At 44.9% G+C, this 144,179-nt stretch overlaps 1 protein-coding gene across 1 annotated transcript; it reads right to left on the minus strand.

The window, feature by feature from the left end:
- Positions 1 to 32,110: 32,110 nt before the first annotated feature.
- On the minus strand, positions 32,111 to 113,399 carry PSAT1 (phosphoserine aminotransferase 1). Its single transcript, XM_069762918.1, has 9 exons — positions 113,121 to 113,399; positions 94,336 to 94,396; positions 92,706 to 92,775; positions 86,082 to 86,287; positions 72,697 to 72,869; positions 63,593 to 63,762; positions 40,453 to 40,581; positions 33,513 to 33,650; positions 32,111 to 32,673 (listed from the first exon to the last, which is right to left on the minus strand). Exons 1-9 carry the CDS (start codon positions 113,178 to 113,180, stop codon positions 32,571 to 32,573), a joined length of 1,110 nt encoding a protein of 369 aa, XP_069619019.1. The 5' UTR covers positions 113,181 to 113,399; the 3' UTR covers positions 32,111 to 32,570.
- Positions 113,400 to 144,179: the final 30,780 nt, after the last annotated feature.

Here is a 144,179-nt window from a genome sequence, read left to right on the forward strand (position 1 = left end):
GGGTCCTGCATTCTCAAAAATCAACGGATTGTGACGGATCTGAAAAGATGGAAGTGTGAAAGTAGCCTTATTTTTTCATTTATAACTAGAGAAAATAAAATCAAATAATGTTAGCAGCGGGTTAATCAGCGTGATGTCCACAACGAGCAACAGAGAATGTTCATTTATTAAGAATTAAGAATATCCAGCTTAAAACATGAGAACAGGATCAATCTGGTTTTTGAGAGAGAGAGAGATCTGCTATAAGTCCTTCTGCTTCAGCTCCACACAAGAAAGGTGCTCACAGGGAAGGGGAGGAGGAACATCCTGTCTGTAAATGAGGACTCTTTTTTTTTTTTTTTAACTTTGTTGACATGTGAACAATATGCATGCAGATATATAAATCACATCATATTAAACAAACAATAGTTGTTGCAATACATACAGATCAATATGCATTAGGCCAACACCCCCACTCAACAACTACTTATTCTGTCAGTCCCATAGTGGTTCTCAATTCTTGGAACCTAGGTCGTGGCAATGGCTTGGTCAAAATATCAGCTAACATTTTATCAGTTTCACAATAAACAAACTGAATTACGCCACGATCTATTAACCCCTTAGTGACAGAGCCAATTTGGTACTTAATGACCGAGCCAATTTTTGCAATTCTGACGACTGTCACTTTATGAGGTTATAACTCTGGAACGCTTCAACGGATCCCGCTGATTCTGACATTGTTTTTTCGTGACATATTGTACTTCATGTTAGTGGTAACATTTCTTCGATATTACTTGCGATTATTTATGAAAAAAACGGAAATATGGTGAAAATTTTCAAACTTTGTATTTTTATGCCCTTAAATCAGAGAGATATGTCACGACAAATAGTTAATAAATAACATTTCCCACATGTCTACTTTACATCAGCACAATTTTGGAAACAAAATTTTTTTTTGTTAGGGAGTTATAGGCTATATTCACACTTTGCGGTTTTTACCGCGGAACCGCTGCGATTTTGATGCTGCGGGTTCGCAGCAGTTTCCATAGCGTTTACAGTAACATGTAAACCCTATGGAAACCGCAAACCGCTGTGCACATGCTGCGGGAAAAACCGCGCGGGAACGCAGCGGTTTACAACCCGCAGCATGTCACTTCTTTGTGCAGAATCGCTGCGATTCTGCACCCATAGGAATACATTGAACCGCTTACTTCCCGCATGGGGCTGTGCCCACGTTGCGGGAAGTAAGCGGATAATGTGCGGTTCCTACCCGGGGTGGAGGAGAGGAGACTCTCCTCCAGGCCCTGGGAACCATATTTGGGGTTAAAAAATAAAAAATCATGTTATACTCACCCTCTGAAGTCTTCAGCGCTGCACGCGGCCGTCCGGTCAGAGTTGCTGTGCGACCAGGACCTGCGGTGACGTCGCGGTCACATGTCCGTGACGTCACGAAGGGTCCTTCTCGCACAGCATCTTTGGAACCGGACCGCCGGGTGCAGCGTCGAGGAGATCGGGACGTCAGAGGGTGAGTATAACCAATTTTTATCATTTTTAACATTACTATTGATACTGCATATTGCTGCATATGCAGCATCAATAGTATAGGCGGAAACCCGCAGCGGAAAACGCGGAACAAACCGCGATAAATCTGCAGGGAGAACCGCAGTTGTTTTGCCCTGCAGATTTATCAAATCCGCTGCGGGAGAACCCGCAGAAGGACAACGCAAAGTGTGAACATAGCCATAAGGGTTAAAAGTTGACCAGCAATTTCTCATTTTTACAACACCATTTTTTTTTAGGGACCACATCACATTTGAAGTCATTTTGAGGGGTCTATATGATAGAAAATACCCAAGTGTGACACCATTCTAAAAACTACACCCCTCAAGGTTCTCGAAACCACATTCAAGAAGTTTATTAACCCTTTACGTGCTTCACAGGAACTGAAACAATGTAGAAGGAAAAAATGAACATTTAACTTTTTTTTGCAAACATCTTAATTCAGAATCATTTTTTTTATTTTCACAAGTGTAAAAACAGAAATGTAACCATAAATTTTGTTATGCAATTTCTCCTGAATACGCCAATACCCCATATGTGGGGGTAAACCACTTTTTGGGTGCACCGCAGAACTTAGAAGTGAAGGAGTGCCGTTTGACTTTTTCAATGCAGAATTGGCTGGAATTATGATCGGACGCCATGTCACGTTTAGAAAGCCCCTGATGTGCCTAAACAGTGGAAACCCCCCACAAGTGACACCATTTTGGAAACTAGACCCCTTAAGGAACTTATCTAGATGTGTGGTGAGCACGTTGAACCCCCAAGTGCTTCACAGAATTTTATAATGTAGAGCCGTGAAAATAAAAAATCGCTTTTGTTTACACAAAAATGATCTTTTCGCCCACAAATTCTTATTTTCACAAGGGTAACAGGAGAAATTAGACCACAAAAGTTGTTGTGCGATTTCTCCTGAATACGTCGATACCCCATATGTGAGGGGAAACCACTGTTTGGGCGCACCGCAGAGCTTGGAAGTTAAGGAACGCCGTTTTACTTTTTCAATGTAGAATTGGCTGGAATTGAGATTGGACGCCATGTCGTGTTTGGAGAGCCCCTGATGTACCTAAACAGTAGAAATCCCCCACAAGTGACCCCATTTTGGAAACTAGACCCCACATGGAACTTATCTAGATGTGTGGTGAGAACTTTGAATGCCCAAGTGCTTCACAGAAGTTTAGATTGCAGAGTCTTGAAAATAAAAAAATATTTTTTTTTTCCACAAAAAAGATATTGTAGCCCCCAAGTTTTTATTTTCACAAGGGTAACAGGAGAAATTGGACTGCAATAGTTGTTGTCCAATTTATCCCGAGTACGCTGATGCGCCATATGTGGGGGTAAACCACTGTTTGGGCACACGGCAGAGCTCGGAAGGGAAGGAGCGCCTTTTTGGAATGCAAACTTTGATAGAATGGTCTGTGGGCATTATGTTGCGATTGCAGAGCCCCTGATGTACCTAAACTGTAGTAACCCCCCACAAGTGACCCCATTTTGGAAACTAGACCCCCCACGGAACTTATCTAGATGTGTGGTGAGAACTTTGAATGCCCAAGTGCTTCACAGAAGTTTAGAATGCAGAGTCGTGAAAATAAAAAATATTTTTTTTTTCACAAAAAAGATATTGTAGCCCCCAAGTTTTTATTTTCACAAGGGTAACAGGAGAAATTGGACCACTAAAGTTGTTGTCCAATTTATCCTGCGTATGCTGATGCCCCATATGTGGGGGTAAACCACTGTTTGGGCGCACGGCAGAGCTCGGAAGGGAAGGAGCGCCATTTTGGAATGCAGACTTAGATAGAATGGTCTGTGGGCGTTATGTTGCGTTTGCAGAGCTCCTGATGTACCTAAACAGTAGTAACCCCCCACAAGTGACCCCGTTTTGGAAATTAGACCCCCCAAGGAACTTATCTAGATGTGTGGTGAGAACTTTGAATGCCCAAGTGCTTCACAGAAATTTATAATGCAGAGTCATAAAAAAATAAAAAAAAAATATTTTTCCACAAAAAAGATTTTGTAGCCCCCAAGTTTTTATTTTCACAAGGGTAACAAGAGAAATTGGACCCCAGAAGTTGTTGTCCAATTTATCCCGAGTACGCTGATGCCCCATATGTGGGGGTATCCCACTGTTTGGGCGCACGGCAGAGCTCAGAAGGGAGGGAGCACCATTTGACTTTTTGAGCACAAAATTGGCTGTCGTGTTTGGAGACCCCCTGATGTAACTAAACAGTGGAAACCCCCCAATTCTAGCTCCAACCCTAACCCCAACACACCCCTAACCCTAATCCCAACCTGATCCATAATCCTAATCACTAACCCTAACCATAATCACAACCCTTACCCCAAAACAACCCTAATGTCAACCCTAACCATAACCCCAATCAAAACCCTAAATCCAACACACCCCTAATCCTAATCTCAACCCTAACCTCAAACCTAACCCTAATCCCAATACACCCCTAATCACAACCCTAACCCTAATCACAACCCTAACCTTAACCCTAATCCCAAACCTAACCCTAATCCCAAGCGTAACCCTAATGCCAACCCTAACCCTAATACCAACAGTAATCCAAACCCTAACCCTAATCCCAACTCTAACCCTAACTTTAGCCCCAACCCTAGCCCTAACTTTAGCCCCAACCCTAACCCTAGCCCTAAGGCTACTTTCACACTTGCGTCGTTTGGCATCCGTCGCAATCCGTCGTTTTGGACAAGAAACGGATCCTGCAAATGTGCCCGCAGGATGCGTTTTTTGCCCATAGACTTGTATTGCCGACGGATCGTGACGTATGGCCACACGTCGCGTCCGTCGTGCACTGGATCAGTTGTGTTTTGGCGGACCGTCGGCACAAAAAAACGTTCAATGAAACGTTTTTTTGTACGTCGCATCCGCCATTTCTGACCGCACATGCGTGGCCGTAACTCCGCCCCCTCCTCCCCAGGACATAGATTGGGCAGCGGATGCGTTGAAAAACTACAGCCGCTGCCCACGTTGTGCACTATTTTCACAACGTGCGTCGGTATGTCGGGCCGACGCATTGCGACGGCCCCGTACCGACGTAAGTGTGAAAGAAGCCTAACCCTAAATTTAGCCCCAACCCTTACCCTAAATTTAGCCCCAACCCTAACCCTAAATTTAGCCCCAACCCTAGCCCTAACCCTAGCCCTAACCCTACCCCTACCCCTAACCCTAATTTTAGCCCCAACTGCTGTTCTCCTGCCGGCCAGCAGATGGAGACAGATGGCAGGCGCACTGCGCTTGCGCCCGCCATTTTCTTTTGCCGGCGGCCAGGAGGAGCAGCAGGAGGATCCAGGGACGCAGGTGAGTATTGTAGGGTCCCCGAATCCCTCTATTTCTCTGTCCTCTGATGTGCGATCACATCAGAGGACAGAGAATTACACGTTACTTTTTTTTTTTTTTGCGGTCGCCGGTAAACAGTTAATTACCGGCGATCGCAAAACAGGGGTCGGTAAAACCGACCCCGATCATGCTCTTTGGGGTCTCGGCTACCCCCGGCAGCCGAGACCCCAAAGATTCTCGCGGGGCCGGCCGGCGGGCGCACTGCGCATGCGCCCGCCATTTTTAAGATGGCGACGCCCACCGAGAGCCACGAAGAGCACCGGGGGAGATAGGTAAGTATTGGGGGGCCACCTGGGACCCCTTTTCTCTGTCCTCCGATGTGCGATCACATCGGAGGACAGAGAAATTAAAAAGAGATCGCTTTTTTTTTGTTTTTTTTTTGCGATCGCCGGTAAACGGTTAATTACCGGCAATCGCAAATGCGGGGAGGGTGAAAAAGCCCCTGAATCATGTTCTCTGGGGTCTCGGCTACCCCCGGCAGCCGAGACCCCGGAGAAAATCCGACTCTGGGGGGCGCTATTTACTTTTTCCACAGCGCCGTTAATTAACGGCGCTGTGGTTTAAGTACCCTTAGCGGCCGCCGTTAAAAGGCGTATCGGCGGTCGCTAAGGGGTTAAATCACGTAGATGATGACATCTGACGTCGATGTGCTTAGTTCTAGCACTGATCTTTTCACTGCATGCAAGTTTAATGCATCCTTGGTTGTTCTCATATATCACCGTTGGCTGAGTTAACGGTTTACCAAGATCGTCCATCAGTTGTCTTAGCCAAATGATCTCCTGACTTGCATAGGCTGCGGATACATACTCAGCTTCTGTAGATGACAAAGCAACAGACACTTGTTTTCTACTAGACCAGGAGATTGAACTTTCTCCAAGTTTAAATACATATCCGCTTGTGGATTTACGATCTTGCGAATCACCAGCCCAATCTGAGTCAACATAGCCGGTGAGTTTTAGATTTCCTGCTGCAGATATTTTTAAATTTACACCTTGTGTCCCTTTTAAATATTGGAGAACTCTTTTAACGGCATTCCAGTCCTTTTGGCGCGGTTTCTAAACATATCTGCACAATATTCCAACTGCTGTTGTAATATCCGGTCGAGTCGTAGTTGATATATATAGAAGTGCCCCCACTGCCTGTCGATATTTCTCATTGTTAGGCAACAGGTCATCTTCTTCCAGTTTCAGGTAGGATGATTCCATTGGCGTTGATACACCTTTGGCTTCCGTCATTCCGAACTGATCCAAAATTGAATTAATCTTTGCACTTTGATTTAAAAGAAAACTTCCATCTTCCTCTCTCTGGATGTGGATTCCTAGATAATATGTCACATTTCCTAGGTCTTTCGTTTCAAAATGCTTGTTCAAAATTTTAGTAATTTTCCAAATTTCAGCTTCTTCTTGATGAACTACAATTACATCGTCCACATATAAGAGAATATACATCCATTTTCCATCTGTATATCTCGTGTACAGGCATGGATCCGCTTGACCTCTTTTAAATCCTTCTTCTAACAAGACTTTGTTCATTTTAGAGTTCCATGCTCTCGCCGATTGCTTAAGACCATAAAGAGATTTTTGTAGTTTGCAAACAAGATTCTGTTCACCTTCCTTTACATAACCTTCAGGTTGAGTCATGTATAAGTCCTCCTCAATGTCACCATTTAAAATTGCAGTTTTGATATCCAAATGTCTGACAAACATCCTTTGTACTGCAGCTACCGCCAACAATGCTCTAAATGTTGTCTGCTTAGCGACCGGGGAAAAAGTAGCATCATAGTCTTCGACATATTTCTGAGAATATCCTTTTGCGACCAACCTCGCTTTAAATCTGTGGACTTTACCTTCAGAATCATATTTGGTTTTAAATACCCATTTACACTTAATTGCCTTTTTATCCTGTGGTAACTCAGTGAGTTTCCAAGTTTGAAGTTGATGAAGTGAATTCATTTCTTCATTCGCGGCATTGATCCACTTTGTTCTTTCATGGGCGGGTAGTTTCTGCATTTCATCCCATGACTGTGGTTCTGACTCAGGCAGTGTCTTCACAATGTAGGATAAACGTTTAGCTGGTATTCCTTTGTTTGATCTTGACGACCGTCTAATTTCAGGTTCACTTAGGCCTTTTGTTGTTCCTTCAGTGGTTGAAGAGTCCAGCCAGACTCTTTTCTTCGTTGTCTTGTAATTGTGATTGAGATTGTTGTTGTTGCTTCATCTGGACAACTGGCATAATGTCATAAAACTTGGGTGACACGAAGTTTTCATTAAACACTACATCTTTACTTATTGTGACCTTGTTTGTCTCTGGGTGTAAAATTCTATAACCTTTCTGGGTTTCACTATAGCCTACCAGGATGCCTTCCTTGGCATGAGATTCCCACTTAGTTTGTTTTTCTTTGGGAACATGTGCAAATGCTTTACTTCTGAAAATCCTTATGTGTTGTAGTTTTGGTTTTGTACCATTTCATTGTTCAAATGGAGTTTTCTCTGTCGCTTTACTTGGTAGTCTGTTCTGAAGATAACAAGCCGTCATAATAGCTTCGCCCCAATATACTGTAGGCAAATCTGCATCAAATAACATACTCCTTGCGCTTTCACAGAGTGTCCGGTTCCTTCTTTCTGCTACACCATTTTGCTCAGGGTTTTATGGTACAGTAGTTTGAAATATGATTCCATTTTTCTTTAAAATGCTCTGTGTTTCATTACTTGTATACTCAGTTCCATTATCTGCACGTAAAGTTTTTGGCATTCTTCCAAACTTGTTGTGTACTTCAGCTAGATATATTCCAAGTTTCTCTGGAACGTCATTTTTGCTGTGAAGTAAATAGACAACTGTATATCTTGAATTGTCATCAATAAATGTAAGAAAATATCTCTTCTTTCCAGGGGTCTGAGTACGTATTGGACCACAGATATCCGTGTGTACTAAATCTAGTGGTTGTTCTGTTCTTGTAGTACTTTTCTTAGGAAAGGCCTTTCTGGACATTTTCCCTTTGATACAGCTGGAACACCTCATTGTCTGATTACATGAATCAATTGTAATATTGTCAGCTAATTGTTCTTGAAATAACTTTCTTATTGCTTTCTGGGTCTCTATGCGCAAGCCGCCTGTGCCATATATGAATACAGTTCTTGTGCAGTTCTTGCTTAGCTGTGCATACACACTCTTTACATTTCAACTGATACAGTTCATCTCTGATTTGTCCTTTTGCTAATGTGTGAGATGATGCAGCTATCTTCCTTAAATGTAACTTCATTACCTTGTTTTGTGAGCTTTTTCACAGATAATAGATTACTTTCAAGACTAGGCACATATAGTACATCTTTTACATGGATCCTTCTACTTTGTGTTGCAGAGATGTTACAATCAATATAACCGTCTCCTATGCCTTCTGAGTTCATGTACTGACCGTTAGCCATTATCACTTTCTCTGACTTATTTTGGTTAAGCTTAGTAAAGAAGTCTCTGTCATTGGTCATGTGACTGGTTGCACCAGAATCTATACACCACGCATGCTTTGATTTAAATGCATTGACTGATGTGAATGCAGCCTCAGTATTTGCCGAATCATTGTTTCCAGATACAGCACTCTTAACTCTTTGTTGGCTGTTTTGCTTTTTCAACTGACTCATTTTAGCTTTCCAGACTCTGCATTCAGCTTTTAAATGACCTGGCTTCTTGCATACAAAACATTCACGTGTCTCTTTAGGGTGGTTTCTGCTGGTGGGTACATCATGTGTTTGTAAAGCAGTTTCCTTGTTACATATCTTGCTGCTCACATTTTCTGTCTTTTTCTTATATTCATCTACAAGCTTTCCTCTGACGTACTCCAATGTCAGCTCATCATCTGGGCGTGCATCTAGTGCAGTTACCAGAGTGTCATAGCTTTCTGGGAGACCACTAACTAATAGTGCTGCTACATGGAAGTCCTTCATATCTTCCCCAATGCCCCGCAGGCGCTCTACGGTCTCCAGAATATTTCTAATGTAGTCATGCATGTCCTGGTCATTGTGTAGCTTAGACTGATACAGCTTTCTCATTAGATAGAGTTTATTACTTAAATTTATTCTCTCATGTACTTTCTGCAACTGCTCCCACATTTCCTTTGCAGATTCACACTTACACACATGCACAATCTGATCATCCTCTATACTGAGTGATATGGTGCTCTGTGCTTTCTGATCCATTTCTAGCCATTCCTGTGGTACTGGGTCAGGCTTAGGGTCCTGAGTGTATTTCCACGTACCTTCTCTTATCAGCAGCATCTTCAACTTGAATTTCCAGGATTGGTAGTCCTGGTTATTCAGGCTTGGCACTGTAAACTTTGTTGAGTTGCTGCTGGTGGCCATTTTACTTCTTCTCAGTTTGCTGTTGTCTTTCTATCTCTGTGCTCTGGAGGTTTGGGATTGCTTTGACTCCTGGGCCCATAACCTGTTAGCAGCGGGTTAATCAGCGTGATGTCCACAACGAGCAACAGAGAATGTTCATTTATTAAGAATTAACAATATCCAGCTTAAAACATGAGAACAGGATCACTCTGGTTTCTGAGAGAGAGAGAGATCTGCTATGAGTGCTTCTGCTTCAGCTCCACACAAGAAATGTGCTCAGAGGGAAGGGGAGGAGGAACATCCTGTCTGTAAATGAGGACTCTTTTTTTTTTTTAACATTGTTGACATGTGAACAATATGCATGCAGATATATAAATCACATCATATTAAACAAACAATAGTTGTTGCAATACATACAGATCAATATGCATTAGGCCAACAAATAACAATGTAAAAGATAAATATTTAACCCCTTAAGCCCCAAGGGTGGTTTGCACGTTAATGACCGGCCAATTCTTACAATTCTGACCACTGTCCCTTTACGAGGTTATAACTCTGGAACACTTCAACAGATCTGTTATGACCTGGTGGTTAGGAACACCCGACCTGATAGTTAAACTCATACAGGACGAGCTCTGGGATGTGGGAGCTCTGCTGACCGCAAGCCCTAATCCTATCGCACACACTAGAAATAGCCGTGGAGCGCTCCTGACGCTCCCTATGCGCCTCGTCACAGCCTAAGAGCTAGCAAGCCCTAGAGAAGAAAATAAAGCCTATCTTGCCTCAGAGAAATTCCCCAAAGGAATAGGCAGCCCCCCACATGTAATGACTGTGAGTAAAGATGAAAGTCACAAACGCAGAAATGAGATAGGTTTCAGCAAAGGGAGGCACGACTTACTAAATAGACAGAGGATAGGAAAGGAATCTTTGCGGTCAGCACAAAAACCTACAAAAGACCACGCAGAGTGTGCAAAAGGGTCCTCCGCACCGACTCACGGTGCGGGGGTGCCACCCTGCATCCCAGAGCTTCCAGCTAGCAAGACAAAATCAAGATAACCAGCTGGACAAAGAAACAAGAGCAATAATAACAATCAGGAACTTAGCTTCTGCAGGAGAAGACAGGACACCAGACAGATCCAGGAGCGAACTGAACCAATGCTAAAACATTGACAGCTGGCATGGAGAAACGATCTGAGTGGAGTTAAATAGAGAAGCCAACCAAAGGATAAACCACGTCACCTGTGTAAGGAACCTCAGAAGCAGCAGCTCCACTCACAGCCACCAGAGGGAGCCCACGGACCGAACTCACCGAAGTACCATTCATGACCACAGGAGGGAGCTCGACAACAGAATTCACAACACAGATCCCGGTGATTCTGACATAGTTTTCTCATGACATATTTGGCTTCATTATAGTGGTAACATTTCTTTGACATTACCTGCGTTTATTTGTGAAAAAAACGGAAGTTTGGTGAAAATTTTGAAATTTTAGCAATTTTCAGCTTTGAATTTTTATGCCCTTAAATCACAGAGATATGTCACAAAAAATACTCAAAAAGTAACATTTTCCACATGTCTACTTTACATCAGCACAATTTTGGAACCCAAATTTTTTTTGTTAGGGAGTTATAAGGGTTAAAAGTTGACCAGCAATTTCTCATTTTTACAACACCATTTTTGTTTAGGGACCACATCACATTTGAAGTAATTTTGAGGGGTCTATATGATAGAAAATAACCAAGTTTGACACCATTCTAAAAACTGCACCCCTCAACGTGCTCAAAACCACATTCAAGAAGTTTATTAACCCTTCAGGTGTTTCACAGGGATTTTTGGAATGTTTAAAAAAAAAATGAACATTTAACTTTTTTTCACAAAAAAATTTACTTCAGCTCCAATTTGTTTTATTTTACCAAGGGTAACAGGAGAAAATGGACCCCAAAAGTTGTTGTACAATTTGTCTTGAGTACGCCGATACCCCATATCTGGGGGTAAACCACTGTTTGGGCGCATGGAAGAGCTCAGAAGGGAAGGAGCGCCATTTGACATTTCAATGCAAAATTAACTGGAATTGAGATGGGACGCCATGTTGCGTTTGGAGAGCCACTGATGTGCCTAAACATTGAAACCCCCCACAAGTGACACCATTTTGGAAAGTAGACCCCCTAAGGAACTTTTCTAGATGTATGGTGAACACTTTGACCCACCAAGTGCTTCACAGAAGTTTATAAGGCAAAGTTGTAAAAATAAAAAATCATATTTTTTCACAAAAATGATCTTTTTGGTCCCAATTTTTTATTTTCCTAAGGGTAAGAGAAGAAATTGGACTGCAAAAGTTGTTGTGCAATTTGTCCTGAGTACGCTGATACCCCATATGTGAGGGTAAACCACTGTTTGGGCGCATGGCAGAGCTCGGAAGGGAAGGCGCGCCATTTGACTTTTCAATGCAAAATTAACTGGACTTGAGATGGGACACCATGATGCGTTTGGAGAGCCCCTGATGTGCCTAAACATTGAAACCCCCCACAAGTGACACTATTTTGGAAAGTAGACCCCCTAAGGAACTTATCTAGGTGTGTTGTGAGAGTTTTGAACCCCAAAGTGTTTCACTACAGTTTATAACGCAGAGCCGTGAAAATAAAAATTCTTTTTATTTTCCACAAAAATAATATTTTAGCCCCCAGTTTTGTATTTTCCCTAGGGTAATAGGAGAAATTGGACCCCAAAAGTTGTTGTCCAATTTGTCCTAAGTACGCTGACACCCTATATGTGGGGTGGAACCACCATTTGGGCGCATGGTAGAGCTCGGAAGGGAAAGAGAGTCATTTGGAATGCAGACTTAGATGGATTGCTCTGCAGGCGTCACGTTGCATTTGCAGAGCCCCTGATGTAACTAAACAGTAGAAACCCCCCACTAGTGAACCCATATTGGAAACTAGACCCCCCAAGGAACTCATCTAGATGTGTTGTGAGAACTTTGAACCCTCAAGTGTTTCACTACAGTTTATAACGCAGAGCCGTGAAAATAAAAAATCTTTTTTTTCCACAAAAATTATTTTTTAGCCCCCAGTTTTGTATTTTTCCAAGGGTAACAGGAGAAATTGGACCCCAAAAGTTGTTGTCCAATTTGTCCTGAGTACGCTGATACCCCATATGTGGGGGGGAACTACGGTTTGGGATGCATGGCAGAGCTCGAAAGGGAAGGAGCGCCATTCCCATTTGGAATGCAGACTTAGATGGATTGGTCTGCAGGCGTCACGTTGCATTTGCAGAGCCCCTGATGTACCTAAACAGTAGTAGTAGTGTTCACTGAAGGGGTTAACTAGTGGGACAGTTTTATAGGTCGGGTCGTTACGGATGCGGCAATACTAAATATGTGTACTTTTATTGTTTTTTTTTAATTTAGATAAAGAAATGTATTTATGGGAACAATATATATTTTTTTACACATCTAAATATTTTTTTTTTACATTATCACATTGTCCCAGAGGGGGACATCACTATATAGAGACAGATCGCTGATCTGACACTTTGCAGAGCACTGTGTCAGATCAGCGATCTGACAAGCACTGCTCCAGGCTTACAGGCGCCTGCTCTGAGCAGGCGCTTGTAAGCCACCTCCCAGGAAGTAGCCCCGTGGCCATTTTGGATCCAGGGCCTGCAGGGAGGAGACGCTCGGTACAAGGTGAGCACATCACCTTGTACCGAGGATCTCAGGGAAGCCCGCAGGGAGCCACCTATGCTTCCCTATGCCCCCGGAACGCTGCGATCATGCTTGATCGCAGTGTTCCAGGGGTTAATGTGCGAGGAGCGGTCCGTGACCGCTCCTGGCACATAGTGCCGGATGTCAGCTGCGATAGTCAGCTGACACCCGGCCGCGCTCTCCCCGTGAGCGCGGCCGATTGCATATGACGTACTATCCTGTCACTGGGAATTAAATCCCAAGTCACCTCGACGGGATAATACGTCATATGGGATTAAGGGGTTAACCCTTTCACGACATGCGCCGTAATAGTACGGCGCATGTCGTGTCTCCCCCTTTGATGTGGGCTCCCATTGCAGTAATGAATATGCGGCTCCACCCCTATGGGAGGTGGAGCCGCATATTCATGACTGTAATCGGCGGCCCCACGTGACCACATACATGAGAAGCTGCGGCGAGGACAGGACACTGCGAGGGAGCCGGGTGAGTATTTTATTAACAGCGGGCGGGCGCACAGGGGGTGGGAGGGGGGTGGGGACAGGGATCTTTATTTTAAACACGAGAAAAAAAAAAAAAGGATTATTCATATCTTCTCTCCAGCGAACGCTGCTGAAAAGATATGAATCGCGGCTTCAGCACCATGTGGGGGGGACAGCGCTTACTGTAGTGCTGTCTCCTGCACGGCACACGGACTGCACACGGACAACGTCCCTGTGCGGTACTTGTTTTCCATGGACCGATTGACTTTAATGGGCCCCTGTAATCCGTGCGCTCCCACGAACACTGACATGTCTCCGTGTTTTGCACACGGACACACGGTCCGTGAAAACACGCTGAAATGTGCAGAAACACATTGATTTCGATGTGTCTACGTGAGTCAGTGTCTCCGGTACGTGAGGAAACTGTCACCTCACGTACCGGAGCCACTGACGTGTGAAACCGGCCTAAGGCACGTGAGCTGTACTCACGGTCACGAGGCACCTCGCTGTCAGCTATGGAGTGACAACTGCATGTCACTGGTCAGTTTGACGTGCATGGGTGCTACTGTAATGAAGAGAGGAGGCAGAGATTTCTTCCAGTCACCGAAAGCCCCAGAGCCTGGAAGAAATCACTAACATAAAACATTAACCCCTTTACCCCCAAGGGTGGTTTGCACGTTAACCCCTTCATGCCGCGGCCCTTTTTCATTTTTGTGTTTTCGTTTTTCGCTCCCCTCCTTCCCAGAGCCGTAACTTTTTTATTTTTCCATCAATATGGCCATGTGAGGGCTTGTTTTTTTGCGTGCCGAGCTGACGTTTTTTATGATACCACATTTGTGCAGATATGCTCTTTTGATCGCCCGTTATTGCATTTGAATGCAATGTCGCGGCGACCAAAAAAAACGTAATTCTGGTGTTTCAAATTTTTTTCTCGCTACGCTGTTTAGCGATCAGGTTAATGCTTTTTTTTTACTGATATATCGGGCGATTCTAAACGCGGCGATACCAAATATGTGTAGGTTTGATTTTTTTTTTTTATTATATTTTGCATGGGGAGAAATGGGTGTTATTTAAACTTTCATATTTTTTTTATTTTTTTCATATTTTTAAAAACACTTTTTTTTTACTTTTGCCATGCCTCAATAGCCTCCATGGGAGGCTAGAAGCTGGCACCACTCGATCGGCTCAGCTACATAGCAGTGAACATCAGATCGCTGCTATGTAGCTGAATTGCAGGTGTGCTATGAGCACCGACCACAGGGGGGCGCTCACAGCAGGCCGGCATCAGTAACCATAGAGGTCTCAAGGACCTCTATGGTTACCATTCTGATGCATCGCCGACCCCCGATCATGTGACGGGAGTTGGCGATGCGCTTCTTTTCCGGCTGCGCGACGGTTAAATGCCGCTGTCAGCATTTGACAGCGGCATTTAACAGGTTAATAGCGGCGGGGGAATCACGATTTCACCCGCCGCTATTGCGCGCACATGTCAGCTGTACAAAACAGCTGACATGTCTCGACTTTGATGTGGGCTCAACGCCGGAGCCCACATCAAAGGGGGAGACACGATATGAGCAGTACATGTACTGCTCATGTCATGAAGGGGGAACCTGTCACCCCGAAAATCGCGGGTGAGGTAAGCCCACCGGCATCAGGGGCTTATCTGCAGCATTCTGTAATGCTGTAGATAAGCCCCCGATGTTACCTGAAAGAGGAGAAAAAGACATTACATTATACTCACCCAGGAACGGTCCCGCTGCTGGTCAGGTCGGATGGGCGTCTCTGGTCCGCTGTGGCGCCTCCCATCTTCATTACTTGAGGGCAGAGGATAGTACTGCAGTGCGCAGGCGCCGGAAAGGTCAGAGGCCCTCAACAGGGCAGAGCAAAGTACGCCTGCGCCGGAGCCGTGGCTGAAGATCAGAAGAGGACGTCTTGTAATGAAGATGGGAGGCGCCGGAGCGGACCAGAGACGCCCATCCGACCTGACCAGCAGCGGGACCGCCCCTGGGTGAGTATAATATAACGTCTTTTTCTCCTTTTTCAGGTAACATCGGGGGCTTATCTACAGCATTACAGAATGCTGCAGATAAGCCCCTGATGCTGGTGGGCTTACCTCACCCGCGATTTTCGGGGTGACAGGTTCCCTTTAATGACCGGGCCAATTTTTACAATTCTGACCACTGTCCCTTTATGAGGTTATAACTCTGGAACGCTTCAACGGATCCCAGTGATTCTGACAATGTTTTCTCATGACATAGTGTACTTCATGATAGTGGTAAAATTTCTTTGATATTACCTGCGTTTATTTGTGAAAAAAACGGAAATTTGGCGAAAATTTTGAAAATTTCGCAATTTTCCAACTTTGAATTTTTATGCAATTAAGTCACAGAGATATGTTACACAAAATACTTAATAAGTAACATTTCCAACATGTCTACTTTACATCAGCACAATTTTGGAACCAAAATTTTTTTTTGTTAGGGAGTTATAAGGGTTAAAAGTTGACCAGCAATTTCTCATTTTTACAACACCATTTTATTTTAGGGACCACATCTCATTTGAAGTCATTTTGAGGGGTCTATATGATAGAAAATACCCAAGTGTGATACCATTCTAAAAACTGCACCCCTCAAGGTGCTCAAAACCATATTCAAGAAGTTTATTAACCCTTCTGGTGCTTCACAGGAATATTTGGAATGTTTAAATAAAAATGAACATTTAACTTTTTTTCACAAAAAAATTACTTCAGCTCCAATTTGTTTTATTTTACCAAGGGTAACAGGAGAAAATGGACCCCAAAAGTTGTTGTACAATTTGTCCTGAGTACAACGATACCCCATATGTGGGGGTAAACCACTGTTTGGGCGCATGGGAGAGCTCGGAAGGGAAGGAGTGCCGTTTGACTGTTCAATGCAAAATTGACAGGAATTTTGGATGGGACGCCATGTTGCGTTTGGAGAGCCACTGATGTGCCTAAACATTGAAACCCCCCACAAGTGACACCATTTTGGAAAGTAGACCCCCTAAGGAACTTATCTAGTTGTGTGGTGAGTGCTTTGACCCACCAAGGGCTTCACAAAAGTTTATGATGCAGAGCCGTAAAAATAAAACAAAAATTTTTTTAAACAAAAATTATTTTTTAGCCCCCAGTTTTGCATTTTCCCGAGGGTAACAGGAAAAATTGGACCCCAAAATTTGTTGTCCAATTTGTCCTGAGTGCGCTGATACCCCATATGTGGGGGGAACCACTGTTTGGGCGCATGGGAGGGCTCGGAAGGGAAGGAGCGCCATTTGGAATGCAGACTTAGATGGAATGGTCTGCAGGTGTCACATTGCGTCTGCAGAGCCCCTAACGTACCTAAACAGTAGAAACCCCCCACAAGTGACACCATTTTGGAAAGTAGACCCCCTAAGGAACTTATCTAGATGTGTGGTGTGCGCTTTGACCCACCAAGGGCTTCACAGAAGTTTATAATGTAGAGCCGTAAAAATAAACCAAAAATTTTTTCCCACATAAATTATTTTTTAGCCCCCAGTTTTGTATTTTCCCGAGGGTAACAGGAGAAATTGGACCCCAAAAGTTGTGGTCCAATTTGTCCTGAGTGCGTTGATACCCCATATGTGGGGGGGAACCACCGTTTGGACGCATGGGAGGGCTCGGAAGGGAAGGAGCGCCATTTGGAATGCAGACTTAGATGGAATGGTCTGCAGGTGTCACATTGTGTTTGCAGAGCCCCTAATGTACCTAAACAGTAGAAACCCCCCAAGTGACACCATTTTGGAAAGTAGACCCCCTAAGGAACTCATCTAGATGTGTTGTGAGAGCTGTCAACCCCCAAGTGTTTCACTAGTTTATAATGCAGAGCCGTGAAAAAAAAACAAAAAAACTTTCCCCCCAAAATTATTTTTTAGCCCCCAGTTTTATATTTTCCCGAGGGTAAGAGGAGATATTCGACCCCATAAGTTGTTGTCCAATTTGTCCTGAGTACGCTGATACCCCATATGTGGGGGGGGGGACCACTGTTTGGGCGCATGGGAGGGCTCGGAAGGGAAGGAGCGCCATTTGGAATGCAGACTTAGATGCAATGGTCTGCAGGCGTCACATTGCGTTTGCAGAGCCCCTAATGTACCTAAACAGTAGAAACCCCCCACAAGTGACCCCATATTGGAAACTAGACTGTTATGGACCTGGTGGTTAGGAGCACCCGAAATGACCTGATGGTTAAACCAATACAGGACAAGCTCTGGGAAGTGGGAACTCTGCTGACCGCAATCCCTAATCCTATCACACACACACTAGAAATAGCCGTGGAGCGTACCTGACATGGCCTAGACGCCTCGACACAGCCTAAGAACTAGCTAGCCCTAGAGATATAAAATAAAGCCTACCTTGCCTCAGAGAAATTTCCCCAAAGGAAAAGGCAGCCCCCCACAAATATTAACTGTGAGTAAAGATGAAAGTCACAAACACAGAAATGAAACAGGTTTTAGCAAAGGGAGGCCAGACTAACTAAACAGACAGAGGATAGGAAAGGTATCTGTGCGGTCAGCACAAAAAACTACAAAAGACCACGCAGAGTGTGCAAAAAGACCCCCGCACCGACTCACGGTGCGGAGGTGCCACTCTGCATCCCAGAGCTTCCAGCTAGCAAGGCAAAATCATGAAAGCAAGCTGGACAAGAAAACTATGAACAGAAAATAACAATCGGGGACTTAGCTTCTTGCAGGAAGAGACAGGTCACCAGAAAGATCCAAGAGCAAACTGAACCAGTACAGGAACATTGACAGCTGGCATGGAGTAACGATCTGAGTGGAGTTAAATAGAGAAGCCAGCCTAAGAATAACCTAGGTCACCTGTGGAAGGAACCTCAGAACCAGCAACTCCACTCACAGCCACCAAAGGAAGTCCATGGACAGAACTCGCCGAAGTACCATTCATGACCACAGGAGGGAGTTCGATAACAGAATTCACAACACTAGACCCCCCAAGGAACTTATCTAGATGTGTTGTGAGAACTTTGAGCCCCCAAGTGTTTCACTACAGTTTATAACGCTGAGCCGTGAAAATAAAAAATCTTTTTTTTTCCCCAAAAAATTATTTTTTAGCCCCCAGTTTTGTATTTTCCCAAGGGTAACAGGAGAAATTAGACCCCAAAAGTTGTTGTCCTATTTGTCCCATGAAAATCCCGTCTCCACTATGCGTGGTAACACGCATCCAGTGGCCCTGTGATTCTGGATATGTGGCGCGTTTTAGATCGCAGCATGTCCGTTTACCTTGTGGCGACGCTGGGGTGCGATGATACCGGATGTGTAGAATGAACACATCCGGCATAATCGCGTCCCCAGAAGGGGGCGGAGCTTTGGGCAGAGCGATTTTGCCGCTCCGTCCAAACCGCCGGCCATCCTGACCGTGGACACGTACCCTAATAGCGTTCTTCCTGGTGACATGTTCCCTTTGGTGACCAGAAAAATGCCTACAGGAAAATTGCCCACAAGGTAATTTGCCCACGGAAAATTGCCCACACAGAAAATTGCCCACACAGAAAATTGCCAATTGCAGCATCACAAAGTTTCAGATCCATGATATTTGAGGTGCAAGGTGAAGATTGCCCACAGAAAATTGCCCATAGGCTGAATTATAGGTTAAATGCTCTGTAGACAGGGGGATAGTATATGCATGTATGAGATGCTCTGCAGGGCAGAAGAATAATATATAATTATAGGTGAGATGCTCTGCAGGACAGAATAACAAAGAGTTATAGGTTAAATGCTCTGCAGGACAGGGGGATATTATGCAGGTATACATGAGATATTCTGCAGGGCAGAAGAATAATATAGAATTATAGGTGAGTTGCTCTGCAGGACAGAGAATAGCAAAGATCTATAGGTTAAATGCTCTGCAGGACAGGGGGATAGTATGCAGGTATACGTAAGATGCTCTGCAGAAAATAGTATAGAATTATAGGTGAGATGCTCTGCAGGACAGAGAATAGCAGAGATATAGGTTAAATGCTCTGCAGGGCAGGGGGATATTATGCAGGAATGAGTGAGATGCTCTGCAGGGCAGAAGAATAATATAGAATTATAGGTGAGATGCTCTGCAGGGCAGAAGAATATAGAATTATAGGTGAGAAGCTCTGCAGAACAGAGAATAGCAAAGAGATATAGGTTAAATGCTCTGCAGGACAGGGGGATATTATGCAGGTATATGTGAGATGCTCTGCAGGGCAGAAGAATGATATGGAATTATAGGGGAGTTGCTCTGCAGGATAGAGAATAGCAAAGATCTATAGGTTAAATGCTTTGCAGGACAGGGGGATAGTATGCAGGTATACGTGAGATGCTCTGCAGGACAGAATAGTATAGAATTATAGGTGAGATGCTCTGCAGCACAGAAGAATGTCGGGGAAATTTGCCCATATAAAAAACTACCGACAAGTTTATTAAGAACAGTTTATTAAGGAGTTCTAATAACAACAATAACTTTCATAAGTTTATTAAACAATCATTGCAAATCTGCAAATAATTAGCTACCATGTGATTGTCCTTGACTTTCATGGGCTCCATTGAAATACAATACAGCACAACACAGGCAGCAAAGAAAATTTAGAATAGATTTCAACAAAGGTTTCTGGGCCCAGTTTACTTCCCCAGGTTCGGTTCACTCATCCCTAGTCCCAGAGTACGGATTCTATTCTTAGGAGTTGTCATTCCACCGTGCTAACAATAATTCTTCTCATTGTGGTGTGTCTAGAGACCCTTATTCCACTCTCATTGTGGTGTGTCTGGGCCTAGGGACCCTTATTCCACTCTCATTGTGGTGTGTCTGGGCCTAGAGATCCTTATTCCACTCTCATTGTGGTGTGTCTGGGCCTAGAGATCCTTATTCCACTCTCATTGTGGTGTGTCTGGGCCTAGAGATCCTTATTCCACTCTCATTGTGGTGTGTCTGGGCCTAGAGATCCTTATTACACTCTCATTGTGGGGTGTCTGGGCCTAGAGACCCTTATTCCAAACCACTCTGCATTTTCTTTCATCCTGTGCCTGCCTGCACCTGCAGTATACGTATGTGTATCTACTATATAATTGTACACGGGGTACTTCCATCTGTCTGTCCCAAAAATCCCGCATCGCTGATTGGTCGCGGCCGCCAGGCCACGACCAATCAGCGACGGGCACAGTCTGGCCGAGAATTAGTCCCTCCCTACTTCCGTACAGTCAGTGCCCGGCGCCCGCTCCATACTCCCCTCCAGTCAGCGCTGACACAGGGTTAATGTCAGCGCTAACGGACCGCGTTATGCGGCGGGTAATGCACTCTGTTAACGCTGCTATTAACCCTGTGTGACCAACTTTTTTTACTATTGATGCCTACTATGCAGCATCAATAGTAAAAAGATCTAATGTTAAAAATAATAAAACAAAAAACCTGCTATTCTCACCTTCCGTCGTCCGCTGAGGCGCGCGGGGCTACCGCCAGCTTTCGTTCCCAGAGATGCATTTAAATTACCCAGAAGACTTAGCAGTCTCGCGAGACCTCTAAGGCCATGTTCACACAGTGCGTTTTTTACTGCGGAACCGCAGCGGTTTTGCCGCTGCGATTCCGCAGCTGTTTTCCATGCAGGGTACATAACAATGTAACCCTATGGAAAACAGTCACTGCTGTGCACATGATCCGTAATTTCGTTTAAAAAGCCGCGCAGAATAGCTGCGGCAAAAAAGAAGGAGCATGTCACTTCTTTTTCCTGAACCGCAGCGGTTCTGCACCCATAGACCTCCATTGTGAGGTCAAAATCGCAGTAAAACCCGCAGATCAAAAATATATCTGCGGGTTTTACTGCGATTTGATGTGCAGAACTGCTGCAGCAGGAAGTGCGGGGGAGCGGGCGGAAGTGCGTGGGCGGAGTGTGGCTGCCCCCCCGTGCTCCGATCCCGCCCCCGTGCTCCGATGCCCCCCCCGTGCTCCGATGCCCCCCCCGTGCCCTAATCTCCCCCCCTTATACTTACCCGGCGTCCCGGTGTCCGTCCGGCCGTCTTCTCCCTGGGCGCCGCCATCTTGCAAAATGGCGGGCGCATGCGCAGTGCGCCCGCCGAATCTGCCGGCCGGCAGATTCGCTCCAAAGTGCATTTTGATCACTGAGATATAACCTATCTCAGTGATCAAAATAAAAAAATAGTAAATGACACCCCCCCCCCACTTTGTCACCCCCATTGGTAGGGACAATAAAAAAATTAAGAATTTTTTTTTTTTTTTTCACTAAGGTTAGAATAGGGGTAGGGGTAGGGTTAGGGGTAGGGTTAGGGTATTTTCAGCCATTTTAGCCCTAAAAAGCTTCCTAGGAAACACACAGTCTCTGCATAGAAAACTGCATAAAAAAAGGATAAAAAAACGCATCAAAAAACGCATCAAAAAAAGGACAAAAAAAGGACCAAAAAAAGGACCTGCGTTTTCTGCCAAGAGCTGCAGTTTTTTAAAAAAAACTGTCCTGAAAAAAAAAGGATGGAAATCCTGAACGTGTGAACATACCCCAAGTCGTCTGGATAATTTCGCAATGCATCTCTGGGAACGGAAGCTGGCAGCAGCCGCACGCGCATCGTGATAGATTCGCTGGACGACAGAGGGTGAGCATATAATTATTTTTTATTTCATTTTTTTAACAGGGATATGGTTCCCACACTGCTATATACTACGTGGAAACTTGAAGACACAAAAGAGCATAGTAAAACCAAAAACACTCAGTTTCAAAAAATCACAGTAATCCGCAAGTGCTAGTAAAAAGATGTAAAAAACAGGGTATTTGGTTGATACTTTTTTTGCAAAAAATGTATAATAATAATAATTTTTATTTATATAGCGCCAACATATTCCGCAGCGCTTTATATACTAAGCTGCTCCACCAAACGTCAAGGTATACCCATATCAGAGCAGTCCTAACTGATGTATGCAATCCCTATCTGATATATTTAAAAACCTGATCATTTGTATATTACCTGTGTGAACAGGGTTCAGAGGAAAAGCCAATGTGGACATGCTGAGTGGAACAGCTTTTGTGCAGATAGCCCAAGAGGAGTGGTGGGTAACTCCCTAGTCTTGTAGACACAAGAGAACAACAATTATGGAAACAGGAACACATGGGCTACTTGCACAGTGAACAAGTATATACTACGTGGGCAGTGTTACATACCGCGTGACTGCTATATTACGTGGCCAGTGTTATATACTGCGTGGCTGCTATATACTACGTGAGCAGTGTTATATACCGTGTGGGCTGTGCTATATACTATGTGGCTGTTATAGACTGCGCGTCTGTTATATACTACATGGCTCCTATATACGTGGCCTGTGCTATGTGGCTGCTATATACATACATATGCTAGAATACCCGATGCGTTAGAATCGGGCCACCATCTAGTGATACATAACTAGGTAGGGTCTGTTCACTATTACTCTTGGTAGTCATAAGTGGACAGGGAAGGAAGTGCAGGCGCCAGATTCACTGCCACTGAAGTCAATGGGAGAGCGGAGGTGCTATGGCACTTCTGCTCCTCTGACAGATTCCGACAGAATCTCACCTTTCTGCGGTGCCTTCTGGGCTTCCACGACCATCTATCTCAGCCAGCAGCACCCTGCTTTTGGTGGGCACCCACTGAGATGATAATGTATTAGACCTGACCTGCAGTCCCATGTAACTCCACAGATAATAGTGATTCTTTTGTGGGTACTGATAGCAGTGATGGCTCCTCTGGATCATACTGCTGCTGTTTCTGCATGTGCTGCTGTTCTGGGCTGGCAGGAGGAGTAAGGCAGAATCAATGAGAGCAGACTAGATCTATCTATTGCTGATAATGACAGACTGCTACAAACCACAGATCTTCAGCATGTTTGCAGTGTTGCACTAGGTCAGCTGTAAATCACAAGTTGATCACACATCATGAAAACATCCTCACCTTTCACCTAAAATATCATAGGTCTGAAACTTTGTGATGCTGCAATTGGCAATTTTCCATGTGGGCAATTTTCCGTGTGGGCAATTTTCCGGGAACCTTCATCAAAGTGGTAACATTTGTTCGATATGACTTGCGTTTGAGAAAAAAATTGGACATTTGGTAAAAATGTTGAAAAATATTGCAATTTTCAAACTTTTAATTTTAATGCACTTAAACTAGAAAGTTATATCACACAAAATAGGTTAATAAATTACATTTCCCACATGTCTACTTTACAGCAGCACAATTTTGGAAATCTAAACATTAACCAGCAATTTCTCATTTTTCCAACAAAATTTACAAAAAATTTTTTTATTTTTTTTTTGGAACCACAGCACAGTGACTTTATCTGGCCTATATGACAGAAAATTCCCAAGATTGACAGCATTTTAAAAACTGTACCCCTCATGGTGCTCAAAACCACATTCAAGAAGTTTATTAACCCTTCAAGTGCGAATTTCTGACAATTTGAACACAAAATTGGCTAAAATCTAGAGTGGGCATCATGTCATGTTTGGAGAGCCTTTAATGCGCTTAAACAATGGAAACCCCCCACAAGTGACCTCATTTTGGAATCTAGACCTCTGAAGAAACTTATCTAGATGTGTGGTGTCCACCTTGAACCCCCAGGTGCTTCACAGAAATTTACAAAGTGGAGCCATGAAAACAACTAATCTAATTTTTTTCCACAAAAATGTTATTTTTTTATCCCAATATTTTTACTGTCACAAGAGTAACAGGAGAAAATGGACCCCGAAAATGTTTGTGCCATTTCTCTTGAGCATGCAGATATTCCATATGTGGGGGAAAAGTCCTGTTTGGACACACGGCAGAGCTCAGAAGGGAAGGAGCACTGTTTAGCTTTTTGAACGCAAAATTGGCTGAAATCTTGAGCAGACCCCATGACAAGTTTGGAGAACCCTTGAGGTGTCTAAACAGTGCAAACCCCCTACAAATGACACCATTTTGGAAACTAGATCCCTCAAAGAATGCATCTAGATATGTGGTGAGCACTTTGAACCCCCAGGTGCTTCACTGAAGTTTATAATGTTGAGCTGTGAAAATAAATTAATTTTTTTCCACAAAAATGTTATTTAGCCCTTTTTTTTTATTTTCACAAGGGTAACATGAGAAATTGAACCATAAAAGTTGTTGTGCGATTTCTCCTGGGTACGCTGATAACTCATATGTGGGAGAAAAGTACTGTTGGGAACCATGGCAGATCTTAGAAGGAAGGAGCGACATTTTACTTTTTGAATACAAAATTTGCTGGAATCATTAGTGATTGCCATATCCCATTTGAAGAGACCTTGATGTGCCTAAACAGTGGAAACCCCACCACAAGTGACACCATTTGGGAAACTAGATCCCTTAAGGAATGTATATAGACATGGGGGAGCACCTTAAAACCCCCAGGTGCTTCATAGAAGTTTATAACATTCAGCTGTGAAAAAAAAAAATTAACCCCCAATTTTTTTTTTATTATTATTTTCACAAGGGTAACAGAAAAAAAATTGCACCATAACATTTGTTGTACAATTTCTTTCAAGTACAAAGTTAACCCATATGTGGGGAAAACTACCGTTTGAGCACATGGAAGGGCTCAGAAAGGAATGACATTTTAGAAAGCAGACTTTGATGGAATGGTTTGTGGGTGTCATGTCACATTTGGAGAGCCCATTGATTAGAGATGGGCGGACACCTGGATGTTCAGGTTCAGCCGAACAGTTACAAAAAGTTTGGTTTTAAGTACCAGAACAGTACCCGAACCCCATTCACTTGAATGTTGGGCCCAAACATACAGTGTTTGCCATACTGTCATGTGCATGACAGCATGGCAAACACTGCTTCTGATCGGCAGTAAAATCATCACCGCAGGTCAAACAGCCGCAGTTCCCACACTGTCAAAAGACAGCATGAGCACGCAGCTGTGATCGGAGGTATAAAGTTTACCTCCAGTCACTGGTGTCAGATGATAGGACTACTACTCCCATTAGCCGACACCTGCTGCCGCTAATGACCGTGAGAGGTTACTGCTGGTCACTGAGCCTGCGTTCCCAGCTGGACAGAACTCTGGTGACCTCGGTGAGATCCTCGCTAGCACAGGGAGAAAGCCTCACAGTGCAGGGCTGAGCTCAGTGAGGTCACTGCAGTTCACCATTTTGGAACATACAGACGCTTAAACATTTTTTTACGACATTGACCTGTGAAAAGGAAAAAAAAAAAAAAAAGATTTTTTCCACACAACTGTTATATCCACTTTTTTCCACTCGCACAAGGATAGCAAAAGAAAAAGGTCCCGAAAATGTGCTGTGCAATGTCTCCTGAGTACGCCAGTACCCCATATGTGGTCAAAAACTACTTTTGAGGCACAGTGCAAAGCTCAGAAGGGAAGAAGCGCCATATTGGAGTTCAGATTTTGATGGAATGGGTTGAGGGTGCCATGTCACATAGGCAGAGCCCTTGAGGTGACAGAAAAGCAGAAACTCCCCCATATTTAACCTCACTTTACAAACTACAACCACAATGATTTCATCTAGCAGTGGAGTGATCATGTTAACACCACATATGACTCACAGAATTTTATACCATTTGGCAGTGAAGAAAGAATAATTACATTTTTATGACAAAAATGTTTTTAGCCCAAAGTGTTTAATTTTTCTAAGGGCTAATAGAAAAATGGACCTTAGTTTGAAGTAAAAGAATTCTCTTGATTGCGCCAATACCTTTCATGTAATCAAGAAATACATTTCAGGCACAGAGCAAAGCTCAGAAGTGAAGGAGCGTCATATTATAGTGAACTTACTGTTATGGTTTGCGGGTGCCATGGCCCACTGGAGAGCACCTAAGGTGCCAGAACAGCAGAAGTCCTCATAAGTGACCCCATTTAACAAACTACACCTCTAAATGTACTCATCTAGTGGTGCATCATATTGACACTACAAGGGTGTCACAGAAATGTATACCATTAGGCAATAAAGAAATAAAGCATTAAGCTACTTACTGGTAGCGGCATTTTCGGAGGCCCATGACAGCACACGAGAGAGAGGGGATCCGCCCTTAAGGAACAGGAAACCTACAGATACAAAAGGGCGGCACCTCTCCCCATGCATCAGTTGTATTTCAGAGCCTGAGAGGACTGCCGCGGTTAGTGGTACACAAATATACATTATATACATTATATACATTTGAAACAAAATAACCCATTATTGTAATAAGACACCATACGTGAGATTTGCATATTACGCTATATACATATCAGGAAGTGCTACCCCCACGTGAATAGGGAGGGAACTAAGGGTGCTGTCATGGGCCTCCGAAAAATGCCGCTACCAGTAAGTAGCTTAATGCTTTATTCGGACTCCCATGACAGCACACGAGAGATTTACAGAGATGTAAGCTACCTTAGGGAGGGACTATAGATTGTAGCACCCTTAACCCAAAGGAAAGATCAGAGGAGGACCCCAAATCCAACCGATAGTGTTTAAAGAAAGTGGAAGGGGATGACCATGTGGCCGCCTTACATATCTGCTCCACTGACACTCCAGATCTTTCTGCCCAGGATGACGCCATGGCCCGGGTGGAATGTGCCTTTAGGTTCTGCGGAGCTGGCCCCCCACCTGCTGTATAAGCTAGAGAGATAGTTTCCCTAATCCATTTAGCCAGTAAATATTTCGATACTCTAAACCCTTTCCTTGGACCTTGGAAGGAAAGAAGCAGTGCCCCATCTTTCTTCCAATTATCAGTAGCTGAAATATACTGAAGAAGAGATCTCCTGACGTCTAACGTATGAAGCTCCTGCTCTTTAGGATTAGAGGGATTAGGAATAAAGGACGGCAAAACTATCTCCTGTGATCTATGGAACCGTGTCGCCACCTTTGGCAGATATGCTGGGTCTGGTCTAAGGACTACTCTGTCTGACAAGATTTCAGTGTATGGAGGAGCTCTGGAAAGTGCCTGTATATCCCCTATCCTGCGAGCTGAGGTTATGGCGATCAGGAAGGCTGTCTTAAGTGTCAACATTTTGATCGAGGCCTCCTGCAGAGGTTCAAAGGGGGGTTTAGTTAGAGAGGACAGAACTAAATTTAAATCCCATGGAACTGTTCTGTCTTTATGCAGTGGTGTAGATCTACTAACTGCCTTCATAAACCTCGCTATCCAGTAGTTATTCGCTATATTACAGGAAAATAGGGCACCTAAAGCTGAGACCTGTACCCTAAGGGTACTAGGAGAGAGTTTTAACTCGAACCCCTTCTGTAGGAACTCTAGGATTTGTTGTACTGGCACCCCGTCTTGGATATTAAACTTTGAACAAGACAAGAACTTTCTCCAAGTCCTAGAGTAGATTCTCGTAGTTATTTGCTTTCTACTCTTTAGGAGCGTCTCCACCAAGTTTGGAGAGAAGCCTTTCCCCACTAATAGTGACCGTTCAAACTCCATGCCGTCAAATGGAGCCCCGCCACTTGTGGATGGGAGATCGGTCCCCGAGAAAGCAAGTTCGGGATCTCTGGCAGTACCCAGGGGACCGCTACAGACATTGTCTTGAGCCAGGCAAACCAGGTTCTTCTGGGCGAAAAGGGGGCGATAAGGATGACTTTCGCTCGATCCGCCCTGATTTTCCTCACCACTAGAGGTATCAGGTTCAGTAGTGGGAAAGCATAGGCCAGTGGAAAATCCCATTTTATGAGAAACGCGTCTACCGCCAGGGGATTCTCCCTGGGATTTAGGGAGCAAAAAAGTTTTACTTTTCTGTTTCTGGTGGCGAATAGATCCACCACTGGTTGACCCCATCTGCGGACGACAAGATTGAAAATGTCCTCGTTGAGAGACCACTCTCCCTGTTTTAACACATTTCGGCTGAGGAAATCTGCCACATTTTCTTTTCCCTTGATGTGAAGAGCTGTCAAAGATAGAAAATTGAGCTCTGCCACCTGGAACAACCGATCCGTGATCTGCATTAAAGTTTCGGAACAAGTTCCCCCTTGCCGGTTTATGTAAGCGACCGCCACTCTGTTGTCCGACAGAATTCTGACGTGCTGGCCCTGCAGATATACGAGGAATTTTTTAACAGCCAGTTCAACCGCCAACAACTCTCTTTGATTTGATGAAAATGTTGTGAAGGGTTCCCACTGTCCCTGGACCACCATGTCCCCCATATAGGCTCCCCACCCTGAAGAGCTGGCATCCGTGGTTATCACGTGGGTGACATCTACCATCCAGGGAACCCCTGCTGATAAATTTTGTTTATCTAGCCACCATCTAAGGGAATTCAATGTTATCGGCCTCAATGTCAATTTTCCATTCAATGCGCCTCCTAAGGCTCGGTCATGGAACAGGACTTCTTTTTGTAGGGACTGGTGTGGAACTGAGCCCACTTAACTGCTGGGATGCAAGATGTGAGTGACCCAAGTAGAGACATTGCTTGTCTAAGTGTCATGGAAGGTGTATTGATTGCTCTTAATACAAAACTCTGAATTTGGTCCATTTTCTCCATAGGGAGGAGACACTGCTGTGTCACTGAATTCAACATTAACCCCAGGAATTTTTGAACATTTAGGGGCTGTAATTTTGATTTTTTAAAGTTTATGATCCAACCCAACCGTTCTAGTTTGGTTTTAGCAATCTCCCATTGTGACAGACAATGATCTACCGAGTTACCTACAATGAGGAAATCGTCTAAGTAGGGGACTATAAGGATATTTGACTCTCTTAAATGCGCCATGACTTCCGCAATTATTTTAGTAAACACCCTAGGTGCCGAGGTGATCCCAAAGGGGAGCGCTCTGAATTGAAAATGTTGAATCCTACCCCCCATTAGTATCGCTACCCTCAGGTACCGTTGGAAATCAGCATGAATGGGTACATGATAGTAGGCATCTTTCAAATCCACTACTACCATGAAACAGTTGTTGAAAAGCATTTTCATTGCCGAATTGATGGACTCCATTTTGAAAGTGTGTTTCACCAAAAACTTATTGAGACCCTTAAGATTTATAATGGTCCTGTAAGATTTATCAGGCTTCTGGATTAGGAAGAGGGGAGAGTAAAACCCTTCCCCTGCCTGAGAATACGGCACCTCTACCAAAACATTTTTGGAACAAAGAGTCCTCACTTCCTCTTCTAGGGCGAATTGTTCAGTGGGAGATGAGCGCCAGGGTGTTAAACTAAATTTGTCCTGTGGAATATGAACAAATTCCAGCTTGAGACCATGGGAAACAGTGTCTTTTATCCAAACGCTGTTTGTGATTTTCGACCACTCTGCCGAGAAACGCAATAGTCTCCCTCCCACTGGAATTGCCAGTCATTGGTCTTGTTTTTTATTTTCCGTCTGGTTACGGCGAAACATGAGACCTGTACCTCGCTTTCGCCTATCCTCCCATCTGGGACGATCTCTCCCTGGTGAAAAGGCTCGCTTTCCTCCCCGGTTGAACCTTCTTTTGTTGAAGGGACGACGGTATGGATTGAACAGGTTGGGAAACTTTTTCTTATCATCTCCTGCTTTCTCCAGGAGTTCATCCAGGGTAGGCCCAAATAAATACTCGCCTTTACAAGGGATAGCGCAGAGCTTCGCTTTTGCCTGCATATCCCCCGGCCAGCATTTCAGCCATAGGGCTCTCCTTGCAGCATTAGAAAGTCCTGCTGCTCTAGCTGCCAACTTTACGGAGTCAATTGAGGCGTCTGATAAAAAAGCCGCCCCCTCCTGGATTACAGGTAATGCTGAGAGAATGGAATCTCTAGAGGCCCCTTGTTTTAATTGGGTCTCCAACTGGTCCAGCCAGACCATCATTGACCTTGCCGTGCAGGTTGAAGCTACCGCAGGTCTTAAGGAGCCAGCTGCCATCTCCCAGGTTCCCTTCAGGAAGGTATCCACTTTCCTATCCAGGGGGTCTTTAAGTGTTCCCATATCTTCAAATGGGAGAGAAGATCGTTTAGCTACCTTGGCAATTGCTGCATCCAGCTTTGGTGCTTTCTCCCAGTTACCTACTGCTGGGTCATCAAAAGGGTATCGACGTTTTTGCGCAGGTGGTAAGGAACCTTTTCTCTCCGGTTTTCTCCACTCCCTATTAATAAGATCTTGTATTTTCTCATTTAAAGGAAACACTCTGCGCTTCTTTTGCTCCAATCCACTGAACATCATTTGTTCTTTGGATAGTTGAGGCTTGGGTTCCGATATACCCATTGTGCCTCTGACCGCCTTTACCAATTTGTCTATCCTTTCTAGGGGTAGGCAAAACCGAGCAGCGTCTTCTTCCGAAGAGGAGGATGATGCTGCTGAATTGTCTGATTCTTCGGACTTGTCCTTTTCCATAGACGAATCAGATGCCCACTCAGTTCTCTGCCTAGAACCTCCTGACTGTGAAAGGTTTTTAAAGGACTCTTTAACCTCCATTCTAATCATCTCCTTGAGACTGGCCGTAATAGAGGAGGATTCTTCGGCTACCTACGGGGATAAGTAAGGTAGACTAGAGTGTAAGATCTACATGCTATACCCCCTCCCCTCCTTCCAGAACCTCACCGTCTGTCCAGAGAGACCCACAGCCCACGGGAAGGGCGACTTACCAGACGCTGGCCCTGGAGACCGGACACCCCCTGGCGACCGCTCCTCGCTGCCTAGTCACCGCCGTGCCGCCCTGCCAGGGCCACCGTGACTACATCAGGTACCCGCACCGGCCGAAGTGGGAGACCCCCTCGCCACCAGAATCGGTCCGGCCGGCCTGGACTCCTGTAGATTCTATAGGCATCCAGTCCCTTCAGGAACAGGAAACCAACTGATGCATGGGGAGAGGTGCCGCCCTTTTGTATCTGTAGGTTTCCTGTTCCTTAAGGGCGGATCCCCTCTCTCTCGTGTGCTGTCATGGGAGTCCGAAAAAATAATTATATTTTTACCACAAAAATGTTGTTTTAGTCCCACATTTCATATTTTCATTTTAGGAAATGGCTAAAAATGGCATCAAAATTTGTCCTTCAATTTCTAGCTTGTTGCCCTCCTACAGCCTTCTTCATGTCTCCTGGTGTAAAGCCTGTCTCCTGATATCTGCTCCATGCTCTGGACACTGTGCTGACAGAAACAGCTACCCTTCTTGCCACAGCTCACATTGTTGTGCCATCCTGGATGATCTGCATTTCCTAAGAAACATCTCTGGGTTGCTATTGTACCTCTAGGGGTGAGAGCAATGACAAAATGAAGAAGTGACCAAAACTACAGCCAAGAAGGATGAGAACAGAGAAATGGTCTGTGGTCACCCTCTCCACCTGCGGAACAACCCCTTTATAGGGGTTGTTTTGCTAATTGACTATCATTTCTACCTCTTGTCTGTTCCATTTGCACAACACCAGGAAAAACTGATTCACAATCAGTTGCTTCATAACTGGACAGGTTGATGTCACAGAAGTGTGATTGACTTGGAGTAACGTTGTGTTGTTTACGTGTTAATTTTTTATTTTTTTTTTAGAACTGTATATATCATTTGATTAGCACACCACCAATCATCTCATATTAAAACCATCTAGAATGGTGGCTCTCAGGTAACAATGAAAACCATTATGGGCAGAACAAAATAATGGCATAACAAATTAAGTTATGTTTACAACTTCTAGACACAAGTACTCAGCATACGCTATGCATTTTTCCATTCACTAGAAAGGTTTTTGTATTTGCCATCTGCATGAAGACCTTCTTGAGTGGAAACAAATAACAGACCACATATTACACACCTACTACAATACACATTTTATTATCTTTGCATAATAATATGCAGGCACATCAATTGTCTCGGGACAATACTTTGACCTCTATTTACAGACAAGAAAAATAAAGTATATGCAGTCTGACCAAAGATATGGAATTATTATCACCAAAGAAATAACCAGATGAATATGTATAACATATGGAAATCCCAACACACGCTGAAATAAGTCTTCAACAGTTGGCACAAGTCATGGCTTACAGACAAGAAGCCATAGTTGTGTAAAATTGCATATCAATAAAAAGCTTATTGCAAACACCACTTATGGTAAGAAAGGGAAAGAAAACAAGTACAGTTGGGTTGTTCTCTACATAAGAAAATGACACAGTTGCAAACAAATTTTACACTATGAAAATAGCTTATTTGATAAGTGTCATATTTTATACAGTAGTGATATGAAAATAGAATGAAGATTTGCCAGTAAGTTCATCACTGATGAGTCTCCTTGAAGTGTCTCATGAAATCTGCTAGTTTTTCAACATCATCCACAGTGACAGCATTGTAGAGAGATGCTCTGATTCCTCCAACAGATCTACACACAGAAAGACAAATTTAGAACATGGAAGTTCAATCGTGTTAATTAACAAGGTCTGTAGAATAAAAAAATAAAAAAGAAATCTACCTGTAAATGAATGTTCGCAGACAACCCCTGTTCATATACCAGCAACCCCATTCCAAATTTTATAGATCTTAGGCCAAGTCCAAACTATGTTTGTGGCCAGTGTCAGGCTCATGCGCTTAGAGGATATGTGCCTTGTGCCTGATGTATGTTGAGGCATCTGTCAACTAGAAACCCACTGATAAGAAAACATTGCATGGTATCTTCTTTTACCGCATGGTAGAAGTTTTGTTGCAGTAGGAAAGTACATTCTGTTGTATTTTCCTATACAGTTAAACAAATGCTAAACGGGCACTTACTGTCCAGACAGAAGAAAACACTTTAGTCCTCAGTCTGATGAAAGGTGGCCTAAGGCGATGTTACAGTATACATGGTAAAAAGCTCCCAATGTATATTGTGGCTAGGTGCACAGATGCAGTCAGTGCCAAGGGCCCACCAGTAGCCAAGTGTAGGGCCTCACTTTTCAGCTACATGCAAATGTGGACATTATCCTCAACCACAAATTTATATAACAATGAAATGGATAGATTTGTTAAATCAATAAGATGCTGCCTGTCTGTGCATAGTGATTCATGTATATTGTGCAGAGTACTGCTCATAAGTGGGTAGTGGGCCCACTCTTGCACAGGGCCCACCTGAGGATTCTCCTGTTCTCATGTGGGCACCTAGCCTTATCCCATGTTAAACCTCCACTTACAGAAGTAGAAACCAGTTAGTAAATCAACTAGATACTGTCAGAAATAAATTTCTACCTGTGTCCTTTTAGAGACATCATGCCAAGAGCAACAGCTTTTTCAAGAAATTCTTTCTCCAAGACATTGTCACCCTTGAGACTTCCGATACGGAAAGGAATGTTCATTCTGCTCCTGCTTTTTTTCTCTACAGGACAACTGTAAGAAAATGAGGTTCTTCTGTAAGGCAAGATAATCAACCTCCGTTTGACAACTCATCAATGAGATGGATCTGATATTGTAGCCGAGCTAGATTGATGTGAATGGGGCTCAATCTGTGCACAAGTGTAGCACTGTCCTTTTTAACCCATGACCCAGCCTATTTCGACCTTATGACCTTAAAGACTTGGCCATTTTTTGCAATTCTGACCAGTGTCGCTTTATGAGGTAATAACTCAGGAACGCTTCAATGGATCCTAACGATTCTGAATAAGTTTTTTCTTGACATATTGGGCTTCATGTTAGTGGTAAATTTAGGTCGATAATTTTTGCATTTATTTGTGGGGAAAAAAAAAAACGGAAATTTGTCGAAAATTTCAAATTTTGAATTTTTATTCTGTTAAACCAGAGAGTTATGTGACACAAAATAGTTAATAAATAACATTTCCCACATGTCTACTTTACATCAGCACAATTTTGGAAACAAAATTTTTTTTTGCTAGGAAGTTATAAGGGTTAAAATTTGACCAGCGATTTCTCATTTTTACAGCAAAATTTACAAAACCATTTTTTTTTAGGGACCACCTCACATTTGAAGTCAGTTTGAGGGGTCTATATGGCTGAAAATACCCAAAAGTGACACCATTCTAAAAACTGCACCCCTCAAGGTGCTTAAAACCACATTCAAGAAGTTTATTAACCCTTCAGGTGTTTCACAGCAGCAGAAACAACATGGAAGGAAAAAATGAACATTTAACTTTTTAGTCACAAAAATGATCTTTTAGCAACAATTTTTTTAATTTTCCCAAGGGTACAAGGAGAAACTGGAACTCGAAAGTTGTCCAATTTGTCCTGAGTACGCCGATACCCCATATGTGGGGGAACCCCAGTTTGGGCGCACGACAGGGCTCGGAAGGGAAGGAGCGCCATTTGACTTTTTGAATGAAAAGTTGGCTCCAATCTTTAGCGGACACCATGTCGCGTTTGGAGAGCCCCTGATGTGCCTAAAGACTGGAGCTCCCCCACAAGTGACCCCATTTTGGAAACTAGACCCCCCAAGGAACTTATCTAGATGTGTGGTGAGCACTTTGAACCCCCAAGTGCTTCACAGAAGTTTATAACGCAGAGCCGTGAAAATAACAAATCATTTTTCTTTCCTCAAAAATTATTTTTTAGCCCGCAATTTTTTATTTTCACAAGGGTGACAGGAGAAATTGGACCCCAAAAGTTTTAGTCCAGTTTGTCCCGAGTATGCTGGTACCCCATATGTGGGGGTAAACCACTGTTTGGGCACACGGCAGGGCTCGAAGGGAGGGAGCACCATTTGACTTTTTGAACGCAAGATTAGCTGGAATCAATAGTGGCACCATGTCGCATTTGGAGACCCCCTGATGTGCCTAAACAGTGGAAACCCCTCGATTCTAACTCCAACACACCCCTAAGACTAATCCCAACTCTAACCATGACCCTAACCACAACCCTAACCACAACCCTAACCCCAACACACCCCTAACCCTAATCCCAACCCTAATCACAACACACCCCTAACCTTAAAGGGCCACTGTCACCCCCTCCAGCCGTTATAAACTAAAAGAGCCACCTTGTGCAGCAGTAATGCTGCATTCTAACAAGGTGGCTCTTCGTTTTGTGTTCATTTATTACTAAAATAAAGCGCTTTGAAACTTTTCAAAAATACCTATCTTTGTCCACGGAGGCAGGTCTGAAGCCTCTGTGAAGCGCCCAACTGCCGTCACTCATCTCTTCTGTGGCGCGGGTCGCCGCCCCCTGCGCGCTGTTCTTCTTAAATCCGGCACCTGCGCTGTGCGTGCCTGCCTGGGGCAGGCTCATTGAGAATTGGCAGTCATAGCTCAGATGCCGGGTTCCTGACTGCGCCTGTGCGGGCAGTGCGACCACCCTGTTACTGAATCCCCGCCCCGCACTGTGTTATGCATTATGCACAGTGCAGGGCTGGGATTCCTGGGCATGCACACTGCGCTTGTCAGACTATCCCCCAGGTTCCCCGCCTTCCAGCGTGGGTCTGTGCAGGAATCTGCCCAGGAATCCCAGTCCCGCACTGTGCATAATACATAACACAGTGCGGGGCGGGGATTCAGTAACAGGGTGGCCGCACTGCCCGCACAGCGGATTTGGTTTTCCATAGGTCTACATGGTACTGTAAATGTGACGGAAAACTGCCTCGAATCAACAGCGGCCAATCCTCTGCAGATCTGCAGCCAAATCCGCACCGTGTGCACATAGCCTAATTCTAACCGTAACCCTAGTTGCAACCCTAACCCTAGTTCTAACCCTAAACCTAGTGGAAAAATATATATATTTTCTTTATTTTATTATGTTCCCTACCTATGGGGGTGATAAAGGGGGGATTATTTACTATTTTTTTTGTTTTGATCACAGTAATAGAATCTATCAGTGATCAAAATGTACCTGGAATGAAACCAGCACTGCGCATGCGCCCACCATTTTGGAAGATGGCGGCGCCCATAGGAGAAGACGGAGGGACAAAGGGACTCGGTAAGTATATGGGGGGGGGGGGGGTTGGATCGGACCGCGGGGGGTTATGGGTGGTTGGGCGCGGAGGACAGGACGGAGGGGTAGGAAACACTGGTGGCGGCTGCAGATCACTGCCGTCAGCTGGTGGAGGGGTCAGAACGGGGTCTCCAGCCATGGCCGATGATACTGTAGCATCGGCCATGGCTGGATTGTAATATTTCACCAATTTTCATAGGTGAAATATTACAAATTGCTCTGATTGGCTGTTGAAAGTGAAACAGCCAATCAGAGCGATCACAGCCACGGGGTGGGGGTGGGGGTGGGGGCATCCCTGCAGGTCGGGTGAAATTTCAGTTAACCCTTTCACCTGATCTGCAGGAACGCGATCCTGCCATGACGCCACATAGGCGTCACAGGTCGGGTTGGCACAGACTTTCATGACGCCTACGTGGCATCACAGGTCGGGAAGGGGTTAAACAAAGCAACCATGCTTTCCTAGTCCTGTACAACCCCTTTAAAAACACATTGTTTGGACAGCGCATTTTATACTTCAAAAGAATCTGTTATCAGAAAATATTTAACACTTTTTTTTAATTTGCTATATAGCATATTTTCCAGACTTTAACCCCTTTACCCCCAAGGTTTGCACGTTAAGGACCGGGCCAATTTTTACAATTCTGACCACTGTCCCTTTATGAGGTTATAACTCTGGAACTCTACAATGGATCCTGGTGATTCTGACAATGTTTTCTCGTGACATATTGTACTTCATGATAGTGGTGAAATTTCTTTGGATATTACTTTCGTTTATTTGTGAAAAAAAATGGAAATTTGGCAAAAATTTAGAAAATTTCACAATTTTCCAACTTTGAATTTTCATGCCCTCAAAGCACAGAGATATGCTTCCCAAAATACATAATAAGTAACATTTCCCACTTGTCTACTTTACATCACCACAATTTTGGAACCAAAATTGTTTTTTTGTTAGGAAGTTATAAGGGTTAAAAGTTGACCAGCAATTTCTCATTTTTAGAAAACCGTTTTTTTTTTTTTTTTGTTTGTTTGTTTTTTTTTTAGGGACCACATCACATTTGAAGTCACTTTGAGGGGTCTTTATGATAGAAAATACCCCAAAGCGACACCATTCTAAAAACTGCACCCCTCAAGGTGCTCAAAACCACATTTAAGAAGGTTATTAACCCATCAGGTTAAATTTTTGGAATGTAAAAAAAAAAAAAAAAAAAAAAAAAAAAAAAAAGAGCATTTAACTTTTTTTTCGCAAAAAAATTATTTCAGATCCAATTTGTTTTATTTTCCCAAGGGTAACAGGAGAAATTGGACACCAAAAGTTGTTGTACAATTTGTCCTGAGTACGCCGATACCCTATATGTGGGGGGTAGATGTGTGGTGAGAACTTTGAACCCCCAAGTGCTTCACAGAAGTTTATAACGTAGAGGCGTAAAAATAAAAAAAATCATATTTTTTTTCCCACAAAAATGATTTTTTAGCCCCAAAATTTTTATTTTCACAAGGGTAACAAACAGGAGAAATTGGACCACAAAACTTGTGGTCCAATTTGTCCTGAGTAGGCTGATACCCCATATGTGGGGGTAAACCACTGTTTGAGCGCACAGCAGAGCTTGGAAGGGAAGGAGCGCCATTTTACTTTTTCAACGCAGAATTGGCTGGAATTGAGATCGGACACCATGTCGCGCTTGGAGAGCCCCTGATGTGCCTAAACAGTGGAAACCACCCAATTCTAACTCCAACCCTAACCCCAACACACCCCTAACCCTAATCCCAACCGTAAATGTAATCCAAACCCTAACCCCAAATCTAGCCCCAACTGTAACCCTAACTTTAGCCTCAACCCTAACTTTTGCCCCAACCCTAACCCTAACGGGAAAATGGAAATATATAATTTTTAATTTTATTATTTTTCCCTAACTATGGAAGTGATAAGGGGTTTGATTTACTATTTTAGCGAGTTTTTATGTTTGGCAGCTGTCACACATTAAAAGACTTTTTATTGCAAAAAATAGCTTTTGCATCACCACATTTTGAGAGTCATGTGAGGTCTTGTTTTTTTGCGGGACGAGTTGATGTTTTTATTGGTACCATTTTCGGGCACATGACATTTTTGATCGCTTTATTCCAATTTTTGTGAGGCTGAATGAACGAAAACCAGCAATCCATGAATTTCTTTTGCGGTGGGGAGTTTATACCGTTCAGAGTTTGGTAAAATTGATAAAGCAGTTTTATTCTTCGGGTCAGTACGATTACAGAGATACCTCATATTTTTTTTATGTTTTGGTGCTTTTATACAATAAGAACTATTTTATGTAAAAAATTATTTTTGCATTGCTTTATTCTGGGGGCTATAACTTTTATTTTTTCGCTGATGATGCTGCGTGGTAGCTCATTTTCTGCGGGACAAGATGACGTTTTCAGCGGTACAATGTTTATTTATATCCGTCTTTTTGATCGCGTGTTATTCTGCTTTTTGTTCGGCGGTATGATGATAAAGCATTGTTTTTTGCCTCGTTTTTTATTTATTTTTTACAGTTTTTTTTATTTACATAAAGAAATGTATTTATTGGAACAATACAGTATTTTTTTTTTTTTTTTCTTTATTGAGGAATTTATATTTTTACACCCAGGGTGGGACATCACTATATAGTGTCAGATCGCTGATCTGACCCTTTGCACAGCACAGGAAGTGCAACAGGCTTGCTGGCGCCTGCTTTCATCAGGCACTGACAAGCCACATCCCTGCAGGACCCGGAAGGACTCCCGCAGCCATCTTGGATCCGGGGCCTGCAGGGAGGAGACCCTCGGAACAACGCGATCTCAGTGCGCAGGCGCCGGGCCTCTCTGACGTTTCCTGGCACCTGTGCACTGCAGTACTTTGCTCTGCCCTCAACAGAGAAGACAAAGTACGCCTGCGCCGGAGCAAGACGACAAGAAGAGAACGCCATCTGATGAAAATAGGAGGCACTGGACCGGACCACAACGCCCATCGGACCGGACCGCAGCAGCGGGACCGCCCCTGGGTGAGTATAATATAACCTTTATTTCTCATCTTTCAGGTTACATCGGGGGCTTATCTACAGCATTACAGAATGCTGTAGATAAGCCCCTGATGCCGGTGGCCGCAGCTCATATACGATTTTGGGGGTGACAGATTCCCTTTAAAGCTATGTATTAAATATATATATCTACCTATTCTATGTGTAGACATTTATTTTAGCTATTCTAACCTGTCAGTGTGATTTTACTGTACACCGCAGAGAATTACCGGCTTTTCTATAGAATACCGGTGAGTATTTCTCGCAAGTCATAAACATGGTCCGTGTGTAATCCGTAGTTTTCTCACCTCCATAGACTTTCATTGGTCGATTTTTTTGCGCAATATGCTGATAATTGCAGAATGCTGCGATTTTCTCAGCCCGTAAAATACGGGCGAGAAATATACGGCTGATGGAAGCTGCCCCATAGAGAAACATTGGTCCGTGTGCAATGCGTTGTTTTTACGCCTCTCCCTCGTCCGCATTCCTCTCTAGTGTGACCCCGGCCTCACACTTCTCATAGGCACAGATAACTTTTTTCCAGCCTTATTATTATCACAGGTAGGATCACAATGATGGACAAAACTGAATCCACCATTCACAGTAGGTGATGGTTACAGCACCCTCACATCACAATTACCTTTGCCCTACTGAAAGCATGCCCAATAATTATTCTATTCAATACTGTCTGGGTCAGTTTATTGCATTTCTTTAACCCCTCCCTGATGTGACATACATGTGCATCACTCCAGAAATTGTTGTATAAAATGGGCAAAGGTGGAAAAAAATTTATATATTTTTATATATATATATATATATATATATATATATATATATATATATATATATATATATATATATATATTTGCTTTTTCAGAGGTCACATTCCCTTTAATGTCTTAGCAAGTGGAGAAGGGATGAGGAAACCTTCACTTTACAAATCCCACCAAGGACAACATCTGCAAGGAGTTTGTATGCTCTCCCCGTATTTGCGTGGGTTTCCTTCAGGCACTCTGGTTTCCTCCCACATTCCAGAGACATACTGATAGGTAATTTAGATTGTGAACCCCATCAGGGACAGCGATGATAATATGTACAAACTGTAAAGCGCTGCGGAATATGTTAGCGCTATATAAAAATAAAGATTATTATATGTAATCGATAAAACCCCATTCTGCAAAGAATAACAGATTTTAGATAATAGATTACAGCTAACGACTTACACAAATAATCCATTGGATTCATCTATAACATTGTAAATCATTTCTGACTTGATGATGCTTAGTTTCTCCATACATGCTGCACCTCCATTATTCTTAATCCATTCCAACACCAATCCCATTATGTAGATGCTGAAAAACAATTACACAGTATGTTAGATCAACACTACCAAATTCTGTGAGCTTCTTTGGGCAATACCATCAAATGTTCAGTTGTTATAAAATATATCCTTCTCCAAGATAATATGATGAAGAAAAATTACACAAACACAAATTACTCTACAGAAAAGAAGTTTCTGGATCTCAGTTATTTAAGATCAAGGGTAGACTGACCAGTTTACCAAAATTCTTGCATTAGAATAAGGTATACTAGTTGGCCCATGCGAAATTTTCGCACATTAGTTGTCGGGGGTGCGGGCAATTTCAGGAAAATTAATCTGGTCAAATGTAAATGTATTTAATGAGATGTTCAAGAAAAGAGGAGGGGGGAGAGGGAAGGTTAGGAGCTTGACACGCCGAGACGTGCATCTGTAAACCGTTGCAAATGAATATAGCTGGTGGGTGCCGTACCTGCTGGTGATTTCAACTGAAGTGGAAGAAAGAAAAAGGGAATATCCAGCATGTCCATCCAGTGTAAGTAAAATATCCAAAATTTATTGAAGCATTTTAAAAAACAATATTAAAAAAAAAAAAAAAAAGAGAGACTCTCTCTGCCTGACGCGTTTCTGGCGCACCACGGCGCCCTTAGTCATAGGAACTAATACCATATAGATGAACAGGTTTATATATAGCAAGGAACCAATCACAGACATAGCAATCAATTACATTGAAAAAAGCTGCAGCTAAACACACATAACAAGAGTTTTATCTCCTATTTCAAATACATTGAAATTGCATAAATATATACTTTAAATTGCCACAAGATCTATCTGTTAGTTCAATATATGTAAAAAAGGTAATTCCTGTAATTCATACCGTGTGGATGTTTAGTGTCTAAAGTCAGAATCCAAAAGGCTTCCCGCAGTGCTAATTGTTTCTTCCAATCTCCACCTCTAGGTGACTGACTAACCCTTTCTATGCCAAAAAATAAAAAATCTGATAGGTCTCCTTTATGTACAGAAATAAAATGTTTCGTAGCCCCAGAATAGCCTGAATTATTGTTATTTATATTTGCTATGGGTTCTGAAATACGTACGCTACTCACCTGGTAGCAGTGTTTTTTCAGGAGCCATGACAGCACAACGAGAGAGGGGATCCGCCCTTCAGGGACAGGAAACCTACAGACATAAAAGGGCGGTACCTCTCTCCCACGTCAGTTGGTTCCAGAGCATGAGAGGACCACCAAGGTTAATAACACAGATGCAGCATATAAACCAATACATTTTATTATGTAAGTGAACAAGCAATTATAAGGAAAACCGAAAGGGTATTGAATCATCCAGAAAATAGGGTAGGGAATCTAAGGGTGCTGTCATGGCTCCTGAAAAAACACTGCTACCAGGTGAGTAGCGTACGTATTTATTCAGTCGCCATGACAGCACAACGAGAGACTTTCAGAGAAAACAAGGAAGACTAGGGGGGGATAATAGCCTCCAGCACCCTTCTCCCAAACGTAAGGTCTGAGGAACTACCCAGATCTAATCTGTAGTGTCTAAGAAAGGTAGAAGGAGAAGACCATGTGGCCGCCTTACATATGTCCTCGATCGATACTTCTGACCTCTCCGCCCAGGAAGATGTTACAGCCCGCGTGGAGTGTGCCTTTATACCATCTGGAACTTCGTTGCCACCTGCTGTATAAGCGAGAGAGATTGCCTCCCTGATCCATCTAGCTAGAGAGTTTTTAGATACTCTAAGACCTTTCCTCACCCCTTGATAACTCTCTGTTTGTAGCCTATCTTTTTTCCAGGCATCTGAAACTGTAATATATCTAAGGAGGCATCTTCTTACATCTAAGCAATGATATTTACGTTCTTTATCGTTAGCAGGGTTGGAGCAAAATGAGGGTAGGACTACCTCCTGTACTCTGTGGAATTTTGACGCAACTTTCGGAAGATAGAGGGGATCGGGTTTCAAGATTACTCTATCCTCCCTGAACTGTATGTATGGTGGATGTGTGGAAAGTGCCTGCAGATCACTAACCCTTCTAGCAGATGTGAGTGCAACCAAGAGGGCTGTTTTGATTGAAAGGATTTTTATAGGAATGGTATCGATAGGCTCGAATGGGGCTTGCGTTAGGGCTGAGAGAACCAGATTCAGATCCCATGGGACTAACCTTTGTTTGATGATTGGTCTGGACCTAGTGACTGCTTTGAAAAATCAGGATATCCAGTGATTACTGGCTAAGTTAAGATTGTATAGTGCCCCCAGAGCTGACACTTGTACTCTGAGAGTACTTGTGGCCAAGCCCATCTCTAGTCCTTTCTGTAAAAATTCAAGAATCTGGTTTATACATGGTTTCTGGTCAATTTGAGCCCCTGAACATGACAGAAATTTTCTCCACACTCTAACATAGATGCTTGTTGTAGAGGGTTTCCTACTTTTAAGGAGTGTATTTACTAAATTCTGAGAGAATCCCTTCCCCCTCAGTAAAGACCTTTCAAGTTCCATGCCGCTAGGTGTAAGTTGGCTACTCGTGGATGGAGGATTGGGCCTTGGGAGAGTAGATCTGGCAGTTCTGGGAGAATCCATGGTTGGCAGACAGACATCTTCCTCAGCCAAGGAAACCATGGCCTCTTGGGCCAGAATGGGGCTATCAAGATTACCTGGGCCCTGTCCTCCCGAATCTTCCTCAGAACTAATGGTATTAGGTTTAGAGGGGGAAAGGCATATGCGAGACTGAAGCGCCAAGATATTAGTAGAGCGTCCACCGCATATGGGTTGTCTTTTGGATTTAGGGAGCAGAACTGGTGCAATTTTTTGTTCCCCCTGCTGGCAAAAAGGTCTATCTCTGGACAACCCCATAACTGAATGATCTGCTTGAAGACGGCTGGATTTAGCGACCACTCTCCCTGTCTGAGTCTGTTGCGGCTTAAGTAGTCGGCTTTGGTATTGATACTTCCTCTTATATGAAGTGCCGTCAGAGAGAAGATGTTCTTCGGCCACCTGAAAAATATGATTTGCGACCTTCATCAATGAACTGGATCGTGTACCACCTTGACGATTAATGTAGGCCACAGTTACCCGATTGTCCGATAATAGTCTGACGTGTCGACCCTGTAGGGGTACAAGGAATTTATTTAAGGCATGTTTTACAGCCAACAGCTCTTTTAGATTGGAGGAGGAGTCCTCTTCAGACTGACGCCATAGCCCCTGAACCCAATCCTCCCCTAAGTGAGCCCCCCATCCCTTAGGGCTAGCATCCGTAGTCAGAACTCTAGAAACATGATTTATCCAAGGGACCCCCCTATGTAGATTTGAAGTGTGAGTCCACCAAACAAGTGAATGTGTAGTCTCCGCAGAAAGTGTAAATTTACTATCGAGGTGAGCCCCTAGACGACGGGAATTGTGTAAAACGTCCCATTGTAGTGTCCTTGTGTGGAACTGGGCCCAGAGGACCGCAGGGATGCAAGACGTAAGAGTGCCCAAGAGAGACATTGCACTTCTAACTGACACTAAGGGATTGCCAATCGCCCTGGTGACCAGCTGTTGAACCTTAGCTACCTTTGCGTCCGGCAGGCGACACTCCTGCCGACTAGAGTCTACAATAAATCCCAGAAACTCTTGTATTTTTAGGGGCTGAAGACGTGACTTTTTGAGATTGATTATCCAGCCCAAGTCGTTCAAAGCTCTCATCACTTTCTCTAGCTGGTCCTTGCAATGTGAATCTGAGTGACCTACAATTAGTAAATCATCTAGGTATGGGATTACTAATATGTCTTGTTCATGTAAGTGTGCCATAATCTCCACCATGATTTTAGTGAACACCCTGGGTGCAACTGCGACTCCGAAGGGAAGTGCCTGATATTGAAAATGTTCTATCGTGCCAGCTAGTGAAACCGCCACCCTAAGAAACTTTTGATGATCTACATGTATTGGAACATGGTAGTAGGCGTCTTTGAGATCTAAGACAACCATAAAACAATGGTTAAAGAGTAACTTTATTGCTGTTTTAACCGACTCCATCTTGAAGGAGGGAACCAACAAAAAATTGTTCAGGCCTTTCAAATTAATAATAGTGCGATATGAACCGTCAGGTTTTTTGATCAGGAATAGAGGGGAATAAAACCCCCTACCTTCCTCTCCCGTAGGGACTCTGACCAAAACTTTCTTTTGTTGAAGTTCCCGGACCTCAGACTCCAGCGCCAACTGCTCTGTAGAGGAGGAACGAACAGGTGTCAACATAAACTTGTCGAGGAATATGGTGGAAGTCAAACTTTAGGCCTTTTTCCACGATGCCTAGAATCCATGGGCTACTCGTGATCCGTACCCAGGCCGGGTAGAAGGCCGAAAGCCTACCCCCCACCTGGTCCGCCAGTCATTGCGGTTTCTTAAATTCTCGTGAAGGATTAAACATAAATCCTTTACCCCTACTTCTGTTGCTGTCGTATCTGGCAGATTCCCTGTTAGAATCTCTATACGGCCTTCTACGGCTAGACCATCCTCTATTGTAGTCCCGTCTGTAAAAGGGTCTTCCTAGGAAAGGGAAGCGTTTTTTATTATCCCCTGCTTTTTCCAATAATTCATCTAGGACCGGTCCGAATAAGTGAGCTCCTTCACAGGGGATGCTACATAACTTTGTTCTGGCCTGTAAGTCCCCTGGCCAGCATTTTATCCATAGCGCTCTCCGGGCTGCGTTAGATAACGCTGAGGACCTGGCGGCCAACCTGACCGAGTCTGCTGATGCGTCCGAAAGGAAAGCTGCGGCATCCTGGATTATAGGCATAGAGGATAATATTTCAGTTCTGGGAACCTTATCCTTGAGCTGATCTTCGAGGTGTCCTAACCATACCATCAAGGACCGGGCTGTACAGGTGGCTGCTATAGCTGGTCTCAAGGACCCAGCCGAAGTCTCCCAAGCTCCTTTAAGAAAAGTATCAGCTTTCCTGTCTAATGGGTCCTTTAGGTTCCCCAAGTCGTCAAAGGGGAGAGATGTTTTTTTGCATGCTTTGGCGACTGCCGCATCCAGCTTCGGAACCTTATCCCATGAGGATGAAGCCTCCTCCTCAAAGGGATATCTTCTCTTAAATGCAGGCGGAAGTGACCCCTTTCTCTCGGGCTTCTTCCATTCTTTTGAAATTAGTGATTTTATCTTGTCCACCACTGGAAAGGCTCTACGGGACTTCCGCTCAATACCTTTGAACATTACATCCTGAATGGAGCATTCTGATTGGGCGTCCTCTATCCCCATTGTACTGTTAACTGCTTTAACAAGATGGTTAACCCTATCCAAGGACAAACAGGCCCGAGACTCCAGATCTTCAGAGGAGGAGGAAGACGGGAGGGACCCAGAGCTCAGCTCACCCGAGTCCGAATTTTCATCAGATAAAGGGGATGACCTTTCAACTTCCGTCACCCGAGACTTGGACTTTACAGAACTTCTCACTTCGTGCCTATCCATCTCTCTAATTGTGGAGGTCAGATCAGGAGCCTCTTCCTCCAGTAAACGTTGTATACATGTTTTGCACAATTTCCTTAAATGCCCGTCTGGAAGTGGCTCTGCACATTCGGCACACTGCCTATGTTTGGCCTTAGTTAAACTTTTCCTCCCCTAATAAGGAGAGAGGGAAAATAAGGGGAACAAATAATCACTAAGTGAACTTTCACGAAGATCACTTACCCCGCCAGTAATGAGTGGTACCGTAGATGGGGGGTCCTTCGCAGCCGGCAATTCCTTACGGCTTGAGGACTTTGGTCTTAAAGTTTGAGCCTCCTTAGCTCCACCAGCGCGGCTACTACCACTAGACCGACACTGGGAGCTCCTCCGAGGCTTCTCTAACTGCTGAAGCTCCTGCTGCTGGCTGCTCTGTGTTCCTTCTGGCGACTCCATTACAGAATGGAACAGGAACACCAGCCACCATGTGTGAAGCGTTTAAAAAAGGTCCCCAGGGTACCGCCCCCGATGGGGGTTAGCAGGGAATCCAAGGTGCCGCCTTAATCGATGAGGGACCGCCACCGCTCCGTGCTGCGCCGCCCCCGCCCGACAGAAAAAACCTCCGTCAGACCATCCCCGAAGCCCGGATTGCCCCCAGCTGGGCGCCGCCATTGGCCGGAAGAAACCAGCGCTACTGCGCATGCCCGGCCACGTCATTCGGCCGCGCCGCTCGCCGCGTCATCCGGACACGCCCCTTCCGGACGCGGCAGCGGCGCCAAGCAGACACGCGGACCGGGACGGCAGCAGACACCTCACCGGACCGACACCGACCCCCGCTAGGCACAGACGGACTCCAAGGACCCAGCAGCCGCACCAAGCGTAGACTCCCTCCTCCAGATCCTCCACAGGTACCCATTTACTGCGGACACCATAGAAGCCAGCCTATTTGTGTGAGGCTGCTTCCTCCTGCTACCACCTACACCAACAGTCCCCCTGCCGTGTGGTGCTTCCTGCCCCCTGATCAGGCCGAGGTAGGGGGCCTCCGCTACCAGTATCAGCCTGCCAGGGGTGGGGACGTGTCATACCTTCGACCTTCTTCACAGGCCTGTCTGAAGAGGTTCCGCTGTCAGGGACAGGAAACCAACTGACGTGGGAGAGAGGTACCGCCCTTTTATGTCTGTAGGTTTCCTGTCCCTGAAGGGCGGATCCCCTCTCGTTGTGCTGTCATGGCGACTGAATAAATTCTTTTTTGATTTTCCTTGTGGTGTAACCTATATAGCAAATGTTGCAAGCCTTACATTTTATGCAGTATATGACGTGGTCAGAATCACAATTAATAAATGATTTTATATTATAAGTAACATTGTGATTCGAGGAAAAAGTAGTTCTTTTGTTGTTTATTGATAGCCATGATGTGGGAGTTTTTTTCTGGCGCACCATACTGGGAGACAAAATATTCCCCAGTGTGCAACCTCTCCTGGCCACTACTCTGCATCCATTCTGAAGAATTGTGCATAAAGATTTGTCCTGATTGACTACAGGGAGATATTTAAGAATGATCTGTTTAATTTTATTGTACTGACTGCTATAAGCGGTAGAAAAAGTAATCTGCGTTTCAGGAGCGGCACTTGCATTTTCATTGTCAGAATACAATAAATCAGCACGTGGAATTTTGGAACCATGTCTGAATGCATGTCTTATATTGGATTGTTTATATCCCCTATCAAATAATCTATTAGAAATAAGATGACTTTCCTTGTGGAAACTTTCCTCACTAGAGCAAATTCTTCTCGCTCTCGTGAGCTCACCCCTAGGAATGGCATGAATGGTATGTCGAGGGTGTGCGCTTGAAGACATCAGGATTGTGTTTCCAGAATTGTCTTTTCTATAAAGAGAAGTATTAACCCTATGTGTTGTATTGCTGCCTGTAAGGAGCACATCCAAGAATGAAACCTCGTGCGATGGAATGCCGCTGGTGAAACGCAGGTTACACTTGTTGTTATTCAAATAGAGCATGAAATCAGAAAACTTAGTCACACCCCCTTGCCAAATTTGCAGAATATCATCCACAAATCTCCCATACCAATTAAGGTATGGGAGAAATGGATTATCATCTGTGAATATGTAGGTTTCTTCCCACCATGCCATAAATAAAACTGCTAAAGATGGGGAGAATTTAGACCCCATAGGAGCACCCATGGTCTGGATGAAGTACTCATTTTGAAACATAAAAAAATTATGCTTTAGTAAATAATGTAGAGACGCAAGAATGAACCATTTCAATGAATCTGAATAGCTACTATACTTAGATGATGTTCAATTGCTGTCATAGCCAAAGAATGGGGAATGCATGAATATAAATTTGTGACTTCGCAAGTTACAAAAGAATAATTATGACACCATTGAAAAGTATCAAAAACCTTTAAAACTGTTGAGGTGTCTTTAAGGTACCCTGGAATTCTTGGGATCAAAGGTTGGAGATACTCATCGATCAGATGACTGAGGTTTTCATTAAGGGAACTCATCCCAGAAATTATAGGTCGTAACGGTGTTGGAAAAACGTTTTTATGCGTTTTTGGGAGCCCATGGAAAATGGGAGTAATTGAATGTTCAGGCAGTAGCCATTTGTAAATCTTATTGCTGATAACCCCCAATCTCTGTGCTTTATTGAGTATTTCAGTCATGTCATATTTAAAGGATAATGTGGGGTCAGATCTTAAAGAAGTATATGTGCTAGTATCCTGTATAATAGACATTATCAACTTACAATACAAAGCAGTGTCTATGACTACTATACAGCCCCCTTTGTCTGACTGGCGGACTGTCAAGTTGTAATTACGTTGTAAATCTCTAAGGCTACGTTCACACTAGCGTTCTGCTAGTGTGCGTCGCCTTAGCGTCGGGCGACGCAGCGGCGACGCACGCGTCATGCGCCCCTATGTTTAACATGGGGGACGCATGCGTTTTTGTGTGTTGCGTTTTGCAACACTTGCGTCTTTTTTGCCGCTAGCGTCGGACCAAGAAAACGCAGCAAGTTGCATTTTTCTTGCGTCCGATTTTTGGCAAAAAATGACGCACGCGTTGCAAAACGCAGCGTCTTTGCGTGCGTTTTGCCGCGTTTGTGTGCGTCGTGCGTTGCGTCGCCGACGCAGCGGCGCGCAACGCTAGTCTGAACGTAGCCTAACAGCCTGAGATTGGTCTCTACTCAGGTTACTTCGGTGGTTTGCACTCCGGGTTTCAGCATGTAATTTTTTCAAATCTTGTTCGACCAGAGTCTGAAAAAGGTCTAAGGCAGGAACCCTTGATTGGAGGGGATAATATGCCGGATTGGATGAAAGCACCTGCACATCCTCGTCCTTTATTTTATTCTCGGCAAAATTTTCTTCCTGAAGAGACGTTAAAGTGAGTAAAGTGAAGGGCGTGGTTTGCCAAGGGAAGGGAGCAGACGTGTCTCACAGGAGCTCCTGACAATCTCCCTTAGAAAGCCTACAAAAAGCATACAAAAGTGGAATTTTGGCTGCCTGGATCACTCATACTATGCCAGGAGCCAGTCAAGCCAAGAAGGGATGTATTCCCAAGAAGTTTAATACAGCCTGGAACCAGAGAGCAGCTAAGATGAATGAAGGCCTAAAGTCACAGGAAAAGACGCTGACTGGGTATGCCGAGACCAAGAGGTCCCCTCCCCTCACCCAGCACGAGCCGAAGAAGCAGGAAGCACCACCGCACAAAAAGCCCCTTACCGGTAATAAACCCACCGCTGCCGCGGCCCCGGATCATACCTGCAGCGCCGAGCACAGAGACCGGGATGAAGAGGTAACTCAGCATGTCAGATGCGGAGCGGGAAACAAGATGGCGCCCGCCCCATCGCGGCTGAGGCACAGCGCTCCGGTGTTTGTGCCGAAGCTGCGGACGGGAACCGAATCAGCGGCGCCAGTGAGAGAGACCGCGACGAAGCAGCAGAGAAGACCCGGTGACCCTTATAATGGTAAGGAAGCGGGAGCCCGCAGTGGAACATTCCCGGAGGCAGGAGACTGCAGGGGGGGGGGGGGGGGGGAAGATAAAATGGCAGCGGCTGCTGGCTACGGGACTCTACAGGGGGATGGGGACACCCACATACTCCGGAGGTCTTATGGAGACTGGGGCAAGCTATCTGCACCGGCAAATGGTCAGCATACTAACGGACTAAAGGCTCACAACATGCCCACACAGTTGAAATCTAATGGGGAAGACAGCACTGCACAGTGCACATCTGACACAGTGTACTCCACACCGCTCCAACAACGCGACGGTATAGTGCAGCCCCATAAACTTCAAACGAGGTGTGCCACCCCTAAATCCCCTAATAGGAGCCTGAAACTCACAGGGAACTTACAGGGGGACAAGACCTACAGGGACATATCAGTCAAAAGACAATATACAGAAAATTCTGGAGATGACAATCACAACTATAATCATAAAGAAATGCAGCTAATGGCAGATGCAGGATCTCCTACTGAGCCCTATGTAGGACCTCACACTTACTCTACAACAGGGGAGGACGTCACCCTTTCCCCTCCTGACTCTTCCTGCGGCCCTAATGAGTTTAACCTTGACGAATGGAATGCATCATTCGCAGAACTGCTTAGAAATTTGAATTTTAAATCATCTCAGGTCTCTGGAAATAATAATAATTTTTATTTATATAGCGCCAACATATTCCGCAGCGCTTTACAAATTATAGAGGGGACTTGTACAGACAATAGACATTACAGCATAACAGAAATACAGTTCAAAACAGATACCAGGAGGAATGAGGGCCCTGCTCGCAAGCTTACAAACTATGAGGAAAAGGGGAGACACGAGAGGTGGATGGTAACAATTGCTTTAGTTATTCGGACCGGCCATAGTGTAAAGGCCCCTTCACATTAAGCGACGCTGCAGCGATACCGACAACGATCCGGATCGCTGCAGCGTCGCTGTTTGGTCGCTGGAGAGCTGTCACACAGACCGCTCTCCAGCGACCAACGATGCCGGTAACCAGGGTAAACATCGGGTAACTAAGCGCAGGGCCGCGCTTAGTAACCCGATGTTTACCCTGGTTACCATCCTAAAAGTAAAAAAAACAAACACTACATACTTACCTACCGCTGTCTGTCCTCCAGCGCTGTGCTCTGCACTCCTCCTGTACTGGCTGTGAGCACAGCGGCCGGAAAGCAGAGCGGTGACGTCACCGCTCTGCTTTCCGGCTGACCGACGCTCACAGCCAGTACAGGAGGAGTGCAGAGCAGAGCGCCGGGGACAGACAGCGGTAGGTAAGTATGTAGTGTTTGTTTTTTTTACTTTTAGGATGGTAACCAGGGTAAACATCGGGTTACTAAGCGCGGCCCTGCGCTTAGTTACCCGATGTTTACCCTGGTTACCAGTGAAGACATCACTGGATCGGTGTCACACACGCCGATCCGGCGATGTCCACGGGAGATCCAGCAACGAAATAAAGTTCTGGACTTTCTTCAGCGACCAACGATCTCCCAGCAGGGGCCTGATCGTTGGTCGCTGTCACACATAACGATTTTATTAACGATATCGTTGCTACGTCACAAAAAGCAACGATATCGTTAACAATATCGTTATGTGTGAAGGTACCTTAAGGCTCGGGTGTTCATGTAAAGCTGCATGAACCAGTTAATTGCCTAAGTATGTAGCAGTAACGACACAGAGGGCTATTAACTGCATAAAGTGAATAGATCATAATGCGAGGAACCTGATTTTTTTTTTTTTTTTTAACTAGGCCACACAGGGATCGTTAGGTTAATGCATTGAGGCGGTAGGCAAGTCTGAACAAATGAGTTTTTAGGGTACGCTTAAAACTGTGGGGATTGGGGATTAATCGTATTAACCTAGGTAGTGCATTCCAAAGAATCAGTGCAGCACGTGTAAAGTCTTGGAGACGGGAGTGGGAGGTTCTGATTATTGAGGATGCTAACCTGAGGTCATTAGCGGAGCGGAGGGCACGGGTAGGGTGGTAGACAGACCAGAGAGGAGATGTAGGGTGGTGCTGAGCCATGGAGTGCTTTGTGGATGAGGGTAGTAGTTTTGTACTGGATTCTGGAGTGGATGGGTAGCCAGTGTAATGACTGGCACAAGGTAGAGGCATCGGTGTAACGGTTGGTGAGGAATATGATCCTGGCAGCAGCATTCAGGACAGATTGGAGCGGGGAAAGTTTGGTAAGAGGGAGGCCGATTAGTAGAGAGTCACAATAGTCCAGACGAGAATGAATAAGTGAAACAGTAAGAGTTTTTGCAGAGTCGAAAGTAAGAAAAGGGCGAATTCTAGAAATGTTTTTGAGATGCAGGTAAGAAGAGCGAGCCAGTGATCGGATGTGGGGGGTGAATGAAAGGTCAGAATCAAGGATGACCCCAAGGCAGCGGGCATGTTGCTTTGGAGTAATGGTGGAACCGCACACGGAGATGGCAATGTCAGGCAAAGGTAGGTTAGTAGAGGGAGAGAACACGAGGAGTTCAGTTTTTGACAGGTTTAGTTTCAGATAGAGGGAGGACATGATGTTAGAGACAGCGGTTAGACAATCACTGGTGTTTACTAAAAAGGTCGGCGTGATAACAGGAGAAGTGTATAATTGGGTGTCGTCAGCATAGAGATGGTACTGGAAACCAAATCTACTGATTGTTTGTCCAATAGGGGCAGTATACAAAGAGAAGAGGAGGGGGCCTAGGACTGATCCTTGAGGAACCCCAACAGTAAGGGGAAGGTGAGAGGAGGAGGAACCAGCAAAACATACAGTGAAGGAGCGGTCAGAGAGATAGGAGGAGAACCAGGAGAGAACGGTGTCCTTGAGGCCGATGGAGCGGAGCATAGTGAGGAGGAGCTGATGATCCACAGTATCGAATGCTGCAGAGAGATCCAAGAGAATTAGCATGGAGTAGTGACCATTAGATTTAGCTGTTAGTAGGTCATTAGAGACTTTAGTGAGTTCCCTACTATAGGAGATGGAAATGATATGGAGGAACATTTGGAGCTAGTGACTTCATGCCAGGTCGCACACCCTGACTTCGACGTCCTTTCTGACTCTGTGGGGGAGATGGGGAGTATCTACTCGGAGGACCTCTCAGATACGGCAGAGTCCTCTTCTCAGGAGAGGAGTGAGTTTTTGTATGGGGAAGAGTCTTCCTGTTCCTCCTCTTTACACTCTTACTCAGAGGGCCCTAACGATCCCCAAAATCCCAACTTTCAGGGTTCTCTCTCACAACACTCTACTACAGAGAACCCTAATCTGAGGCATACTTCGAGGGAGTCTGGGATAAACTCCCATAATTTGCTCATAATGGACAGCATTCCCGCTTCAAAAAATTCTCCATCTGTCGGATTTATGGTTAAAATATGTGAGGCCTTTTTAGCATCGGCGAACACCACAGGAGGAGACTTTGGCATCAAATACAATTTGACATCTGACCTTGAAACAACGGCCTCAGAGGTTTTTATCAAAAGACTACTAACAGACATACTGTCAGCCATTGTGAAAGCCCCCAAACCTATTCCTACTAAGGCCCACAACCTCTCTTCACTCACTTCAAAAACAGCAGATAAGATACCACAAAACGGTAAAACCCCACCTCCAAAGGAGACTAATAACCCGTCCCTATACTCAGACTCCATGGAAAGGATAAAAAACGACATTCTCTCATTTAGGGAAGACCTAATCAAATATGAGGACTTTAAAAGAAAAAACAACTTAAAAATCAGAGGGATCCCTGAGGCGATCCAACCCTTCCAATTAAAAAACTACATCTCCACCATGATATCCAAACTGTTACCAACCTCAAGAGTGACGAATCTGGTTGAGAGGTCATACAGAATCCCAAGGCCACCATCTCTCCCTCCAGACGTTGCAAGAGACGTTATAGTATCCTTTTACCCTGGGTGGGTTAGGAATGACCTTTTAAACTTGACAAAGAATTCAAAAACCCTCCCAAGCCCATATGACAAAATAACTCTGTTTAAAGACTTGTCTAAAGCCACGATCCAAAAAAGGAAATCATTTGATTGCGTTACTAGAGAACTACTACGCACAGGAATTCCCTATTATTGGTCTCAGACTTCCACCATACGAGTCAAATATGCATCAAAACTAACTCATTGCAACTCCGGAAGAAGGAATCGTCTTTTTGAAGAAAAAAGAAAAGAAAAAGAAGATCGGCATACTTCACTCATCGGGCTCTCATAACCGCTCGTTCTCACCCTCAACAGACTCTTCTTATCCCATGTAATATTTCTTCTTGGCCTACAAGTAGTCCAGCCAACTAACAGTCCTCATGCTATTTGCTAATTCTCCACTTACTAATCTGAACCGAACATTGCCCCTCCAACGGACCGAGGGTTATATGGAGATGACCTCGTGTCGACAGACCTTTACATACTATTCATTTTTACTGAGCAGCTTCAGAGTTGATACATACCATACATTAAGCTAAAGTTTATAACAGGCTTTCGTATTCTACTACCTACTAGTTAATCATTATGGTATTAGATGCTTACTCAACGATTCTACATAAAACTTTACCTATGTTAGTTTAATAGCTTATTGCGTTATTCCATCCTAAACTACTATGTTTTAGCAAAACTGCACAAAGTACTTATTATCTTATTATGTTTATACAATTCTACTGTATGATCGCCTGTCTCCCCTATTGCCAGGGGATTTTTTTTTCCCTACCTCCATACCCCACCCTTTCCCCTCCTCCCTTCCCTAACCAATCCTTACCGGTTAAAATTAAAAATGTAATAAAATATTTTGAAAGTAAAAAAAAAAAAAAAAAAGTGAGTAAAGTACATTGTTCCATAAAGGAAAGAGACACATTATTTTCCCTGGTACAATATATTTTTCTGCCAGAAATGAGGTCATTTTGATTGTCTGAAAAAAAATGTCTTTTGACAGTGAGAAGACGAGTAAATTTATTGACATCTTTGATAGTCTCGAATAGATTGAAAACCTCAGTCATCTGATCGATGAGTATCTCCAACCTTTGATCCCAAGAATTCCAGGGTACCTTTAAGGCCATGTTCACACAGTGCGTTTTTTACTGCGGAACCGCAGCGGTTTTGCCGCTGCAGTTCCGCAGCTGTTTTCCATGCAGGGTACATAACAATGTAACCCTATGGAAAACAGTCACTGCTGTGCACATGATCCGGAATTTCGTTTAAAAAGCCGCGCAGAATAGCTGCGGCAAAAAAGAAGGAGCATGTCACTTCTTTTTCCTGAACCGCAGCGGTTCTGCACCCATAGACCTCCATTGTGAGGTCAAAACCGCAGTAAAACCCGCAGATCAAAAATATATCTGCGGGTTTTACTGCGATTTGATGTGCAGAACCGCTGCAGCAGGAAGTGCGGGGGAGCGGGCGGAAGTGCGTGGGCGGAGTGTGGCTGCCCCCCCGTGCTCCGATCCCGCCCCCCGTGCTCCGATGCCCCCCCCCCCGTGCTCCGATGCCCCCCCCCCAGTGCTCCGATGCCCCCCCCCCCGTGCCCTAATCTCCCCCCCTTATACTTACCCGGCGTCCCGGTGTCCGTCCGGCCGTCTTCTCCCTGGGCGCCGCCATCTTGCAAAATGGCGGGCGCATGCGCAGTGCGCCCGCCGAATCTGCCGGCCGGCAGATTCGCTCCAAAGTGCATTTTGATCACTGAGATATAACCTATCTCACTGATCAAAATAAAAAAATAGTAAATGACACCCCCCCACTTTGTCACCCCCATTGGTAGGGACAATAAAAAAATTAAGAATTTTTTTTTTTTTTTTTCACTAAGGTTAGAATAGGGGTAGGGGTAGGGTTAGGGGTAGGGTTAGGGTTAGAAAACTGCATAAAAAAAAAGGATCAAAAAACGCATCAAAAAACTACAAAAAAGGACCAAAAAAAGGACCTGCGTTTTCTGCCAAGAGCTGCAGTTTTTTAAAAAAACAGTCCTGAAAAAAAAAGGATGGAAATCCTGAACGTGTGAACATACCCAAAGACACCACAACAGTTTTAAAGGTTTTTGATACTTTTCAATGGTGTCATAATTATTCTTTTGTAACTTGCGATGTCACAAATTTATATTCATGCATTCCCCATTCTTTGGCTATGACAGCAATTGAACATCATCTAAGTAAGTATAGTAGCTATTCAGATTCATTGAAATGGTTCATTCTTGCGTCTCTACATTATTTACTAAAGCATAATTTTTTTATGTTTCAAAATGAGTACTTCATCCAGACCATGGGTGCTCCTATGGGGTCTAAATTCTCCCCATCTTTAGCCATTTTATTTATGGCATGGTGAGAAGAAACCTACATATTCACAGATGATAATCCATTTCTCCCATACCTTAATTGGTATGGGAGATTTGTGGATGATATTCTGCTAATTTGGCAAGGGGGTGTGACTAAGTTTTCTGATTTCATGCTCTATTTGAATAACAACAAGTGTAACCTGCGTTTCACCAGCGGCATTCCATCGCACGAGGTTTCATTCTTGGATGTGCTCCTTACAGGCAGCAATACAACACATAGGGTTAATACTTCTCTTTATAGAAAAGACAATTCTGGAAACACAATCCTGATGTCTTCAAGCGCACACCCTCAACATACCATTCATGCCATTCCTAGGGGTGAGCTCACGAGAGCGAGAAGAATTTGCTCTAGTGAGGAAAGTTTCCACAAGGAAAGTCATCTTATTTCTAATAGATTATTTGATAGGGGATATAAACAATCCAATATAAGACATGCATTCAGACATGGTTCCAAAATTCCACGTGCTGATTTATTGTATTCTGACAATGAAAATGCAAGTGCCGCTCCTGAAACGCAGATTACTTTTTCTACCGCTTATAGCAGTCAGTACAATAAAATTAAACAGATCATTCTTAAATATCTCCCTGTAGTCAATCAGGACAAATCTTTATGCACAATTCTTCAGAATGGATGCAGAGTAGTGGCCAGGAGAGGTTGCACACTGGGGAATATTTTGTCTCCCAGTATGGTGCGCCAGAAAAAAACTCCCACATCATGGCTATCAATAAACAACAAAAGAACTACTTTTTCCTCGAATCACAATGTTACTTATAATATAAAATCATTTATTAATTGTGATTCTGACCACGTCATATACTGCATAAAATGTAAGGCCTGCAACATTTGCTATATAGGTTACACCACAAGGAAAATAAAAAAAAGAATTTCAGAACACATAGCTAATATAAATAACAATAATTTAGGTTATTCTGGGGCTACGAAACATTTTATTTCTGTACATAAAGGAGACCTATCAGATTTTTCATTTTTTGGCATAGAAAGGGTTAGTCAGTCACCTAGAGGTGGAGATTGTAAGAAACAATTAGCACTGCGGGAAGCCTTTTGGATTCTGACTTTAGACACTAAACATCCACACGGTATGAATTACAGGAATTACCTTTTTTACATATATTGAACTAACAGATTTTGCGGCAATTTAAAGTATATATTCATGCAATTTCAATGTATTTGAAATAGGAAAAAAAAGTCTTGTTATGTGTGTTTAGCTGCAGCTTTTTTCAATGTAATTGATTGCTATGTCTGTGATTGGTTCCTTGCTATATATAAACCTGTTCATCTATATGGTATTAGTTCCTATGACTAAGGGCGCCGTGGTGCGCCAGAAACGCGTCAGGCAGAGAGAGTCTCCCTCTTTTTTTTAATATTGTTTTTTAAAATGCTTCAATAAATTTTGGATATTTTACTTACACTGGATGGACGTGCTGGATATTCCCTTTTCCTTTCTTCGATTTAATGAGATGATGAACACAAAAGCATTTGTGTCACTGGTGTGTGTATATATAATGTTTTCACGAATATTTGAGCCTGTGGTGCCTCGTGTGTGGAAGTGGTGAGTGATGTGATAACATGGGACATCGTGCTTTCCACTTGTTTCATGGCCCTGCAGACATGGGACGCTGTGTCTCCCAGTTGCCAGGCAATGCAGGACGCTGCCTTGCCTAGTGTTAGCCAGTGGTGGGAATGTGTGTTCACTGCTGTACAGGTGAGCAGGGAGTGGCTATCTGGACATGACTTGGAGGAATGCATCACCTGATTGTTATCTTTAGATTTGGGCTGGCTATTAAGGCCTGCTACCAATTCCATCCAGTCCCGTGCTGTTTATTCAGTTACCTTGTGTAGTGGTATGGTGAGGGCTCCCTGTCTGGGTTTTGGTTTCCCTACAGCAGTTGCTAATGGATTTTACTGGTTCACTTTCATTAGCTATTGTCCCCGGATTTTCCTTTGGTTTTTATTTGGGTTTTATTCTGCTAGCTTTGGATTTACACTTGTTACCTGACTCTACATGATCCGCGTCACCAGATGCCAGCTATCCTGCGATAGCAGTCGGGGAAGGGTTCTGTAAAGACCCCTCCCCTTCGGGGGTGGGTGAAGAATATCCCAGCCCTTAAGGATTTGCCTAGCGGTGGTGGCTTGCGCTTTTGCTTGTCCAGTGAGAGTCACTACAAAGTAGTTATTCCTGTGCATAACTTACAAGACATTGGATTGCAGGTATCATTTAATTCAACGTTCTGTTATTTGCATGCCAATGTAGATGGCTTTGGAGGCTAGATCATACTGACAGATGCCCTTTTAAATAAATAAAATGATTATCCTTCTATATTATTTCAAAACACTCTTTTTCGGTGATTCCTTTGTATCTCCGTTCATGCTGCACCCACATACACACAAATGATACACCATTTGAAAGGTATACTTGCCCCCTTCAGCAAGCAAATAGCCAAACAAACCACACATCCACGATGTTATCACAAAATACATTTTAAACATTAATTTTCATAAAACTGCAGTAAGGAAAAATGACCTGTAAGTGGCACCACACTACCCCAAAGCACAATACCACAAGGCTGAAACAAATCATAACATTTGCCTTGGGGGCTTCCCAGCTTCCCGAACTCCTTAGGCCTCTTTCACACTTCAGTCTTTTGGCGTCAGTCACTACCGACATAGTGACGGATTGACGGATCCGTCACAATTGTTGCGAAAACGGTTCTGACGGATCCGTTACTTGGGGGTTGTCTGAGAGAAGTATCTACTTTTTGGAGCATGCGCAATTGAAAAAACGGATTGGGGCGACGGATCCGCCGAAAAAACGGTTGCGGCGGATCCGTCGCCCATAGGCGCCCATTCTATGGAATGGCTAATGCGACGGATCCGTCGCGATCCGCCATTTCGGCGTTGACAAAAAACGTTCCAATGTCCGTCTATTTTCAGAAAACGTCCGCCAAATTTCGACGGATCCGTCGCATGGCGGATGGAACGGACGACCATCCGTCACAAATGCAAGTCTATGGGAAAATAACGGATCCGTCAAAAAAAATAACGGATCCGTTATTTGAGGAAAATGGCGGTTTTAGACTGACGCCAAATAACTGAAGTGTGAAAGAGGCCTAACCCAGACAATTTCAGGCAGGTACATATAAAATATTTGCTACATATGTGGAACTAGAATAAAAGTAAAACTTTACCTGTTTTAAGGCCATGTTCACACAGTGCGTTTTTTACCGCGGCGGTTTTGCCGCTGCGGTTCCGCAGCTGTTTTCCATGCAGGGTACATTACACTGTACCCTATGGAAAACAGGACACACTGTGCACATGGTCCGGAAATTGTAAAAAAAAAGACGCGCTGAATAGCTCCCGGAAAAAAGAAGGAGCATGTCAATTCTTTTTCAGGAGCCGCAGCGGTTCTGCACCCATAGACCTCCATTGTGAGGTCCAAACCGCAGTAAAACCCGCAGATCAAAAATATATCTGCGGGTTTTACTGCGGTTTGATGTGCAGAACCGCTGCAGCAGGAAGTGCGGGGAGCGGGCGGAAGTGCGTGGGCGGAGTGTGGCTGCCCCCCCCCGTGTTCCGATCCCGCCCCCCCCGTGCTCCGATGCCCCCCCCCAGTGCTCTGATGCCCCCCCCCAGTGCCCTAATCTCCCCCCCTTATACTCACCCGGCGTCCCGGTGTCCGTCCGGCCGTCTTCTCCCTGGGCGCCGCCATCTTGCAAAATGGCGGGCGCATGCGCAGTGCGCCCGCCGAATCTGCCGGCCGGCAGATTCGTTCCAAAGTGCATTTTGATCACTGAGATATAACCTATCTCAGTGATCAAAATAAAAAAAATAGTAAATGACACCCCCCCCACTTTGTCACCCCCATAGGTAGGGACAATAAAAAAAAATAAAGAATTTTTTTTTTTTTTTTTTTCACTAAGGTTAGAATAGGGGTAGGGGTAGGGTTAGGGGTAGGGTTAGGGGTAGGGTTAGGGTTAGGGGTAGGGTTAGGGGTAGGGTTAGGGTATTTTCAGCCATTTTAACCCTAAAAAAATTCCTAGAAAACACACAGACTCTGGCTAGAAAACTGCATCAAAAAACGCATCAAAAAACGCATCAAAAACGGACCAAAAAAGGACCAAAAAAAGGACCTGCGTTTTCTGCCAAGAGCTGCAGTTTTTTAAAAAACAGTCAGGAAAAAAAAAGGATGGAAATCCTGAACGTGTGAACATACCCTAAGACTTCAGCTTTAAAACTGAAGATACAAATGAATGCAGCCTAAAAGAGACCGGACAGGTTCTGAACTGTCAGATTTTCCATATTATTTGACAGTCATAGAAAAGTCTTATTTCCTTCTAAGGTTGCAGCTTATTGGTGACCTGGAATCACCTCTGGTTCCAAGTAAAAAACTACAGCGTTGACATAACTCAGACTGTACATTGTTTCCCGATGGCAGAGATCGGTGGAAACAACCTTGCAAAAATTGGGAGAAAAAAAAATCCAATCATAGGGGAAAAAAGGGAAAATAATCTGCAGATAATATTTTATTTTTATTTTTTTTTAAAAGGGATATTCCCAATTATTATACAATGGTGTAAATACACTTAGTTATGGGGTCAATTCTCTCCTTCATCACTCTTATTGTCAAAGTGGTACTGCTGTACAGGGAGCTGCTCCGTTCACATACATAGGGCTGTGTTGCACTTGCCTACACTGCAGATAGATGGCAGTGCTGCTGCCCCTGTTCTTTTGCAAGGTCCTGACAACCTTCTGATCAGTAAGTAAAATGCCATTATGTTTAATGTTGGGGGATCTTCTTTAGGCTGGAGTCACACACAGCATATAAAAAATTGGTCCGTTTTACACAGACGAGAATCGCAGAAATGTTCCCTGAACAGTGATCCGTATGTCATCCGTGTGCAGTGCGAGGATGCGATCTTCTCACATGTAAGCATCCGTATGGCGAGATTTTCTCGCCTGCTTGCAAAATGGACATATAATGTGTAAATGGACAGTGTGTAGTGGCACCACCCAAGTACGCAATAGCTCGGCCTCCACCGCAGACAGACCAGCAGAGCAGTCTGAGAACTGGAGGAAGACTATTGTGTCCATGGCAGGTATTCCCAACATTATTCCAATGAAATATATGTTTTTCTTTCATGCATATCAGCTGTTCAGATCTATGGGTCGGACACAGATGTCCCTGAGAATCTGCCTCTAGAGCCTATTTAAAATAAAAAAGGGACATTCCTAATGTGATATGTAATGGTTGACACTGCTATTATAAATCACACTGCTACTATAATCACACACAACTCTGCAGAGATCAGAGCTAACAGTAGAGCAGAAGTGAACTTTATCTCAGTACAAACACATCTGCAGTTGTCCTGCCAGTGCTGTATTGCCCCTCCCCCCACTCCTACTCTGGCTGCCTGTGAAATGGAAATTGAATCACTGAGAAGACAACTGCAAAATTGTTGTGTTTGTAATGAGACAAAGCTCAATTCTGCTGTACTGTCATAATCAGGCACAGCTCTACAGCTTTGGTGATAGAACTGAGAGAACAACTGTAGATGAAGATGTGTTTGTCATGAGACAAAGTTCACTTCTGCTGTACTGGTAGTTCTAATCTAATCTCACAGCAGAGTTGTGTATGGTTATACAGTGGGTATGGAAAGTATTCAGACCCATTTCCGTTTTTCAATCTTTGTTTCATTGCAGCCTTTTGGTAAATTCAAAAAAGTTCATTTTTTTTCTCATTAACCCCTTTAACCCCAAGGGTGGTTTGCACATCAATGAACAGGCCAATTTTTTCAATTCTGACCACTGTCCCTTTATGAGGTTATAACTCTGGAACGCTTCAACGGATCCTGGTGATTCTGACATTGTTTTCTCGTGACATATTGTACTTCATGATAGTGGTAAAATTTCTTTGATATTACCTGCGTTTATTTGTGAAAAAAATGGAAATTTGGCAAACATTTTGAAAATTTCGCAATTTTCCAACTTTGAATTTTTATGCAATTAAATCACAGAGATATGTCACACAAAATACTTACCGTATATACTCGAGTATAAGCCGAGATTTTCAGCCCAAATTTTTGGGCTGAAAGTGCCCCTCTCGGCTTATACTCGAGTCACGGTGGGTGGCAGGGTCGGCGGGTGAGGGCGCTGAGGCATATTCACCTAGTCCCGGCGATCCTGGCGCTCCCCCTGCCGTCCCACGGTCTTCGGTGTTGCAGCTTTTCCACTGTTCAGCGGTCACGTGGGACCGCTCATTAGAGAAATGAATAAGCGGCTCCACCTCCCATAGGGACGGAGCCACATATTCATTTCTCTAATCAGCGGTAACGGTGACCGCTGATAGAGGAAGAAGCTGCGGCACCGAAGACCAGCTGTCCGGGAGAAGGAGCCGGACGCCGGGACCAGGTAAGTATGTCATATTCACCTGTCCCCGTTCCAGCCGCCGCTCCATCTTCCCAGCGTCTCTGCGCTCTGACTGTGCAGGTCAGAGGGCGCGATGACGCATATAGTGTGCGCCGGGCCCTCTGCCTGATCAGTCAGAGCGGAGAGACGCCGGGACCGGACGCTGGGAGCTGCAAGCAAGAGGCGAGTATGGCATTTTTTTTTTATTTCAGCAGCAGCAGCAATGGCACAGATATATGTGGAGCATCTATGGGGAAATATTAACGGCGCAGAGCACTATATGGCAGAGCTATGGGGCAATATGAACGGTGCAGAGCACTATATGGCAGAGCTATGGGGAAATATGAACGGTGCAGAGCACTATGTGGCAGAGCTATGGGTAAATATGAACGGTGCAGAGCACTATATGGCAGAGCTATGGGGAAATATGAACGGTGCAGAGCACTATGTGGCAGAGCTATGGGGAAATATGAACGGTGAAGATGGGGTGCAGATTACATTAAGGAGAAAAAATAACTTTTTTGAATGCACCAAATGGCTGCAATGAAACAGAGTGAAAAATTTAAAGGGGTCTGAATACTTTCCGTAGCCACTGTAAGAGCAAAGTGTCAGTCATTACATGTCTCACACTGGTAACACTTCTTTAATTCATTTAAAATAAGTTCTTAAAGTAGATTATCATACAGATCTGTGTCTGGCTCAGCTTAATAGCTCCTTTGCATTTAATATAGATTTTTCTGAAATAGGACATTGGATAGCAGATTTCAAGTGGCTATGCCCATTTAGATATGGTAGTATTTTTTTTTACTGTATCAAAAAGCCTTGCCTATTAAACACTGTGAATCACAATTACGGTACTTAGAATTTACATACCTGAAGCATGGAGGAGTGTTATACAGAGAAGCATTTCCTGCCTGGATTTTGTAATCAAGGATTGTAGGGCATTCTTTCAATGCAGAACTCAATAAATCCTCTCTAATTATTACCACTGTGACTCCGGCACAGCCAACATTCTTTTGCGCTCCGGCAAATACAAGTCCAAACTATAAAATGCAAATAAATAAAAAAACAAGTTCATTTTTTTTCTCCATTCCTGCACCCACCACCTGATCACAATCTGCATTTCTTTAAAACATAAATAGCATAGTTCAGGCTCATTTACTTCTCTTCAGACTCCATCTTGATTCCCAGATTTTAACCTGCATTGTATGCCTCTTCATTCTGCTATCAATCCCATGATGCATTAGTACATCATCACATGGGTCTAGACACATTTTAAGGTAAAGATGAAGTTACATTTCTCTATCCTCCTACATAAGCTAATAGATTTTAAGTAGAGTCAGCAAGTCTTAAAGGGAACCTGTCACCCCATTTTTTCAGATTGAGAAAAATACTGTTAAATAGGGCCTGCGCTGTGCGTTACTATAGTGTATGTAGTGTACCCTGATTACCCACCTATGCTGCGAAATACATTACCAAAGTCGCCGTTTCCGCCTGTCAATCAGGCTGGTCATGTCGGGTGACATCGCTGTTTCTTCCCCAGCTTTCCGTTGGTGGCGTAGTGGTGTGCGCATGTCCAAGTGCCGAATCCACTGCGCGCATGTGAAGAAAAAGCGCGCGATCTGCGCTATTACCCTGGTCATCGGTGGGGGCGGCCATTTTGCTGAAAAGCCATTTTTCTGGCCTGATACACTCAGACCAGTCTGGCTTTATGCCTGATAGGTCAACTGCGATTAATCTACGAAGGCTGTATATGAACTTGCAACTCAAAGCCGATAACTGTGGCCAGAGAGTTATTGCATCTTTAGACGCTCACAAGGCGTTCGATAGTGTGGAGTGGGGGTATCTCTGGCAGGTGTTGCGAAGAATGGGTTTGGACCGCAGTTCATATCATGGATTCAATTAATGTACTCGATGCCGATGGCCAGGGTTAGGGTAAACGGGGAGTTGTCACGGACCATACAATTGGCTAGAGGGACGAGACAGGGGTGTCCGCTTTCCCCCCTTTTGTTTGCTCTGGCGGTGGAACCACTGGCCGCTACGCTTCGACAGTCTGATGAGATGACGGGGTTTAAATATGGGGTGATTGAAGAAAGGGTGGCGTTGTATGCGGATGATATTTTGTTGTTTCTGGCTGACCCGGTTGCATCCTTGGAGGGAGCCATTGGGATTATTGAACGATTCGGATCAGTGTCGGGACTTAGGATAAATTGGAGTAAGTCTATCTTGTTTAAGGTGGACGATGTGGATGGGGAGCCATTGGAGGACGGGCGACTGGAGGTGACGAGTAAATTTAAGTACCTGGGAATATGGGTATCTATGCCGGTCACTGACTATATACATGAGAATCTGACTCCAATCTTGGGTGCCCTCAAGGCAAAAGCGGATGCATGGCTTAAGCTACATTTGTCTGTGGTAGGCAGGGTGAATCTTATCAAAATGATTCTGATGCCGAAAATATTGTATATTCTTCACAATGCGCCGGTTTGGATACCACGTGGGAAATTTAGACAGATCAACTCTCTGTTTAGGAATCTGATTTGGGGGAGGCAGCATCCGCGTATCAAACTGGAGACACTTCAGCGACCCAAGGATGATGGGGGTCTGGCATTGCCTAACCCTGAGTTGTACTTTCTTGCAGCCCAGAGTCAGCATTTAAGGGGCTGGGCGCATGGGGGGTCATCTGGGGCAGTACAGCGGTTGATGGAGGTGGTGACAAAAAGAAGGCCAGTGGTGCAATGTTTGGAGGATGGATCCTTGGAGAGTTTGGGGAAGCTATATCCGACTTTGCTGTTCATACGCAAGCTGTGGAGTAGATTGAGGCACATACGTGGGATCACGGACTTGACTAGATACTCGCCGCTATGGCATAATAACAATCTGAAAGAATTTGAGGCATTGGGGGTACTGATAGAGTGGTTGGGCAAAGGGATTCAGTATGTGTATCAAATAATTGAACAAGGTGAACTGTGAAAAAGCTATGACCACCAATCAATAATATAGTATAAAAAGCAGGGTGTGATTCTAGATTAAAAATTAACTTTTAATAAACTCGTTAAAAAATGGTAGACCCAAATAATCAAAACACATAAAGGACTCACAGTACGTCACATTTCAAAAGAAGAAATGCCAATATCACAAATAAATCGAACTGCCTCAGACCTCAATATCCCAAAATCCCTATGAATAAATCTATCATGGGAACATAAAGGACCGATATCAGCTGGCAGTGCGAAAAAACATCAAATTTCACATCACCTGGTCATTTGGCAGATCAGACCACATATGCTCTTTATATATGCATCTATTATTAGCAATGACCGCTCAAAATGGTGTGTGAAAGGAAAAAAAAGTGAACAGTTTCACCCTATAGCGAATTAATGACCGTTTTTATCTGGTGTAAAGACTGGGGAGATGGCACATCATTATCCATACAAATACCCCATCATAGAATATCACCAGTTTTTATATAGTGACCCCCAATGCAAAGTAACGAAAAGGTATACTTCCCTACGCGTTTCGTTTTTCTCTACTCATCAGGGGAAGATTCCTGTAATTCTCCATTGAGATAGGAGGAGCAAGATGGGGTTGTTGGAGTTTTGTTTTTATTTCATTAAAATAATTTTAAATAATGTGTTTGTGTTTTATTTAACCCTTTCATTCAATTGGATTAATAATGGATAGGTGTCATAATTGACGCCTCTCCATTATTAATTAGGCTTAATGTCACCTTACAATAGCAAGGTGGCATTAACCCTTCATTACCCCATATCCCACCGCTACACGGGAATGGGAAGAGAGTGGCCAAGTGCCAGAATAGGCGCATCTTCCAGATGTGCCTTTTCTGGGGTGGCTGGGGGCAGATATTTTTAGCCAGGGGGGGGGCCAATAACCGTGGACCCTCTCCAGGCTATTAATATCTGCCCTCAGTCACTGGCTTTACTACTCTGGCGGAGAAAATTGCGCGGGAGCCCACGCCAATTTTTTCCGCCATTTAACCCTTTATTTTAAGAGCTAGAACGGCCAAATTTTGCAGATACACACTACTGACATTAGTAGTGTGGAATCTGCAAAAAAAAAAAATGGAGAGAAGACATGGTTTACTGTATGTAAACCATGTCTCAAATCATGTCGGGTTTTAGGAAGGAGAAAGAAAAAGCCCGTAATTGAATTACCGGCTTTCAAGCTGTATAGCGCTGGAATAAATAGTAATATATATACATATATGTGTCTCACTGACATATATATATATATATATTCCATATATATATATATATATATATATTTTCTATGTGTACACATTTATTCTACCTATTGGACTGTAAGCTGTCTGTGATTTTACTGTACACCGCACTGAATTACCGGCTTTTCTCTCTAACAGCGCTGCGTATTTCTCGCAAGTCACACTGCTTGTCCGTGTGAAATCTGTATTTTTCACGCTTCCATAGACTTTCATTGGCGTATTTCTTGCGCAGTACGGTGACAAACGCAGCATGCTGCGATTTTGTACGGCCGTAGAAAGCCGTATAATACTGATCAGTAAAATACGGCAGATAGGAGCAGGGGCATAGAGAATAATTGTGCCGTATTTTTTGCGAGTTTTACGGACGTAGTTTCTGCGCTCTTACGTCCGTAAAACTCGCAAGTGTGAAGCCGGCCTAATGATGGGACGACTGGAGGAGTCATATCCACTCTGTACAGGGATCTGTTGCACACTTTTTTATTGGGGTTTCCAATACATGCAAGAGCTAAATGGGAAAGGGATTTGGGCCCAAAAGATAACGAGACTTGGGAGTCGGTGTTGGAATGGATCCCAAGACTGTCGCTGAGTGAACCGTATAGACTGTCACAGCTCTATGTGATACACAGAGTTTATAGGTCTCCGATGGTGCTATATAAGGCAGGATTGCGTAATGACTCTGAATGTCCGAGGTGTAAGTCTACGGATGCAGACATTTTCCATATGATGTGGACATGTCCGAGGTTGGCTGCCTTCTGGGTGGTAGTTTTGAGTCGTATGGAAGGTGCGTATGGATGCACGGTGCCAAGGGATCCAGTTGTCTGTTTGTTGGGATGCGTGGATGAGATTGGAGTGGATAAACACCTAAAGATAGCTATAGCCAGATTGTTGTATATGGCTAGGAAGGTGATAGCTAGAAACTGGATTAGGGAAGAGCCGCCGTCAAGAGGAGAGTTCCTCCAGTATGTGAAACAGGGCCTGACCCTAGAAAAAGGGATTTATAAGAAGAAAGGGAAAACTGAAACGTTCAATAAAATGTGGTCTCCATGGATTGCTATGGGATAGTAATGTGAAGTGTGGCTTATACGAATGGTTGAGGGATTAGATACTCTATTGTTTTAATGATGGTAGTAATTAACAAGATGAGCTGCTTTGTGGGGTGGGGGTGGGGGGCTTTGGGATCGAAGGGGGCTGTTTGAAGGGGGAGGAGGGGGGGAAATACTCTATATTGAAAATGTAAATGTAACATGTTAATTGCCTTGTTATTCTTAATAAAAATGTATTTGAAAAAAAAAAAATCATCATCATCAGTATCTGTAATAATTATTTAAAGGGAACCTGTCACCTGAATTTGGCAGGACCAGTTTTCGGTCATATGGGCAGGCGTGTACTACGGAGGACATAGAATGAACTTCAATCCAATATTGCGGCCAGCATGCAGCCAGCGGGTAAGGAAAGGGTGAATCAAACACCCAAAAACTCCGCCCATATGACCGAAAACCGTTCCCACCAAATTCAGGTGACAGGTTCCCTTTACGTTAAAATGGAACTAAGTAAAGTATTAAGAAAAGGAGGGATGTTTCTACCACCTTCATTCAGTTTGGATAAAAGTATTTTAATTAGAACAATTTAAAGTTTTCAAACTTTTCCAATAAAATAAAACTTTTATCCAAACTTGGATGGATGTGCTGGAAGCACCCCTCCTTTTCTTCACATTAGCTGGATACCTGCTGGTGATTTCAGCCACATTCGTTTGCAACGGCTTTTGATATATGTTTTCACAGTGTCAAGCTCTGACCTTCTCCCCCCCCCCCCCCCCCCTCTCCCATGGATACTAAGTAAAGTATTAGGCCGGCGTCACACTAGGCGTATGAAAATACGGTCCGTTTTTTACAGCCGTGATACGCAGAAATGTTCCCAAAATAGTGATCCGTATGTCATCCTCCGTAGGCAGGGTGTGGCAGCGTATTTTGCGCATGTCATCCTCCGTATGGCATCCGTACAGCGAGATTTTCTCGCCGGCTTGAAAAACGGACATACAATGGATCCATGGGCTCAAATATTTGTTAAAACATGTATACAGTAATATATATATATATATTTCATACAGCTCTAGATAGCAGAAAAGCCGGCAATTCAATTGCCGGCTTTTGCCATCTCCTTCCCAAACCCGACATGATATGAGACATGGTTTACATACAGTAAACCATCTCATATCCCTTTTTTTGTTGCATATTCCTCACTACTAAAGTTAGTAGTGTCTATGTGCAAAATTATTGAAGATCCTTGTCACCTGAAACAAAAGTTAAAATAAAAAAAATCAATATCCCATACCTTCAGTCATTCAGTCTTGTCCCACGCTGTAAATCCATCTGAAGGGGTTAAATAACTTTACAAGCAGGAGCCTGGTAATGCAGCTGTGCTCCTGACTGTAAAATCTGGGGAATGAATGGCAGGGGAACTAGCTACCTAGACTTGCGGTGCTGCGCCCCCTGCTGGCATAACCTCAGACAAACTCGAGCGTGAGAACATAGTCAGAAAAATTCCCAGATATAAAAATATATAATATATATATATATATATATATATTTTTTTTTTATTAGCTATTGAACCCGTTCTACCCCCGGGTGGCGAGCATCAATATTGGTATAAGGTCTCCATCCTGGTATGTGCTGCTCCATCCTGCGTCCCCATTCTGTCATGTGCTGCACCCATCATGCACCCCCATTCTGTCATGTACTGCTCCCATCCTGCGCCCCCATTGTGACATGTGCTGCTCCCATCCTGCGCCCCCATTCTGTCATGTGCTGCTCCCATCCTGTCATGTGCTGCTCCCATCCTGTGCCCCCGTTCTGTCATGTGCTGCTCCCATCCTGTGCCCATGTTCTGTCATGTGCTGCTTCCATCCTGCACCCCCGTTCTGTTATGTGCTGCTCCCATCCTGCGCCACCATTCTTTAATTTGCTTCTCCCATCCATATGCCCCATACGCTGCTCCATTATGGTTGATGGCCCCCATAAGATGCTCCATAGTATATGCCCCCGTACACTGCTCCATTATGGTTCATGGCCCCCATAAGATGCTCCATAGTGTATGCCCCCCGTACACTGCTCCATAAAGGTTTATGGCCCCCATAAGATGCTACATAGTATATGCCCCCGTACACTGCTCCATTATGGTTGATGGCCCCCATAAGATGCTCCATAGTATATGCCCCCGTACACTGCTCCATTATGGTTTATGGCCCCCATAAGACGCTCCAGTGTGTATGCCCCCGTACACTGCTCCATAAAGGTTTATGGCCCCCATAAGACGCTCCAGTTTGTATGCCCCCGTACACTGCTCCATTATGGTTGATGGCCCCATAAGATGCTCCACTGTATTATATGCCCCCATATGATACTCCATTGTATTATATGCCCCCCATAAGATGCTCCATTGTATTATATGCCCCCCATAAGATGCTCCATTGTATTATAGGCCCCCCATAAGATGCTCCATTGTATTATAGGCCCCCCATAAGATGCTCCATTGTATTATAGGCCCCCCATAAGATGCTCCATTGTATTATAGGCCCCCCATAAGATGCTCCATTGTATTATAGGCCCCCCATAAGATGCTCCATTGTATTATAGGCCCCCCATAAGATGCTCCATTGTATTATAGGCCCCCCATAAGATGCTCCATTGTATATGCCCCGTATGCTGCTGATATATATATATATATATATATATATATATATATATATATAAAAAAATACCATACTCACCTGAGCAGGCGGGGACACCGGCGCGCTGTGGGGGTCAGGTGCCGGAGTCACCGCTAGCTCAGGCCCCTCAGCACTTGCTATACTCACCTGTCTGTCCCATTCCACCGCTGCGCGCCGCCATCTTCCGGCTCCTCTGGCTGTGACTGTTCAGTCAGAGGGCGGCGCCGGCGCGCATTGAGCGCGTCATCGCGCCCTCTGATCTGTGAACGTCACAGCAGAGGACCCGGGACACGGAGCCGCACGCAGCGCTGGAACGGGGGACAGGTGAATATACTTACCCTCCTGGCGGTCCCTGACTCTCCGGTGGAGATCGAGGTGTGCGTTCAGTGTTTACGCATACTGCGATCTCCTGGGAGCGTCACTCTGTGGGGGCCAGACTGCGCCTGCGCTTGCGCAGTCTATAAAGGCTTCGGACTGAGTGACGCTCCCAGCGTTATATACATAGTGTGTGTATATATATATATATATATATATATATATATATATTATACACACACACACTATGTGTAGACATTTATTTTAGCTATTGTAGTCGTTATAACCTGTCAGTGTGATTTTACTGTACACCGCACGGAATTGACGGCTTTTCTATAGAACACCGCTGCGTATTTCTCGCAAGTCACACTGTTGGTCCGTGTGTAATCCGTATTTTTCTCGCCCCCATTGATGGATTTTTTTGCAATACGTTGACAAACGCAGCATGCTGTGATTTTCTACGGCCGTACAAGACCATATAATACGGATGCGTAAAATACGGCAGATAGGAGCTGCCCCATAGAAAATCATTGGTCCGTGTGCAATGCGTATTTTCTGCGTCAGTAAAACTCGCTGGTGTGACGACGGCCTTAATAGCTGAAATCTAAATGATATATTTACTAGTGGACTAGCTACAGAATGAATCACTAGAATTCTACTTTGAACATTAATGACAATCTTAGAACCAATGAGGCTCTGTTGACAGGTGTTTTTCTTTTCTTTACTGGCGTTGTGACAGATATGTATTCATTATTTATACAAAACATCCCATTAAGTTATAATGGGTTTATTATTTTCTCTTTGTCATTTCACTATAATGGCTGTGAAAGAACTGTGCATATTGTGCAACATAGTTTTAAAGTTTATAACAGACTTATTAAAGGGCCACTGTCACCCCCCTCCAGCCGTTAAGGTACCTTCACACATAACGATATTGTTAACGATATCGTAGCTTTTTGTGACGTTGCAACGATATCGTTAATGAAATCGTTATGTGTGACAGCGACCAACGATCAGGCCCCTGCTGGGAGATCGTTGGTCGCTGAATAAAGTCCAGAACTTTATTTCGTCGCTGGACTCCTCCTGACATCGCTGGATCGGCGTGTGTGACACCGATCCAGCGATGTCTTCACTGGTAACCAGGGTAAACATCGGGTAACTAAGCGCAGGGCCGCGCTTAGTAACCCGATGTTTACCCTGGTTACCATCCTAAGAGTAAAAAAAACAAACGCTACATACTTACCTAACGCTGTCTGTCCTCCAGCGCTGTGCTCTGCACTCCTCCTGTACTGTCTGTGAGCGTCGGTCAGCCGGAAAGCAGAGCGGTGACGTCACCGCTCTGCTTTCCGGCCGCTGTGCTCACAGTCAGTACAGGAGGAGTGCAGAGCACAGCGCCGGGGACAGACAGCTGTAGGTAAGTATGTAGTGTTTGTTTTTTTTTACTTTCAGGATGGTAACCAGGGCCGCGCTTAGTTACCCGATGTTTACCCTGGTTACCGGCATCGTTGGTCGCTGGAGAGCTGTCTGTGTGACAGCTCTCCAGCGACCAAACAGCGACGCTGCAGCGATCCGGATCGTTGTCGGTATCGCTGCAGCGTCGCTTAATGTGAAGGGGCCTTTACTTGAAAACTACTTTGTTAGTTAAGATAATATTATAGGTCAACATGTTTTGTTTCTTTTACAATAGGAACAAATACAAAAAAAGTTATATACCTTGGAAATATCAATTGGTCTAGACAGGAAGTTTGAAGACATATCACAAACCAAGAGTGCTCCCTTCACATCAGGAATATCGTGAAACTCCACGCCATGTACAGTTTCATTGCCACAGTAGTAAACATAGGAAGCTTCTGGGTTAAGATTCCAGCTGTCTGGATCTGGGATTTCTGAAAACAATCAAATTTATTTTATCTGCTAATAAAATTATGATGCATACTTATTTTAACTTTGTTTGCATAAAAATATATTTTTATTTTCTTTTAAAAGGTGCAACTGGGTTGGATAAAATACTGCAATAATGAAGTTCTACCTTAAAGATGTTGGCAATACCTGTTTTTTAATTGATGGCCTATCTTTAGGATAGGTCATCAATATCTGACCATTAGTGGGAATGCAAAACCTGGAAGTTCTTGTATGCTGCCGGCACATAGCAGCTCAATTACTTCTATAGTGTCCACATACAGTTATTGCAGATCAGCTCCCTGGATTTGTAGTACCCAGCCGAAGCCACTACTGAAGTGACGGAGATGCTGTGTTCCAGCAACATCTGAGAACATCAGCCACTGCCAGTAACAGCTAATCAGCAGGGGGCTTCTGGTGATGAATCCTCACCGACCAGATCTCGATGACCTGTCAGAATAGGCCATCAATAAAACTAAAATTACAAAAATGTAGTGGCTAACCCCTTATAGGCTCAGAATTCTACTGACAATTTAAAAAAAAAAAAAAAAAAAAAAAAGACAAATTGTTAGATGTAACTTGTCTAACAATCCTATAGAAAAAAAAAAAAAAAGTGGTCGTTAGGCAGTGTATTCTTATCAACTAGTACAAATTTGAAACCTCTTTACAGTAAACAAAGACATTTCTGATGCAATTACTGTGAGAAGAGGTCTCAAAAACCTTGAAGTATGGATACAGAAAGTCCATTTAAAAAAGAAAAAATGAAGATGTGGCACTCACCCGATAAAAGTCCTTTCATTTACCCATCATGGGATGAGGACATTGTACATAAGCGGCAGGTACATCTGAGGGTGCAATGGTGATCTAGTAGGACAACGGCCGTTTCGCGCCGACTGCGCTTCAACAGGTCCAGGTGCGTGATTAAAAATGATGTCATTTCCTTTATAGGGCAATACCGATCACATAATGAATAAAAACCTTCTCCTTACGTAAAACATACAGAATTACATAATACAAGTCAATAGTTATAATCACTTTACGGATGCAAAATCATTTTATATCAAAATTATAAAAAGACTGACATATCCAATTTATCATTCAGTCCTATTGGACTTGAGCATTACTTCTTTGTCCACCTGGCCTCATGTTGCAAGAGAATCCTGGTTGTGGTTTCCTCCTTGCGGCTGGTATTTAACTATTTCTATACCAGCAAATTTTAAGAGTCTAGGGCAGTGGTCCCCAACTCCAGGCCTCGAGGGCCGCCAACAGTGCAGGTTTTCAGGATTTCCTTAGTATTGCACAGGGGTTGGAATCATCTCCTGTGCAGATGATCACATTACCACCGATGCAATACTAAAGAAATCCTGAAAACCTGCACTGTTGGCGGCCCTCGAGGCCTGGAGTTGGGGACCCCTGGTCTAGGGTTTGCATTATGTTCCTCCTGCATATGTTTTATAAGCCTTAATGACCCTTTTCCAGACGTTATCGAATTAAAATGTTCTCTATATCTAGTTGCCATGGGCCAGATAGTTTTCCCTATATAATAAAACTGGCAGGGGCAGAATAGTGTATACACCACAGAATAGTGTATACATGAGATGAAATCCCTAGTCCTATGCCGAATCGGACCGATTTTTAAAGGGTTCTCCATAGTATGAAACATGCAGAAATTACAGCTACCACATTTATAATTGCCCTCGGGAGAGGCAACTTTTAGCCAATTACTTTCCACCAGCAAAAGTCGGTTATGTACCAGGATGTCCGCTAAATTTTGTGTTCGTTTATATGCGAATTGTGGTTTATTTATTTTCGATAAATCATTCTGTCTGCAAAACATGCCAGTTTTTTCTTAAGGCCGTGTGGATTATTTTGTTCATGGGACTATGTTTAAAGCTAAAAATAAATTTCTGCTCCGAATTTTCTGTTTTGGAAAGTTTGTTATGTCTGATTTTCTGTTTATTGAGCAGATCCATTTGTGTAAAGTTTTCCACCCATTTTTCTGCTTCCTCTATTAGAGGTTTTGGATAACCTCTGCTCAAAAAAATAGCTTGTAAATCATCCATTTGTTCTTTATAATTCTTCTGATTGATAATTTTTCGATATCTCATGTTTTGACTATAAGGTAGTCCCTTTTTTGTGTGTATGGGGTGTGCACTATCGTAACGCAACATATTATTTGTGGCAGTAGGTTTTTTATGCACCTGAGTATTAATTTCCCAATCTACAATGTCAATTTTTACATCTAGAAACTCTAAACTATTTCCACCGAAACATGATGTGAATTGCATATTCTCATTATTCACTTTATTTAAATATTCCACAAAGTCCTCAAATACCTCTTTTGGGCCATCTATATAATAAATATATCATCCACGAACCTCAAATAGGTCCGGATGTACCTTAGATATGGGTTGGACAGGTTATTGATGAATTTTTCACTGAAAACCGCAAGGAACAGATTCGAAAAAACGCATGCAACTGGTGTACCCATTGCGGTACCGGTTCTTTGCAGGTACCATTTATCAATGATTTTGAAGGCATTATGCGAGAGAACAAATCTGACTCCTTCCAAGATGAAGTCAATCAGATCCTGATCCTTGTTACAATTTGCCAAAATCTGGTGGATAGCTTCTATACCTTTATCTTGAAGGATTCTGGTATACAAGCTAACCACATCTATAGATGTTAACGAGAAATTAGTTTGCCAATCCATATCCTTTAGAATTAGCAAAAAATCTCCAGAGTCCTTTACAAACAAGGGTTTCTGCCGCAATAATGGTTTCAAAATCCAGTCCAAATACTGAGATAATGGTTCCGTCAGTGAGTCAATTCCTGATATTATAGGACGTCCAGGAGGTTCTTTTGCACACTTATGAATTTTCAGTATGCTATACCAATGCGGCATATTCGGGAAGTCAGGGAGTAGATTTTCACCCCTCTTTTTTGTCAATGTGACCCTCTCTACATACTTATTTAATAATGCCCTTAATTTTTCCTTAAATTTTAAGGTCAGATTATTTTCTAACAACATAAGTATCAGTGTCATTTAATTGCGACAGGGTTTCTTTTATATAATATTCTCGATCAAGAATCACTAGGCCTTTGTCTGCCTTCCGAAATACCACATTGCTTCATTTTCTCAGCCCAATTCCTCTTTGGATAAGTTCATACTGGGGCGGGGGGGCTTAATATAAAATAGCCTCCACCTCTTTGATCACCAGATCTTGAAACAAATCGATGGCATTCCCTGGAGAAAGTCTTAGTTACTCACCGGTTAACGGTGTTTTTCGGAGTCCATGACAGCACTACGGAGAGAGGGGATCCACCCTTCAGGAACAGGAAACCTACAGATACATAAGGGCGGCACCTCTCCCACGCATCAGTTGGTTTACAGAGCACAAGAGGACCACCAAGGTTAATAGCATACATAATAAACAATAATACAATAACTAACTATTCACTACCCGTGAATTATATATAAATAAAGGAAGAGGTGTACACCCAGAACTTAAGAAGACGGGAGGGTATGTACAGGTGCTGTCATGGACTCCGAAAAACACCGTTAACCGGTGAGTAACTAAGACTTTATTCGGTCGTCCATGACAGCACTACGGAGAGATTTACAGAGAGTATCTAACTAGGGAGGGACTACAGCTTGCAGCACCCTTACACCAAAAGAAAGGTCAGAAGAGGCACCCAGGTTCAATCTATAATGGTTATAGAAAGTGTTTGGAGAAGACCAAGTAGCAGCCTTACAAATCTGGTCGATCGACACCTCCAATCTTTCCGCCCACGAAGCCGCCATAGCTCTAGTGCAGAGGTCCCCAACTCCAGTCCTCAAGGCCCACCAACAGGTCATGTTTTCAGGATTTCCTTTGCATTGCACAGGTGATGCAATTATTACCTGGGCAAGACTAAGGAAATCCTGAAAACATGACCTGTTGGTGGGCCTTGAGGACTGGAGTTGGGGACCTCTGCTCTAGTGGAATGCGCTTTAAGACCTTCAGGCGCCGGCTTGCCCTTTGAGATGTATGCCAGCGAGATAGCCTCCCTGATCCATCTAGCTAGAGTAGATTTCGATGCTCTACGCCCTTTCCTACTACCCTGATAGATAACGCCCTATTCGTGTCCTATCTTCCGGGGATCAGTTACCGCTAGATACTTCAGGATACATCTTTTTACATCTAAAGTGTGTAACTTCCTTTCCTTATCATTAGTAGGATTGGGGAGGAAAGATGGAAGAACCATTTCCTGTGATCTGTGGAAACTGGACACTACTTTAGGGAGATATGCTGGATCAGGGGATAGTATCACCCTAAGCTGCATGTAAGGGGGAACCCTGGATAATGCTTGTATGTCACCTATCCTTCGCGCCGATGTTATGGCCACCAGGAAGGCTACCTTAAGAGATACATTTTTAATAGAGGCTGAAGTAATTGGCTCAAATGGGGCCTCTGTCAAGGCTGAGAGGACTAGGTTCAGGTCCCAAGGCATGACTCTATTCTTCACAATTGGCCTAGACAGTTTTGTTGCCCTGATGAATCTGCTGACCCAGTGATTCTCAGCAATGTTGCAGCCAAAGAGGGCCCCCAAGGCTGATACCTGCACTTTAAGAGTATTTGGGGATAACCCCATATCTAACCCCTTCTGTAAGAATTCCAAAATCTGGTCTATTGGTATTGATTGACCAGCTATTACCCCCGAGTTCTGAAGAAATCTCTTCCAGATTCTGACATAGATTTTTGTGGTTATCACTTTCCTGCTTTTCAGCAGCGTGTTAATGAGGGCCGGCGAGAACCCCCTATCTTTTAGCAGCGCCCGCTCAAAATCCACGCCGTCAGATGAAGGCCAACCGCTCGAGGATGGTAGACTGGGCCCTGGGATAGGAGATCCGGAATGTCTGGCAAGACCCATGGATCGGACATCGACATAGCCCTCAGGCATGGAAACCACGTCCTTCTGGGCCAGAAGGGGGCAATTAATATTACTGTGGCTTTGTCCTTCCTGATTTTCCTCACCACCAGAGGAAGGAGACAGGGGAGGAAAGGCGTAGGCTAGCCTGAAGTCCCAGTTTATGAGGAGGGCGTCTACTGACAGGGGACTTTCTCTGGGGTTCAGAGAGCAGAATTGTGCCACTTTCCTGTTTTCTTTTGTGGCAAACAGGTCTACCTCTGGTTGTCCCCACCTTTCCACGATAAGGTCGAAGATGGTGCCGTTCAGGGACCACTCTCCCTGCCTCAATGTGTTGCGACTTAAGAAATCCGCCGTAGTGTTTTCTGCCTCTTATGTGTAGAGCCGTCAACGAGAGAAGATGTTGCTCTGCTAGATGAAACAGACGATCTGCTACACACATCAGGGATCTGGAATGAGTCCCGCCTTGGTGATTTATGTATGCCACGGTGACTCGATTGGGTGACTCGATTGTCCGAGAATACCCGCACGTGGTGGCCCTGTAGATAGACAAGGAGTGTTTTAACCGCCTGCTCCACAGCCGTTAACTCCTTTAGATTGGAAGACATTTCCATCTGATCACGATCCCAAAGCCCCTGGACCAATGTATGAGCCCTCCACCCAGAAGGGCTAGCGTCCGAGGTGACAATACAAGTTATATTATATACCCAGGGGACCCCTGTGGACAGATTCTCTTGATCTAACCACCACCCGAGGGATACAATAGCGTCTTGGGATAGGGTCAGCAGGCTCTCCAGACATCCCCCCCAACCTTTTTTGATGTAACAGCACCTCGCCCTGAAGTATCCTCGTATGATACGGAGCCCATCGGACCGCTGGAATACAGGAAGAGAGAGAGCCTAACAGAGACATGGCTTTCCGTAGGGACATGGTGGGGTTTTTTGAGGCATTCAGCACTTGAAGGTGCAGGCGATCAATTTTTTCTTGAGGCAAACGGCATTCCTGAACCTGGGAATCCAGGGTCAGGCCTAAAAATCGCTGCACCGTCATGGGCTGTAACCGTGATTTTTTAACTTTTAGCATCCACCCCAGATGCTCTAGAGCCAACATCACTTTATGTAACTGTTCTAGACAGTGATCCGCCGTTTTACCTACAATAAGGAGATCGTCCAGGTAGGGGATTATTAGAATGTTGGACTCATGCAGGTGTGCCATAACTTCCGCCATTACTTTGGTAAATACCCGAGAGGCGACCGAAATCCCAAAGGGAAGGGCCCTATACTGGAAGTGTTTTACTACCCCATCCAACCGTACCGCCACCCTCAGGTATCGTTCCGCGTCTAATTTTGGCGCCTTATCCCAGGTGTTCACCATGGGGTCCTCAAAGGGGTATCTTCGTTTAAAGGCCGGTGGAAAAGAGCCTTTTTTCTCTGGCTTCTTCGATTCTCTTTTGATGAGGTTCTGCACCTTGTCATTGAGCGGAAAAGACCTACGTTTTTTAGGGTCTAGACCGCCAAACATTAGGTCCTGCGTTGAACGTTCCGGCCTTTCATCCGCCACCCCCATGGTGGATCTAACTGATTTGATTAGTTTGTCCATTTGGTCCAACGGGAAACAGAAACGGTTAGACTCTTCTTCCGAAGACGCTGAGGAGACAGAGGCGCCTGAATCAATCTCCCTACTTGGGCCAGCGGACGAATCTGAATTTGAGGCGCTAGGCTCCCTTCTTCTCTTGGAAGGTTCTGCCCGGGATAGGGATTTCAGGGAATCCTTCACCTCCTTCCTGATAATCTCCCTAAGATTGTGCTTTGCACAAAGCGTCTCTTAAATATTTTCCTAATGTTCAAAAGCCATTTTGCTATTCATATTTCATATTAGACATGCTTTTGCACGATAGAGTGCAACCTTTTTTGTATATTTATCGTGCAAAAGCATGTCTAATATGAAATATGAATAGCAAAATGGCTTTTGAACATTAGGAAAATATTTAAGAGACGCTTTGTGCAAAGCACAATCTTAGGGAGATTATCAGGAAGGAGGTGAAGGATTCCCTGAAATCCCTATCCCGGGCAGAACCTTCCAAGAGAAGAAGGGAGCCTAGCGCCTCAAATTCAGATTCGTCCGCTGGCCCAAGTAGGGAGATTGATTCAGGCGCCTCTGTCTCCTCAGCGTCTTCGGAAGAAGAGTCTAACCGTTTCTGTTTCCCGTTGGACCAAATGGACAAACTAATCAAATCAGTTAGATCCACCATGGGGGTGGCGGATGAAAGGCCGGAACGTTCAACGCAGGACCTAATGTTTGGCGGTCTAGACCCTAAAAAACGTAGGTCTTTTCCGCTCAATGACAAGGTGCAGAACCTCATCAAAAGAGAATCGAAGAAGCCAGAGAAAAAAGGCTCTTTTCCACCGGCCTTTAAACGAAGATACCCCTTTGAGGACCCCATGGTGAACACCTGGGATAAGGCGCCAAAATTAGACGCGGAACGATACCTGAGGGTGGCGGTACGGTTGGATGGGGTAGTAAAACACTTCCAGTATAGGGCCCTTCCCTTTGGGATTTCGGTCGCCTCTCGGGTATTTACCAAAGTAATGGCGGAAGTTATGGCACACCTGCATGAGTCCAACATTCTAATAATCCCCTACCTGGACGATCTCCTTATTGTAGGTAAAACGGCGGATCACTGTCTAGAACAGTTACATAAAGTGATGTTGGCTCTAGAGCATCTGGGGTGGATGCTAAAAGTTAAAAAATCACGGTTACAGCCCATGACGGTGCAGCGATTTTTAGGCCTGACCCTGGATTCCCAGGTTCAGGAATGCCGTTTGCCTCAAGAAAAAATTGATCGCCTGCACCTTCAAGTGCTGAATGCCTCAAAAAACCCCACCATGTCCCTACGGAAAGCCATGTCTCTGTTAGGCTCTCTCTCTTCCTGTATTCCAGCGGTCCGATGGGCTCCGTATCATACGAGGATACTTCAGGGCGAGGTGCTGTTACATCAAAAAAGGTTGGGGGGGATGTCTGGAGAGCCTGCTGACCCTATCCCAAGACGCTATTGTATCCCTCGGGTGGTGGTTAGATCAAGAGAATCTGTCCACAGGGGTCCCCTGGGTATATAATATAACTTGTATTGTCACCTCGGACGCTAGCCCTTCTGGGTGGAGGGCTCATACATTGGTCCAGGGGCTTTGGGATCGTGATCAGATGGAAATGTCTTCCAATCTAAAGGAGTTAACGGCTGTGGAGCAGGCGGTTAAAACACTCCTTGTCTATCTACAGGGCCACCACGTGCGGGTATTCTCGGACAATCGAGTCACCGTGGCATACATAAATCACCAAGGCGGGACTCATTCCAGATCCCTGATGTGTGTAGCAGATCGTCTGTTTCATCTAGCAGAGCAACATCTTCTCTCGTTGACGGCTCTACACATAAGAGGCAGAAAACACTACGGCGGATTTCTTAAGTCGCAACACATTGAGGCAGGGAGAGTGGTCCCTGAACGGCACCATCTTCGACCTTATCGTGGAAAGGTGGGGACAACCAGAGGTAGACCTGTTTGCCACAAAAGAAAACAGGAAAGTGGCACAATTCTGCTCTCTGAACCCCAGAGAAAATCCCCTGTCAGTAGACGCCCTCCTCATAAACTGGGACTTCAGGCTAGCCTACGCCTTTCCTCCCCTGTCTCTACTTCCTCTGGTGGTGAGGAAAATCAGGAAGGACAAAGCCACAGTAATATTAATTGCCCCCTTCTGGCCCAGAAGGACGTGGTTTCCATGCCTGAGGGCTATGTCGATGTCCGATCCATGGGTCTTGCCAGACATTCCGGATCTCCTATCCCAGGGCCCAGTCTACCATCCTCGAGCGGTTGGCCTTCATCTGACGGCGTGGATTTTGAGCGGGCGCTGCTAAAAGATAGGGGGTTCTCGCCGGCCCTCATTAACACGCTGCTGAAAAGCAGGAAAGTGATAACCACAAAAATCTATGTCAGAATCTGGAAGAGATTTCTTCAGAACTCGGGGGTAATAGCTGGTCAATCAATACCAATAGACCAGATTTTGGAATTCTTACAGAAGGGGTTAGATATGGGGTTATCCCCAAATACTCTTAAAGTGCAGGTATCAGCCTTGGGGGCCCTCTTTGGCTGCAACATTGCTGAGAATCACTGGGTCAGCAGATTCATCAGGGCAACAAAACTGTCTAGGCCAATTGTGAAGAATAGAGTCATGCCTTGGGACCTGAACCTAGTCCTCTCAGCCTTGACAGAGGCCCCATTTGAGCCAATTACTTCAGCCTCTATTAAAAATGTATCTCTTAAGGTAGCCTTCCTGGTGGCCATAACATCGGCGCGAAGGATAGGTGACATACAAGCATTATCCAGGGTTCCCCCTTACATGCAGCTTAGGGATGATAGGGTGATACTATCCCCTGATCCAGCATATCTCCCTAAAGTAGTGTCCAGTTTCCACAGATCACAGGAAATGGTTCTTCCATCTTTCCTCCCCAATCCTACTAATGATAAGGAAAGGAAGTTACACACTTTAGATGTAAAAAGATGTATCCTGAAGTATCTAGCGGTAACTGATCCCTGGAAGATAGATAACGCCCTATTCGTGTCCTATCAGGGTAGTAGGAAAGGGCGTAGAGCATCGAAATCTACTCTAGCTAGATGGATCAGGGAGGCTATCTCGCTGGCATACATCTCAAAGGGCAAGCCGGCGCCTGAAGGTCTTAAAGCGCATTCCACTAGAGCAGAGGTCCCCAACTCCAGTCCTCAAGGCCCACCAACAGGTCATGTTTTCAGGATTTCCTTAGTCTTGCCCAGGTAATAATTGCATCACCTGTGCAATGCAAAGGAAATCCTGAAAACATGACCTGTTGGTGGGCCTTGAGGACTGGAGTTGGGGACCTCTGCACTAGAGCTATGGCGGCTTCGTGGGCGGAAAGATTGGAGGTGTCGATCGACCAGATTTGTAAGGCTGCTACTTGGTCTTCTCCAAACACTTTCTATAACCATTATAGATTGAACCTGGGTGCCTCTTCTGACCTTTCTTTTGGTGTAAGGGTGCTGCAAGCTGTAGTCCCTCCCTAGTTAGATACTCTCTGTAAATCTCTCCGTAGTGCTGTCATGGACGACCGAATAAAGTCTTAGTTACTCACCGGTTAACGGTGTTTTTCGGAGTCCATGACAGCACCTGTACATACCCTCCCGTCTTCTTAAGTTCTGGGTGTACACCTCTTCCTTTATTTATATATAATTCACGGGTAGTGAATAGTTAGTTATTGTATTATTGTTTATTATGTATGCTATTAACCTTGGTGGTCCTCTTGTGCTCTGTAAACCAACTGATGCGTGGGAGAGGTGCCGCCCTTATGTATCTGTAGGTTTCCTGTTCCTGAAGGGTGGATCCCCTCTCTCCGTAGTGCTGTCATGGACTCCGAAAAACACCGTTAACCGGTGAGTAACTAAGACTTTCTCCAGGGAATGCCATCGATTTGTTTCAAGATCTGGTGATCAAAGAGGTGGAGGCTATTTTATATTAAGCCCCCCCGCCCCAGTATGAACTTATCCAAAGAGGAATTGGGCTGAGAAAATGAAGCAATGTGGCATTTCGGAAGGCAGACAAAGGCCTAGTGATTCTTGATCGAGAATATTATATAAAAGAAACCCTGTCGCAATTAAATGACACTGATACTTATATGTTGTTAGAAAATAATCTGACCTTAAAATTTAAGGAAAAATTAAGGGCATTATTAAATAAGTATGTAGAGAGGGTCACATTGACAAAAAAGAGGGGTGAAAATCTACTCCCTGACTTCCCGAATATGCCGCATTGGTATAGCATACTGAAAATTCATAAGTGTGCAAAAGAACCTCCTGGACGTCCTATAATATCAGGAATTGACTCACTGACGGAACCATTATCTCAGTATTTGGACTGGATTTTGAAACCATTATTGCGGCAGAAACCCTTGTTTGTAAAGGACTCTGGAGATTTTTTGCTAATTCTAAAGGATATGGATTGGCAAACTAATTTCTCGTTAACATCTATAGATGTGGTTAGCTTGTATACCAGAATCCGTCAAGATAAAGGTATAGAAGCTATCCACCAGATTTTGGCAAATTGTAACAAGGATCAGGATCTGATTGACTTCATCTTGGAAGGAGTCAGATTTGTTCTCTCGCATAATGCCTTCAAAATCATTGATAAATGGTACCTGCAAAGAACCGGTACCGCAATGGGTACACCAGTTGCATGCGTTTTTTCGAATCTGTTCCTTGCGGTTTTCAGTGAAAAATTCATCAATAACCTGTCCAACCCATATCTAAGGTACATCCGGACCTATTTGAGGTTCGTGGATGATATATTTATTATATGGGATGGCCCATAAGAGGTATTTGAGGACTTTGTGGAATATTTAAATAAAGTGAATAATGAGAATATGCAATTCACATCATGTTTCGGTGGAAATAGTTTAGAGTTTCTAGATGTAAAAATTGACATTGTAGATTGGGAAATTAATACTCAGGTGCATAAAAAACCTACTGCCACAAATAATATGTTGCGTTACGATAGTGCACACCCCATACACACAAAAAAGGGACTACCTTATAGTCAAAACATGAGATATCGAAAAATTATCAATCAGAAGAATTATAAAGAACAAATGGATGATTTACAAGCTATTTTTTTGAGCAGAGGTTATCCAAAACCTCTAATAGAGGAAGCAGAAAAATGGGTGGAAAACTTTACACAAATGGATCTGCTCAAAAAACAGAAAATCAGACATAACAAACTTTCCAAAACAGAAAATTCGGAGCAGAAATTTATTTTTAGCTTTAAACATAGTCCCATGAACAAAATAATCCACACGGCCTTAAGAAAAAACTGGCATGTTTTGCAGACAGAATGATTTATCGAAAATAAATAAACCACAATTCGCATATAAACGAACACAAAATTTAGCGGACATCCTGGTACATAACCGACTTTTGCTGGTGGAAAGTAATTGGCTAAAAGTTGCCTCTCCCGAGGGCAATTATAAATGTGGTAGCTGTAATTTCTGCATGTTTCATACTATGGAGAACCCTTTAAAAATCGGTCCGATTCGGCATAGGACTAGGGATTTCATCTCATGTATACACTATTCTGTGGTGTATACACTATTCTGCCCCTGCCAGTTTTATTATATAGGGAAAACTATCTGGCCCATGGCAACTAGATATAGAGAACATTTTAATTCGATAACGTCTGGAAAAGGGTCATTAAGGCTTATAAAACATATGCAGGAGGAACATAATGCAAACCCTAGACCAGGGGTCCCCAACTCCAGGCCTCGAGGGCCGCCAACAGTGCAGGTTTTCAGGATTTCTTTAGTATTGCATCGGTGGTAATGTGATCATCTGCACAGGTGATGATTCCAACCCCTGTGCAATACTAAGGAAATCCTGAAAACCTGCACTGTTGGCGGCCCTCGAGGCCTGGAGTTGGGGACCACTGCCCTAGACTCTTAAAATTTGCTGGTATAGAAATAGTTAAATACCAGCCGCAAGGAGGAAACCACAACCAGGATTCTCTTGCAACATGAGGCCAGGTGGACAAAGAAGTAATGCTCAAGTCCAATAGGACTGAATGATAAATTGGATATGTCAGTCTTTTTATAATTTTGATATAAAATGATTTTGCATCCGTAAAGTGATTATAACTATTGACTTGTATTATGTAATTCTGTATGTTTTACGTAAGGAAAAGGTCATATAGAGTAACACCGATCATCATTATGTGATGATCGGTGTTACTCTATAAAGGAAATGACATTTTTAATCATGCACCTGAACCCGTTGAAGTGCAGTTGGCGCGAAACGGCCGTCGTCCTAGTAGATCGCCGTTTCACCCTCAGATGTACCTGCCGCCTATGTACAATGTCCTCATCCCATCATGGGTAAATAAAAGGACTTTTACTGCATCACAACCGGGTGAGTGCCACACCTTCATTTTTTCTTTTTTAAATGGATTATCTAAATTGACATATGATATTGAGCACCACCCTGTCGTTGTGAATTGCCACCAAGGAAACGGTTAAAACAGACACTTAATGGTCGGATTGCCATTCATCCTAGTGCCGTTCTACTAATTCTCTTATTAAATTAATTGATACAAAAAGTATAATGGAAAATTGCAAAAAAGATAAACATTTATTAACACAAGATATGGAGGAAGGAGAGATTCCCTTTAATTTCACAGAAAACCCAACCCAACAAATATAAATGCATTGAGAGCTGACATTGTACCTGTGTAACTTGCAAGCTTAGGGTGGACAATGTTTACTTTTCCATATTTCTCCGCTTCCTTAGCTGCTTTTGCCGACCAGGCGCCTGTAATTATATAGTCTGCAGACTTTGCTTCTTTTAAACCAATAAGATTAAGAGGCACAGCGCTAAACTGTCCACTTCCACCTCCTTGAAGGAAAAGCACCTTATAATTGTCTGGAATACTTCTGTTTAAAATAAAATAAAAATGCATAAATACAGCACATAAAAGACAATTTGTTATCTAAAAAAAAATCCATTAGACCAAGCCTGGGCAAAGTGCGACCCACATCCGGCCCGAGCACCGAGACAGCCATGAGGCTGGAAATCAGAGGTCCACAGGCCGCACTGTGCCCGCCCGCTCACCGTTTCCATCTGAGGCTCTGCTGAATCCTTTGGTGGAGGTGGTTCCTCCGGCCACTTCCTCCACAAATCAGCGTGTGAAACAGCTGACGCAATGATGTGATTTCATCGCGTCAGCTGTGTGCTGCAGTGAGTCAGTGCACCACATACAGGGATAGAAGCAGAGCATCGGGGGTTGGGACCGAGGTGAGTATGTGGGTTTTTTTTTTTCTCATGTTTGGGTGGGCATGGGGAAGCTAGAGGGGTGGCATGGTGCTGCACATGGGGCGGCGACATGGTGCTGCATATGGGGACGACATGCTGCACATAGGGAGGCTGTGTGTGTTGCTCATGCAGTGTATATAGGGAGGCTGTGTGGGGCTCATGCAGTATATAGGGATGCTGTGTGGGGCTCATGCAGTGTACATGGGAGGCTGTGTGGGGCTCATGCAGTATATAGGGAGGCTGTGTGGGGCTCATGCAGTGTATATAGGGAGGCTGTGTGGGGCTCATGCAGTATATAGGGAGGCTGTGTGGGGCTCATGCAGTGTATATAGGGAGGCTGTGTGGAGCTCATGCAGTGTATATAGGGATGCTGTGTGGGGCTCATGCAGTGTACATGGGAGGCTGTGTGGGGCTCATGCAGTATATAGGGAGGCTGTGTGGGGCTCATGCAGTGTACATGGGAGGCTGTGTGGGGCTCATGCAGTATATAGGGATGCTGTGTGGGGCTCATGCAGTGTACATGGGAGGCTGTGTGGGGCTCATGCAGTATATAGGGAGGCTGTGTGGGGCTCATGCAGTGTATATAGGGAGGCTGTGTGGGGCTCATGCAGTATATAGGGAGGCTGTGTGGGGCTCATGCAGTGTATATAGGGAGGCTGTGTGGAGCTCATGCAGTGTATATAGGGAGGCTGTGTGGGGCTCATGCAGTGTATATAGGGAGGCTGTGTGGGGCTCATGCAGTGTATAGGGAGGCTGTGTAGAGCTCATGCAGTGTATATAGGGAGGCTGTGTGGGGCTCATGCAGTGTATATAGGGAGGCTGTGTGGGGCTCATGCAGTATATATAGGGAGGCTGTGTGGAGCTCATGCAGTGTATATAGGGAGGCTGTGTGGGGCTCATGCAGTATATAGGGAGGCTGTGTGGGGCTCATGCAGTGTATATAGGGAGGCTGTGTGGGGCTCATGCAGTATATATAGGGAGGCTGTGGGGCTCATGCAGTATATATAGGGAGGCTGTGTGGGGCTCATGCAGTGTATATAGGGAGGCTGTGTGGGGCTCATGCAGTATATAGGGAGGCTGTGTGGGGCTCATGCAGTGTATATAGGGAGGCTGTGTGGGGCTCATGCAGTGTATATAGGGAGGCTGTGTGGGGCTCATACAGTGTATATAGGGAGGCTGTGTGTGCACCTCATACAGTGTATATAGGGAGGCTGTGTGCGCCTCATACAGTGTATATAGGGAGGCTGTGTGTGCGCCTCATACAGTGTATATAGGGAGGCTGTGTGTGCACCTCATACAGTGTATATAGGGAGGCTGTGTGTGCGCGCCTCATACAGTGTATATAGGGAGGCTGTGTGTGCGCCTCATACAGTGTATATAGGGATGCTGTGTGGGGCTCATGCAGTGTACATGGGAGGCTGTGTGGGGCTCATGCAGTATATAGGGAGGCTGTGTGGGGCTCATGCAGTGTATATAGGGAGGCTGTGTGGGGCTCATGCAGTATATAGGGAGGCTGTGTGGGGCTCATGCAGTGTATATAGGGAGGCTGTGTGGAGCTCATGCAGTGTATATAGGGAGGCTGTGTGGGGCTCATGCAGTGTATATAGGGAGGCTGTGTGGGGCTCATGCAGTATATATAGGGAGGCTGTGTGGAGCTCATGCAGTGTATATAGGGAGGCTGTGTGGGGCTCATGCAGTGTATATAGGGAGGCTGTGTGGGGCTCATGCAGTGTATATAGGGAGGCTGTGTGGGGCTCATACAGTGTATATAGGGAGGCTGTGTGTGCACCTCATACAGTGTATATAGGGAGGCTGTGTGTGCGCATCATACAGTGTATATAGGGAGGCTGTGTGTGCGCCTCATACAGTGTATATAGGGAGGCTGTGTGTGCACCTCATACAGTGTATATAGGGAGGCTGTGTGTGCGCGCCTCATACAGTGTATATAGGGATGCTGTGTGGGGCTCATGCAGTGTACATGGGAGGCTGTGTGGGGCTCATGCAGTATATAGGGAGGCTGTGTGGGGCTCATGCAGTGTATATAGGGAGGCTGTGTGGGGCTCATGCAGTATATAGGGAGGCTGTGTGGGGCTCATGCAGTGTATATAGGGAGGCTGTGTGGAGCTCATGCAGTGTATATAGGGAGGCTGTGTGGGGCTCATGCAGTGTATATAGGGAGGCTGTGTGGGGCTCATGCAGTATATATAGGGAGGCTGTGTGGAGCTCATGCAGTGTATATAGGGAGGCTGTGTGGGGCTCATGCAGTGTATATAGGGAGGCTGTGTGGGGCTCATGCAGTGTATATAGGGAGGCTGTGTGGGGCTCATACAGTGTATATAGGGAGGCTGTGTGTGCACCTCATACAGTGTATATAGGGAGGCTGTGTGTGCGCATCATACAGTGTATATAGGGAGGCTGTGTGTGCGCCTCATACAGTGTATATAGGGAGGCTGTGTGTGCACCTCATACAGTGTATATAGGGAGGCTGTGTGTGCGCGCCTCATACAGTGTATATAGGGAGGCTGTGTGCGCCTCATACAGTGTATATAGGGAGGCTGTGTGGGGCTCATGCAGTGTATATAGGGAGGCTGTGTGTGCCTCATACAGCATACAGTGTATATCGGGGGGCTGTGTGTGCCTCATACAGTGTATATCGGGGGATGTCAGCAAATTTAATTCTGCTCAATATTAAGTGATACAATTAATTTTAATAACATTATATTATCAATAATATGATAATTATCGTATATCGAGATTAATATTGAACAGAATTAATTTCACCCTACTGGTTCAGCCCTCCACAACAGTCACGGTCTCTCATGTGGCCCCTCGGGAAAACCTGCATTAAACCGATCACGCTTTACTTGATGGACGGGAACATTGCCAATAAGTAGTATGATACAAATGGGAACCACAAACAAACTTTTCTAGTGTGAATATGTATAAAATAAAAGCAATCAGTTTCAGTATGTGGGGAGACATAGGACTAGCTAAGGAGTGGGCATAAAGAACATTGATGTAAACGGAGTATATAAGGTTAAAATCCATTCAGGAATAAGCACATCAATATGTAAAGCAGCTTGCCCTGACAAGAACTGTACCTGTGATGCCAAAATACGTTACTTTTGCAGAAAACCATTTTGTTTTAATCCGATATGCTAATTTGCTGCTTGGAGCACTGTGCAACTTTTCTCTCAGCTCCCACCCCCTCCCTCCAATACCTCCTTTTTAACAATGCCGACTTCATTTGGGACAGGGTTGTCTGCCCTGAACTTCTGCACATGCATTGCAGTCTCAGTATCAGTGCATGTGCAGAGAAGGGAGATGACAAGATCTAGAATAAAGGTACAGTTACACTAAACGACTTACCAACGATCACGACCAGCGATACGACCTGGCCGTGATCGTTGGTAAGTCGTTGTGTGGTCGCTGGGGAGCTGTCACACAGACAGCTCTCTCCAGCGACCAACGATCAGGGGAACGACTTCGGCATCGTTGAAACGGTCTTCAATGATGCCGAAGTCCCCCTGCGGCACCCGGGTAATCAGGGTAAACATCGGGTTACTAAGTGCAGGGTTGCACTTAGTAACCCAATATTTACCCTGGTTACCATTGTAAAAGTTAAAAAAAAAACAAAACAAAAAAAAAAACAGTACATACTCACATTCCGATGTCTGTCACGTCCCCCGCCATCAGCTTCCCGCACTGACTGTCAGCGCCGGCCGTAAAGTAGAGCCAGAGCACAGCAATGACGTCACCGCTGTGCTCTGCTTTACGGCCGGCGCTGACAGTCAGTGCGGGAAGCTGACGCCGGGGGACATGACAGACATCAGAACGTGAGTATGTACTGTTTTTGTTTTTTTTACAATGGTAACCAGGGTAAATATCGGGTTACTAAGCGCGGCCCTGCGCTTAGTAACCAGATATTTACCCTGGTTACAAGTGAACACATCGCTGGATCGGCGTCACACACGCCGATCCAGCGATGACAGCGGGTGATCAGCGACCAAAAAAAAGGTCCTGATCATTCCCCATGACCAACGATCTCCCAGCAGGGGCCTGATCGTTGGTCGCTGTCACACATAACGAGATCGTTAGCGGGATCGTTGCTACGTCACAAAAAGCGTGACGTTGCAACGATATCGTTATGTGTGAAGGTACCTTAAGTCTGTTCTGCGCCCTGCACCAATGTATACGTGTGAATTAAGACCAGACAGAGCACCAATAAGCTAATTAGCATATCCAATAAAAGATAGACCACTTACGGTATTTTGACAATACACATGCAAGCTGCATTAGGTACCCATGTGCTTAGTTCAGGACAGAGTTTGACTTGACAAGCTCCCTTTAACGGGTCTCTGTCAGCACAGAATGACTGTTCAAACCAAGTACAGGCGCTATGTGCATCATGGCATTGCAAATCATTTAAATGCACCTTCCTACCTACTTGTTTTCCACCTATATCTGCCCTTCTCTGGCTCTATGAAGCCAAAGCTATGAAAGAAGAGGGGGGAGTGGAGACAGAAGGAAAACAAGTAGGTGGGAATGTGCATTTAAATCATAGGCTCTGCCTTAACCCCTTAAAGGGAACCTGTCACCTGAATTTGGCGGGACCAGTTTTGGGTCATATGGGCGGAGTTTTCAGGTGTTTGATTCACCCTTTCCTTACCTGCTGGCTGCATGCTGGCCGAAATATTGGATTGAAGTTCATTCTCTGTCTTCCATAGTACACGCCTGCGCAAGGTAAGATTACTTTGCGCAGGCATGTACTACGGAGGACAGAGAATGAACTTCAATCCAATATTTCAGCCAGCATGCAGCCAGCAGGTAAGGAAAGGGGGAATCAAACACCCGAAAACTCCGCCCATATGACCCAAAACCAGTCCCGCCAAATTCAGGTGACAGGTTCCCTTTAATGACTGGAGCTTTTTTCGGTTTTGCATTTTCGTTTTTCTCTCCCTTCCTTCCCAGTGCCATAACTTTTTTTATTTTTCCATCAATATGGCCATGTGAGGGCTTATTTTTTTGCGAGACGAGTTGTACTTTTGAACGACACCACTGGTTTTACCATGTCGTGTACTAGAAAACAGGAAAAAAATTCCAAGTACGGTGAAATTGCAAAAAAAAAAGTTTGATTCCACACGTTTTTGTCTGGCTTTTTTGCTAGGTTCACTAAACGCTAAAACTGACCTGCCATTATGATTCTCCAGGTTATTACGAGTTCATAGACACCAAACATGTCTAGGTTATTTTTTTATCTAAGTGGTAAAAAATAAATCCAAACTTTGCTTAAAAAAAAATTGCTAAATTTTCCGAGACCCGTAGTGTCTCCATTTTTCATGATCTCAGGTCGGGTGAGGGCTTATTTTTTTTCTGTGCCAAGCAGACATTTTTAATGATACTATTTTGGTGTAGATACGTTCTTTTGATCGCCCATTATTGCATTTTAATGCAATGTCGCGGTGACCAAAAAAAACCCAAAAACTTAATTCTGACGTTTTTAATTTTTCTCACTATGCTGTTTAGCGATCAGGTTAATCATTTTTTTTTTTAATTGATAGATCGGGTGATTCTGAACGCGGTGATACCAAATATGTGTATGTTTAATTTTTTTTTTAATTGTTTTATTTTGAATGGAGCGAAAGGGGGGTGATTTGAACTTTTATATATTTTTTTCATATTTTTAAAGAGTTTGACAGCATCATTTAACTAGTTAATAGGCGCGGGAGGATCGCGATTCCACCCGCGCCTATCGCCTATTACAGACACATGTCAGCTGTTCAAAACAGCTGACATGTCCTGGCTTTGATGCGGGCTTACCGCCAGAGCCCGCATCAAAGTGGGGGTTCTGCCATCAGACGTACTATTCCATCCGATGGCAGAAAGGGGTCAATGTACACAAGTCATCACATAATCAATCATTTTTGCAGTTTAAGGATTAGAGATACATAAAAAACATCAATATATACCATTCCATTTTCAAGTAGAGTTATAATTATTTGTTTAGTGCATTAAATCTGAAAGCTTGCAGGGACTTACAGCAATTCTCTCATGAAAAGCTCTGTAGTATTTAAAATTTTCGTAAAATCAGATGATCTGTGGCTCATTTCTGTAGGAAAAAACATTCAAGGCTAGAAGTCATATTGAAAAGTCCAATCATGTTACAAATCAAGTGGTTATTAGTCTGCCGTCACACTAGCAGTATTTGGTCAGTATTTTACATCAGTATTTGTAAGCCAAGACCAGGAGTGGGTGATAAATGCAGAAGTGGTGACGTGTTTCTATTATACTTTTCCTCTAATTGCTCCTCTCCTGGTTTTGGCTTACAAATACTGATGTAAAATACTGACGAAATACTGTTAGTCTGCCGTCACACTAGCAGTATTTGGTCAGTATTTTACATCAGTATTTCTCAGCCAAAACCAGGAGTGGGTGATAAATGCAGAAGTGGTGCTTATGTTTCTATTATACTTTTCCTCTAATTGTCCCACTCCTGGTTTTGGCTTACAAATACTGATGTAAAATACTGACCAAATACTGCTAGTGTGACGGCAGCCTTAGAGCATGCTATGTTTTTGTCAAACTGCATCATGTACACCTACCCCTTGTATTATTTGTAATCTTTGTCAAAGTGTGACAAAATTCAGTTGCTAAATGGAAGCAGAGATGTCGCTCGTGCGTTTCTGGACCACTGATCGCATGGTTTTCCCTGTGATAAGCCACCGGCCAGCATGTCAGTCAGTCAGTAGCTTTCTTAGAGAGCTTAAGAGCGATCAATGAGTGCTCCTGTGTTTGGGAGAGTCGGTTAAGATGACTGACCGCTATCTAAGGTGTATAGCCAGCCTTAGGCCCATTACAGATCCATGATACAGCAATCTCAGCTACAGTAGCTATGGATGCATAGTGTACGTATGTCAGATTGACTGCTATTTAGTATAGAGATATTCTGACCTACACATTATGAAGGAATAATGTACAGAGCCACTATACAAGAGGATCCGTAAATGTTCTAGTCTTGACAATTGTTTAATTACAAACATGCATTGTTCATAAAATAACACGGCATGTTTCATTCTTCCGATTTCTCCAGCAAACGGATGGAGAAATTGAAAATAAGGTATCACCATTCTGCTGTAGTCAGTAAGGACCCCAAACGATTAGCTGTTAGAAACTCCCGCTGGGGCTGGATGTACAGTCTACAGCTAGGACAGCTCCTATCTAGTTGACGCCATCAAGTTCTGCAGCTCAGCTCCTATTGAACTAAATGGAAGCTAAACTACAGTACCCAAGAACAAAGTTGTGCTGTCTCGACGCTGTAGGTTGTGTGCACCCATCTTCAATGGGAGCTACAAATGGCTAATTGGTAGGGGTCCTACAAAATAAGACCAAGTTCACACGTTCAGTATTTTACATCAGTCTTTGTAAACTAAAACCAGAAACTGTGAACATGGCCGAACACTGTTTACCGTCACACAGCCAAGAGATGACTGAAGCTTATCCGATGTCTACAGCCAGCAGACTATTGAGACTACCTAGATAGATGACTGGAACAAGCACCTTAAAAAAATACTAGAGAAAAGCAAATTATTTCCAGAGTTATTTTACTTACTAGACAACTATAGAAAAGAACGTTAAAAAACAGAAATTCTTTAAGAATCAGTGTACTTACCAAGAACACTTATGCCAAGTCCTTTATAGTCAACCAATTCTTTCTGAGCTTCAAGCAAAACCTGTAAGAAAACAAAAGAAAAAACACATAATGTGCATTAAGTCTTAGTACAACCAGTTGTGCCATTCCCACAAGATATGCATTTATTAGCAACTAGTAACTACACAAGCTACACTAGGCCATGCCTGACAGGCTTGAGGAAATAATTATATTATTGAATGAATACCGTATATAAATTTATAGCTTATGACTGGTGTCACACTAAACGTATAGGGAAAAAAATAATCATTCTGAGTCTCCATGCCACGAGACGAACAAACGTAATGCAAGTGTCATGCGAGTACTATCCGATTTTTCACACCTAGCATCCGATTTATATCTGAATGCTATCCCGATTGCAATGTGATTTTAACATGAGCTTTTACATAGAGCAATTCTCTAAGGCCGGTTTCACACGTCAGTGGCTCCGGTACGTGAGGTGACAGTTTCCTCAAGTACCGGAGCCACTGACATACGTAGACACAGTGAAATCAATGCATCTGTGCAGAGGTCATTGATTTTTTGCGGACCGTGTCTCCGTGTGCCAAACACGGAGACATGTCAGTGTTCGTGGGAGCGCACGGATTACACGGACCCATTAAAGCCAATGGGTCCGTGTAAAACACGTACCGCACACGGACATTGTCTGTGTGCTATGCAGGAGACAGCGCTACTGTAAGCGCTGTCCCCCCCACTGGTGCTGAAGAGGAGATATGAATAATCGTGTTTAAAATAAAGATTCATGACCCCACCCCCCTCCCACCCCCTGTGCACCCCCACCGCTGTTATTAAAATACTCACCCGGCTCCCTCGCTGGCTGGCGCTGCTTCCTGTCCTGGCCGAGCCTTCTACTGTATGAGTGGTCACGTGGGGCCGCCGATTAGAGTTATGAATATGCGGCTCCACCTCCCATAGGGAGGGTCATGGATCTTTATTTTAAACACGATTATTCATATCTTCTCTACAGCAAACGCTGCTGCAGGGAAGATATGAATCGCGGCTTCAGCATCAGATGCAGGGGACAGCGCTAAACTTTAGCGCAGTCTCCTGCACGGTGCGTGTGGTACCCAGTGGGCACACGGGCGGCACACGTGTGCCACAGAAACGCACCGGCACACGGATAATTCCGGTACCGGAATTATCTGGACGTGCGAGACTGGCCTAAGGCAGGGTTCATATTGCGTTAATGGCAATGCGCTGACAGCATCCGTTACATAGCGGCACTAACGCTATGTAACGGATGCGTTAGCGCATCCATAGACTGCAATTATGTAGTGCATCGCTAACGCATGTCATAATTGGCATGTGTTAGCGATGTGCCGTCACTCTGTGACGGACCCTCGGACGCGGTCTGCAGCGTTTCGGGGTCCATAACCGTTAGCGCAGATGGAGCATCTGCGATCACATAACGCGGTCTTTAACGGCACTTGCGTTAACGCAGTCCGTTAACAGATGCGTTGAACAGACTGCCCTAACACAATATGAACCCTGCCTAAGTCATTTACACATCATTTTCAAAGGAAATATTCTTCAAAGTGTGTATATATATATATATATATATATATATATATATATATATATATATATATATATATATATATATATATATATATAACCTGACCAGCACCTCACAAGTTGGAATATGTGCAAGCTGCAGTGACTGCAAAATATGTATAAAAAAAAAAGCACATCAGCACTCTGTGAATGCCAAGACACTTCCAACCGCTTTGTTCCTCAGCAAGATGTACTTATAAGAAAAACAAACGTTCTTAGCGCATAAATTGGCCAATTCATGTGTGCCCATCAAGTTGTTATTGCCATTGACACTATATGTCTTGGCATTGACAGAGTGCTGCTGTGCTTTCTTTATACATATTTTGTAGTCACTACAGCTTGCACCTATTCACACCTATTCACCTGCTCTCCTCCCATTGACCTGCAAGTGTTCTCAACCAATTCTACTTTCCCATTCAAATCATAGGCTTGCAGCCCAGGAGAGACATCTTTGTCTATTATTGTAGGCTTTTTAGCCCAAAAGTGGCATGTACAGTAGGATATGGAAGGGTTATGATAGAACCCATCAGAGAAGTGTCACCTTGCCGTGGTTGATGGGCACAAAAGAATTTGCCAATCTATGTGCAAAGAACCTTCGCTTTTTTTGTACGTACATCTTGCTGAGGGACAATGCGGTTGGAAGTTGTGAATGCCAAGACATATAGTGTCAATGGAAATAACAGAGTGCTGCTGTGCTTTTTTATACATGGATAAAAAGAATAAAAGCAGGTAGTTCATGTGACGCGTACAGAAAAATCAGAGCGTGACAGGTTGGAATAATATATATATATATATATATATATATATATGTCAAAAAATGAGGCAGCACTCCATGTAGTCAATGTTCAACTTTGTAGGATTTAATCAACCCACTGTGCAGGGCGACGTTTCGGCTCAGACTGAGCCTTTCTCAAGCAATGGGTGGTACAAAAACGTGCATATATATAGTACTTCCATCAATAATTACAACAAATAGGGGTTTAAGCCAATCCAGGTTCATAACATACAGTGCTTCAATTATTTTACCAGTATAAAGTGCTATAGTGCTTAAGTGCTAAATGCTCTAATGTGCTTCTGTTACATACATGTATCCCCCTGTCAAGATCGCTCCATATTTATTGTCCATAGATATTATTACCACTTACTTTATGCTGCGAGGGCTCATGTAACGCATGGAGGACACCATTACTTCTACTTGGCGTCCATACATTCTATCTGCGCATGTCCGGGAAACAAACTAGGCCCAAATAAGAGATTACCGATACTTCTAATCTGCGCTTGCGCACTAGCGCTAATAGACGCCATATGCCCTGTGGCAATAAGCGATTACAGATAGATTCATCTTACGCTTGCGCACTAGCGCTAGTGATAGCCATATTGTGAGTGGCACATTCTACCACTATATGATGCGCTTGTGCCTGACCGCCATATTAAACGTGGCACACACTAAAACGCTAATTCTGTTGTAAAAGACTAGTGGATCACGGATCGATACATTCCATGAACAGCCATGTATTGCATATCATATGGTCTCATGTTGTGGCTTACATTATCCAACTGTCCATTAAATGGACTTCAAATAGGTTTTTTCTGTACCCTGGCTACTCGGACGGCACCTTATTCAGGATGTCTCCGAGCGCCACAGTGTCCAGATGCCCCAGCTAACCTCTATGCGCCAACTGTTGCAATTAGGACAACTACTAGGTAACAACCTTTGCATTTGTACTATTATTATCTGAGCCAACAACCACCATATACAAAAGAATATAGCGCCCTATAGAAAATAATTTTTCTTAAGCTAATATTACTTTTCATCAATTGTTTTATTGTTGTTCCCAGGACAAATTCACAGTTAGAAAAATTATTTTGAGACAAGTTTTTTAATGTTTAGGAATTTTTTGACAGAAACCAAGCATTTATAGAAAAAAACAATAAAAAAATGAAAAAATAATAAGTTTTCGGTCCTCCTGCGTTCATGTCCACCCACAGATTTATTATGGATCTACAGAGGGGATGACAGAAAATATGTTAAAAACAATTAAAATTTAAAACAGAAGGGTAAGTATACCTCTTCTTAACCAAGTCCTCCAACTATACAACCTGAACAAGGAACTATATACCATAAATTACCATACACTTTACATAACTGTGTGAATTTTAAAGTCCACATTAAGGCCATTGGGTTTCAGAGTGTTCAGTTCATAGATCCATTTTAATTCCTTCTTCTTTAGGATCAATTCCCTGTCCCCCCCTCTCCTCTGTGCCGGGACTACATCAATTATTTTGAATTTTAGATCCTTTTCAGTATGGTTAAATTCTAAAAAAATGTTTCGGGACTGGGAGATCCGTTCGCTTTTTACGTATGCTGTATCTATGCTGATTCATTCTGACCTTAAATTCACATGTGGTCTCACCTATATACCAGAGTTTGCAAAGACACATCAGGAGATATATAACATAGGCTGAACTACACGTCAAATATTCATTAATCCTATACATTTTCCCCGTCTGGGGATGTGTAAATGTAGGGCCTTTTATCATATAGGTACAATTCACACAATTCAGACATGGGTAGCATCCCATTTTATTCACACCAGTTAGTGTCCGCTGGGTATTTTGTCTCATTGTCCCTATGTCTGATTTGACTAAGTGGTTGCCAATATTCCTACTTTTTTTGTATGAACATATAGGGTGCTTCTGAAGTTCTTTAATGTCGGGGAGACATCTCCCTAACATCCCCCAATGTTTTTTTATAATTTTAACTACTTCACTGCTTTCTTCAGCAAAAGTCATGACTAGTGGGATTCGGTCAAGCTGCTTCCTTGTATTTGATGACTTATTAATTAGTTCTTCCCTTTTTTGGTTACGGACTTTTTTTCTAGTATATTCCAGTAGGTTTTTTGGGTACCCTCTTCCCAAGAACTTATTAATTAACCTATCGAGCACCTCGTCAACTTCGTCCTCTTTCTTCACGATACGTCTTACTCTCAATAATTGGCTAAGCGGGATTGATCTTACCATGTTACGTGGATGCTGACTATCGTATGTTAGCAGGTTATTCCTATCCGTTTTTTTAACATAGAGTGTTGTGCTCAATTCTCCTTCATTCTGCGTGACCAGTACATCCAAAAATTGTATTTCCAATTTGGACCACACCAACGTGAATTTGATGGTGTCATCGATCGTATTAAGGAACCCATGGAAGTCTTCTAATGCCTTCTGCGTACCCGTCCACAGGAGGAAGACGTCATCTATGTACCTCCACCACACCAGCACTTGCCGGAAGTGGTGGGACACATAGATGAGGTCCTCCTCCAGGGCCTCCATCACCAGGTTTGCATAAGCAGGGGCCAGATTGGCCCCCATGGCTGTTCCCCGTTTTTGTGCATAAAATATATCCCCAAAAAGAAAATAATTACGTTTTAGTATTATTTCAAGTATCCTTAGTAGAAAAATCCTACCTTCCTCAGTATATTGCATTGCATTTAGTTTTTTATCTACCACCCGCAGGCCATTGTCATGGTTAATTGAGGTATATAGGGATACTACGTCAAATGACGCTAATGTGATTTCCTCCGTAAGATGTATTTCCTCCAACTTTTTAATAAAGTCTGTTGTATCCCTAATATACGATTTGCTCTTCTTTACTATCGGGTTAAATATTCTATCCAAGAATATACCCATTTTGCTGAATATCGAATTGACCCCAGAAATTATAGGGCGTCCCGGGGGGTTTATTAAGCTCTTGTGTATTTTGGGGGTAATATACAGCACCGGGGTTGTGGGATCATCCACTATCAAGTAGTCAAATAAATCCTGGTCAATGGTTTGTCCAGGTTAGCTGGGGCATCTGGACACTATGTGGCGCTCGGAGACATCCTGAATAAGGTGCCGTCCGAGTAGCCAGGGTACAGAAAAAACCTATTTGAAGTCCATTTAATGGACAGTTGGATAATGTAAGCCACAACATGAGACCATATGATATGCAATACATGGCTGTTCATGGAATGTATCGATCCGTGATCCACTAGTCTTTTACAACAGAATTAGCGTTTTAGTGTATGCCACGTTTAATATGGCGGTCAGGCACAAGCGCATCATATAGTGGTAGAATGTGCCACTCACAATATGGCTATCACTAGCGCTAGTGCGCAAGCGTAAGATGAATCTATCTGTAATCGCTTATTGCCACAGGGCATATGGCGTCTATTAGCGCTAGTGCGCAAGCGCAGATTAGAAGTATCGGTAATCTCGTATTTGGGCCTAGTTTGTTTCCCGGACATGCGCAGATAGAATGTATGGACGCCAAGTATATGGAATATACTATATATATATATATGGAGCGATCTTGACAGGGGGATACATGTATGTAACAGAAGCACATTAGAGCATTTAGCACTTAAGCACTATAGCACTTTATACTGGTAAAATAATTGAAGCACTGTATGTTATGAACCTGGATTGGCTTAAACCCCTATTGGTTGTAATTATTGATGGAAGTACTATATATATGCACGTTTTTGTACCACCCATTGCTTGAGAAAGGCTCAGTCTGAGCCGAAACGTCGCCCTGCACAGTGGGTTGATTAAATCCTACAAAGTTGAACATTGACTACATGGAGTGCTGCCTCATTTTTTGACGTATAGATTATTTGGATACATGGACTGTTATCCTGGGGCCCTGCACCTGAAGATAAGTTGAAATTGTGCTGTTCCATATATATATATATATATATATATATATATATATATATATATATATATATATATATATATATATATATATATTTCTGCTCGGGTTCCGTCAGACAGGTCCGGTGAGTTCACAGCCAATGAACTCACCTATCTGACGTCAGCACGAGCGCCGTGGGTAATTTTCATTCATTGGCTGTAAACTTGCAGGACCTGTCTGACGGCACCGTGAGCAGGAGAACTTTCTCAATCTCGCAGTGCCCTCAGACAGGGAATAGAAGTTCACAGGGTGAAACTGAGCACACAGTGCCCGGTGTCTCTGCTGGACGGCAGGCTGCATGGTTGCATCATGCAGCCTGCCGTCTAGAAGTAGCAGAACTAGACCAGTCTTGGGACAAATGGATTATCATCTCTGCAGAAAGGTGAGAAATACGGTTGTTTTTTTGTTTGTTTTTTTAACTCTTTTGCAGAAGATGATGGTGTCAGTGGAATGAGTGATATCGTAAGTATGGTTTAATTAAGATTTATTAAAAGGAGTCTGTGTCATTCTTTCAATTAAAGGACGACTTTTTTCTGGGTGTCCATGTTTTTATACGATAGGACTATGGGGTAATGGGGGTGTCTTATCGACTCCTCTCCATTACTAGCCTCAGGGCTTGATGGCACCTGACAATACAAAAGGTAACATAGATGCCCCTTTTCCGGGGCTGCTGAAAGATGATGTTTTTAGCCTGGACGGGGGCCAGTATCCTTGCCCCCTTCCTAGGCTATTAATATCAACCCGCAGCTGTCTGCATAGCCTTTGCTGGTTATTAATTATAGAGGGACCCTACCCCTACGTCATTTTTTTTTTTTTTTTTTACAGACCCATATTTTAATAGCCAGTAAAGGCTAAGTATACAGCTGTGCGATTATATTAATAGCCTGGGAAGCTCCATGGGTATTACCCTCTTCCCAGGCTGTAAACATCGGCCCCCAGCCGTCGGCTTTCCCTCTGCTGGTTAAGAAAATTACACGGGAACCCACACCATTTTTTTCAGAAAAATAATCTTGTATTACTTAAATACATGTACAGTTATAGCTGCACACACTGTACTATTTATATTTGTCACTGCCATCTGTATATCTACCTATTCTATATGTATTTACTGTGTGTAATCCATCTATTCTATCCGGTCGGCTCCTGCAGTGAGTATACACTACGAGGCTGCTGAATTGCCGGCTTTTCTTCTATCTGTGTAATATATATACACGTGTGTGTCACTGACATCTGTATATCTATGTTTTCTTTATGTATATATCTATTCTAACCTGTCACTCTGTGATTTTACTTTATGCGGCACATGGATTGCCGGCTTTTATAAGGACACCGATGCGTAAAAGTTGGACAGCACTTGCACGGTGTAAGTGCGGTGTAATTTTTTTCTCGCACCCATAGGCCTGCATTGGTGAGTATCGGTGACAATGGCAGCCTGCTGTGATTTTACACGCAAGCCGAATATGGCTGAGAAAATAAATGCTCATGTGAGCTGCCCCATAGATTAACACGGGGCCGAATTCTATGAGATGTTTTCTCGCGTAGCACTCGGACATATTCTAAGGTATTGTGACTCCGGCCTATCAATTAACCCCTTCCCGACCTTTGACGCATACGCTGCGTCATGAAAGTCGGTGCCATTCCGACCCATGACGCAGCATATGCGTCATGGAAAGATCGCGTCCCTGCAGGCCGGGTGAAAGGGTTAACTCCCATTTCACCCGATCTGCAGGGACAGGGGGAGTGGTAGTTTAGCCCAGGGGGGGTGGCTTCACCCCCTCGTGGCTACGATCGCTCTGATTGGCTGTTGAAAGTGAAACTGCCAATCAGAGCGATTTGTAATATTTCACCTAAAAAAATGGTGAAATATTACAATCCAGCCATGGCCGATGCTGCAATATCATCGGCCATGGCTGGACACACTAATGTGCACCCACTCCACTCCTCCGATCGCCCCCCCATCTGCGGTCTGCTTCCCTCGGTCCTGTGCTCCGCTCCCCCATCCTCCTGCCCGCTCCCCCCGTGCTCCAATCACACCCCCCGTGCTCCAATCACACCCCCCGCACTCCGATCCCCCCCCGCACAGCGATTCTCCCCCCCACCCCGTGCTCCGATCCACCCGCCCGCACAGCGATCCCCCACTCCGTGCTCCAATCCACCCCCCCGTGTTCCGGTCCACCCCCCCGTGCTCCGACGCCCCCCCCCCCCCCCGGTGCCCTGATCTCCCCCCCCCTTATACTTACCTGGCCTCCCGGGGACCGTCCCGTCTTCTTTCCTGGGCGCCGCCATCTTCCAAAATGGCGGGCGAATGTGCAGTGCGCCCGACGAATCTGCCGGCCGGCAGATTCGTTCCAGAGTGAATTTTGATCACTGAGATATAACCTATCTCAGTGATCAAAATTAAAAAAAAAAAAGTAAATGACCCCCCCCCCCCTTTGTCACCCCCATAGGTAGGGACAATAAAAAAAATATTTTATTTTTTTTTTCCACTAAGGTTGGGGTAAGAACTAGGGTTAGGGGTAGGGGTAGGGTTTCGGTATGTGCACACGTATTCTGTTCCTCTGCGGATTTTTCCGCTGTGGATTTATGGCGGATTTACCATGTTTTTTCTGCGCATTTCAATGCGGTTTTACAACAGCGATTTTCTATTTGAGCAGTTGTAAAACCGCTGCGGAATCCGCAGAAAGAAAGCATTAAGCTACTTACTGGTAGCGGCATTTTTCGGAGGCCCATGACAGCACACGAGAGAGGGGATCCGCCCTTAAGGAACAGGAAACCTACAGATACAAAAGGGCGGCACCACCTCCCCATGCATCAGTTGTATTTCAGAGCCTGAGAGGACTGCCGCGGTTAGTGGTACACAAATATACAATATATACATTATATACATTTGAAACAAAATAACCCATTATTGTAATAAGACACCATACGTGAGATTTACATATTACGCTATATACATATCAGGAAGTGCTACCCCCACGTGAATAGGGAGGGAACTAAGGGTGCTGTCATGGGCCTCCGAAAAATGCCGCTACCAGTAAGTAGCTTAATGCTTTATTCGGACTCCCATGACAGCACACGAGAGATTTACAGAGATGTAAGCTACCTTAGGGAGGGACTATAGATTGTAGCACCCTTAACCCAAAGGAAAGATCAGAGGAGGACCCCAAATCCAACCGATAGTGTTTAAAGAAAGTGGAAGGGGATGACCATGTGGCCGCCTTACATATCTGCTCCACTGACACTCCAGATCTTTCTGCCCAGGATGACGCCATGGCCCGGGTGGAATGTGCCTTTAGGTTCTGCGGAGCTGGCCCCCCACCTGCTGTATAAGCTAGAGAGATAGTTTCCCTAATCCATTTAGCCAGTAAATATTTCGATACTCTAAATCCTTTCTTTGGACCTTGGAAGGAAAGAAGCAGTGCCCCATCCTTCTTCCAATTATCAGTAGCTGAAATATACTGAAGAAGAGATCTCCTGACGTCTAACGTATGAAGCTCCTGCTCTTTAGGATTAGAGGGATTAGGAATAAAGGACGGCAAAACTATCTCCTGTGATCTATGGAACCGTGTCGCCACCTTTGGCAGATATGCTGGGTCTGGTCTAAGGACTACTCTGTCTGACAAGATTTCAGTGTATGGAGGAGCTCTGGAAAGTGCCTGTATATCCCCTATCCTGCGAGCTGAGGTTATGGCGATCAGGAAGGCTGTCTTAAGTGTCAACATTTTGATCGAGGCCTCCTGCAGAGGTTCAAAGGGGGGTTTAGTTAGAGAGGACAGAACTAAATTTAAATCCCATGGAACTGTTCTGTCTTTATGCAGTGGTGTAGATCTACTAACTGCCTTCATAAACCTCGCTATCCAGTAGTTATTCGCTATATTACAGGAAAACAGGGCACCTAAAGCTGAGACCTGTACCCTAAGGGTACTAGGAGAGAGTTTTAACTCGAACCCCTTCTGTAGGAACTCTAGGATTTGTTGTACTGGCACCCCGTCTTGGATATTAAACTTTGAACAAGACAAGAACTTTCTCCAAGTCCTAGAGTAGATTTTCGTAGTTATTTGCTTTCTACTCTTTAGGAGCGTCTCCACCAAGTTTGGAGAGAAGCCTTTCCCCACTAATAGTGACCGTTCAAACACCATGCCGTCAAATGGAGCCCCGTCACTTGTGGATGGGAGATCGGTCCCTGCGAAAGCAAGTTCGGGATCTCTGGCAGTACCCAGGGGACCGCTACAGACATTGTCTTGAGCCAGGCAAACCAGGTTCTTCTGGGCCAAAAGGGGGCGATAAGGATGACTTTCGCTCGATCCTCCCTGATTTTCCTCACCACTAGAGGTATCAGGTTCAGTGGTGGGAAAGCATAGGCTAGTGGAAAATCCCATTTTATGAGAAACGCGTCTACCGCCAGGGGATTCTCCCTGGGATTTAGGGAGCAAAAAAGTTTTACTTTTCTGTTGTTTCTGGTGGCGAATAGATCCACCACTGGTTGACCCCATCTGCGGACGACAAGATTGAAAATGTCCTCGTTGAGAGACCACTCTCCCTGTTTTAACACATTTCGGCTGAGGAAATCTGCTGCCACATTTTCTTTTCCTTTGATGTGAAGAGCTGTCAAAGATAGAAAATTGAGCTCTGCCACCTGGAACAACCGATCCGTGATCTGCATTAAAGTTTCGGAACGAGTTCCCCCTTGCCGGTTTATGTAAGCGACCGCCACTCTGTTGTCCGACAGAATTCTGACGTGCTGGCCCTGCAGATATACGAGGAATTTTTTAACAGCCAGTTCAACCGCCAACAACTCTCTTTGATTAGATGAAAATGTTGTGAAGGGTTCCCACTGTCCCTGGACCACCATGTCCCCCATATAGGCTCCCCACCCTGAAGAGCTGGCATCCGTGGTTATCACGTGGGTGACATCTATCATCCAGGGAACCCCTGCTGATAAATTTTGTTTATCTAGCCACCATCTAAGGGAATTCAATGTTATCGGCCTCAATGTCAATTTTCCATTCAATGCGCCTCCTAAGGCTCGGTCATGGAACAGGACTTCATTTTGTAGGGACCTGGTGTGGAACTGAGCCCACTTAACTGCTGGGATGCAAGATGTGAGTGACCCAAGTAGAGACATTGCTTGCCTAAGTGTCATGGAAGGTGTATTGATTGCTCTTAATACAAAACTCTGAATTTGGTCCATTTTCTCTATAGGGAGGAGACACTGCTGTGTCACTGATATGATCCAACCCAACCGTTCTAGTTTGGTTTTAGCAATCTCCCATTGTGACAGACAATGATCTACCGAGTTACCTACAATGAGGAAATCGTCTAAGTAGGGGACTATAAGGATATTTGACTCTCTTAAATGCGCCATAACTTCCGCAATTATTTTAGTAAACACCCTAGGTGCCGAGGTGATCCCAAAGGGGAGCGCTCTGAATTGAAAATGTCGAATCCTACCCCCCATTAGTATCGCTACCCTCAGGTATCGTTGGAAATCAGCATGAATGGGTACATGATAGTAGGCATCTTTCAAATCCACTACTACCATGAAACAGTTGTTGAAAAGCATTTTTATTGCCGAATTGATGGACTCCATTTTGAAAGTGTGTTTCACCAAAAACTTATTGAGACCCTTAAGATTTATAATGGTCCTGTAAGATTTATCAGGCTTCTGGATTAGGAACAGGGGAGAGTAAAACCCTTCCCCTGCCTGAGAATACGGCACCTCTACCAAAACATTTTTGGAACAAAGAGTCCTCACTTCCTCTTCTAGGGCGAATTGTTCAGTGGGAGATGAGCGCCAGGGTGTTAACCTAAATTTGTCCTGTGGAATATGAACAAATTCCAGCTTGAGACCATGGGAAACAGTGTCTTTTATCCAAACGCTGTTTGTGATTTTCGACCACTCTGCCGAGAAATGCAATAGTCTCCCTCCCACTGGAATTGCCAGTCATTGGTCTTGTTTTTTATTTTCCGTCTGGTTACGGCGAAACATGAGACCTGTACCTCGCTTTCGCCTATCCTCCCATCTGGGACGATCTCTCCCTGGTGAAAAGGTTCGCTTTCCTCCCCGGTTGAACCTTCTTTTGTTGAAGGGACGACGGTATGGATTGAACAGGTTGGGAAACTTTTTCTTATCATCTCCTGCTTTCTCCAGGAGTTCATCCAGGGTAGGCCCAAATAAATATTCGCCTTTACAAGGGATAGCGCAGAGCTTCGCTTTTGCCTGCATATCCCCCGGCCAGCATTTCAGCCATAGGGCTCTCCTTGCAGCATTAGAAAGTCCTGCTGCTCTAGCTGCCAACTTTACGGAGTCAATTGAGGCGTCTGATAAAAAAGCCGCCCCCTCCTGGATTACAGGTAATGCTGAGAGAATGGACTCTCTAGAGGCCCCTTGTTTTAATTGGGTCTCCAACTGGTCCAGCCAGACCATCATTGACCTTGCCGTGCAGGTTGAAGCTACCGCAGGTCTTAAGGAGCCAGCTGCCATCTCCCAGGTTCCCTTCAGGAAGGTATCCACTTTCCTATCCAGGGGGTCTTTAAGTGTTCCCATATCTTCAAATGGGAGAGAAGATCGTTTAGCTACCTTGGCAATTGCTGCATCCAGCTTGGGTGCTTTCTCCCAGTTACCTACTGCTGGGTCATCAAAAGGGTATCGACGTTTTTGCGCAGGTGGTAAGGAGCCTTTTCTCTCCGGTTTTCTCCACTCCCTATTAATAAGATCTTGTATTTTCTCATTTAAAGGAAACACTCTGCGCTTCTTTTGCTCCAATCCACTGAACATCATTTGTTCTTTGGATAGTTGAGGCTTGGGTTCCGATATACCCATTGTGCCTCTGACCGCCTTTACCAATTTGTCTATCCTTTCTAGGGGTAGGCAAAACCGAGCAGCGTCTTCTTCCGAAGAGGAGGATGATGCTGCTGAATTGTCTGATTCTTCGGACTTGTCCTTTTCCACAGACGAATCAGATGCCCACTCAGTTCTCTGCCTAGAACCTCCTGACTGTGAAAGGTTTTTAAAGGACTCTTTAACCTCCATTCTAATCATCTCCTTGAGACTGGCCGTAATAGAGGAGGATTCTTCGGCTACCTACGGGGATAAGTAAGGTAGACTAGAGTGTAAAATCTACATGCTATACCCCCTCCCCTCCTTCCAGAACCTCACCGTCTGCTGGATACAGGGGTCACATAGTTTTTTAGGGTGTGAGTCAGGCAAGGGAACCCCGCAGATGGCACATTCCCTATGCTTCGCCTTACTGACGTTTTTCCTTCCCTGCATAAAACACATGAGGGGAGACTAGTCACTAAGTGAACTTTCTCGAAGATCACTTACCAGTGGCTGATCACACCCAGAAATACCGAAGCACGAGGGGGATCCTTTTTGACTGACCCTCCAGACCCCTGTCTGGAGGAGCTTCTGCGGCCCGAACCATCGCTCCTTTTTTCATGTTCCTTCTCCTTGGGTTTCTGGGATGCTTGTTCCAGCAGCACAACCTGCTGATCCTGATCTGAATCCATTTTCAGTAAATTGGAGCCAGAACCCGGGAACATGCTGCTGGAGCCGCCTTATAAGGCCCCTCCTTCGGTCAGCGCACCTTGCCCAGCTTGCTTGTTTAATTTTCCCGCCCCCCCGCAGCTGTGGGGAATCAATCGTCGCTCCGGAGGGATTGCGGCATGATCTCCGGTGGGCGCCACCATCTTGGAGCCCCCGCGCATGCGCAGGAGCTCACCGATCCGGAAGACGTCGCCGGCTCCGCCCCCCGACGTCATCACAGCTTACAGCGCTTCCTGTCAGCGCTGCAGCTCTCGTGGAACGCCGAGGCCGGCCAGCTACGATCCGATCGGCGCCCCCCCGATGCCGCCGCGCTCCCCCCTGCTCCAGAGAGACCCACAGCCCACGGGAAGGGCGACTTACCAGACGCTGGCCCCGGAGACCGGACACCCCCTGGCGACCGCTCCTCGCTGCCTAGTCACCGCCGTGCCGCCCTGCCAGGGCCACCGTGACTACTTCAGGTACCCGCACCGGCCTAAGTGGGAGACCCTCTCGCCACCAGAATCGGTCCGGCCGGCCTGGACTCCTCTAGTTTCTATAGGCATCCAGTCCCTTCAGGAACAGGAAACCAACTGATGCATGGGGAGAGGTGCCGCCCTTTTGTATCTGTAGGTTTCCTGTTCCTTAAGGGCGGATCCCCTCTCTCGTGTGCTGTCATGGGAGTCCGAATAAATGACATGCTGCGGAATGTAAACCGCTGCGTTTCCGTGCAGTTTTTCCGCAGCATGTGTACAGCGATTTTTGTTTCCCATAGGTTTGCATTGAACTGTAAACTCATGGGAAACTGCTGCGGATCCGCAGCGTTTTCCGCAGCGTGTGCACATACCTTTAGAATTAGGCTATGTGCACACGGTGCGGATTGGCCGCTGCGGATCCGCAGCAGAGTTCCATCAGGTTTACAGTACCATGTAAACATATGGAAAACCAAATCCGCTGTGCCCATGGTGCGGAAAATACCACGCGGAAACGCTGGGTTGTATTTTCCGCAGCATGTCAATTCTTTGTGCGGATTCCGCAGCGTTTTACACCTGTTCCTCAATAGGAATCCGCAGGTGAAATCCGGACAAAAAACACTGGAAATCCGTGGTAAATCCGCAGGTAAAACGCAGTGCCCTTTACCCGCGGATTTTTCAAAAATGGTGCTGAAAAATCTCATACGAATCCGCAACGTTGGCACATAGCCTTAGGGTTAGGGTTGGGTTGGAATTAGGGTTGTGGTTAGGGTTGTGTTGGGGTTACGGGTGTGTTGGGGTTAGGGTTGTGATTAGGGTTACGGCTACAGTTGGGATTAGGGTTAGGGGTGTGGGGGGGTTAGTGTTGGAGTTAGAATTGAGGGGTTTCCACTGTTTAGGCACATCAGGGGGTCTCCAAACGCAACATGGCGCCACCATTAATTCCAGCCAATCTTGTATTCAAAAAGTCAAATGGTGCTCCCTCACTTCCGAGCCCCGACGTGCACCCAAACAGTGGTTTACCCCCACATATGGGGTACCAGCATACTCAGGACAAACTGCGCAACAATTACTGGGGTCCAATTTCTCCTGTTACCCTTGTGAAAATAAAGAAATGCTTGCTAAAACATCATTTTTGAGGAAAGAAAAATGATTTTTTATTTTCACGGCTCTGCGTTGTAAACGTCTGTGAAGCACTTGGGGGTTCAAAGTGCTCACCACATATCTAGATAAGTTCCTTGGGGGGGTCTAGTTTCTAAAATGGGGTCACTTGTGGGGGGTTTCTACTGTTTAGGCACACCAGGGGCTCTGCAAACGCAATGTGACGCCCGCAGACCATTCCATCAAAGTCTGCATTTCAAAAGTCACTACTTCCCTTCTGAGCCCCGACGTGTGCCCAAACAGTGGTTTACCCCCACACATGGGGTATCAGTGTACTCAGGAGAAACTGGTCAACAACTTTTGGGGTCCAATTTCTCCTGTAACCCTTGGGAAAATAAAAAATTCTGGGCTAAATTATTATTTTTGAGGAAAGAAAACGTATTTATTATTTTCACGGCTCTGCATTATAAACTTCTATGAAGCACTTGGGGGTTCAAAGTGCTCACCACACATCTAGATAAGTTCCTTTCGGGGTCTAGTTTCCAAAATGGGGTCACTTGTGGGGGGTTTCTACTGTTTAGGCACATCAGGGGCTCTGCAAACGCAACGTGACGCCCGCAGAGCATTCCATCAAAGTCTGCATTTCAAAACGTTACTACTTCAATTCCGAGCCCCGGCATGTGCCCAAACAGTAGTTTACCCCCACATATGGGGTATCACCGTACTCAGGAGAAACTGGTCAACAACTTTTGGGGTCAAATTTCTCCTGTTACCCTTTGTAAAATAAAAAATTGCAGGCTAAAATATCATTTTTGAGAAAATATATATATTTTTTTTTTTCATGGCTCTGCGTTAAACTTCTGTGAAGCACTTGGGGGTTCAAAGTCCTCACCACACATCTAGATTAGTTCCTTTGGGGGTCTAGTTTCCAAAATGGGGTCATTTCTGGGGGATCTCCAATGTTTAGGCACACAGGGGCTCTCCAAACGTGACATGGTGTCCGCTAATGATTGGAGCTAATTTTCCATTTAAAAAGCCAAATGGCGTGCCATCCCTTCCGAGCCCTGCCGTGCGCCCAAACAGTGGTTTACCCCCACATATGGGGTATCAGCGTACTCAGGACAAACTGGACAACAATATTTAGGGTCCAATTTCTCCTATTATCCTTGGCAAAATAGGAAATTCCAGGCTAAAAAAATCATTTTTGAGGAAAGAAAAATTATTTTTTATTTTCATGGCTCTGCGTTATAAACTTCTGTGAAGCACCTGGGGGTTTAAAGTGCTCAATAGGCATCTAGATAAGTTCCTTGGGGGGTCTAGTTTCCAAAATGGGGTCACTTGTGGGGGAGCTCCAATGCATAGGCACACAGGGGCTCTCCAAACGCGACATGGTGTCCGCTAACAATTGGAGCTAATTTTCCATTCAAAAAGTCAAATGGCGCGCCTTCCCTTCCGAGCCCTGCCGTGTGCCCAAACAGTGGTTTACCCCCACATATGAGGTATCGGCGTACTCGGGAGAAATTGCCCAACAAATTTTATGATCCATTTTATCCTACTACCCATGTGAAAATGAAAAAATTGAGGCGAAAAGAATTTTTTTGTGAAAAAAAAAGTACTTTTTCATTTTTACAGATCAATTTGTGAAGCACCTGAGGGTTTAAAGTGCTCACTAGGCATCTAAATAAGTTCCTTGGGGGGTCTAGTTTCCAAAATGGGGTCACTTGTGGGGGAGCTCCAATGCATAGGCACACAGGGGCTCTCCAAACGCGACATGGTGTCCGCTAACAATTGGAGCTAATTTTCCATTCAAAAAGTCAAATGGCGCTCCTTCCCTTCCGAGCCCTGCCGTGCGCCCAAACAGTGGTTTACCCCCACATATGAGGTATCAGCGTACTCAGGACAAATTGCACAACAACTTTCGTGGTTCAGTTTCTCCTTTTACCATTGGGAAAATAAAAAAATTGTTGCTAAAAGATAATTTTTGTGACTAAAAAGTTAAATGTTCATTTTTTCCTTCCATGTTGCTTCTGCTGCTGTGAAGCACCTGAAGGGTTAATAAACTTCTTGAATGTGGTTTTGAGTACCTTGAGGGGTGCAGTTTTTAGAATGGTGTCACTTTTGGGTATTTTCAGCCATATAGACCCCTCAAACTGACTTCAAATGTGAGGTGGTCCCTAAAAAAAATGGTTTTGTAAATTTCGTTGTAATAATGACAAATCGCTGGTCAAATTTTAACCCTTATAACTTCCTAACAAAAAAAAAATTTTGTTTCCAAAATTGTGCTGATGTAAAGTATACATGTGGGAAATGTTATTTATTAACTATTTTGTGTCACATATCTCTCTGGTTTAACAGAATAAAAATTCAAAATGTGAAAATTGCACAAATCACAAATAAACGCAGAATTTATTGACCTAAATTTACCACTAACATGAAGCCCAATATGTCACGAAAAAACAATCTCAGAACCGCTAGGATCCGTTGAAGCGTTCCTGAGTTATTACCTCATAAAGGGACACTGGTCAGAATTGCAAAAAACGGCAAGGTCTTTAAGGTCAAAATAGGCTGGGTCATGAAGGGGTTAATCTCTGTGGCATCAATTAATATTGCTCTTCATATCATGGTTCTTTAGAAAAATCTTCTTAGAACACATTCCATTTTTTCCCCCCCTTTACGAATTGGACTTATAAAAGCAAAACTCAAAACAATTCAGCCAATGATGTGCATAGCTGGGGGCTAAATGCTGACAGCGCAGGAGTATTGGGAGTTGGGGAGATAAATTGTAGGGAAACCCAAGCCCCCATTTGAACTCACCCTCCCTCTGATTGGTCAGGGGGTGACAGCTGATGCAATGTCTGCAGTGAGTCTCATCTGTACCAGCAGGACTAGCCAGTAGCCCCCATTGTCTGCCCTGCTGCCCCACCATTATACCAGGCATTCCTGCAATGGTTCCATTTATCAGGATTGGAGAGTCCTTATATAATGCAGCAGGAATAATCCATTCAGTTCTGGCACATTGCTGTGTTGCACTCTCACACCATCTCAGTACAAATGCATGCATAGGGGTCTATGGCAGTCCTACTGTCTGCCTTATGCAGGTAGACATGCAGTCCTATTGGCATTGCTGGCACATTCTCCCCTACAGCTAGAGGAGTTGTGGGTATGAAAGCCGCAGGATCATGGCTACAGGAACAATCCAGTCACTTACATCATCCATTCCCTATGTTGTAATTGCACATTTCGAGGGCACGGTCTATAGCAGCAGGGCGTTCCATATGGCAAAGCATGGTGATGGCGGGCAGCTGAGTGCGGGTGCACAATATCCTAGCTCATCATTCTCCACCATCACAGCAGTACTTACAGACGGCGGAAGCTTCGCAGGTCCAGCACCAAAATTCAGAACCTGGGTGATGATGTCCATGGCTGCAGTCAGGGGCTGCTACTCAGCGCAGTGTGCACGCTCTCAGCGGTACTGGAGCAGATTCATGCTCTGCATCTCTGCCTCAGTAAATATGAAGCAGAGGGGCTTCTTCTCATTGGTCAATTTCACATGGTGATTTTTGCTTCAGCACGATGGTTGGACGGACGTTCCAGCCAGGATTTCTGATTGGCTAACTGTCCACGAGTTCAGCGCGTGATCAGCTAACTAGAGATGCAAGGCAGAAATGAGATTGCACCATCCAGCAACAAACTACATGTGGAGGAGGCGGAACCTCACCTGAGCACAGCCTCTAGTAATGGTACCGTGTGTATAGTCCCCTACACATACATTATACAGGGGCAGAATGTTACCTCAGTATAGCCACACATAGTAATGGTACAATGTGTATAGTCTCCTACACATACACTATACAGGGGCAGAATGTTACCTCAGTATAGCCACACATAGTAATGGTACAATGTGTATAGTCTCCTACACATACACTATACAGGGGCAGAATGTTACCTCAGTATAGCCACACATAGTAATGGTACAATGTGTATAGTCCCCTACACATACATTATACAGGGGCAGAATGTTACCTCAGTATAGCCACACATAGTAATGGTACAATGTGTATAGTCCCCTACACATACACTATACAGGGGCAGAATGTTACCTCAGTATAGCCACACATAGTAACGGTACAATGTGTATAGTCCCCTACACATACACTATACAGGGGCAGAATGTTACCTCAGTATAGCCACACATAGTAACGGTACAATGTGTATAGTCCCCTACACATACACTATACAGGGGCAGAATGTTACCTCAGTATAGCCACACATAGTAACGGTACAATGTGTATAGTCCCCTACACATACACTATACAGGGGCAGAATGTTACCTCAGTATAGCCACACATAGTAACGGTACAATGTGTATAGTCCCCTACACATACACTATACAGGGGCAGAATGTTACCTCAGTATAGCCACACATAGTAACGGTACAATGTGTATAGTCCCCTACACATACACTATACAGGGGCAGAATGTTACCTCAGTATAATAATAATAATAATAATTTTATTTATATAGCGCCAACATATTCCGCAGCGCTTTACAAATTATAGAGGGGACTTGTACAGACAATAGACATTCCAGCATAACAGAAATACAGTTCAAAACAGATACCAGGAGGAGTGAGGGCCCTGCTCGCAAGCTTACAAACTATGGGGAAAAGGGGAGACACGAGAGGTGGATGGTAACAATTGCTTTAGTTATTCGGACCAGCTATAGTGTAAGGCTCAGGTGTTCATGTAAAGCTGCATGAACCAGTTACCTGCCTAAGTATGTAGCAGTACAGACACAGAGGGCTAATACTGCATAAAGTGTATGAGAACATGATGCGAGGAACCTTTTTTTTTTTTTTTTTTATTATAAATAGGCCACACAGGGATCGTTAGGTTAATGCATTGAGGCGGTAGGCCAGTCTGAACAAATGAGTTTTTATGGCACGCTTAAAACTGTGGGGATTGGGGATTAATCGTATTAACCTAGGTAGTGCATTCCAAAGAATCGGCGCAGCACGTGTAAAGTCTTGGAGACGGGAGTGGGAGGTTCTGATTATTGAGGATGCTAACCTGAGGTCATTAGCGGAGCGGAGGGCACGGGTAGGGTGGTAGACTGATACCAGGGAGGAGATGTAGGGTGGTGCTGAGCCATGGAGTGCTTTGTGGATGAGGGTAGTAGTTTTGTACTGGATTCTGGAGTGGATGGGTAGCCAGTGTAATGACTGGCACAGGGTAGAGGCATCGGTGTAACGGTTGGTGAGGAATATGATCCTGGCTGCAGCATTCAGGACAGATTGGAGCGGGGAGAGTTTTGCAAGAGGGAGACCGATTAGTAGAGAGTTACAATAGTCCAGACGAGAATGAATAAGTGAAACAGTCAGAGTTTTTGCAGAGTCGAAATTAAGAAAAGGGCGAATTCTAGAAATGTTTTTGAGATGCAGGTAAGAAGAGCGAGCCAGTGATCGGATGTAGGGGGTGAATGAAAGGTCAGAATCAAGGATGACCCCAAGGCAGCGGGCATGTTGCTTTGGAGTAATGGTGGAACCGCACACGGAGATGGCAATGTCAGGCAAAGGTAGGTTAGTAGAGGGAGAGAACACGAGGAGTTCAGTTTTTGACAGGTTTAGTTTCAGATAGAGGGAGGACATGATGTTAGAGACAGCGGTAAGACAATCACTGGTGTTTTCTAAAAAGGTCGGTGTGATATCGGGAGCAGAAGTGTATAATTGGGTGTCGTCAGCATAGAGATGGTACTGGAAACCAAATCTACTGATTGTTTGTCCAATAGGGGCAGTATACAACGAGAAGAGTAGGGGGCCTAGGACTGATCCTTGAGGAACCCCAACAGTAAGGGGAAGGTGAGAGGAGGAGGAACCAGCAAAACATACAGTGAAGGATCGGTCAGAGAGATAGGAGGAGAACCAGGAGAGAACGGTGTCCTTGAGGCCGATGGAGCGGAGCATAGTGAGGAGGAGCTGATGATCCACAGTGTCGAATGCTGCAGAGAGATCCAAGAGAATTAGCATGGAGTAGTGACCATTAGATTTAGCTGTTAGTAGGTCATTAGAGACTTTAATGAGGGCAGTTTCAGTAGAGTGTAAAGAGCGGAAGCCAGATTGAAGAGGGTCGAGAAGAGAGTTATCTGAGAGATAGCGGGTAAGACGGGAGTGGACCAGGCGTTCGAGGAGTTTAGAGATGAAGGGAAGATTAGAGACAGGTCTATAATTAGCGGCACAGTTTTGATCGAGGGATGGTTTTTTAAGTAATGGATGTATGATGGCATGCTTAAATGAGGAGGGAAAAATACCGGAAGTGAGGGAAAGGTTGAATATTTTTGTTAGGTGAGAGGTGATAGCCGGGGAAAGGGACTGGAGGAGATGTGACGGAATGGGGTCACTGGTGCAAGTGGTCGGGCGAGAAGATGCAAGGAGCCTGCTTACTTCTTCTTCTGTAACTGCTTCAAAGTCAGAGAGTGAACTAGATGCAGTGGGGGAGGGAGGACAGTGCATGGTATGAAGAGATTGGGAGATGATTTCCTGTCGAATGTGGTCAATTTTTTCTTTGAAGTAATTGGCCAGATCGTCAGCACGGAGATCCGTGGTTGGGGCCTGCTCTCTTGGGTTGAGTAGGGACTGGAACGTGTCAAAGAGACGTTTAGGGTTATTGGACAGGGAGGTGATGAGGGTGTTGACGTAGGTTTGTTTGGAGAGGTGAAGGGCAGAATTGTATGTCTTTAGCATGAACTTATAATGGATGAAATCTTCGGGTAGATTAGATTTTCTCCACAGACGTTCTGCGCACCTGGAGCACTGCTGCAGGAAACGTGTTTGCAGCGTGTGCCACGGTTGTTGCCGTCTGTGCCGAGTTGTTTTATGTATAGGAGGAGCAGCTTCATCCAGAGCACTTTGCAGGGTTTCATTGTAATGCTTCAATGCAGAATCAGGACATGAGATGGAGGAAATAGGGGCCAATGAGGACTGCAAGTTCATCATAAGTTTCTGGGTGTTAATGGCCTGTATGTTTCTATAGGTGTGGAAAGTGGGGGTGACCTGAGCGGGATGGCAGTTCTTGATAGAGAATGAAAGAAGGTTGTGGTCAGAGAGCGGGAGAGGGGAGTTTGTGAAGTCATCCACTGAGCAAAGTCGGGAGAAGACCAAGTCAAGGGAGTTTCCATCTTCATGTGTTGGAGAGTTAGTATGCTGCGAGAGGCCAAAAGAGGAGGATAGAGATAAAAGGTGAGAAGCAGATGGGGAGAGGGGAGAGGCAATGGGGATGTTGAAATCACCCATGATAAGGGTGGGGGTGTCACAGGAGAGAAAGTGTGGAAGCCAGGTGGCAAAGTGATCCAGGAACTGATGAGAGGGGCCGGGAGGACGATACACCACCGCCACTCGCATGGAGAAGGGGACGTAGAGTCTGACCACATGGACCTCAAAGGAAGGGAAGACAAGTGAGGGTACTTGGGGGATAACTTGGAAAGTACATTTGGGTGAAAGGAGCAGACCAACGCCTCCACCTGCTCTGTTGTCTGATCTTGGGGTATGAGAAAAGTGTAGTCCACCATATTGAAAGAGCAGCAGCAGCGGTGGTGTCTGACTGCTGGATCCAGGTTTCAGTAAGAGGCAGGAGATTAAGAGAATTAGAAAGGAAGAAGTCATGAATGAAGGAGAGTTTATTACACACAGAGCGAGAATTCCAAAGGGCACAATTCAAAGAGACAGCAGGCATGCAGGGAATATTAATAAGGTTAGAGGGGTTTCTGGGTGTAGCAATTGGGAGGTTTGACTGGCTATAACATGGGGGGCCGGGGTTTGGAGATATGTCTCCAGCGACTAGGAGAAGGAGGATAGAAAGAGTGAGCAGATGGTTAAGTGATTTGTGAGAGCGTCTCGTGTTGGATGGTGGGACTGAATGGATCTGTGCTGTTGAGCAATGTGAACAGAGCATGAGTGCTATACATAGGAGAGGCAAGGACAGAGGGGCCGATATGGATGGAGTGTAGAGAGTTAATGCAAGGGCGGTGAATGTGAGTGAATGCAGCAGCCAGGATATAGATTATACAAATAAATATGGTGAGTATTTGTGCTGTTTCAAGTGAATATGGATTAGATTTAGTTTTTCTTACCTGTCTCCTGCCCTGTCTAACTGCCATGTTATAACTGCCGAGTACTTAGAAAAAAAAGTACTTTGAATAAAAAATACACAAATAACAGTGCACGAATGCATCCCCAAGCTACATCTACATTTATAGAAGGCTAGCCCTTAGATCTCTTTTTTTTTTTTTTTTTTGTGTTAAAGCTCGTTAGCAATCAATCTAACTCAGTTGAGACAACAGGACACAATAAATGTAGTGATCAGATAAACAAATGTCCAGGTCTACATGGATCATAAAGCACTTTGAAACAGTTATGTGATCTCTCTGAGTAAGGACATGCAAAAGTGAGTTAAATATCTATAAACACAAACAAAGGCATAATAGGATGACTAACAAATATAGATACATGCAGGATTCAATGCCGAAGATAGAATGACTCAGATACCATCCAAGCTGCTTGCTGTCAGGGACTGGAGCAATAGACATGCAGGATATTTCAGCTGCATATACTGATATTTCAGTATAGCCACACATAGTAATGGTTCAATGTGTATAGTCCCCTACACATACACTATACAGGGCAGAATGTTACCTCAGCACGGCCACACATAGCAGTGGTACAATGTGTATAGTCCCCTACACATACACTATACAGGGGCAGAGTGTTACCTCAGTATAGCCACACATAGTAATGGTACAATGTGTATAGTCCCCTACACATACACTATACAGGGGCAGAATGTTACCTCAGCACTGCACACATAGCAGTGGTACAATGTGTATAGTCCCCTACACATACACTATACAGGGGCAGAGTGTTACCTCAGTATAGCCACACATAGTAATGGTACAATGTGTGTAGTCCCCTACACATACACTATACAGGGGCAGAGTGTTACCTCAGTATAGCCACACATAGCAGTGGTACAATGTGTGTAGTCCCCTACACATACACTATACAGGGGCAGAATGTTACCTCTGTACCACTGCTATGTGTGGCCGTGCTTTGTGTATAGTCTCCTACACATACACTATACAGGGGCAGAATGTTACCTCAGCACTACCACACATAGCTACCCATACAGTGGGGTTGGGGGCCCAGATCTGCACAGGGGCCCACCGGGGGATTCCCCTGTTCCCTTATGGGCCAGACTGAGCCTGCCTACACATACACCATACAGGGGCAGAATGTTACCTCAGCACGGCCACACATAGTAATGGTACAATGTGTATAGTCTCCTACACACACACTATACAGGGTGTGGAAGGTCGGGTCACTTAGGCTACTTTCACACTAGCGTCGGAATTCGGCCTGTCGCATTGCGTCAGGCCGAGATTCCGACGCTAGCGTTGTTAGCGCCGCACAACGGGTGCAGCGGATGCATTCTCCTGCGCATCCGCTGCCCCATTGTGAGGTGCGGGGAGGTGGGGGCGGAGTTCCAGCCACGCATGCGCGGTCGAAAAAAGCGGTCCGTCTGGAGCAAAAAATGTTACATTTAACGTTTTTTGCTCACGGCGCAGCCGTCGCACGCGTCGGTAATGTTACTCAATGGGGCAAAAACGCATCCTGCAAACAACGCATCCTGCAAACAACACTATATACCGTTTGAACCCGAATACAGCCTCTTCTATATATCGTATGAGGCCCACACAGCCTCCCCATGTCCAGCACATGTGGCCCACACAGCCTCCCCACGTCCAGCACATGAGGCCCACACAGCCTCCCCACGTCCAGCACATGAGGCCCACACAGCCTCCCCATGTCCAGCACATGAGGCCCACACAGCCTCCCCATGTCCAGCACATGAGGCCCACACAGCCTCCCCATGTCCAGCACACGAGGCCCACACAGCCTCCCCATGTCCAGCACACGAGGCCCACACAGCCTCCCCATGTCCAGCACATGAGGCCCACACAGCCTCCCCATGTCCAGCACATGAGGCCCACACAGCCTCCCCATGTCCAGCACATGAGGCCCACACAGCCTCCCCATGTCCAGCACATGAGGCCCACACAGCCTCCCCATGTCCAGCACATGAGGCCCACACAGCCTCCCCATGTCCAGCACATGAGGCCCACACAGCCTCCCCATGTCCAGCACATGAGGCCCACACAGCCTCCCCATGTCCAGCACATGAGGCCCACACAGCCTCCCCATGTCCAGCACATGAGGCCCACACAGCCTCCCCATGTCCAGCACATGAGGCCCACACAGCCTCCCCATGTCCAGCACATGAGGCCCACACAGCCTTCCCATGTCCAGCACATGAGGCCCACACAGCCTCCCCATGTCCACAGACCCCCATAGCCTCAAGTCCACATTAAGACCCCCATAGCCTCCTCACGTCCACAGTAAGACCCCCATAGCCTCCTCACGTCCACAGTAAGACCCCCATAGCCTCCTCACGTCCACAGTAAGACCCCCATAGCCTCCTCACGTCCACAGTAAGACCCCCATAGCCTCCCCATGTCCACTGTAAGACCCCCATAGCCTCCCCATGTCCACAGTAAGACCCTCATAGCTTCCCAATGTCCGCATTAAGACCCCCATAGCCTCCCCATGTGCAGCTAGACATCCCATATACATAACTAAAAAATCACATACTCACCTCGGTCCCTTTCCCTGACACACTGCTTCTACGCCTGTCTCGGTGTCTGCAGTGCGCTGACTCTCCGTAGTACACAGCTGATGCGATGAAATGACATCATCGCATCAGCTGTTCACACGCTGATTGGAGGAGGAAGTGGCCCGAGGCCCCTCCTCCACCGATGTAGTCCGCGTGGATGGAGACAGCAAGCGGGCATGGTGCAGACTGTGGGCCACTGTTCTCAGCCCCTCAGCTGTCTCGGTCCGCAGGCCGGACTGAGACAGCCAGAGGGCCAGATGTGGGCTGCGGGCTGCACTTTGCCCAGGTCTGGCCTGGAGGCTTCCTTGCCTCTGCACAACACAGACATAGAAAAAAAACTGGCTGGAAATTTAACTCCCTCCAGCCACACCCTGGAGGTGGAAATATGGTGGGTAGGCATCCCGCCCATCTCTGACCACCATAAAAGCCATGTCCATATAGCGACTGGATTGCTCTCGGCACATATCATGCTGGAGAAAACACTTATGGCTTTCACATCATGCAGGATAGAAATCTTTGTGACACATATCACCCCTCATGTATGACACCAGTGACCCTGTCACATTCATTCCCCCCTCTGCCAAAAGCCGGGAGCTTTGGCACCTTCTGACACCAAACAGGAAATTCGGGAGAGGGCATCTGCATTCAGGTGTAGCTTCCTGGGCCTATGTTCTGTGTGGAACCTAAAATACTGGAGGCCTAAGAAACATCTAGTCACCCGGGCATTCTTACCCTGTTTCACCCTTAACCATCTCAGTGGGGCATAATCGGACACGAGTTTGAACCTCTGCCCAAGTAAGTAATACTTCAATGTATCCACTGCCCATTTTATGGCCAAACATTCTTTCTCCACAATGGCATAATTTTTCTCGCATGAGGAGAGCTTCTGTTTCAGATATAGGATGGGATGCTCATCCCCATTTTTCTCCTGAGACAGCAGGGCTCCCAACCTGACTTCTGAGGCATCCGTCTGGATCACAAACTCCTTGCTGAAGTCTGGTGCGACCAGAACCGGATGTTTACACAGAGCCTGATTCAACTCCTGGAATGCCGTCTCCGTGTCAGCAGTCTGTTTAACTATGGTCGTCTTGGTACCTTTAAGAAGATACAGAAATGGTGTTGCAATTATAGCAAAATTTGGGATGAACGGCCGGTAATAGCCCACAATTCCAAGAAATGCCCTCACTTGCTTCTTTGTAAGTGGTTGCGACCACTTCTGAATCGCCTCGATCTTATGTATCTGTGGTTTAATTTTGCCCCTTTCGACAATATAGCCTAGGTACTTGACCTCTTTCTTCCCTATGGCACACTTTTTTTTGGATTTATGGTGAACCCCACACTTCTTAAAGGGAACCTGTCAGCAGATTTTGCTGCTATAAGTTATGGCCACTGCCTTTCAGAATATCTACAGAATTCTATAATGCTGTACACAAGCCCCCGTACGACCTGCAAGTGAAAAAAAATATGTTTTATTATACTCACTTGCGAGGCGGTCCGGTCTGAAGGGTGTCGCAGGTCCGGGTCTGGCGCCTCCCATCTTCTTGCGACACCGCCCTCCTGCTTGCTTCATGGCTCCCCGGAATTGCTCTCCTGCACAGGTGTACTTATCTACCCTGTTGAGGGCAGTGTAAAGTACTGCAGTGTAAAGTACTGCAGTGTGCAGGCGCTGGGACTCTCAGACCTTTCCCAGCGCCTGCGCAGTGCAGTACTTTACTCTTCCCTCAACAGGGCAGAGAAGTACGCCTGTGCAGGAGTGCCGATGCCAGGGAGCGATGAAGAAACAGGAGGGTGGCATCGCAAGAAGATGGGAGGCGCCAGACCCGGACCTGCGACACCCATCGGACCAGACTGCCCCAAAGGTGAGTATAATAAAAAGTATTTTTCTTCACTTGCAGGTTGTACCGGGGGCTTGTCTACAGCATTAGACTGAAAGGCAGTGGCCACATCTTATAGCCGCAAAATCTGCTGTCAGGTTCCCTTTAAAGCATCCAGAACCAACTGTGCCTTGTGCAAGTGACTAGCCAAGTCAGGGCTAAATACCACTATGTCATCAAGGTATGCTGCGGCATACTTCTTATGCGGATCCGATCCTTCATTATCTGGAAGGTGGCCAGGGCGCCCTGCAGACTAAAGGGCATCCTAGTGCATTGAAAACACCCATCAGGCGTCGAGAAGGCTGTCTTCTCCTTGCCACGCTGGGACATAGGGATCTGCCCATAGCCCTTCGTCAGGTCCAGGGTTGTAATGTACCTTGTGGGTTCAAGTCTCTCAATGAGTTCATCCACACAAGGCATCAGGTAAGCATTGAAACTAGAGACTTCATTCAGCTTGCGGTAGTCTTTGCAAAACCGCCACTCACAGTCAGGCTTCGGTACGAAGACAATGGAACTCGACCATCCACTTTTTGACTCCTCTATCACCCCGGGGTCTATCATCCTCTTTGCCTCATTGGATATCACCTCGCTCCATGCTTCTGGAATTCTATAGGGCATGAGGTTCACCCTTACATGCTGTTCCATCATCACTTCATGCTCTACCACCTGGGTATGCCCCGGCAACTGTGAGAAGAGGTTCCGGATCCACTGCAACACCTCCCGACACTGTTGCCTCTGGGTCAGTGTCGGAGTCTGCAGTGGTGACATCGTCCAAGGTGACTTTGGGACTGGCTCCCAGGCAAGGGGTGTCCAGCGATTCTGGGCCACGCCAGGGCTTTAGCAAGTTCACATAGACCTGGTGCGGCTTCCTTCGCCCCAGCTGGTGTACTTTCTAATTAACTTTGCCCAGTTTTTCCACCACCTTGTATGGGCCTTGCCACTTGGCTAGGAACTTGCTTTCCACCATGGGGATAAGCACTAGCACGCGATCCCCGGGCTTGAAATGCCTAAGCCTCGCTGATCGCTTATACATCCTTGTCTGTGCCTCCTGTACCTGGAGAAGATGCTCCTTCACGATAGGCATCACTTTTGTCATTCTCTCCTGCAGCTGGGCAACATACTCTAAGATGCTCCTGTGTGGCATGACCTCAGATCCCCATGTTTCCTTGGCGAAGTCCAGGAGCCCTCGTGGATGTCGATCATACAGGAGTTCGAACGGCGAAAAGCCAGTAGAGGCCTGGGGAACTTCCCTGATGGAAAAGAGCAAAAACAGAAGCAGGTAGTCCCAGTCTCGACCGTCCTTCTCAATGACCTTTTTGGTTTTTGGTTTATCACCAATCAAATATGATGTAAAATATATTGACCAGGAGATGTAGATGTAGTTTGATTGTTTGGTCGTCAAGATTGTTAGTCCTTTAGCGTTACCCAGGGTGCACCATGTGGAGGCGGACTAACGTTATCACCAAAATACGCCCAGTGATGAACCATTTGGGCTCTGACAGATATAGTGACCCCTGAACTTGCCAATATCTCTGTTTTCAACTTGGCATTCTCCTGTGCATCCTGTAATGTCAAATCATAATAGGCCTTCTGTGGCTCAACAGTCAAATAGGGGTCCAGCACCTCCGCCCACTTCTCCGGAGGCAGCCTCTCCCGCTCTGCAACCCTTTCAAAAACAGTCAAAAATATCTCTATATCATCCCCTGGGGTCATCTTTTGCATGGCTCGTGTTACCGCTTTCCGGACGCAGGAGTCATCACCTTGATGTGGGGAGGGGCGGTTTCTCTGCTGTGGACCTCCCCATCAGTAGTTCCATCTGCCTTTGCTGTGCCTGGAACGTTTGCCCGCATCTGAAACACCACTTGTGGAAGGTTGGCTCACTTACCTGCTACTCGAGGTAGGAACACGTGGGGTTAAAGTCTCTGGGTGGTTTATTGTATAATAAACCCAAAATGGTAACAGAAAACAGCCTGTCTAGCTCAAAAGGAAATAAAAAGTTCATAAACAGTCCTGATAACTTAAGGTACCGTCACACTAAGCGACGCTGCAGCGATACCGACAACGATCCGGATCGCTGCAGCGTCGCTGTTTGGTCGCTGGAGAGCTGTCACACAGACAGCTCTCCAGCGACCAACGATCCCGATGTCCCCGGTAACCAGGGTAAACATCGGGTTACTAAGCGCAGGGCCGCGCTTAGTAACCCGATGTTTACCCTGGTTACCTGTTGTGAGTTCTGTTTTTGGGCTCCCTCTGGTGGTTACTGATGGTACTGGGTGATTTGTGTTCTGCTGTCTCTGGTGTCCACCTGTTCTATTAGGATTTGGGAGTTTCCTATTTAACCGGGCTTTCTTGTCTTTTCCCCGCCGGCTATCAAGGTTATCAGAGTGTTTTGTTACCTCAGCTTCTGGCTTCAGTAATCTTCAGGACAAGCTAAGTTTTTGATTTTCTTGTTCCTCGTTTTGCTTTATTTTTGTCTTGTCCAGCTTGCATGTAATTGTTTCTTTGCTGCTGGTTGCTCTAGTGGGCTGTAATTGCTCCTCATGTTCCATGAGTTGGAACATGAGTTCAAGTAATTACAGGATGGTTTTTTGAAGGGTTTTTTGCTGACTGCGCAGTTTACTTTTGTATCCTCTGCTATCTAGTTTTAGCGGGCCTCATTTTGCTGAATCTGTTTTCATACTGTGTATGTGCCTTCCTCTCATTTCACCGTCATTATATGTGGGGGGCTGCTATTTCTGTGGGGTATTTCTCTGGAGGCAAGAGAGGTCTGTGTTTCTTCTAATAGGGGAAGTTAGATCTTCGGCTGGTGCGAGACGTCTATTGTTATTTGTGTGTTCAGGTTTAGGGTCGCGGTCAGCTCAGGTTCCATCACCCTAGAGCTCGTTGGTGCTTGTCCTTTTGTGATTCCCTGCCATTGGAATCATGACAGTTACCATCGTTAAAGTAAAAAAAACAACCGCTACATACTTACCTACCGCTGTCTGTCCTCGGCGCTCTGCTTCTCTGGTCTGGCTGTGAGCGCTGGGCAGCCGGAAAGCAGAGCGGTGACGTCACCGCTCTGCTTTCCGGCCGCTGTGCTCACAGCCAGACCAGAGAAGCAGAGCGCCGGGGACAGACAGCGGTAGGTAAGTATGTAGCGGTTGTTTTTTTTACTTTAACGATGGTAACCAGGGTAAACATCGGGTTACTAAGCGCGGCCCTGCTGGATCGGTGTCACACACGCCGATTCAACGATGTCTACGGGGAGTCCAGCGACAAAATAAAGTTCTGGACTTTCTTCCCCGACCAGCGACAGCACAGCAGGGGCCTGATCGCTGCTGCCTGTCACACTGGACGATATCGCTAGCGAGGACGCTGCAACGTCACGGATCGCTAGCGATATCGTCTAGTGTGACGGTACCTTTAGCTTACCGCGAGAACTGCCGTGCACGTGACCGGGGGTTATCTCCGGTCACTAGGCTGATTGTGAGAACACTGCAGTGTAGGTGATTGCTGGAGTTATATCAGGCGGTCATCTACAAGCTCTGCTATGTCTGGATGTCAGGCATCCAGATGTAGCAGAGCTGGGCTCGTCGTGGGACACTTGTTATTAAAGACTGCGTCAGACACAGGGAGTATACTGTTGGTTTACTTTTTATCGATGGATTTGCTTGGATTACCCATATAATAAAGATGGCAAAACTGTGTGGTGTTTTATTTCATTAAAATACTTTATTCTGCATGTGTGTGTTTTATTAACCCTTTACCAACTATAGGATGAGTAATGGTAGGTATCTTATTAACGCCTCTCCTGTCATGATCCCAATGGCAGGGGATCACAAAAGGACAAGCACAAAAAACAAAACAAGCTCTAGGGTGATGGAAACTGAGCTGACCGCGATCCTGAACCTCAACACACAACTAGCTGTAGCCGGGGAACGTGCCTACGATGATTCTAGACATCTCGCGCCAGCCGAAGAACTAACTTTCCCTATTAGAAGAAACACAGACCTCTCTTGCCTCCAGAGAAACACCCCACAGAAATAGCAGCCCCCCACATGTAATGACGGTGAAATGAGAGGAAAGCACATACGTAGTTATGAAAACAGATTCAGCAAAATGAGGCCCGCTAAAGCTAGATAGCAGAGGATACAAAAGTAAACTGCGCGGTGAGCGAAAAACCCTACAAAAAACCATCCTGAAATTACTTGAACTCATGTTCCAACTCATGGAACATGAGGAGTAATATCAGCCCACTAGAGCAACCAGCAAAAAGGAATCACATATCTGCAAGCTGGACTAAGACAAAAATTAAGCAAAACGTGGAACAGGAAAATCAAAAACTTAGCTTGTCCTGAAGAATACAGAAGCGGGAAGCAGAGGTAACAAGACACACTGATTACATTGATAGCCGGCGAGGAAATGACAAGAAAGCCAGGTTAAATAGGAAACTCCCATATCCTGATAGAACAGGTGGACACCAGAGACCGCAGAGAACACAAGTCACCCAGTACCATCTGTAACCACCAGAGGGAGCCCAAAAACAGAATCCACAACAGTACCCCCCCCCCTTGAGGAGGGGTCACCGAACCCTCACGAGAACCACCAGGGCGACCAGGATGAGCCCTATGAAATGCACGGACCAAATCAGCAGCATGAACATCAGAGGCAACCACCCAAGAATTATCCTCCTGACCATAACCCTTCCACTTGACCAAATATTGGAGTTTCCGTCTGGAAACACGAGAATTCAAGATCTTCTCCACAACATACTCCAATTCTCCCTCCACCAGCACCGGAGCAGGAGGCTCAAGCGAAGGAACAACAGGTACCTCATACTTCCGCAACAACGACCGATGGAACACATTATGAATAGCAAACGATGCCGGGAGATCCAAACGAAACGACACAGGGTTAAGAATTTCCAAGATCCTATAGGGACCGATGAACCGAGGCTTGAACTTAGGAGAAGAGACCTTCATAGGAACAAAACGAGAAGACAACCACACCAAGTCCCCAACACGAAGTCGAGGACCCACGCGGCGACGGCGATTAGCAAACTGCTGAGCCCTCTCCTGGGACAACTTCAAATTGTCCACCACATGACTCCAAATCTGATGCAACCTATCCACCACCATGTCCACTCCAGGACAATCAGAAGGCTCCACCTGACCAGAGGAAAAACGAGGATGAAACCCCGAATTACAAAAGAAAGGAGAAACCAAGGTAGCAGAACTAGCCCGATTATTAAGGGCAAATTCGGCAAGCGGCAAAAAGGTAACCCAGTCATCTTGATCAGCAGAAACAAAACACCTTAAATAAGTTTCCAAGGTCTGATTAGTTCGTTCCGTCTGGCCATTCGTCTGAGGATGGAATGCAGACGAAAAGGACAAATCAATGCCCACCTTAGCACAGAACGTCCGCCAAAATCTAGACACAAACTGGGATCCCCTGTCAGAAACGATGTTCTCCGGAATCCCATGCAAACGAACCACGTTCTGAAAAAACAGAGGGACCAACTCAGAGGAGGAAGGCAACTTAGGCAAGGGTACCAGATGAACCATCTTAGAAAAGCGGTCACACACAACCCAGATGACGGACATTTTTTGAGAGACAGGGAGATCCGAAATAAAGTCCATGGAAATGTGCGTCCAAGGCCTCTTCGGAATAGGCAAAGGTGACAACAATCCACTGGCCCGAGAACAGCAAGGCTTAGCCCGAGCGCAAACTTCACAAGACTGCACAAAAGAACGCACATCCCTCGACAAAGAAGGCCACCAAAAAGACCTGGCCACCAAGTCTCTAGTACCAAATATTCCAGGATGACCTGCCAACGCAGAAGAATGGACCTCTGAGATGACTCTACTGGTCCAATTATCCGGAACAAACAGTCTTTCAGGCGGACAACGATCAGGTTTATCCGCCTGAAACTCCTGCAAAGCACGTCGTAAGTCTGGGGAGACAGCCGACAAAATCACCCCATCCCTAAGGATACCAGTGGGCTCAGAATTTCCAGGGGAGTCAGGCACAAAACTCCTAGAAAGAGCATCCGCCTTCACATTCTTTGAACCTGGCAGGTATGAAACCACAAAATTGAAACGGGAGAAAAACAGTGACCAACGAGCCTGTCTAGGATTCAGACGCTTGGCAGACTCAAGGTAAATCAGATTTTTGTGATCAGTCAAGACCACCACACGATGTCTAGCACCCTCAAGCCAATGACGCCACTCCTCAAATGCCCACTTCATGGCCAAAAGCTCCCGATTACCAACATCATAATTCCGCTCAGTGGGCGAAAACTTTCTAGAAAAGAACGCACATGGCTTCATCACTGAGCAATCGGAGCTTCTCTGTGACAAAACCGCCCCCGCTCCAATCTCGGAAGCATCAACCTCAACCTGAAAAGGAAGCGAAACATCTGGCTGACGCAACACAGGAGCAGAAGAAAACCGGCGCTTAAGTTCCTGAAAGGCCTCCACAGCCGCAGGAGACCAATCAGCAACATCAGCACCCTTCTTAGTCAAATCCGTCAAAGGCTTAACAACACTAGAAAAATTAGTTATGAAACGACGATAAAAATTAGCAAAGCCCAAGAACTTCTGTAGACTCTTAAGAGATGTAGGCTGCGTCCAGTCACAAATAGCCTGAACCTTGACGGGATCCATCTCAATAGTAGAAGGGGAAAAAATATACCCCAAGAAAGAAATCTTCTGGACTCCAAAGAGACACTTTGAACCTTTTACAAACAAAGAATTGGCCCGCAGGACCTGAAACACCTTCCTGACCTGCTGAACATGGGACTCCCAGTCATCCGAAAAAACCAAAACATCATCCAAATACACAATCATAAATTTATCCAGATATTCACGGAAAATATCGTGCATAAAGGACTGGAAGACAGAAGGAGCATTAGAAAGTCCAAAAGGCATCACCAAATACTCAAAATGGCCCTCAGGCATATTAAATGCGGTTTTCCACTCATCACCCTGCTTTATCCGCACAAGATTATACGCACCCCGAAGATCAATCTTATTGAACCATTTAGCCCCCTTAATGCGAGCGAACAAATCAGTCAACAATGGCAAAGGATACTGATATTTAACTGTAATCTTATTCAAAAGACGGTAATCTATACAAGGCCTCAAGGAACCATCTTTTTTGGCCACAAAAAAAAAACCTGCTCCCAAAGGGGACGAAGATGGACGGATATGTCCCTTTTCCAAGGACTCCTTAACATAATCCCGCATAGCAGTATGCTCTGGCACTGACAGATTGAACAAACGACCTTTAGGAAATTTACTGCCAGGAATCAAATCTATAGCACAATCGCAATCCCTGTGAGGAGGAAGCGAATTGAGCTTAGGCTCCTCAAAAACATCCCGATAATCAGACAAAAATACCGGAACCTCAGGAGTAGATGAAGCGATAGAAATCGGAGGTGCATCATCATGAACCCCCTGACATCCCCAGCTTAACACAGACATCGTTTTCCAGTCCAAGACTGGGTTATGAGTTTGTAACCATGGCAGACCAAGCACTAAGACATCATGTAAATTATACAGTACCAGGAAGCGAATCACCTCCTGATGAACGGGAGTCATACGCATGGTCACTTGTGTCCAGTACTGAGGTTTATTCATAGCCAAAGGTGTAGAGTCAATTCCTTTCAAAGGAATAGGGACTTCCAGAGGCTCCAGACTAAACCCACAGCGGGTGGCAAATGACCAATCCATAAGACTCAGGGCAGCGCCTGAATCCACATAGGCATCGACGGAAATGGCTGATAATGAACAAATCAGAGTCACAGACAGAATGAACTTAGGGTACCGTCACACTATAACATTTCGATCGCTACGACGGTACGATTCGTGACGTTCCAGCGATATCGTTACGATATCGCTGTGTCTGACACGCAGCAGCGATCAGGGATCCTGCTGAGAATCGTACGTCGTAGCAGATCGTTTAGAACTTTCTTTCATCGCTGGATCTCCCGCTGTCATCGCTAGATCGGTGTGTGTGACACCGATCTAGCGATCTAGCGATGCGATCCAGCGATGCGTTCGCTTGTAACCAGGGTAAACATCGGGTAACTAAGCGCAGGACCGCGCTTAGTTACCCGATGTTTACCCTGGTTACAAGCGTTAAACTAAAAAAAAACAAACAGCACATACTTACATTCTGGTGTCCGTCAGGTCCCTTGCCGTCTGCTTCCAGCACTGTGACTGCCGGCCGTAAAGTGAAAGCAGAGCACAGCGGCTGTGCTTTCACTTTCACTTTACGGCCGGCAGTCACAGTGCGGGAAGCAGAGACTGCAAGGGACGTGACGGACACCAGATGTAAGTATGTGCTGTTTGTTTTTTTTTAGTTTTACACTTGTAACCAGGGTAAACATCGGGTAACTAAGCGCGGTCCTGCGCTTAGTTACCCGATGTTTACCCTGGTTACCCGGGGACCTCGGCATAGTTGGTCGCTGGAGAGCTGTCTGTGTGACAGCTCCCCAGCGACCACACTACGATTTACCTACGATCACGGCCAGGTCATTTCTCTGGTCGTGATCGTAGGTAAATCGTATAGTGTGACGGTACCCTTAGACTGTAAAGTACTAATGGCAACAGACTTATCAACCTTTTTTGTGCGTTTAAAGCATGCTGATATAACATGAGCTGAATCACCACAATAAAAACAACCCATTTTTCCGCCTATAGTTTTGCCGTTCACTTCTGGACTGAATTCTATCACATTGCATTGTCTCAGGTACCTGTTCAGAAGACACCGCCAAATGGTGCACAGGTTTGCGCTTCCGTAAACGCCGATCAATCTGAATAGCCATAGTCATAGACTCATTCAGACCTGTAGGCGCAGGGAACCCCACCATGACATCTTTAATGGCCTCAGAAAGGCCATCTCTGAATCTTGCAGCCAGGGCGCACTCATTCCACTGAGTAAGCACCGACCGTTTCCGAAATTTCTGACAATATATTTCTGCTTCATCTTGCCCCTGAGAGAGAGCCAATAAAGCTTTTTCAGCCTGAATCTCTAGGTTAGGTTCCTCATAGAGCAAACCCAATGCCAGAAAAAACGCATCCACATTGAGCAACGCAGGATCCCCTGGTGCCAATGCAAATGCCCAATTCTGAGGGTCACCCCGCAGAAAAGATATAACAATCTTGACTTGCTGAGCAGGGTCTCCAGAAGAGCGAGATTTCAAAGAAAGAAACAACTTGCAATTGTTCCTAAAATTCAGAAAACTAGATCTATCTCCAGAAAAAAACTCTAGGATAGGAATTCTAGGTTCAGACATAGGAGCATGTACAACAAAATCTTGTATATTTTGAACCTTAGCAGCAAGATTATTCAGGCTGGAAGCCAAACTCTGGACGTCCATGATAAACAGCTGAGGTCAGAGCCATTCAAGGATTAAGAGGAGGTAAGACGCAGCCAGGCTGCAATTAAGGCTATGCAGCAAACTCTGAGGGGAAAAAAAAAAAAAACTTCCTCAGACTACTTTTCCTCCTACTTCAGCCAATACGATTACCACTTTCTGGCCGGCTATACTGTCATGATCCCAATGGCAGGGGATCACAAAAGGACAAGCACAAAAAACAAAACAAGCTCTAGGGTGATGGAAACTGAGCTGACCGCGATCCTGAACCTCAACACACAACTAGCTGTAGGCGGGGAACGTGCCTACGATGATTCTAGACGTCTCGCGCCAGCCGAAGAACTAACTTTCCCTATTAGAAGAAACACAGACCTCTCTTGCCTCCAGAGAAACACCCCACAGAAATAGCAGCCCCCCACATGTAATGACGGTGAAATGAGAGGAAAGCACATACGTAGTTATGAAAACAGATTCAGCAAAATGAGGCCCGCTAAAGCTAGATAGCAGAGGATACAAAAGTAAACTGCGCGGTCAGCGAAAAACCCTACAAAAAAACATCCTGAAATTACTTGAACTCATGTTCCAACTCATGGAACATGAGGAGTAATATCAGCCCACTAGAGCAACCAGCAAAAAGGAATCACATATCTGCAAGCTGGACTAAGACAAAAATTAAGCAAAACATGGAACAGGAAAATCAAAAACTTAGCTTGTCCTGAAGAATACAGAAGCGGGAAGCAGAGGTAACAAGACACACTGATTACATTGATAGCCGGCGAGGAAATGACAAGAAAGCCAGGTTAAATAGGAAACTCCCATATCCTGATAGAACAGGTGGACACCAGAGACCGCAGAGAACACAAGTCACCCAGTACCATCTGTAACCACCAGAGGGAGCCCAAAAACAGAATCCACAACACTCTCCATTACTATGCCGGCTTAATGTCACCTTACAAAGGTGACATTAACCCCTTATCCCGCTGCAGGGCAGTGAGAATTGAGAGGCTAAGCACCGGAATTGCAGATCTATCTATATCTATCTATCGATATATATTGTATCTTACAGATCTATCAATATATCTATCTAGCTATCTACAGATAGATAATAGATAGATACGATAGATGCCATAGAGAGATACCATAGATAAATAGATACAATAGCTATAAATAGATAGATACAATAGATAGATACGATAGACATAGATAATAGATACGATAGATAGATGATAGCTAGATACGATAGATATAGCTATAGATAGCTAGATCAATCTATAGCTATATCTATCTATTATATCTATCTATTATCTATCTATAGCTATATCTATCTATCGTATCTATCTATAGATGTATCTATCTATAGATCTATTATCTATCTGTGTGAAAACATTCTTTAATGGAGTATGTAAAAGAAGAGGTTGGACAAGGAAATTACGTAACAATTCTTTTTTTTTGTATATCTTTATTTAGCTTACAAAAACACAAATCCACATGAAAAATGCGAATGTATGCAGCGTCCAACTCGCAGCATTTACTGACCGTGGGAACATATCCCAATATATTTGCAAACAGGAAATCACTTTTCTTTTACTTCCCAGAAGCCAACATTCAATAAACTTTATTTGAAGTGACAAAAAATGCATGCAATGAAAAAACGCACCAAAAACGCAGGTGACCTAACAGTGACCTCAAATGCGAATTTGGTGCAGATTTTACCTGCGTCAAATCCTGAACAAATACTGAGCCATTCCAGACCGTGGAAACATACCCTTGGGCTTTTATTTTTTAAACAGACTACAGGAAGGTAGTGGGATTTGTCCATTTCCATCCCTGGCCAGGTTTTCCAGGTGGCCTAGGGCCACAGGTTGCTAGTTAAAATCCCTGCAGTAAAGGGTTTGGGTATGTCAGTTTTGGTCTTGCATGCAGGCAGAGCGGTCGGCTCTGCAGAGCTCAACTGAGTGAGGCAAAACAGAGCCAAACGGCCAAGGAAGCTGGAAAAGCCTGGCACCCACAGTGGTGCAGTCACCCACGACAACTGGTCTCAGGAGGTGGACTGGCGTGTTTATTGGCTGCAATCCAGAGTATACTGTTATACTGTTTGGTTCCTGGCTGCAAACCGGAGGATAACGTGTGCTGTGTTTTTTGTGTTAAACATTAAAGAAACGTTTGCTTTGAACTTTGCTGGGAAACTGCCTCATCAATGCACAACGTGCTACCACTACACTACATATAGCTGGAGAATGCAGAGCAGTGTGAACTGAAGCATACCCCAAAGCGTGCTGCATATCCGCGAGTAAGCCTGCATTGCTACATTTCAAGCCTGCTAGAAACATGGAGGAACTTTTGAAGCAGTTGGTCCATGCTCAGCAACGGCAGGAGCAGCAGTTTCAGCAACAGACAAATAATCTGTTAATGCAGCAGATCGCAGCTATGCGAGAGGCGGCCCCACAAGCGACCGCGTTCCAGTCGGAGACCTGGTACAAAGTACAACCACGCTGAGGAAGGCGAGTCCTGAGGACGACATTAAGGCCTTCCTCACAGTCTTCAAACGCACTGCAGAGCAGGAGAGCTTGCTTGTATCCCAGTGGGTTGTAGTCGTGGCCCCTTCCTGACGGGAGATGCCCAGAAGGCTTATCTGGGCCTCAGTCAGGAGGATGCCCTGGACTATGATAAGCTGAGAGGTGAGATCCTTGTCCGACTAGGGGTTAATACAAATTTTTGAGCTCAGCGGGTGTACCAGTGGTCCTTTGTGGAGTCTCGTCCTGCCAGGTCTCAACCATATGACTTGCCGCAGCTGGTAAAAAAAATTGGCTCCAGCCTGAGGCTTTACCCCCGTTCCAGATGGTAGTGTGGTGGTCGACTGGCTGGTGAGGACCCTGCTAGCAGTCATACAGTGTTGGATGGGACAAGGGGAACTGGACCAAGTGGTTAGACTGGTAGAGCAGTATACAGCCACTCAGGTCTTTATATGGGACACTGCTCCACTTCGGCTGTCACATAAGGTCCTAACAGGCAGGTTAATTCTTTGGGTTAGTACAATTACAGCTATTCCTGATTTATGTAATTTTGTTATGTTTTTGTGCTTTTACACAATAAAAACTGTTATAGAAAAAATAATGATTTTTGCATCACCTTATGAGAGTTTTTAAATTTTCTGCTGATGGAGCTGTATGACAGCTGTTTTTGCTCGACAAGATGACGTTTTCAGCTATACTTTTTTTTTTGCATTCGTCGGTTTGATTGAGTTTTATTCCACTTCTTTCCAGTGGTATGATGAAAAAGCAATGTTTGCCACATTTTTTCCAATTTTTTTTTTTACGTCATTCACTAAAGGGGTTAAGTAGTGTCAAACTTTTATAGATTGGGTCGTTCCAGCGATACCATATATGACAATTTTTTTAAATAATTATTACTATTATTATGTTGACATTTAACCCCTTAGTGACAGAGCCAAATTTTTTAAATCTGACCAGTGTCACTTTATGTGGTAATAACTCTGCAATGCTTCAACAAATCCCAGTGATTTTGAGACTGTTTTTTCGTGACACATTATACTTTATGATAATGGTAAGTTTAGGTCAATATGTTTTGTGTTTATTTATAAAAAAAATTTCTCAAAAATTTGAGAAATGTTAAAAAAATAGCAATTTTCTAAATTTGAATGACTATCCCTTTAATCCAGATGGTCATACCACAGCAAAGCATTAATAAATAACATTTCCCACATGTCTGCTTTACATCAGCACCATTTGTAAAATGTTATTTTATTTTGTTAGCATTTTAGGAGGTTTAAAAATGTAGCAGCAATTTTTCATTTTTTCAAGGAAATTTCCCAAAATTTATTTTTTTAGGGACTTATCCATGTTTGAAGTGACTTTAGGAGTCCCATATATTGGGAAACCCCCAAACGTGATACCATTTTAAAAACAGCACCCCCTGACATATTGAAAACTGCTATCAGGTAGTTTATTAACCCTTCAGGTGCTTTACAGGAATTAATGAAAAGTGGTATGACAGAAATGAAAATGTGTATTTTTACCACCTAAATGCCTCTAACTTCTAAACAGATTACTAGAGCTGTCAGACTGTAAGGCCGCTATTTGGACGTGAATTGCTATGGCAAACATCAGGACCACAAAATCATGGTCTGAGGGCACCAGTTTGGATAAAGAGGAAGCCCCCACACTCTGTTAACCATTTATAATGATGTAGTCACTATTGACAGCAGCATCTAAGGGGTTAAACAGAGTTGGAAGATTCAAATGCTGATCGTGGCTGATACAGCAAGTTGTTAGCTATAGTGTACAGTCAACAGCTGCTGGATTATAACCTGTATGGGGAGGCTATTCTCTTATACCTCAGGTCAGTTAAAAGACGTATTGGCTGTCTTTAAGGGGTTAAAAAAATATTTGTACTTTTTTTTAACTTATTCCATCCATGGGACTTTCACTTTTTTCACATTGATCGCAGGTATAATGGATTGCAATGTACCAGCATTACAATGCATTATGCCTATACAGAAGCTTCTTAGGCCATGCATTGAAACTGGGTCACCATGGCAACAATTGGGCCCCCCAGATCTGAAGGCAGAGGGAGCCCCCTCCTAAATGTTGCATGTTGCGATTGCTCTCAATCTCAGCATTTAGGCGGTTAAATAATGAGGGGCGATGCTGGCACCATACCTGGCTGTTAGTGCAAGAGCTCGGCCACTAAGGCTACGTTCACATTTGCGTTGTTGGGCGCAGCGTCGTCGACGCATACCGACTCATGCATCATGCGCCCCTATCTTTAACATGGGGGGCGCATGGACATGCGCCGGTATGCGTTGTATTGCGTTTTACAACGCATGCGTCAATTTGACGCACCATACAGGACGTGGAAGACGCTACTTGTAGCGTTTTCCCTGCACCAAAATTCAAGAACATTACTAGTTTATGGCAACGCATGTGTCAAAAAACGCAGCGTTGTGTTTTGCGTTGTTGGTTGAGTCGACGATGCTGCGCCCAACAACGCAAATGTGAACGTAGCCTAACAGCGCTGAGCTCCTGCTGTGATCAGGCGAAAAGGTGCTGATATTTCAACACCTCCTGCGCGATCATGTTGTGATCGGTTAGTCAGATTGACTGACTGATCAGAGCCCTGTGAGTGCAGGGAACCTGTGATCTTAGCTAATATTTGCAAGACATTCAGTCATTATAGGACATTATGTAATGTACTAGATGGAGGCCAGATGCTATCGCATCGGGAGGGCGGTAATGTCACGATGGGGGCAGGCTTTGCAGCAATGAGAATCTCTCCTCCACATGTGCTCACCCAACTATCCACTCTCTCTTTCCCCATGGGCTGACTTCTCCTGTCTGTGCTCTCTTCTTTGACCTGTCTAGACCATGTGCTATCCCACTTGTCTGCTGTGTTGTGCCTTTGCTGCTTTCCTTTCATTGTCATTGGCATACTTTTGAGAAGGAGCCATGTTGGTGTTGATATTTGCTATTTAAAGGGGTTTTCCCACAAACAAAAGTTCATTTTAAAAATTCTGTGTCTGACCGTGTACAGAACATACCACAGCTCCTGGGCAGGGGAGGAAGCAAAAGACAATACTGACATTACAGCAGGAGATCGCAGAGGATATTTTGTGAGGTAAAATATTGTTTAAAAACAGTCAGTGAAATATTTTACCTGACAAAGGAAATCCTCTGTGATCCCCTGCTGTAACGTCTGTATTGTCTTTTGCTTCCTCCCCTGCCCAGGAGATGTGGTATGCTCAGTACACGGTAAGACACAATTTTTAAAATGAACTTTCTTTCTTGGGTTTTCCCAATGTGACCGGCTTCCATCTGCCGCCGGGATCAGCCGAATGATTCACTGCGCCTGCTCGGAATATGCGCAGGTGCAGTAAATCAAACCGCTGCCATCTTTGTGCAGACAGATAGCGGCGTTCACCTTAAAACTGCACATGTGCTCCTCCTGTACAAAGATGGCGGCGGTCAGTGGATCATTCGGCTGATCCCGGTGGCGCATGTTCACGACGGTGTTCCGCTGGTGGTGCCACGCAAGATCCTGCGTACGGCGTATACAGTTTGTGTGTGTGTGGTGTGTATGTGTGTGTGTGATGTGACGGTGTTCCACTGGTGGTACCGCGCAAGAGGCTGGTACCACCAGCAGTTTCCATATTGAGACACCCATCACTTGGGTGTCCCAATATGGAGGTCGGTGAACTTCCGTCGCTTGGAATTTTGGGATCCGGACACATCTGGATGGAACAGGATGTGAAGACACGGTTTAATTCCATCTATTGTGTTTGTTGTACTTTGCTGCCATTTACTGGCCGTTGTTATATTGTGTTGTTCATGTAATATTACTCTGCTTTACCCATAATACCTTTCTTTCTGCAACTCTTACTATCTTTACCTCACTTCCTTCTTCTTGGTCAGTGCCACTACTGCCATCTTGTACAGCATATGCTTCAGGATTGGAGAAAGGATTCTCTTGTTATCTCTAACTTCGTGCTTCTAACCTGCAGTACTAGCTTATACCTCATCTTCATCCCTTCATCATCCCTGATATCTCACCTCATCTCATCAAGGTACTGCAAATAAAACCTGTTGAATTCATCACTGCATCATCCTACCGAACTTATCACATGCAGCTCATCAGAAATATTAGCACAAGATAGTGAGGTAACGCTATCTGCTATTGCTTATACAGAGAACCGTGTTCACATTGCTCAGACACATCTTACCCACGTACATCGGTGGCAGAATAGAACCGATGACATGGGTCTCCCGCATCTCTTCCTGTGACCCCTCAGCTGTCACTGTCAGCTTTTGGCACAGAACTGTCACTGTGTGTTTACACGCAGTGACAGTTTAAAGTCACGACTGGCATTGCACGTCGTGATGCGGGAACTGACACCCTCTCATGATGTGCTATGTTCGCCATTAGTTGTAAAGGGGATAAGATAGTGTTCCTTATTCCTCTCCCTTCCCTTTCCAGGTTACATTTACCTATGTGTGAATGTAGCCTTGATTCATCATAAAAGAAATAAAGCAGTCAGTAAAATGTGCATAGACAGGCATGAACTACATGAACCCAACACACTTCTTAAGCATGTGATACTACCTGTGGTCTAAAGGTTTAATTTTATTTCCAGCAAAACTAAGCACAATGTTAAGACTAAAAGCAGAGGAAAAGATATCTGTATTCACCTTCATTCACATAATTCTGCTTTATAAGGTGACTTTCACAGAATAAAGTAAATGTAGGAGTATACTAAATTGGTTCACTGTTGAGTAAACTACATTAAAATATAACTTTTAATAAATTTTGATTAAAAAATTACTAGTATAGTGCAATAAGTACCACCACCAAAGTATTATATAGACACTTGATCAAAAATACCAGGGGAGGTGCCTATCCCTGTAGTACACTAAACTGACCCCTACCTGGCTGCGGAGGTTGGCACGCTTAATCCTGCGCAATGGCACCCCCCGCTCTTTGGCAGCTCACCCTGTTGTGCTGGCCCTATTTGCCCTGATTTGGAGCAGGGGAGAAGGAAAAGAAGAAGATACAGCACTGGATGAAAATATAAGAGTGTTGAAATGTAGTAATAGTACTTTAAATTGTCATTCAACAATGCGTTGGGGGTATAATTTCCAAAATGGGGTCACTTGAAAGGGAATTGTGCTCTTCTAGTACTTAGGGGCTCTGTATATGGAGTCCGCAAACTCTTCTAGGAAAATCTGCGCTCCATGTGGCAAATAGCGTTCCGTTCCTGCTGAATTTTTCTGTATGGTTAAGTACAGTGTTACGGCTGCTGCTCCTGCTGCATTTACTTACCGTTCCAGGCGTCGCGCCGCCTCCTCTCCCATTGCGGTCGTGCCTGCCGCTGTCTCCCCTTCTGGGTCCGCTGCTCCGCTTCCTCCCCGCCGCTCTGGTCATCTTGTCGCCGACTTCTCTGCTGCGGCCGCTGTCCCCGGGCTTCCTGTCTCGCCTAGTTCTCCTCGCTCCAGGCGCCACACTGATCCTCCGTCCTCTCGTTCTGCCACTAGGGGGTTTCATCGTGGTGCTCTCTCTCATTCATTTTCCTGGCCTGTTTCTGTTCCATATAGGCCACGGGCGCACGCCTCTTGCTCATTTTAACCCTCTCTGCTTCCTCCCAGCAGCCCCTGCATCCCAATCAGTCTGCAGCACTGGGTATATCAGGCGGCTCCAACATTCTGGCTACGCCTGATTATCGTGTGCAGTCCATGCGTGCTTCTGGCCCATTTCCTGACCCATTTAGCTTATTTGGTTCTTTCAACCTTCTTGTTCGGATCTGTCTGTCTCTCTACACCTGAGTTCCATCCCGTTATCCCTTCTTCCTGAGCCGTCCCTTTTAGTTCCAGCTGTTGTGGTATCTGACTCCCTCGGGCCTGCTCCTCACGATCCCTGTATAGGGGTTGGTCTCCCAGGTCCGCTGGCCCGTGGGAGCATCAGTGCCTTGACCCAGAGGGTCCACTCTCGTTTCACGTCTCACCCGCCATTCTAACAGTATAATCAGGCCATGGACCCCACTGGTTCCTCAGCCGCGACACAAAAATAATTGCTGTTTTTGCGTGAGAATCAGACCCGGATCATGTTCATTATGAAATCTATGGACACCCGGTTGTCTGCTTTGCAGTCCTCTGATCCTGGGAACCCTCCTCTCTTGGATGGACTTCCGCAGGAGCTCGCGCAGCAACGGTATACTCAATCCCATATTCTTAGATACGTGGCATCTGTCGATGACCGTTTACTGTCTCTTCAGTCCTCTGTGGCCACAGCAGTTTCGGTTCCTCACCGTGATCTTGTGTGTCACCCGCCGCCTCGTTTGAGTAAACCTTCTAGATATGCAGGAGATCCCAAATTATGTTGGGATTTTCTGAAAGAGTGCTGCCTACATTTCAAGCTTTTGCCCCAGTAACACTCTTCAGATCGAGCAAAGGTGGCATTTATCGTATCCCATCTCGAGGGGGAAGCTTTAGCCTGGGTGACTCCCTTGTGGGAGCGGGATGATCCAGTAGTCACTAATATACAAAACTTTCTGGACACCTTCTGTAGGGTATTTGATGAACCCGGGCGCTTGGCCTCCACCACCGAGTCCCTTTTCAGTCTTCAACAGAGAACTCTTACAGGGGGGCAATAAGCTATCCATTTTCGAACCCTATCTTCAGAACTAGGGTGGAATAATGAGGCTCTGGTTGGGGCTTTTTGGAGGGGACTTTCGGGTAAAATTAAGGACGAGCTCGCTGGTTGGGATACCCCTACCACTCTGGAGGATCTTATATCTCTGGCCACGCGAATTGATTTTTGGTTCCAGGAACGCTCTCGAGAGACGGGTAGGGATAGGAGACCTCCTAGGTTTAATTGGTTTTCGGTCCCCAGTTCGACCAGTATTCCCAGTCCTTCTGCCCCAGAACCCATGAGAGTTGATCGTATAAAGTTGTCGGAGCAGCGACGTAGGGATAGACTTGTGCAGGGGTTGTGCCTCTACTGCGGAGGAGCTAATCATTTCTTGCGTTCTTGCCCTGAGAGAGTGGGAAACTCCTCCACCTAGGTCAGGTAAGAGAGGCTTTCCTAGGTGACTTAAATTCCTCTCTACCTCTAACTTTTTTAGTTCTGATCTCTTTAGGTCGGGGGCGTAGATCTTTGGAGGCGTATGTGGACTCGGGTGCGGCTGGCAATTTCATTCGTCAAGAGGAGGTTAACAAATTCCGAGTACCAATTGTTTCTCTTGAGGATCCGCATGTGATTACTGCTGTGGATGGCAAACCGTTACCAGTTCCCGTCACCTCCGTTACGCTTGAATTAGAGATGCAAGTTGGAGCCCTTCATCGAGAAAGAATCGCCTTTTATGTTTTGCCCAATTTGTCTCACGCTTTACTCCTAAGTCTGCCCTGGCTCAGGTCGCATGAGCCAGTCCTTGACTGGTGCTCCGGGGAGGTTCTATGCTGGAGTCATTCCTGTCATAAACATTGTCTCCGGTCTGTTACTCCTTCTACTTCCTCTCAAGCATCCATTGATCTTCCTAGTCTTCTTTTGGCATATCATTCGTTTGCTGACATCTTTGATAAAAAAGGAGGCGGAGTGTCTTCCTCCACATCGGGCTTATGATTGCCCCATCGAGCTTCTTCCTGGCACCACGCCTCCCAGAGGGAGAACCTATCCTCTGTCACCAGCAGAAACCTCGGCCATGTCCGATTACATCAGAGAGAACTTGGCCAAGGGCTTCATCCGGAAATTATCTTTGCCAGCAGGGGCCGTATTTTTCTACGTTTGGAAAAAAGATGGATCTCTTCATCCTTGCATAGACTAACGGGGCCTGAACAACATCACGGTCAAGAATAGATATCCGCTTCCGCTTATTACTGAGCTTTTCGATCGCCTGAGAGGGTCCCGAATCTTTTCCAAACTGGATATGCGGGGGGCCTATAACTTGGTCCAAATACAGTTAGGGCCAGAAATATTTGGACAGTGACACAATTTTCGCGAGTTGGGCTCTGCATGCCACCACATTGGATTGGAAATGAAACCTCTACAACAGAATTCAAGTGCAGATTGTAACGTTTAATTTGAAGGGTTGAACAAAAATATCTGATAGAAAATGTAGGAATTGTACACATTTCTTTACAAACACTCCACATTTTAGGAGGTCAAAAGTAATTGGACAAATAAACATAACCCAAACAAAATATTTTTATTTTCAATATTTTGTTGCAAATCCTTTGGAGGCAATCACTGCCTTAAGTCTGGAACCCATGGACATCACCAAACGCTGGGTTTCCTCCTTCTTAATGCTTTGCCAGGCCTTTACAGCCGCAGCCTTCAGGTCTTGCTTGTTTGTGGGTCTTTCCGTCTTAAGTCTGGATTTGAGCAAGTGAAATGCATGCTCAATTGGGTTTAGATCTGGAGATTGACTTGGCCATTGCAGAATGTTCCACTTTTTGGCACTCATGAACTCCTGGGTAGCTTTGGCTGTATGCTTGGGGTCATTGTCCATCTGTACTATGAAGCGCCGTCCAATCAACTTTGCAGCATTTGGCTGAATCTGGGCTGAAAGTATATCCCGGTACACTTCAGAATTCATCCGGCTACTCTTGTCTGCTCTTATGTCATCAATAAACACAAGTGACCCAGTGCCATTGAAAGCCATGCATGCCCATGCCATCACGTTGCCTCCACCATGTTTTACAGAGGATGTGGTGTGCCTTGGATCATGTGCCGTTCCCTTTCTTCTCCAAACTTTTTTCTTCCCATCATTCTGGTACAGGTTGATCTTTGTCTCATCTGTCCATAGAATACTTTTCCAGAACTGAGCTGGCTTCTTGAGGTGTTTTTCTGCAAATTTAACTCTGGCCTGTCTATTTTTGGTATTGATGAATGGTTTGCATCTAGATGTGAACCCTTTGTATTTACTGTCATGGAGTCTTCTCTTTACTGTTGACTTAGAGACAGATACACCTACTTCACTGAGAGTGTTCTGGACTTCAGTTGATGTTGTGAACGGGTTCTTCACCAAATTAAGTATGCGGCGATCATCCACCACTGTTGTCATCCGTGGACGCCCAGGCCTTTTTGAGTTCCCAAGCTCACCAGTCAATTCCTTTTTTCTCAGAATGTACCCAACTGTTGATTTTGCTACTCCAAGAATGTCTGCTATCTCTCTGATGGATTTTTTCTTTTTTTTCAGCTTTAGGATGTTCTGCTTCACCTCAATTGAGAGTTCCTTTGACCGCATGTTATCTGCTCACAGCAACAGCTTCCAAATGCAAAACCACACACCTGGAATCCACCCCTGACCTTTTAACTACTTCATTGATTACAGGTTAACGAGGGAGACGCCTTCAGAATTAATTGCAGCCCTTAGAGTCCATTGTCCAATTACTTTTGGTCCCTTGAAAAAGAGGACGCTATGCATTACAGAGCTATGATTCCTAAACCCTTTCTCCGATTTGGATGTGGAAACTATCATATTGCAGCTGGGAGTGTGCACTTTCAGCCCATATTATATATAATTGTATTTCTGAACATGTTTTTGTAAACAGCTAAAATAACAAAACTTGTGTCACTGTCCAAATATTTCTGGCCCTAACTGTACGTGCCGGTGATGAATGGAAGACTGCTTTTAACACACGGGAGGGTCACTATGAGTACTTGGTCATGCCCTTTGGTCTCTGTAACGCTCCGGCAGTCTTCCAAGAGTTTGTCAATGAGGTCTTTCGGGATCTTCTGTATTCTTGTGTTGTGGTTTATCTGGACGATATCCTCATTTTTTCTCCCGATCTTTCCTCCGACAGAAAGAGTGTCTGCCTGGTCCTGCAACGTCTTTGGGAGATCCGTCTCTATGCCAAAATAGAGAAATGTCTGTTCAAACAAACCTCTTTTCCTTTTTTGAGCTATATTATTTCAGACTACAGCTTGCAAATTGACCCCGAGAAACTGTCCGCCGT

Source organism: Ranitomeya imitator, chromosome 1 (genome assembly GCF_032444005.1).
Source record: "Ranitomeya imitator isolate aRanImi1 chromosome 1, aRanImi1.pri, whole genome shotgun sequence".
Taxonomy (NCBI): Eukaryota; Metazoa; Chordata; class Amphibia; order Anura; family Dendrobatidae; genus Ranitomeya; species Ranitomeya imitator.

Coding starts and splice junctions, on each gene's coding strand:
- PSAT1 (XM_069762918.1), bottom strand. CDS start 113,180: ATGGACATCATCACCCAGGTTCTGAATTTTGGTGCTGGACCTGCGAAG. Junction 92,776..94,335: donor ACTTGGCATAAGTGTTCTTG/GTAAGTACACTG, acceptor TTTTTCCTACAG/AAATGAGCCACAGATCATCT. Junction 33,651..40,452: donor GAATCCAATGGATTATTTGT/GTAAGTCGTTAG, acceptor ATTTTCTTACAG/TTGTCCTGTAGAGAAAAAAA.